The sequence below is a fragment of the Theobroma cacao genome, chromosome 6 (genome assembly GCF_053813885.1).
Source record: "Theobroma cacao isolate CCN51 chromosome 6, ASM5381388v1, whole genome shotgun sequence".
Classification (NCBI taxonomy): Eukaryota; Viridiplantae; Streptophyta; class Magnoliopsida; order Malvales; family Malvaceae; genus Theobroma; species Theobroma cacao.
Genome location: NC_142644.1, coordinates 24,161,815 through 24,285,834, shown reverse-complemented (window position 1 = coordinate 24,285,834; position 124,020 = coordinate 24,161,815). Strand labels below are relative to the sequence as shown.

Below are 124,020 nucleotides of genomic sequence, written 5' to 3'. Positions count from 1 at the left end.
AAATCCATTTCATCCTAGCCATTTCACCCCAACAGTAATGTTGATGTTGGATAATTTTTTAATACACCTTCATTTCCATATCAAATTCCTTTTTGATTTTAAATTTTATCTCTATCGTGAAGGTGTTTAACTCCAAGAGTTTATGTCCTAATGAAATACAAAGATAGAGGTCAAATTACATTTAAAAAGTGTTGTTATGACACGTTAGGCTCAAAAAAATGTTGTTACAGTTGAAAAATAATTGTTACACGCTTTAACTCTAAGAGTTTATGTTGTAGTGAAATATAAAGAAATTACATGTTTAAATAATGTTATTGTTACACGTCATGTTCAAAAAAATTAAGCAACATCAAAACTTTAGCACTAGATGTTACATGCCAAGACTTCAGCACCAGATATTACATGCCAAGGTCAAAGTTTCAGTATCAGATGTTACATGTTGCCAAGGTCAAAGCTTTAACACTAGATGTTACATGCCAAGGTCAAAGTTTCAGCACCATGTATTACACGCCAAAGCTTCTTTCTTTCTACTGATGTTACATGCCAAGGCATGAATCACTTTATTATATGCTAAGGCATGTTCTACCAGACTTGAATCACTAAAAAAACTTAACACCCATAAGCCCAAGAACTTGTTGTTACTCACCATGCCATATTTTTTTGTTTGTAAATTGACGATGAGATGGTGAGAAATAGACAGAAAAATAGTTTTGCAAATGTAAATCAATAAATCCTAGAATATGTTGTTACTTTTTATGTCATATTTTTTGGTATGTAGATCAACGATGAGATGACAAGAGATAGACAGAGAGAAAGTGATGGAGGTAAAATTAGAGAAAGTTGGATGATGAGAAAGAAAAATGAAGAGCACAACAGAATAGGGAGCAAAGCAAACAAACGACGAAAGAGAAAATTTGAGAGCATTGAATTTGTTTGGAATAGTTTTAAGAGTATTTGTATCATCTCATGGCTAAAATTAGCTAAGAACAATTAACTTTATATTGAAGGTTATTTCTGCAATCGATTTATGAGTAGGGTTTTTTCTTACAATTCTCTATATATTTTGTCCTGATTTTTTTCTTAAAATTGTTTCTTGGCATTAGTTTTAAATTAAAAATTTTAATTTATTATATATATCTTACTATATTACCTCATATTCCATATTAAATGAAAATAATATTGATGAGACCTCTATAAAGATTCAAGATAGTCCAAGTAATCGAAGTTTAAATATTTAGAGTCATAGACTTCCAAAAGTTAATGAGTTAATTGCTCTTAGAACTTTTTATCAAAGTATATACCAATTTGAGATGAAGGTCAAGTTGAGTTGGATTGATTTCAATTGTTGTGAACCTTGGTTGTGAGGAAATGAAGACAATTTGAATTTAAACTTTTGAAAGATCTATAATTTGGATCTAAAAGATTGTGAGTTAATGAGTTTTAAACTTTATGATTTTTTAATTTTAATTTATTAGAATTTTCAAGGGGTTTTAGATGACAAGATGAGGAGGATAGTTTGAGCTCGTCCTCTGAAGCTTCAGCCAATGGAGGAAATGCTAATGGACTGATGAAATGGATAGATTCAATGAAATAGAGGACGATGTGTGCTGGGAAGCCAAAATGTGGATAAAGAATATGGTAATCATGGGTTTGCAACCCGAGTATTAATAGCTAAAGATAAAGAGAGCCCAGCACAAGTAATTCGGTTTGTGGAAGTAATTGGGCAGCCTAGAAAGAAAGTAGTCAAGAGAACGAAGTCGTGGTCTGTGACTGGAAAGCCTTCTCCAAAGATCCAGATAATCCAAACAAGTAATTGGGTAGTGAGTCAAGCCTAATTGGCCGAAAAGCCTAAAATCAGTCAAACCTATCAACCCAAGTGACATGTAGGTCAGTCTTTTACTAGGCCAAGTTGCAATAAAAAACCCACAAGTCCAAGAACCCACCTCCCACAGAGTCAATGAAGTGTAGGATTTCACACTTACCTGACTAGCAGGCCCAATTGTGATGAGCCCATTTTTAGTAGCCCTATCAGTGAAACCTGGCGCCTCTATGGAGAATGAATCATCCTTTTGAGAGGAAGCCCACCAATCTAATGGGTTAAATGCTAAAATAACTAAAGTTTAAAGAATTCCAATAATCTCTGTACTCATGCAATTTTGTCAATTTAGTCTTCGTTTTCAAAATTTGATCAATTTAGTCCCTTGATTTAGAAAATCAGAACAATTTAGTCCTTCCTCTTTATGTTGTCCAATTTTTCATTAAAGGTGATGACATTAACACTGATGTGACAAATTTTGCTGATGTGGTAGTGCCACGCCACTCTAATGTGGCAAATCGAGAAAAAAAATTTCAAAAAAAAATTTGAACCAAGTCATAAGGATTAAACTGAAAAAAAATATATAGTACAAGGATTAAATTGAACAAAATTAAGGTGTTTAGAGTCTAAATTGAACCAAAAATTTTTTGAAAAATACAAATATTTGAGTAAATAATACATATATTTATTAATAAGCCAAATGTTTAAGTGTAAAAGATTTATAGTGTTAAGAAGTAAATATAATTATTTTCTTACTTGATTATTTCATTCTGTAATAGGTACATTACTTTATCTTCTTTGTAAAATTTAAGTTTGAATTCCCCTTTTATAAAAAAAAGTTCCAATCTTTTATAAATATCATGATTAAAACCATTATCACTTAATTTTCCTCCTTTTTTTATTAAACTTAATATTAATTTTAATGACATTGTTTCTCCATTTATAAAAAGAAACAAAAAGATTTAATTGCCTTTTTAAATATATGTATGAAAACCAAATTAAGCCAATTAAATGCTTAATGATAAAATAATTTGCCAAGAAATCATCTCATTTAACATTGTGATTTTGAGTATTTGACAAAATATTTATAGAACTCTTTACATGGTTGGAGTATTAAAGCAAAGTTGGGCAAAGATAAGATGATGAGAAGATTCTAAATGGGAAATCAATTTTTTGTTCCCCCACCTCCCCCAAGATTTTGTTGATTGTTGTATTGGTTTCTTCGATTGCAAGGAAATTTTTTTTTGAACCGCGTGTAATACCCTTCAAAAATATTCTAACTAATTAATTATGTTATAAAAAATAAATATTTATTAAGTTATAGTCTATATAAAAATAAATAAATAAAATATTAGTATAACTTTTTATAATTACAATTATGGCCTTGGGGTTTATTAATGAAGAAAAAATAAAATGAAGGACTTTTTGGCTAATAGGGTAGTTATATTTTTGTTAACGTCTGTTTAATATCAACATATAGAAATATAAGCCATTTAGGGGACATTAACTCTAAAGAAAAAGAAGAAAGGTGGAAAAATGGAAAATCTATTCAACAAAGCAGTGGTTAAGGTATGATTAGGCTTTAACTCATGAAAATTGTGTTTTTTTTTTTTTTTTGCTTAGTTTGAAATAAAGACCCTAAGTTTAGTTTGTATTTCTTTAATTTTTGTCCAAAATCAGGTACTATTTCGATGACTTTCCGACAGCATGATAGGTACCAATGGAAAGGTCTTGAAATGATATTTCTAATGATTTTTGTAATAACTCATTTGGTTGATCGGTTAGAGACATATGAATTTTTGAAGTTAATTCTAAACCCATTTTTGACAGTTTTGGTGACTCAATTTTGGGTCATTAGAACTCCACATTTCGAAAACATTTTGAGTTTATTCTTTGGGGGTTTTTTGAAGTATGAAATGTGTTCTTCATTTTGGTTTCAATGGTTTGGTTATAAGTTTTTTTTTTTTGTTAAGAAAATCAAATGCTTAAAGTTACCTAGATGAATCTAGAAACCCAAAAATCTGAGTATATCTGTGATAATTTTTAAACTTTTGGCTTTTGAAACTTGTGAATCTTGTAATCCTTTTCATGAAAACAAATTTTAATGTTATAGTATTACATGAACACTTCAAATTGGTCGTGAGTTTATCATTGGAAACAATTCGGGTTAAGAGTTGCCAAATGGCCATCCAGATCTTGGAAATCTTAATATATGTGTATGGGTATTGATTATGAAAATCTTACCCTTGATGATAGTATGCATGGGTATTGATTATGGAAATCTTATCATTGATGATAATACATATGGGTATTGATTATGGAAATCTTACCCTTAATGATAATGTGTATGGATATTAATTATAGAAATCTTACCTTTTGTGATAATATGTGTGGCAATTAATTATGGCAATCTTACCTTGAGTATAAAGTGAATAGGTATTGATTATGGAATCTAACCATAATGATAATGTTAATAGGTATAGAGTACGAAAATCTCTCGTAGCTATGATAATGAAAGTATGATTGATGATGAGCAAACTAGATGTTGATAATGTATGTTTACTGATATTGTAAGAATTACATGTCACATGATGTTGCTATGAGGCACTATGAAATAATTTCACACTTATTTAATGAGTATGAAATTAATGAAACTATTTAAGTTAACGAGCTTGTAGTCACTGACAGTAAACGCTAACCTTTGTGCACTATGTAACTACCTTACCTAGCAAAGGGCCAAGTGGAGTTAACCATGTGTACCCGGACTACACATGACCCTTATGTGCCTTAGATGTGGAGAGCGAAATATCCCATTTCTTGGGTTGAAATACCTTTATTTGCCTTAGATGGCAAGAGTGAAATGTCACCATCCATTAGGTTGGAACACCTTTGGACTAAATAAGCACTTTCTTGAGTAGCTTCCATAAATGGTATATTGATCATAGTGAAAGTTTGACTTGAAATGATTTATTTTGCTTGATCTTCAATTTTGAATCAAAGTGAGTCCTTTACTTTTTTTTATACTTGAATTATGACTCTAAATTGGACATTTGGCATAAAGTATGCATAATTCCTTTTAAAGGACCAAATTTAGGCATTTATAGCAAAAATCTAGCCAGTCAACTTCATTATGCCCCGTATGCAAGAAGCTTCACAAGGGGTTATGTCATCGAGCCATAAAACTTTGTTTTTATTGTGGCCAGCCATGGAAAATGAAAAAAAAATTGCCTAAAGCCCATCCATCTCATGGATCGTGACACAATGTTTCCCAACCTATGTTGCCATCACTTCCTGTAGCGACCCAACCTATCAAAGGAGTTGCAGGAGCTAAGGGTATAAGTGCAGGTAGCTTTTCACAAGGTCGAATGGCTGAATCTGTGCATCAAGGATCGATTGGCAGAGGATAGGCCAAGGTACAGGCTTTGACACCTCAAGATGCCCAGACGTATAAGGTAGTGGTTTTAGGTATACTTTTTATTTACGGTGCGGAAGCATGCGTAGTATTTGATCCCAGATCCATCCATTCTTTACCACATTTTGCATTGAGATTAAGTGTTGAGCTTACTTTAATAGACTTGAGTTTCGTAGAGACTACTTTGTTGAAAGAGATATTTGTAGTTTAGTACGAGAATAAGTCTTATGTGGTCTGAATCAAGGATAAAGATACTCAAGCCACTTTCGTACTATTAGATGTGCTAACTTTTGACATGATTTTGGGCATAGATTGTCTATCAAGAAATTAGGCTAATATGGACTACCACCACTTGTTAGTGAGATTCCATTTCCCAAGAGAGCCATCTTTCAGTATCCAGGGTGATCATAGCATTACCCTAACCAACGTAATGTTTGCCAAGACAATAAAGAAGTTGTTGAGATATGATTGCCAAAAATACTTGGCCTTGATTAGAAACACTCAATTGAAGGTTGGTGTTGGCTCCATTAGTTTTTTATGATAATAAAACATTCCCATTTATTTGTGTCTAATACCTTTACTTAACTGTGTAGGAAAATTAATATATGAAATTAATTAATTAACTCTTCAAAGAGTATATCAAAAGAAAAAGAGGGATAAAAATAACAAAATGCAACTATCTAAAAAGGAGGAAGCTTATTGGTGAAATAAGGAAGAATGTTGGTTGACCAAGTTTCAAATTGGAGGAATGACAGGCTGAAGAGTTTGAGAAACAGAACCAATTTAGTCGACCAAGTCAGTCGACTAACTGCTCTCTGCCAGAATCTGTAACCTGAAACAGAACCAACTTAGTCGACCAAGTCAGTCGACTAAGAGTTCTTTGTCTGCAATTTGAACCAGAACACTACAAGACAGATTAACGGCTATAACTCATCCTCAACTGTTTCCAATGGACATAAAACTGCCAAACTGTCATAAGAGTTACATCTCCAAGTATAAAAGGGTCTTTCAACAATTAAAAATAAGTTTTTTAGAAGCCTTGAATGAGATTTGAGCTATAGAGAGTTGAAAAATCAGAAAATCTTCACTACACTTGTCTGCACTTAAACGCTTACTCTTTGCATTTGTATTTTGCACTCAATCTTGTACCAATTAGATTAACCAGTGATCATAGGTACTTTCTTTTACTACTTTTCTTGTATTCTTAGAGTGAGGAAGTCACTCTAAGGGGTTGTTCAAGCTTGGGATAGCTTTATTGTTGTAGGTTGTGGTTGAGCCTTAGAAAACTACTTTGGGTTTTAGTTGAGCCCGTGAAAAATTAGTGTAAAAGGTTTTGGCTGAGCCTTGAAAAGCCATTGTAAAGCTTGGTGAAAGCTTGTGAATTTCACCGAATCTTAGTGGATTTGTTGAGAAAATTCTTGGTTGGATAATCAAGGTAGTGGATGTAGATCTTGGACCGAACCACTTTAAATTGTTGTGCATCTTGTACTCTGTTTTTATTTTCTTAAGTTCTGGAAATTAGTTCTTCATCTTGTTACGAGCCAAATTGTGCTATTCACCCCCCTTCTAGCACATATTATCGGGATCAATAGTTGGTAGTGAGGTAGGTGTGCCTATAGTTGCAGAGTATTTTGATATGTTTTTGGAGGAGTTACTAGTACCTCCCAAGAGAGAGATTGAGTTTTGTATTGATTTGGTATAGGATACTAGTTTAATATCCATATGACCATATCATATGGCATCAATAAAGCTCTAAGATCAATTGAAGGATTTCTTGTATATAGGTTATATACACCTTAATGTGTCAACATAGGGTGCACCGGTATTATTCATGAAAAAGAATAACAGATACTTAGATTGTGTATTTGTTACTGACAGTTGAATAAGGTAACGATAAAGAACAAATATTCTCTTTCACAAATTGATGATTTATTTGAACAGTTATAGGGAATTAAATGTTTCTCCAAGGTTGATCTTGACTTAAGCTACCACCAGTTTAGGATTAGGCAAGAGAACATGCCTAAGACTGAATTCCAAACTAAGTATGGTCACTGTGAAGTTTTTGTTATGTCTTATGGTCTTACAAATTCCTTGACAACCTTTATAAATATAATGAATTAGGTGTTCAAACCATACTTGGATAGATTTGTGGTGATGTTTGTTGATGATATTTTGGTGTAGTCGAGGAGTAAGGAGGAACACAAGCAACATCTGAGGATTGTGCTCCAAGTTTTGAGAGAGTATCAATTGCACACCAAATTCTCCAAGTGTGAGTTTTGGCTTGATAATATGAGCTTTTTGGGTCACGTGGTTTCCAATGATGGTGTTAAGGTTGACTTAAAAAACAATTGAAGCAATGGAGAAATGGCCAAAGCCTATGTCTGTGATAGAGATTCGTAGTTTTTTGGGATTGATTGGATATTTTTGATGGTTTGTAAAGGACTTTTCTAAACTTGCAACACCTATGACTAGACTAATTTAGAAAAATGTGAGTTTTAATGCTTCGAAGCATGTGAGGAGAGCTTTGGAAAGCTCAAGACTTGTCTTACTTTAGCTTTGATACTTAGCTTAATGCAAGATATGGGTGGATATATGATGTTTTGTATTGTGATGCCTCGAAAGTTGGATTAAGATTCATGTTGATGCAACAAGACAAAGTGATAACATATGCCTCGAGACAGTTGAAGAAGTATGAGCAGAATTATCCCATTCACAATTTAAAGATGGTAATCATTGTGTTTGCGTTGAAGATTTGGAGACATTATCTTTATGGCGATTCTTGTGAGATCTATATCGATTATAAGAGTTTTAAGTATATTTTTCAGTAAAGTGATCTTAGCCTTAGGCAATGTTGATGGAAAAAGTTGCTTAATTAAAGACTATGATTGCTCTATAGTAGCTTCTTTGAGTCGAAAATCTATGGGGAGTTTAGCCCATATATCAGTGAAAAGCAAATATTTGGTGCAAGGTATTCATGATTTTGGAGATATGGGATTGCATTTTAAGGTTAACGAGACTAATACTTTGATAGGGCATATTCGAGTTAGGCCAATGCTACTTGATCGCATCAAGGAAGCCCAAGATAAGGGTAAGTGGGTGACCAAGGCCCTAAAGAATGCCCAAGGGAGGAAAAGACAACACTTTGATAGAGATTCTGATGGTTTACCCTGTTATAGAGCTAAGGTGTATGTGTTAAACACGAATGGTTTCAGGAGAGAGACTTTAGAGGAGGCACATTTATCTGCTTATGTTGTACATCTGGTAACCACCAAGACGTATCATGACTTGAGACAGGTATATTGGTGGGAATGTCTAAAGAAAGATGTAGCAGAGTTTATAGTCAAGTGTTTTATGTATCAACAGGTTAAGGTAGAGCATCAGAGACGAGTAAGATTACTACAACCTTTACTTGTACCCAAGTGGAAATTGGTACACATCTTGATGGATTTTGTGACAAGACTACCTTGTACAAGTAATAGGTGCTATTTCATTTGGGTTATAGTTGAAATATTGATTAAATCCACTGATTTTCTATAGATGAAGACCAACTATGGAGTGGCATAGTATGCGATATTGTATATTGATGAGATTGTGTGATTGTAAGGAATTCTAGTTACTATAGTCTCTTGTAGGGGAGCTCAATTCAATAGTTGATTTTAGGGGAAATTTTAGAAAATTTTGGGAACTAAGTTAAATTTTAGCACTACTTTGCACCCTTAGATAGAGGGATAGACTTGGAGAACCATACAAACTTTAGAGGATATGTTACGAGCTTGAGTTGTTGATTTTGAAATTACATGGGATCGACACTTTCCCTTGGTGGAATTTGCTTATAATAATAGCTATATGTGAGTGTAGAGATGGCGCTCTATGAGACCTTATAGGGGCGAAAGTGTAGATAGCACATTTGTTGGTTTGAGGTTGGTGAACAAAAACTCCTTAGACCAAAAATGGTTCAGGAGACCACCGACAAGATACAGATGATTCGAGAAAAGATGTTGGTGGCACAAAGCCCACAAAAGTCATATGTAGACCATAGATGTAGAGACTTGGAGTTTTAGGTGGGTGATCATGTGTTTTTAAGAGTGTTGCTGATTAAGGCAATTATGAGATTTGGCAAGAAAGGCAAGTTGAGTCCAAGGTATATTGGACCATTTGAGGTTCTAGATAGAGTTGGCATAGTAACTTATAGATTGTCCACCCTTGGACCTCTCTAGCATTCATCTAATGTTTCACGTGTTCGTTCTTGACAAGTACAACCTCGACTTATCTGACGTGATTTAGTATAAGGAGATTCAATTGGGAGACGACTTATCGTATGAGGAGTTATCGGTGGAGATCTTAGATATGCAAGTTAAAAGACTTGTTTCCAAGAATGTAGCCTTAGTGAAGGTTTTACGACACAACCACTCTAGTGAGGAGGTGACTTGGGAAGCTGAGGATAAGATGCAGATGAAGTATCCACATTTGTTCCAGAATTAGAGGTTAGTTACCATTTGATTTAAATTTGAAGACAAATTTTCTTGAGGAGGAGAGAATTTGAAACTCTGACTTGGAATTAAGGTTAGAAACATAACTTAATTAGCTTGGTGAACTAACAATTAAATATTTCTCTTTTGAAATTCTGAACATTTACAGCCTAGAAATGCTTGTTTTAATAAATAAATAAGTCTAGAAAGATAAGACCTAAAGAGGGTCAAATGGCTTGGTTTCATACTTAAAATAAGCATTATGTGCTGTAAACATCGATCCCTTTAAATGAGGTATCAATACTTGAAACCCAAAAAGGCTTCCTAATGAACAAGTAACTTGTTCATGAAGTATTGATACCTTTGCCCAGAAAGGATAAGTATCAATACCTATACCCAAGGTAAATACCATCTTTATTAGACCTTTCATTAGAGGTGCCCCGTGCTTAAGTCCTTTATAAAATGTGTCAAGGAAAAAATTCATGATAAGTCTTGCTAGCTTTAGATATTAACATCAAGTTATTATTCATGTGAGTAATACGTAAGACATAAGATAGATGAAGTGATATAGTGTGTGATGGAATAAGGGTAGAGCCACTGTGTTTAATAGACAACCTGTGCCATCTCCCACAATGAGTTCATCTAGGCTAACATAATCAGTGTATGAAGATAAGTTGTGCAAGTTGGAGGTGACATGGTGAGAGACTATTGAGTCTAGTATCTAGATTTGATTAATTGCTAGTTTGATGGAAGTGAAGTTGGCGACTGGTTGTTTGGTCATTCCTCTAATGCTGCGGTAAGTTTTTTATTTGTGTCCTGTTCTATCACAATATTGGCACACTGGTTTGGCATTTGTAAATTCATGATGAATTAAATTTCCTCATTTAATACTGAAAATTACCTTTGTTGGAGTAACGGCCTCAGGTGTGACCTCCTCTCACAGTGGAAGGATAGTTGAATTTCTTAACATAGTCACCTGTGACAGTTGGGATGGAATTGCATCATCCTGCTTGATTATGTTTACGACGTCACTGAACTTGTCATGGAGCACTTAAAATGTGATGATGGATTCTCTAACTCTAATGGCTGTTGAAATCTCTTTGTATTCTACCCGGAGACCATTTAAGATGAAAATTACCAAATCATCTTCTACCATCTAAGTTAAAAAACTACATTACCAAGTTTAGTGTCTGCTAATTATTTATGTACATGGCTTAATTTCTTGAAAGTGTTTTTATGTGTGTACAAGTACAAAATTACAAACACGTAGCCCAGGAGAAAACTTTCGTAAAGATACTTGATAGTACGACTTTTGGTGTGGATGAAGCCAACAAGCAACAAAGCTCGAGAGACCACAAATATGTTGAATTGTCACATAGTTTCCCCCTAATCACCTTGCCAGAGGAGTTATTTCAGAACCAAGATTCATGGATATCATGCCAATTGATTCTTGTGATTCATCTTCGTTGACTCCTCTGGTCCTCTTTATCTCGGCTAGCAAACAGTCGCTTAATTCCGTTACCACATAATTCATAGTTGGCCTTTTCGTGGAGGCAGGAGATAAGCAAGCCATTGCCACTTCTATTGCTTTCCATACAGAATTTATTTCAAAATTTCCTTGCAACCTCGAATCGACAATGTTTTCAATGTCCCCGTTGGACAACATGGAACCAACCCAATGACTTATGTGAGTAGGCTCATCTATGGTTCTTGTAATCACAGGCCGGTTTGTTATGATTTCCAAAAGAACTACCCCAAAGCTATAAACGTCACTTTTCTCTGTCAACCTGTTTGATGTAGAATACCTGCATGCCAAGCATGTAAACTAACAAATTTGCAGCAACAAATGATGTGGAAAAGAGATCAGAAATTAACATTCATCTCAAAACAAGATGTACTTACTCAGGATCAAGGTACCCAGGGGTACCGGCAACGACAGTGGAGACATGAGAGCCACCTTCGATTGGAAAAGTTTTTGATAGCCCGAAATCAGATAGTTTAGCTTGCAAGTTTTCAGTTAATAGGATGTTGGTAGACTTTACATCTCTGTGGATTATGGGTGGTTTGCAACCATGGTGTAAATACTCCAGTCCTGTATTTTCATTTGTTTTTTGTATATTTGGTTATTAAAATAAAAAAAATAAATAAATAAACTGTAGAAATTATAGGTAAACTCATGCCAACCTTGTGCTGCCTCCAGCGCTATTCCAAGTCTTCCTTCCCAATTCAATAAACTGCTACTGCTATCTAAATTCATAAGAAGTGAGTTAATAAAATCTTCTTCTTCTTCTTTTGTTTAAATAAATAATGAAATGAAAAGTATAGTAATTGACTTAACGAGTTCAAACCTGAGAGATACTCTGCTAAGTTCCCTTTGGCCATGTACTCGTAGATTAGCCCCAAGTTAGTGCCATCATCGCAATATCCAATAAGCGAAGTCAAATTTCTATGATGTACCCTCAAAAGAAGCTCCACCTATATATAGTCATAAATTCAAACCCAAATGTTAATTAGTTTAATATGTAATTAATGAGGTCAAACTTTAGTACTAGTACTCAGGCTCTTATACCTCAGCTTCAAACTGCTTATACCCTTGAATAGATGATTTTGATAGCATCTTGACTGCTACTTGAGTGTCTCCTAAGCAACCGAGGAAAACTGTTCCAAATCCTCCTTTGCCAATAACTCTCTCAAAATTATTTGTGATCTTTTGGACATCTGAGAATGTAAATTGCCGATTCTTTAACTCCTTATGCTGGTATGGTTTTCTAGAGCCCAAATCCAATTTGCCTGCTGATGATAACGTTAAAATAAGTTCAATATGCATACAACTATTGAGAAAATCATTGGTAATAGCATGAAATGGTTCAATTTAATGTTTCTTAAATCCACCATTTTTTTGTAAGGTTGGTTCTACCTGATGGTTTTGTCCTTTTAAACCACCATAGGAGAGCCGAAGCAATTATGAGGAAAGAAAGCACTGACGCAACTGATGCTACTACTGGAACCACTGCACTGTTCTTCTTCTTCGAGCATGATTCCCATGTACAAGGAATTTGATTTCCTTCCACGCTTAATGATCAATTCAGTTGACAAGGAGAAAAAGCAAGACTTGGATTACAGGGGCTAATAATTGTCATCCGGAACCAATCCTAATTTCTAATAATTAAACCTCTCATGTAGTAAATTTGTTTTGATTTTAGCTAAAGAGGTAAGTAAAAGAAACTCAAGGAAATTAAACATTCATAATCATAAATTAAAAGCATACTTCAATTGTAGCAAACCCCTGTTTGACCTGTCAATGAGTCCTGTGGGAACTGAACCATTAAGTGCGTTTCCTTCCAAGTTTCTACAAAGATAGAGAAGAAATGTTCTTTGACTCCTTAATCAAAATTTATGTTTTTCAAGTATAAAATCTCAAATAACTTACAACAGACTCAGAGATTGCAGTTGAGTTAGAAACTCAGGCACTGGTCCAGTCAAATTATTGTTTGATAAGTCCCTGATATTGTAATAGAAATAGGTAAGCCTAATTTCTCCTCCATCATCATTATGGGACGATTGCTTCTTATTTCATATGAGATGAAGACACTTACAGATATAGTAATTGAGTGAGATTAACGATGTAGGGAGGTATCTCTCCACTCAAACTGCTAGAGGATAAATTCCTGATTTCATGAACAATAGTTTTATTAACAATAACAATGAAATTATTTGAAAGAAAATTAGAGGCTAAGTTGAACTTCAAGGCATAGACTTACAAAGATATGATCCTAGGTGGATTGGAGTCCTCATAACTGCAATTAAGACCTTCCCATGAGTATTTTTGTGGAGCACAAGGATCACCTTGCCAGTTTCTCTTCAATCCATACATTGATTTAATATTCACGATCGCATTAACTATCATATATTTGTGAAAACAGTAGTGATATTAATTATCCGGAATGATAGGTATGAAGAGAGAATATTATATCATTAGTTTTAGAGAACATACCATCTTTTTCAACTGTTTGTGACTGTATGAGTTCCTTTACACGATAAGCCTCAAGGGCATTAATGATGGGCGGAAGGGTTGAACCTCTGGTTCTTACCATTGAAAACTGACCTCCTTTTACTGCTGATAGGCTTTGTATAGTGTCTGCCCGCAAATATGTAGGACTATAAGCTTGGAACCAAAGCTTGTCATTAACATAGATGATGAACTCTCTGGACTGGTTAGCTTGGAGCTCTTCAATTTCTGCGACGTGCACGTACAAATAAAATTGGGCACTGGAATCAGAATCTTGGACGGAAAAATTCAAGGGTTGACTTGCGTTTGCTGGTATGCTAGCAGTCCTCATGGCAAGCAATGGTGGTTGGTAATCGCTGTTACTTGAAATGAGAGAAGAGGTGCTTATTTGTCCCAAATCATTTCTTTGGTAAGGCTGCCAGATACGATCGTAAACATCTTGCGGAAACCTGAGGCAAATATTGCTCATTAACTAGGAAAGAAGTATCCAAATTTATTTTTCTTTTATTCACCACAAGTTTCGGTAAATGACATACCTGAATGTAGCATTAGATGTTGAACCAAAATCATCCCTTAAGAAAAATTCCAGTGCTTCTGTTGCAGACTGAGTGTTGTAGGTTGTGTTTTTCAAAAGCCTTAACTCTAATGCTGATATGAAAGGTATTCCTTTCCCAGTGTTGACAAGACAGACATGCAAATAATTTGATTGAAGAACTTGAATGATTTCCTTGAATATAGCAGTAGATGCATTTTGAAATACCATTGTAGCCCACAAATTAGGTCCTAAGTATAGATCGAATTCCGGTGCTTCATTTTTTGCATTATAGTTTCCATACATGAAACCTGTTCTGATTAAATATTTTTCACCCTTTGTGAGGTTTATCATGTAACAGTTTCGGTCTCCTTCAGGGAAACTTCTGAGATACTCTAGTACCTGTCGCTGCATGCCTGAATTGAATTCAGGTAGCCTATTGCTTATGCCAGTTTGGATGTATGGTGCATCTGAAGTATAATTTATGCCTGTTGTGCTTTCATTGTAGCTTGAACCTTCTGGCAACCCGCAATCTAAGCTAATGAACCCTGGGAAGAAGCATGGGAAGGCCTGAGTAATTTGGTTAGTTAAAGAGAATTGGAATTGCTATCCAGAGAGTTAGATGGGCTAACCTGATTGATCCTGTGCATGAATGATCAGAAATGCCAGAGCAAAGCTGCTAAACAATAGGAAATGCTTTATCTTCCCCATCTGACTCTTCAACTTTTCACATTTGAGAGCAAAGAAGTAGTTAGTATCTTATAACTTAGATAACACATAAGAACTAAGTACCATAAGGAAACGATAATTTTTTTTGAAAGGTCGTAAGGAAACGATATACTGGTATAAAAAACTTGGTCAATTGTTTTTGTAGCTACTTTAAACATGAAAAGTATTTTTGTTTTTTTAAGTTGAAGTCTTACTGTATTATATGTTTTACAACATATTTTTGTCAGGCCTTCCTTATCTGTGGGTAGAGTTTCATGTTTGATTTCTCTGTTGAATATGGAAATTGGCACACAGACAAATATGACTCAGATCATTAAACAAGGAATTTAGGCAGTAATAAGTAAACGGTCTTAGCAACTTGTATTTTTCAATGGCGTGCTTGGGAGAAGACTTTGTTTAATAATGGTTTATTCATTATGCCTGATGTAAAACGCGAACTCCCATTTGTTCCTTGATTGTTACTATATTAATTTAAAAATTAAATGAAATATTATACCTAGACTTATGTGATGATTAATTAATGTTGTGCAACGATTAGTAAAAACTTTGCTGATGACACACAAGGAAATTTTTAAAAACAATTAGAATTCCCATGAGTTGAACAAGTACTTGATGTAATAGAAGGGGCATTATTCATTCTCATTAATCTAAAGAAAAGCTTGGGATGTGACACACTATTTTGACTAAGTTATTCTTCTTGTCATTATTAGTGTATTTTCAAAATAAAAGATAATCTCTTTAAATGAAAAGTTATCTTTCAAGGTAGTTATTGAAACAATACTTTTATCTAAATGTTATATCTTATAAAATGCAAAAGTGTTTTTCAGATAAAATGATACATTGATGAAAGAGTTGTGTCACAATTGTAAGTCTATATAAAGGACTTGCTACCAATCATTTTGACACATCAAAACAAATAAGACAAGAGCAAAACAATAAAGAGAGATAGAAGTGTTATATTTTGAAAATAAGCATAAACACTTGAGTTCTTATCATCTATCAAAAGAATCCAAATTCTTTGTAATCTACTTACTGCAAAAAAATAAGCTTTAAGACTAAACAACTTTACAAATCTTCGGATATATCTAATGATCTATTCTTGTAAAGTGCAAAGGCAAAGTTAAATATTAGCTTCATTATATCTTTAGGGCTATTCACATAATTCTTTTTTTGCATATCGAGTGGTGGGGGTGAAATAAGTCTTAAAAAAAATGTCTATTGAAAGGTTTACCTTGAAGTCAATTTTGTCAGTTCCTTAAATTCCATTTAAACCCCATTTGCACTAACAATTTTAAGACTTATTTTTTGTGGAATTGGAATTCAAAATCACTTCACTAAAGAGATGGATACCAACATTTGTCAAGCTAGAACACGTTGAAAAAAAATTTTATGGACAAGATTTATTTGTGGCAAAATGGTTTTACACCTAATTATAAGATAAGTTTTCTTTGCTTATTTGATATGAATATGAATGGTATCATGTTTGATATGCATAGTGAACGTATATTGGTTGAAAATAAGTATTTTGTCAGATCCATAAATGATCGTTTTGTTATGAATCAATTTCATGATCTTGAATTCATGCTTAATACACTACCAAAAAACAAGCTTTTTCTGACAAAATTTTTTATTGAAAAAAGTTTGAATTCCATTGAAAATGTCTTTTTCATATGGATTTCCAATGGAAAAATCCATTAGAAATTTCGTGCGTAAAGCATTGTTAGAAATACCTTTTCTTGAAAATTTTCAACGAAAAATTTCGTCATAAAATTTCATGAAAAAAAGTGTATAATTCAGCAGCTGTATCGTATCAATTCCGTTGGAAAAGCATTTCGAACAAAATTTCATAGGAAATTTCTGACAAAATTTCCATGGGAAATACATTTCCAACAGAATATTTCATAGAAAAAAGACTTCCCACAAAATTTCGTTGGAAATTTTCCATAGAATTTTCGTTGAAAATTCATTTCCAACAAAAAATTTCGTGAAAAATTTCCAACAGAAGTTTCCATCGATGATGCATTTCCAACAAAATTTCTATTGTTCCGTCAGTAATGCCTTTCCAACAGAAATTACCAACTAAAATTTTGGTACTATCAATTGGCATCCATAATTCACATTTAAAATTTATAAGAGGCACACATTAAAATCTAAAATTCAAAATCAATTTCATGCAATTAAAAATCGTAATTAACATTATATCTAAAAATGTCAAACAAATATAAATACAAAGCTAAATATGCTATCATATGTCATACTAAAAAAATATTCAAAGACCAACAACGGAAAAGATGTTACTACATTGCTGTGTGTTGCACTAAGTATAACTATAATAGGCACTCAAGTATCAAACTCATGTACGTGAAGGCGTGTAGTTTCCATCTCTCCAATATCTTCAATACACATGAGTGCTTGTTGTCAATTCCACGTTCGTTTAAGAGGTCAAGTGCTACCACAATTATGCCACCTGAAATTTTTAACAAGAAACGTAGCAAAAGGAGTTTAACAGAATCAACCTTAGTCTTAGGAAAAACAATCACTTAAAAACACAATGCATACAAATTTAAAAATTTGTGCTTGCACTACTACAAGGAAAATAGTTATATTATCTTCATTTGAAATGCAAAAATCAATGATTTACTTCACTTCAAATGAAAAACGAAGGGAAAGTGCCATAAAGCTTTATTGTTATATAGGATGAATATAACATAAGATTTCCAACAATTAGATGAAGATTAGTACCTATTGCCAACATTGGATCTACCACAAAAACTCGAGATCCTTCAGGAAATTTTTCAGGCAACCTACAGTAGACATTAACATAAGTTACACACACACCCTAACATAAAATAAAAACAATGCATAATGAGCCCCAACTAGAACTCAAGCTTGCACTGAAGCAAAGCAAAAGGATGAAATAGAGCTGGACTAAAATAGGATGGAACAACTCAAAAATGGTTTTCTACTACACAAAAACGAATCTTCAACTGAAAGGTAACACTCCAATTTATTATGCTTTCAAAATACTAGGGGGTAGGAACCATATAAACAAAGAGAAGTGAAGTAAATTCTTACTTATTTAGATAAACTGTCGGCAAAAGTGTCTCTTCATCTCTACTTACCCCTGCATTCACAAACCATGAATAATCATAAGCAACTAAACTGGTTGGCCATATAAAGAACATGAAGGAATAAGGCTACAGTCTTGAAGACTAAGTAGTAACAAAAGCCAAAATACAGAAACTTTCGAACAAATGAACTGTCCTACTTTTCATGAGTTAGTGGGTGGAGTGGGAAAACTTAACGATTGTAAAAACAATATAAAAAATATATCAATATGCACTATCTCTCCTCTCATGCTTTATATGTAATTGACAATATATATATATATGCACTATCCCAAATAATTGACAATATATATCACTTATACCGGTAATTGGCTTATACAGCTCAGTATGGACTATTGAACAGACCAAAAGAAGTGTTGATACTCTTGATATTACTAAAGAATATTAAAAATTATAAGTTATTACTGCGTCAAATTTTATAGCATCATCTACACAAAAAAGCACCCCCAAAGCCACAAACTTAGTAAGACATATGTGTAATAATATTATTATCTCCCAACCTGTACCAATTTATAAAATAATTTTATAGAACATCAAATTCATGAAGAACACAAGCATCCTTGATTAAAGCATGAAATTGGTCATATGAAAAACATCCAATTCAAGATAAAAAGTTCTCACCAGATTTTTCCTCTGTGGATTTTGGCTTGGTGCAGGGGGTTTCTGCATTATGCAAAGAAGCAAATTTGTTCCTGTATCTAAGTATCATGATGAAAAATGCCACCTTAAGACTTTACAAAAACACAAGTAGAATAAGCAGGACAACAATACCCAGATTCCCACTTTAATCTTTGACTACAAAACTTGGATTTTAGAAATTGTTTATAGGCTAGTGGAAACTAAGCTTGAGACCGTATATCATTGGTTCACTTATTCTTTTGGCTCACACATATTTCAACTTCAGTAAGCAGAAGTAGAATGTTAAGCTCATCTCTTTATCCGAACATAAGTCAATGGGAAAGCACTAAGCCAAGAAATTTCCCATAATATATGCAAAAGGATGAAGCAAAATTCAAACATCCAATCAACATACATGAAAAGTTATTGGATTTCAATAATAAAGAAACAAAAAAATCAAGCAAGATTGTGGGTACCATACCTTTGTGTCTTTTGAAACATGCTAGAGAACAACTGGGAAGTAATGGAAAAAGAAAAGAATAAAATAAAAAATACTCAGACAAAATGGGTAAGAAGAGAGAGAGCGGGCAGAACTTACTAAGGAAAAAGACAAGAGGAGCACTTGTACTTGGATTGAGCCTGGTTGCAAACTTGACACTGCCGTGAAGGGCCTCCCATTCTACCTCTTCCATAGATAACAAAGCAACAACCTACTTAATATAATAAGGTTTGGTTAAAGAGCTAAAAGTTAACCTAAGAAGATCAAAACAGCTATTGATCTTAGGAGGAAGATAGTTATGAGAATGAAAATTTGGCAAAGAGGATGTTAGCGAGGCGCACGGGTCAGCAAGGGGCGGCAAGAGGTGGCAAGAGGCAAGGCAGGGTAAGCGACAGGGTGACATGGCATGCGAGTCCAACCCTAGCCAACCATCGAACCAGCATGCAGACGAGGGGTTCCAGTGCGCACACAATAGGGCAAGCTGTGAAGGGGCTCCGCATTGCCTTGCCTCAACGGGCTTGGCTCGCTGATGTAGAGCGCAAGGCCCACGCATGTGTAGGCTGTGTGCAGGCTTCCTGTGCACCAGCTACTCGCATTCGCTACTAGGCTGCGCACATCACATTAGCGGGCTGCGCCCCCGCACATTGGACCGCACTAGCAGCACAACCAGCGTGGGTGCCACGCGGCAAGGGAAACTTAGCTCCTAAAAATTAGGCGCCCCACTAAGGCAACCGCACAACAGCGCACCCCTAAAGCAGGTTGCGCACAGCGCACCCACAGGGCCTGCACGCCTACGGTGCATAGTACACCCCTAGGGAGCACATACTTACTGTGCACCCCAGGGCGCACCACTACCGGACTAGCACTCCAAAGGTAGATCCAGTCGAGATGAGCCGCACGGGCTGTATAGGGGCCGCATTCTTTAGCCTGAAGTTAGGGTTGGAAACTTGCTCACCAAGTTAGGGAATGTTTTCCTAGTTATATGTTACGTGCACACCAAGGCAACCTAAGTTAGATATTTTTTTATTTTATTTTACTTGCACTCCAAGTAGGCTAAGGGTTATATATAGTTACCTTAAGTAAACTTTTCTTTCTATCAAGCAATTTACTTTGTGTTTAGATCTTAGATATTTTGTTTTTCTCTGATTTGAGTAATATTACTTATTTATTCTCCCTAATCTATTTTTTCATATTCATTTACTTTACATTTTCACGCCAATCATCAATAAATCTCGTTTAGGCTTGTATAGTCTTACGAACACGAGACTAAAACACCACACGAAACTTGATTAAAATTCCAAGCCCGTGACACAGGGGATGAGCCTAGGGTGGGTAAGATTGAAAATTTGGGGGAAAAGTTGGGCATGAAGGCCTTGTTACATAGTATTTGAAATGGGCTTTTTATTAGATAGTTATAATTTCAATAATTCTCAACAGGAAGTTGGCAGATCTTTGGAATTTTCTTTTTCAATGCTTGAGTTCAAGTCCTACCACAATTATATATATATATATATATATATTATATGAACCATTAGTATTAATATACTTACTATAATATAAAAAAAATTTATAAAGAAACATAGTATATTATATATTAATTAATATTATCAAATATATAATACTATTTTGTTGTTTATATAATATATATTGTTTATTAGTTATTAAATAAGTATGTTATTTGTTAAATACAAATTACTTAAATATCAATATATATAAGTTATATATCTATATTATATAGGATATCAAATTAATATATGTTATAATTTTATATGTTACAAAATTTGTATATATAATAATAACTACTAACTCTCTCTCTCTCTCTCTCTCTCTCTCTCTCTCTCTCTCTCTCTCTCTCTCTCTCTCTCTCTCTCTCTATATATATATATATATATATATATATATATATATTATAAACAAAGGTAATAACTGATAAATTCATTATGTATGTATAATCATATAAGTAAAACTTATTATAAGTTATAGAAATGCTTATATGTAAATTAAATATACGTATATTAGAATTATATATATAATATGTATATATATAGTTATTATACTTCATACAGATTTAATATATATATATATATAGTTCGTATAATTCATATATATATATAAATTAAATATATATAATATCTTTATACAAATATATATTCATAATATTTTATATTACGAAACATTATTAAGATGTAATAAATTAATATATTTTAAATATATTATTTATTTAAATTTACTATCAATTCTTCTAAATTTATATTAACTAATATTAGTATACATCAAGTATTATTATTTTTATATACCTTATATGGTTATATATTTATATAGTACTCATCAATTCAGTTCTTAAAATTATAATATGAAACTAATTGTAAAGAATGGTGTATTCAAAGTAATATTAGAATTATCTTATATGAATATAATCAATGTAAAATATAATTTTATATTACTTTATTGTATATATATTAATGACACAAATTATATGTTATAATGCTATATATATGTATTACAAAGTTTGTATTACTAAAAACTAATTGTGAATAATATGTTATAAAAACTAAGGTAATAATAACTAATAAAGTTATTAAATGTAATCATATAAATAAAATTTATTATAAGCTAACATATAAAACATATGTGAAATAATTATAACATGTTAATATATATGTAGGATATTTAATATCATATACATATATACTTATAAAGTTATATCATTTAAAATAGATAACAGTTAATTTTATAGTAATATAGGTTTATATATAATTAGATATATATATAATTTGTATACATATAATAAACTAATATATTTTAAATATATTATACTAATTATAAGTTTACAATATATATCGGTCTTTTTGTAATTTATATTCACTAATATTAGTATGTACCTAAACTATTATTGATTTTTGTTTAATATATTCTTAGATTTTATCAGCTATTTTTATAAAATTAAAAAGTTTATTATGTTATTTTTATAAACTTTTTAAGTTTATAACATTAACGAATTTGGAACAATTGATTTATAATTTATGATTCAATAAAGTTTTCAAAATATTTAAGAAAATAATAAGCAAAGGAAAACATATTTAAAATTTTAATATTATAAAACTCAGTATGTATATATTTAATTTTATTAATGTATTTCCTATAAAGGATCAATAAAATTTTAGAAAATTTTTTTAATATATTTTAAATAAAAAATTTAGAAAATAGTAATATTGATGAAATTTTCCAATGGAATATTTTGTTAAAAAATTTTCGTTGGTAATATATTTTTCCAACGAAAAATTCTGTTAAAAAATTTAACAGGCTTTAAATTTTTTTGGCCTCTTAAACTTTCTGATGGATTTCCAACAGATTATTTTCTGTTGGAAATTTCAACGAAAATCTATCAGAAAGTTTGGTGAGAGTAAATTTTTTTTTGCATCAAGAAAAATTTCAACGGATTTCTAACGAAAATTTTTCATTGAAAAAATTCCGTTGAAAATCCGTCAGAATAAGTTAAAATAAATTTTCGTCGAAATTTCATTGGAAATCCATTGAAAATTTTCAATGGAATATTTTTTGTCCGAAAAAAAACCAAGTTTCTTACAATAATAGCGTTAGGCAATATAATCTTAACATGGATAAAATTATTGTCGTGTATTCTATAATTGATAAACTTCCCCCCTCATGGAGAAATACTACAAAAAGTCTAAAACATAAGAAATAAGAGATGTCTCTTGAGAACCTTACTAATCATTTTTCAATAGAAGAATATTATTGTAAACAAAAAGAAGTCAAGTAAGATAAAACAGACAAAAATTTTAATGGAAAGAATCTGAAGACTTCAAAGGTCCATGTGATGGAACACAACCATCAAACAAGTCGATTTCATATAACAACAGAAAAACATTTCTTTGGTATGAATGAAAAAGTCACAAGATCAAAAGAAACAAAAGCGGTTCATGTTTCCATTGTAACAAATTTAGACACTTCAAGGTGGAGTGTAGACTTTTGACATACATGACACAAGGTGTGAACAACAAGAAGTTTGTTGCTATGATTTTCGAGGTCAATCTTCTCCAAGATGATGGAGCATGGTGGATTGATAGTGGTGCAACTAAGCATGTATGTAAAAACAATAGTTTCTTCAAGTCCTTGGAAGTGGATAATGATGGAACCGTGTTATACATGGGAAATTCCTCCACTATAGAAGTGAAAGGAAAAGGCACTGTAAAACTCATATTTATTTCTAGAAAAGTACTTGTACGAAACAATGTCTATTACATATCGAAAGTTAAAAAGAATCTTGTGTGAGATGGCTTGTTGAATAATTATGGCTTCAAATTAGCATTTGAGGTGGATAAGTTCATTCTTGCAAAAAGTGGAAAATATGTGGAAAGTGGATAGTTATGTGAAGACACGTTCAAGTTTAATATGAATAAGAAAGCTGCTAGTTTTACTTATATTGATGCTTTGTTTAATGTTCATGAATTAAAGTAGCATTGTCTAATCTATGGCATAATAGATTAGGCAATGCCCATTATAGAAGAATGAATTATATGGCTAAATTAGAGTTGATACCTAATATTGATGGAAATGATGATATGTGCAAGACATGCATAGTCATTAAAATCACAAGAAGCTCATTTCCTAAGGTAGAAAGAAACTGCAAATTGCTTGCATTAATACATGTCGATGTTCATGACATGCATAATACTCCATCTATTGGTGGAAAGAAATACTTCGTAATATTTATAAATGACTTCTCTAGATATTGTTATGTTTACTTATTGCATACTAAAGATGAAGTAATGAAAAAGTTTAGAATCTATAAATATGAAATTCAATTGCATTATGAATTGTTTGTCAAATGTTTATGAAGTGGATAGAGGAGATATGATCCCAAGTATTTTGAGTCCATTAGTATTATTCATGAGATTACAGCTCCATATGCACCAAAACAAAGTGTAACAGAACGTAAGAATCGAGTTCTAATAGAAATGGCCAATGCTTTTTAATTCGGGTCTAGGAAAAGGATTTGGGGCGAAGCTTTATTAACGGCTTGCCATATACTAAATAGAATCCTAAACAAAAGGAGTAAAACTACTCCTTATGAGCTATGGAAAGGAAGAAAGCTAAACTTTAATTATGTAAAAGTTTGAAAATGTCGAGCCATAATAAAAATTTTGAAACCAAAGAAAAGGAAATTAGGTGAAAGAGAAATTTAATGTATAATCATAGGATATGCTAAATAAAGTAAAGCATATTGTTTCACAGTGATAGAGCCTAATGATTCATATTTTATTAATATAGTCATAAAATCAAGGGATGTTATCTTTAATGAAATAAGGTTCAATTTAATTCCAAGACCTAAAGAACTAGTAATGGAAAGTGATAAACCTTTTAGAAAATGGTGAGAAAACTATTGAACTTTGAAAAAGCAAAAGAATTAGAAAGCAAACTATTAAGGCAATGAGGTTTCGAGATGCTTCCTTTTGGAGAGAAGCAATAGAAGATGAGATGAACTCAATAATGAGAAACAAAAATTAGAAATTGGTAGACCTTCCACCGGTTTTCAAGGTAATAGGTTGTGAATGGATTTTCGAAAAGAAAATGAAAGTTGACGGAACCGTAGATAAGTTTGAAGTAAGGCTAGTGGTTAAGGTTTTTAAACAAAAAGAATGTGTTGATTATTTTGATACATATGCGCTGGTAGCAAAAATAACTACAATTAAAGTGCTTATTGCACTTGCATCTATACATAAAATGGTAATTCACCAAATGGATATTAAAACAACATTTTTGAATGGTGAATTAGATAAAGAGGTGTATATGGAACAACCCCAAGGGTTTGTCTTTCCTGGTCAAGAAAGGAAAGTGCGTAAACTTGTCAAGATTTTGTATAGATTAAAAAGGTGCCTACACAATAGGATCAAAAGTTTTATGAGGTTGTGCTAGCTAATGGTTACAAGATAAATCAATCTAAAAAATGTGTTTATAGTAAGTTCCATAATGGAAAAAAATGTCATCATTTGCCTATATATGGATAACATGTTAATATTTGGTATCAATTTGAAACAAGTAGGTGACACAAAAAGGTTCTTGTCAAAAAATTTTGACATGAAAAATATAAGTGTGGCGGATATTATCCTTGGTATAAGAATAATGAAAGACAATAATGGCTTAACATTATCTCAATCTCATTGCATTGAAAAGATTGTAATGAAGTATGGTAAGTTAGATTGTATGCTAATGTCTACACTTTATGTTTCTAATCTAATGCTAGTACCCAACAAAGATAAGCCAATAGCACAAAATGAAAATGCAAGGGTGATTAGATACCTAACGTGTGCTATGGTGTGTACAAGGTCGAACATTGCTTTTGCGATTGGGATGTTAAGACTGATTTACAAGTAAAGAACATTGGTATGTTGTTCATAGAGTTCTAAGGTATATAAAGAGTACAATGAATTATGGCATTTGTTATTCAGGTTTTTCTTTGGTTTTAGAAGGGTATACGATGTTAGTTGGAACACAAATAAAACAAGTCATACCTCTATAGCTAGTTAGATTTTTACAAATGGTGGGGATGCTATTTCTTGTGGTTCTAAAAAACAATCTTGTCAAGTATACTCCACCATGGCGACTGAATTTATAGCCTTAACATATGCCACCCAAGAAGCGAAATGGTTGAAATACTTTCTCTATGAAATTTCATTATGGCCTAAACTAATGGCACCAATCTTGATACATTGTGACAATGAAGCAATGGTATCAAAGGCATATAATTAAGTATACAATGGAAAAAGTTGATATATTGGACTTCGACATAACATTGTAAGACAAAGAATTAGTGATGATATAGTCACTATAAGTTATGTGAGATTTTGTAAAAACTAGCAGATCCGTTTACCAAAAGTATGAAAAAGGACTTGGTAATAAAGATCTTAAGAGAGATGTATCTCAAGCCTATCAACTAAATCTCCAATGGTGAGAGCTCACCTCAATGCTTGTGATCAACCTACAAGTATTGGGTATTGATCATTCTACCACATGGATGACTGCAAGTATTAATTTATGTTTTCCATCTTGAGGTGTATAGTGCTTAGTTCTCATAATGTGTAAAGTAAGGTTGAACAAATGTTCGTAATAGACCCATAACATGTACATGTTGAAATACTATAATTACGGGTTCTTTCAATAAGGGCTACTTATGTGAGTGGAAGTGCGAATGTTTTTAGGAGCTAAAGGCTTGACTTTAATAGCAATCATGAATGGATGCAAAACACAAGACCATAAAAAACGTGTTGGCAAAACTAGATACAAAGTGAGCAAGGAAGCTTGTGTGTGTTTAGTGGTCCAACTAGTTAAAGAAGAATTAATGGTTGAATGCTTGGTCAACCACTCAATTTAAACTAGAACCAACCACATTCACTAAGTAAAGGTTCAAATCTATGAGATACCTTTATTTATATACAATATTTCCAAAGTTGTTGGTATTTGAAAATTTTGAAAATGGTGGTGGATTGTTGGTCTATTTTCAAAATAAAAGATTGTCTCTTTAAATGAAAAGTTATCTTTTCATATTGTAAGATTATGTCTTATGGAATGAATGGTTGTCCTTTCACATAGTAATTATTAAAACAATACCTTTATCCAAAGGCTGTATCTTTTAAATTGTAAAAGTGTGTTTAAAACAAAGAGGTGTCTTGATGAAAGGGTTGTGTCATTGAAAAAAGACACTTGCAGTTTATATAAAAGGCTTGCTATCAACCATTTTGACACACCAAAATGAATAAGACAAAAGTAGAAAAATCAAAAGAGATAGAATTGTTATGTTTTGAAAATAAACATAAACACTTGAGTTCCCATCATCTATCAAAAGAATCCAAATTCCTTATAGTCTAGTTGCTATAAAAAGTAAGCTTTAAGGCTGAACAACTTTGCAAACCCTCAGATGTATCTAGTGTTCTACTCTCATAAATTGCAAAGACGAAGTTAGACGTTAAGTTCATTGTATCCCTAAGGCTATTAACAAAATTCTCATTTTCCATACCAAATGATAGGGGAAAAATAAGTCTTAAAGATAGTGTCTATTAAAAAGCTCAATTTGAAGTCAATTTTGTCAGGTCCTTGAATTCCATCTAAACTCCATTTACACCAACAGTCATTAGCCGATCATAGAATGTGCTTAATGTCCTAACTTCCAACTATATTAAGGATTTTAAAAGTTTGCATGATTAGAGGCCTTTACCTTCTATGAGACCTTAGAGGGCTTTTTTATCTGGCAAACAACACTTTTAGAATCAGACTCAATCAAGAATGGATAAGAAGAGCATCACCAAGAAGCTGCATAAATCAATGCTGCCTCTTTAATCGTAAAAAGTTTAGCTCGGTTGGCATACATGACCGCAATAAGCTTAAAGAAGATGGTGAGATTGTCCTCGTTTTCATTTGTAAAATGCCCCAAATTCCAGATTCACCAAGACAGCCTCTTGAAGTAGTTTTAAATTTAAAGGCCATAAATTGTGGCCTAGTCCATGATTTAGTTTTATTAACACATCTGGAGTTACTAGAGGTGTAACCTACATTAGGAAATCTCGCAAGATCGCCTATAGAAGGGTTAAGGTAGGACCATTTTTGCATTAATCCCCTAACCAACTCTTATTTTGGTAAGCTCAAAAGTAAGGTGACCATTAAATTCCTTGTCCTTAAGACCACATCATTTCTAGCAATCCAAATTGCCCAAGTAATAGCATACCAACCCATTTTTCAAATCGCACCATTTTTTAAGTTGTTAGTAAAATTGAACCAGTTAAGGTAACAGTCAAGTGGGTTATCATGTGAGACCCAATCAACATTCCATAATGTACACCATAACTGCCAAATTAACCAAGTGCTTTCACAGTTAAAAAATAAATGGTGTACCATTTCGAGCTCTCTTCTGCACAAAAGGCAAGTGGTGGCATTGGAACTAATAATACCACTCTTTACAAGTTTTTGTCTAACAGCCAAGTGTCCTCTCACTAGCTGCCAACAGAATACCTTTATTTTGTAAGGCACTAGACCAGACCATATCATCTTCCAATGATCTGCATGATGGGTGTGAGTAAGTAAAACCTGACAACAAAAAGACTTAGAGGAATAGTCACCACGGGGGGTCCATTTCCAAATGTGCTTGTCTTGGAAATCCTTACCCATCACATGTTCATGAAAAAGGGAGTTAAAGTTGTCCCATTCTTCGCGTTCTCAAATAAAAACTTTCTCCATAGTTCAATTTTCGAAGCCCAACGGGTCTCAATTCATTCCTCAAAATTGCATATTTTCTTTTTTTTTAATTGCTAATGCAAAGATTTTAGGAAATACTGTTTTAACGATGTAACCTTTAATCGATTCTTTTCTAGATTTTTTTTATGTTTTTTCTTAAGTTTCTTTATTTTTTAATTTTAAAAATAAAAAATTTTCTCAAAATCAAAAATTAAAAATAACTTGATATCTTTTAAACGTGTGGTAATTGACATGACATTTATGAGGTGTCCTCATTAATCGTTTGGATTTTTTTTTCTTAATGAAATTAATAAAGTGTGCAATTTACTTAACAAACAAATTCAATGCTTAATTACGATTTTTTTCTTCAAATACTAAATTAACAATTTTACTACAATTCTTATACTAAATATGTAATTAACTTATTTATTAATTTTAAAAAATGATCCATGTGCCTAAAGGGATAGAAAATTAAAACCTTTAAAGTGAACCCCATATGATTATATTGTATAATTTTTACAACAGATATAGGGAAAGAGAAAATCTAAGGGGAGGGGGACAACCTTGGACATGAACTTAGTTCAAAGCTTGAGATAATCAAATATTTAGAACATCCAATTACTCTTGAGAAGTCACACATTTATTCTCGTGCTACAATACAATGCACAATACACTTCTTTACCTTGCTCTGGGAAAAAGCTCGATAACCAAATTTATGCTGACTCCTTGTCTTAGACCTTTACTTCGTGTGCTAGGGCCCTCCCTTTTCCGAGCCACCTCTTTTTCAAACACTCCTTCAATTCCATCACCACCTCACTCATGGTCGGTCTATCCATAGAATTGTGAAATGCACATCTCAATGCTAATTCCACAATTTTCCATGCAGAATTAATCTCAAAATCTCCCCCAAAATTTGGATCAACAATTCTTTTGATCTCCCATTTAGCAAGCAAAGAACTAACCCAGTGACTTATGTGAGTAATCTCATCATGGGACTTGGTGATCACCGGCCTGCTTGTAACTATCTCCAGAAGGACAACCCTAAAGCTATATATATATATATATATATCACTTTTCTCGTTTAACTAGTTGGTTATTTGATATTTGCATTCCAAGCATACAAGTTAATACATTGCCCACAACAGATATAAAGTTTACTAGATTGATGATGATGTTTGTTTTAATATAAATTTAGGGGACCAAAATTATTGTTTCTCTGGTTCTGACCAGCTGAGTTGATTGTATTCTTTTTTCATCTTTTAAATTTCAAAGAAGTTTTTTCTTTGCACTCCTTAAAGTTCTTTTTGAGATATATTACAATCCTTAGATAGTGTGGTAGCAAATTAAAAAGAAAAAATGATATGTACTTACTCAGGATCAAGGTACCTAGGGGTACTAGCAACAACTGTTGACATATAAGTGTCACCTTCAGCTGGAAAAATCCTGGACAAGCCAAAATTAGCTAATTTGGCTTGGAATTTTTTATTCAATAAGATGCTTGTGGATTTCACATCTCTGTGGACTATGGGTGGGTTACATCCATAATGTAGATACTCTAATCCTAGATTTCAAATTCCATAAAAATCAACTAAGCTATGTTCACCAAAAATAGAAAAATGATCGATGGATGAAAGATTTTTAGTTTCTTTTCTCTAGCTTTGAGCTGCATCTGTTGCCATGCAAAGCCTTTCTTCCTAACTCATAGTATGTGCATTTCTTTCTGCATCAGGAAAAACTTTGAGTTTGTTTTAGCTTAAAATCTCAAGATATGAACATTTGGGTAGTGAAATTTTTTATAAGGACTTGACAGAAGCTAAAATACCCCATACTTTGATATGGTGATAAATAAAGTTGATCGAATGCAAATTGAGGTCAATTAAAATGTTTAAAAGTGATAAAAGACGAAAGGAGTAGTTTAGAATAAAATATTCCGAAAGTGAGAAGATAACAATAAAATAATAATAATTTTATCGGAGGAGAATTTACGAGATAAAAGGCGATTCGGAAGTCAAGTGAGGCATAATAAGGTATTTTGGGTATCAAGGAGACAAAATAAAATTTTTAAAATAAAATAATATTTTATTAATAAAATAATATTAAAATATTAATATTTAGCCGGATGTCGAAATCAGTCATCAAGAAGGATCATATGGTTGATCCAAGTGGGGGAGAAGATGACAAGCCCGACTCTATAAAAATATTTTTCATGACATACATGCGATGGATAGCATGTTTGCATGCTAGGAGAGTCTCGAAGAATTTACAAAAGTCGGTATTGTACCTAAAGGTACAACAAAGTTGATTTAAGCCTCGAACTAAATCAAATAGAGAATTTACGATAAAATTAATAATTTTAAATTCTCAGAATGGTTTAATATGGTAATTCGGAGTTTGAAGATCAATTTGGAGACAAACCGGAATTTTCGCTATCTAGGGGCAAAATGGTCATTTGCCACTTGGGACAAAATGGAAATTTTAGAAAAGATTCTTTTGACCCCATTTGACTTATTGGAGTATAATTTGACTTATTGGAGTAAGATTTGAGATTTAGAAGTGAAAAATTTTAATTCCGGTATAATTTAGAGTATAGGGGTAAAATGGTAATTTTACCACCCTTGGGGCAAAACAGTAATTTTCCACCACAAGGATATTTTTTCAGCACATAGTCATCTCTTATCCTCATTTTGACCATTGACTGATTGTGTGGTGGAGATAAAAATGATTAAAATTTTAAAGTTTTAAAAACGGGCCAATGACATGATGCCACGTGTCATTCTTTTATTAATTTATTATTTTCCTTTTTAAAAGGAACAAAAATCAGCTCATCTTCCACCCCATGGCCGGCCAAACCAGCAAGAAGAGAGAGAAAACAAAAACAAAACCCTAGAGAGAGAAAATCAAAGAAAAAGTGTGAATTTTTAAGGAAATTAAGTGAAAAAGGTATGATTTTTCAAGCTTAGCTTAAGATTTATCATTTTCATGCATTTCTCATCATTTTCCATGGTTGAATCATGTGATTTGAGGATGAATTCAATTCTGAAACAAATGGATTAGGAGAGAGAAACTTGTTAGATTAATTTGATTCTAAGTTATGTTAGTGTTTTAAGTTAGTTTAGCATATTTAGGAACAAAACAACAAGAAAAGAATTTATTTTCCTCCATTACCATTATTGGCTGAATTTTCTAAGGGAATATTGGCTGATGATCTTGATGTTTATTTGAGGAATTATGATGAATAATGATGAATTATGAGTCTAAAAAAATAATGAGAATTTTCGGAGCAAAAATAAGAATTTGTACCCATTAGGGGTATTTTCGTAATTTGCTACCGGGACTGATAATTTGCACTACACTGAGGAACATTAAGTCAATTTGGGTGCAATTGAGGTATAGAAACTGAAAAAAATTAATTTGAGATTAAATTGGACGCGTTAGTAATTTAATCGGGTAATAGACCGAATTAGGTCAGCACCGCATTTAAGCGGTAGTCAGATAAGTTGCATGTCATATCATGCATATATACCGAGCCTGAATTGATTTTATAATGGTCAAGCATTGATGTGGTGAATTATGTATTGTACATTGTGGATAGGTGGTGAGCAAATTACACTGGTAAAAGTACAGAGATTGTACTTGAAGACTGGGATTAGGAGTACATCGACTCCTAGAACTGTGAGTGGACAATTTATCGTCTTAAATGTCTAGAGTAATTATACTTGTTTGATGTTTTTATTGAATGGTGAGCTTAAATTATAAAATATTATGTTTTCCAATTAAAATATTTTTTAATAAAAATGAAATTTATACTGGTTTTGAAATCAAATATTGTTTTGGAAAAATTGAGTATATGGATACTGTGTTGAAATTTATGATTTTATATGTTATTGAAATTGTGACTTATGACACTATGGTAGCATGATGGCTAAATTTTTGGGGTTGGCATGAAATATATGAATAGTTTTGGATTGGTCTCGGTAGATTGGATTACATTTTATTCGCCATATTATGCTACTGGAATTTTTATGGGTCTGGTGGTATATTAAACGGTCACTGCAGTAGTGGGGGTTTCCGTGGACTGCCTATGAGAGAAGTATGGTAACTCAATTATATACTTACCTCCGGGGGGAGATGTTGGGTGAAGTATCCCCTGAGGTATGATTTGAGTGCACCTCACGTTCGGGCCACCACGTAAGAGCGAGACTCAGCCAACGTCAAGGAACGGCTGTGTGTTAGATGTGAAAACATGTTTATGGGTATGGGTCATTGAACAGCCTTGGCGGTCTCAGTGGGATACCTTGACGAAGGTACCCGCGAGAATTATTCTGGCAGGAGCCAAGTTTAAGAAATTCATAAGCCGAAAAATTTTGATGAAAAGAAATTATTTGGTATAGATTGAAACAAATTTTATGTTATGAACATTATTGAGATATAACGTTTTTATTTTGTTTCCATCTACTCGGCTTTAGATGCTTTTGATGGTAATTGTTTACTCACTGGGATTATTTAATCTCACCCCTTTTCCTATCCATTTTTCAGGCTCAGGACAGTTTGTTGATAGTTGATTAAGACGTGAATTAATCTCAAAGTTGCATCATAGGAAGTAAGGGTTTGTAGCTCTACACCTTCTTGGTTAGTTGGGGGCCCACGTGTCACTGTAAACGAAATTTCATACTTTAATTATCTTTATTACTATATGAATAAATTTATTTTACTCTTACGCTACAAAAGTTATTTTAAGAAGACTTTGAAAATATTGTGTTTTAAGAAAATAGAATATTTTATTTAATGTTTTTATTATATTCAAATAGCTATAATTTTACTTGAAACGAATGTTTTAGACTTCAAAATTTAATTTAAATCATGAAATATGTGTTTCCACTTACATATTACATTTTTTTTGGATTTCGAAATTTCAAAAAAAAATGACGAAAATGCCCTTGTGAGCTAGAAAATAATATTTTATTGTTTTGAGTTGGAAACAACTTATGTTTTCTTGAAATGCGAGATTTAATAACTGTCGCTCACCAGGAAGATGCGGAAGTTGATGCTAAACCTTGCGGGGTTTCGATCGGCATTCGGGGTAATGAGTGCTTATCGAGACATCGCGGTGGTTGTAAAGCGCTCGATGAGAGCTCCGGGTCGTGACAGAAGCTACTTTAAGTTTCCAATAACCATGAACTCATGATAAGTCCCATATAGCTACTCTCATTGAAATACCCAACAAGGTTTGTCAAGTTTCCATGATGTACTCTCATAAGAAGTTTGACCTATAAATTTAAGCCATATTTAACATAGTAAATGCAAATGAGCTTAAAAGTATTCCAAGGGATTAAATTGTAAATGTGTAGACCTCTGCATGAAACTCCTTATAGCTTTGGCTTGATGATTAGGATAGCATCTTCATAGCTACTTGAGTATTATCCAAGCAAGCAAGGAAAATTGTAGCAAAACCTCTCTTCCAAGAATTGTCTCAAAATTGTTGGTAACTTGTAGGACCTCAGCATATGTAAAGTGTCAACTTTTTGACTCCAATGTTGTTCCCCCCTTATTTTTATCCTCAGTAGTCACCTTTGTAACTACTAATATTATCACCACAAAGCAAGTTTAATAAGCAAAGATGCATCGGGATATTTCTTCATTTTATTAGATGAATTTGATGCATCGTTTGTGATATACCTTATTTTTTTCCTTCTAATGCTCCAGAACGTAGTTAATGTAGCTAAGATGACAAAAATTATAGTAGCTGATGCTGCTAGTGGAACAACAAACTTGTTCTAATGCCTCTTCTTCCTTTGACATGAAGTTGACAGACAAATGTCTAGATGGCCCCCTAACACTTACATCAATCAAGGATTAAATCAATATTATAAATTAATAGAACAAAGATATTGTCTCTAGTAGTATAAATCTTAACAAGTGATTTGAATATACTTGGAACATCTTCTATTTTTCTCTTAAAAACTAGCATTGGTAATCAAATGAATAGTAAATGGTGGACTGTTCAACATCTTGAATTAGGAAACTAATATGGTTAGATGACTTAGACAAGAAGTAGACCTTAGTGCTAGTGATCCATTATTTGATCTTTCTAAGAGTTCAACTGGAAGCGAACTTGAGAGCTTGTTTCTTTTTAAGTTTCTACAGTAGAATTGACGCAAAAACAATTATTCGTTGATTCTGACATATTTTCAATTTTTTATATTTAACTTCTTAACAGGATGACTTACAAAACACTCAAGAGCGACATCTGAGATAGAAAATCAAGCATTTTTCCAATTAAGCTATTGTTTGATAAATCCCTGCAACAAATATTTCAATCTGTTCAATTTCTATTCTGATAGATGATGATGGTCATAGCCTTTTTGATCCCATCTTCCACTATTAAAAGGTTATGCTTGTTTAGACATAGATATACTTATAAGTGCTATAACAGTGCAAGATTGGATATAAAAGCAGCTATCTCTCCTCTCAATTCACTCAAAGACAAGTTCTTGATAGTATGTTTAAGTATTCAAATAAGAGAATGACACTAAAAGTGCCAAGGATATAGAAATTTAATAAGAAAAAATGAAAGCATTCACAAGCTTAAAACAACATGCTTATCTGAAGACACATGCTTACCAAAATATGATCTTGGGCAAATTAAAGCCCTCATAGCCATTAAAACCATCCCATGAGTAAGCTTTAGGTGCACAAGGATCTCTTTGCCAATTTCTCTTCATTCCATAAATTGACTTTGTATCCATTATTGCATCAACTATAATTTTTAGTTAAACGTAGATGATTAAAATCTTGTATGATGTGACAGATCACGTTTTCTTTCAAATAAAGTTAAAAAATAAAAAATTAAAAGTAAGTTTGGAAACTATACCATCTTTTGGATCCATTTTTTATAGTGAGAAATCTTTAACCATAAAAACTTCAAATGCATTGAGGATTGGTGATAATATTGATCTATTAGTCCTTTCCAATCAAATTCAATGTCGTCTCCACTAACTAGCACTATGGTGTACAAAGTACCTGTATATAAGTACTAACGAACAACATGACCATACATAAATTCACCATTTTAAGATATGTTGAATTCTCTGATCTTGTTTTCTTTGAGCTCTTCAACTTCTGCAAAAGTGCATATACACAAAATATTTTACATTAGGATTTGTTGGTTCTCAATAAAACCCTTAGGGTTTGCTACTATGTATAAATAATTGTTATGCTCATGACAACAGGTGCTGGTTGGTATTGTCATCACATGCATCAATAACTAGTAGGATGCTTAACGTTTTGCAATTCATAAAGTTTTAAGCCTTCCAAATACGATTATAAGCATCATCATTGTACCTAGGTAGGATATTTAAGAAATAATTAGTAAATTATGTTGAGATAAAAACTAACTTGAGTCTTATCTCTTGTTTTAACTAAATGTTGGACATGTGTCCATATTGCTTTGTTGTTCTAGTTTAGTAAGCCAAAATCTATGTTGCTGCTACATGTCTATGAATATGTAAGCATTGCATATTAACTTTAATCTTATGTTAAACACTTGGTGGTTTTGTCCAAGTGTTAATCATGCATATGGTGTATAAATACTTGTATCTTTCTTTAGTTAATATGATGATCGATGTTAAGAAAGTTATTCTCTTCTTAACTTTGTTCAAAGTCCTCTACATTACTATTTTTTTTCATATTTTTTCTTAATGTTTTGAATATTTGTCTATTGATTTCAAACCATATCATGGTATCAGAGCATTAACTGATCCTTAAGCCACCTAAAATACTAATACACAATCCTAAAATCTCATCTTTCACCTACCAAAACCTAACTCCTTTTCAAACAATGTCAACTTCAACTTCAACTATTACACAACAATCACCACTTACATTTAATAGTTCAAACTACCATGTTTAGGTTATAAAAATGAAAGCATTTCTCAAAGGTGTTAACCTTTGGAATGCTGTTGAGTTTGAAACTGAATTACCAATACTGAAAGAGAACGCTACAAAGGCACAAGTGAAGCAATATGAAGAAGACATTGCAAAAAGATATAGAGATCTATCTTTCATACACTCATCTGTGTCTGAGTTAGTTTTCAATAAAATTATGGGGCGAGACTACAAACCAAGCTTAGAGTAAGCTTAAATAAGAGTTTTTAGGGTTTGTAAGAAGCAAACAGATGCATTTGCAAAATCTTAGAAGAAAATATGAACTTTTGAGAATGAAGGAAAGTCAAACAGTGGGTGAATTTGTTGAAGATGTGATGAAGCTGGTGAATCAGATCAAACTTATGGGAGGTTTTCTTACAAATGTAAAAGTGGTGGAGAAGATTATGATGAGCTTACAAGAGAGGTTTAATGCCACAATTACTTTTCTAGAATAGGCAAAGGACATTTCAAAACTCACAATCTCATATTTAGTGAATGCCTCAGAAGCTGCTGAATAAAGAAAAATAGCCAGAAGAGATGAAAGAGTTGTTTATGCTTTATCTGCTCATGTGAAAGGTACAACCTATGTAGATTTTTCATTTAAAAAGAATCCAAATAATATCAAAGAAAAGAATAAAACTGGTATTCCTACTAGAAAACTTCAAAATAGAAAAAGAAAGTTTCCAGTTTGTTCTTACTATAAGAAGAGGAGCCATGCTGAACCTTATTGCTAGTTTAGACCTAGGGTCAAATGTAATGCGTGCAAGCAGTTGGGACATGTAGAAAGAGTTTGCAAGAATAAAGCTAATGTAGTAGACAAGAAACCACAAGTTACAAAACAAGCTAAGAAGGTTGAAGTTGCAAAGGAAGTCTTGTTTATGGCTACCACAAATTCTAGTTTAACAAATGAAAATCAGTGGCTTCTTGATAATGCATGTTCAAATCACATGTCTTCAAAGGTTGAGTTATTTTCTGAAATTGACATTAATCATTGTTCTTCATTAAAAATAAGAAATGGTTATATACTGCAAGCCATAGAGAAAGGCACAATTGTAATTCCAACTACTTTAGGCACCAGGTATGCTCTTAATGTGCTTTTAATTCTTGAAATAACTCAAAATCTATTGACTATAGGCCAGCTAGTTGATGATGATTATGTGCTAGTGTTTAAACATAATGCTTGCACAGTTTATGAACTTTTTGGTAAATACATGATGTTTGTTCCTAAGGTGAAAAATTACTTTCCTATAAAATGGGAAAATATGTGCTTGTCTACAATAAAATCTTCATCAAAACAAACATATTTGTGTCATAAAAGGCTAGGTCATTGCAACTATAAGTCATTACTGCAAGCAAGTGCCTCTAGTTTGTTACTAACCTTCCAAAATTGCATGAAAATGGATCTGTATGTAGCTCATGTTAGCTTGGCAAATTGACTAGAAAGCCTTTTCCTAAATCAAGCCTAAATAGAGTAGTTAACAGACTAGATTTAGTTCACTCTAATGTTGCTGGACCTATGAGTGAACATTCTTTAAATGGAATTAGATATTTCGTTATTTTTATTGGTGACATGTCTAGAATGACTTGGATCTATTTCATGTAGTACAAGTCAGAAGTATTTTTTATGTTTCAATAATTTAAAGCCAGAGTTGAGATTGAATCTAGTTGCAAGATCAAGACTTTAAAGACAGATAATGTAGAATAATATACTTCTTCAAAGTGCACAAGTTATATGAAAAATGAAGGTATTCTTCATCAATTAACTGCTCCATAATGTCTTGAACAAAATGGTGTGAGTGAAAGAAAAAACAGAACTATTGTTAAGATGTTCAGGTGCCTTCTATTTAAAAAAAATGCTTCCAAAGAGCTTTTGAGCTAAAGCAGCTAGCATTGTAGTTTACTTGCAGAATATCTCGATAACTCAAGTTGTCAACAACAAAACTCTTTATGAGGCCTGGCATAATATCAAGCTATAATATGGTATTGCCTAAGCCTACTACACATGAAGAAGCATTTAAGTTATCTGAATGGAAAGAAGCCATGAAAGAAATGTTAAATATGATTAATCTTAACAAGACATGGAGTTTAATGGATAGGCCTAAACATCATCATGTTCTTGGAGTGAAGTGGGTGTTGAGGAAGAAGTTCAATTTTGATGGTTCATTAAACAAGCATAAAGCAAGGCTTGTAGTCAAAGGTTTTGCTCAGTTGCCTGATGTGGACTACCATGAGACATCTGCACCAATTACTAGAATGGATACCATTCGATTACTGATAGCTAGGTCAGCAATGTTCAAGTGGCAAATATTTCATTTGAAGATTAAATCTGCTTTCTTGAATGGTGATTTGCAAGAAGAAATTTTTATTAAGCAACCTTATGGCTTTGAAACTAAGTTTGACAAAGACAAGGTGTATAGACTCCATAAAGCCCTTTATGGTTTGAAGCAGGCATCACGTGCTTGGTATTGCAAGATTGATAAATACTTGAAGAGTCAAGGATTTCAGAAAAGCTACAATGAACCAACCCTTTATGTACAAAATACAGGTGACCAAATTCCATTAATCATCTCATTATATGTAGATGATATGTTAGTTACAATAGGAGATGTAGAAAGAATTACAAAATTCAAGTCTGAAATGCAAAACAGACTTAGTATGACTAATATTGGACAAATAAGTTATTTTCTGGGATTACAAATTCTTCAAGATAATATAGGGATCCATGTACTTCAATCAAATTACATTATTGCAGTTCTGAACAAGTTTAATATGTGTGATTGTAAAACTGTAGGAACTCCTCTTGTTACTCATGAGAAGTTGTCCATTGATAAGGGATCCAAACTTGAAAATCTTTCATCATTCAGAAGTTTGATTGGATCATTGCTTTATATTTGTGCTTCAAGGCTTGATTTTATGTTTGTTGTGAACTATCTACCGAGATTTATGCAGGTTCTTACAACTGAACATTTTTCAATAGCTAAAAGAGTTCTTAGATATTTGAGTGGGACTTTTGATCTTGGTCTTCCCTTCAGTCATTTTGATGCAAAATCAATTGATTCAGTTGGCCTCTTAGACAGTGACTGGGCAGGATGTATTGATTATTGCATGAGCACTTCAGGATATGTGTTTTCTCTTGGAAGTTGTGCTTTCTGTTGAACCTCAAAGAAGCAAAAGACAATTGCCTAATCCTCTATAGAAGCAGAGTATATAGCAGCAGCTACAACTGCAAATCAAGCCATCTAGGTGAGGAAAATCTTAACAGAACTTGGTTTTCTTCATGTGCCTCCAACTAAACTGTATGTAGATAATAAGTTTGTTATTGCTATGGTGAAGAATCCTATTTTTCACAATAGGACAAAACATATCAAGGTTAAATATCATGGAAGCTGAGAAGAATCAAGAGATATCCATTCAACATTGCAGCTCCAGCCATCAACTTGCAGACATTTTGACTAAACCACTACTTTTGCCTAGGTTTGAAGAATTGAGAAACAAACTAAATGTTCACCAAGCTAGTGTTTAAGAGGAGTGTTAAGATAAAAACTAGCTTGAGTCTTGTCTCTTGTTTAAACTAAGTGTTGGACATGTGTCCATTTTGCTTCGTTGTACTAGTTTAGTAAGCCATAATCTATGTTGCTGCTACATGTCTATGAATGTGTAAGCATTGCATGTTAACTTTAATCTTATGCTAAACACTTGGTGGTTTTGTACAAATGTTAATCATGCATATTGTGTATAAATACTTGTATCTCTTCAGTTAATATGATGATCGATGCTAACAAAGGCATTCTCTTCTTAACTTTGTTCAAAGTCCTCTGTGGTACTGTTTTTTTTTTTTTCATATTTTCTCTTAATGCTTTGAATATTTGTCTTTTGATTTCAAACTATATCAAATTAAACACAGAACTAGCTATGACTTAATCTAGCCTTGAAAAAGCTTGAAATAAAGTGGTTCACCCGATAAATTCATTGGTTGTTGAGCCTATGTCCAATCTTCGATACAGCACAAGTGCTTCAAATAGAGTCGGATAAGCGGAATTCCTGAAATGCCTAAGCTCAAATGTAGACATGAAAGGGAGTCCCTAGCCCTTGGTTTATGAGACAGGCAGATATGCTGTCTGAAGGGGATACATGCATGATCTCCTTGGTAACGATAGAAGACTTGTTGTCTATTTTAACGGAATCCTAGAAATTTACTCCAAGATGCAAATCAAATTCTGACGGTTTACTTTGGTCATCATAATTCCCATACATGAAACTGGCTCAAATCAAATACTTATTGTTTCTGACTTGTGTAGGTTTTTGTTGAAAAGTGATCTGAAACTGGTTGAAGAAACTGGTTGAAAGAAGTCAAAGCAGATGGAAGCAGCTGGGAGCTGAGTAGGAAGCAACGGCTAGTTGGAGAGGCCAAAACGTTATCGTTTCACATTTATTAACCAAGAAGTGTGAAACGCATAAAGATGAGCCGTTTTGTGTTAATGTTTCTATTCTTTAGTTTCTGTACGACTTGTGTTCCTGTCGTTTTAGTTTCTTGGTTCTAAACGACTTGTAAGCTTGCCATTTTATTCATTTTCTTTAAATGTTTGTTTTGACCGTTGTGTTAGTCTGCTGAATCTGTTAAGGGTCGACTGAAAGTTTGTTTTTGTGTAATTCTCAAGGCTACATTTTAGCTCAGGGTAGTTTGATTTGAATTCAAAAAAATTTACTTGTATAAATATTAAGCTAAAAATGTAAAAGTAAAACAGTTCAATATTAAAAATCTTTTTTCTTCATTTTCTCTATTCTCTGTTTTTCTCTGGTATTTCTTGCTCTGTCAATCCTCCGTTTCTCTACATGGTATCAGAGCAAAATTCTTGAGGGACTTGTGATTTTGTTTTTCTTTTTACTGTTGTGATTGCTTTGTCAACATTGAATATGGCTACTGCAGGCTTCAGTGCTACAGCTCCACCGGTTTTCTTTGGAGTAAACTATCTTTTCTGGGAGGTTAAAATGAGATCGTATCTTAAAGCATTTGATCTCTAGGACGTGGTTTAGACTGGAGAAGTTTCAGCATAAAGACATGCCAATCCTACACTAGCTCAGATTAAACAGCATAGTGAGGAGGTGGTTAAGAGATATAAGGCTCTTATTTGCCTTCAATCAGCAGTTTCAGAGGCAATTTTTGTGAAGATCATGAATTATGAAGATCCAAAGCTAGTATGGGATAGTCTGAAGGAGGAGTATCAAGGCAGTGACAGAACCAGAGCAATGAGAGTATTGAATGTTTCCAGACAGTTTGAGTTAATGAGGATGAAAGAGGATGAGATTATTCAGGAGTATACTAATAAGTTGATTAATCTTGTGAATTAGCTTAGGCAGTTAGGAAAGGAGGTAAGTGATAAACGAATCGTGAATAAGATCCTAGTGAGTATTCCAGAGAGATTTGAAGCTAAAGTATCATCTCTAGAAGACTTCAAGGATTTAACAAAGATCACTGTAAATGAGCTGTTAAGTTCTTTGCTTGCTTTAGAGCAAAGAAGAGCACTCTGGAAGAATGAAAGCCTTGAAAATGCTTTGGTTGCAAAGGCTAAAGGCTTAAAGGTGAAAAAGGAGAGTGCAAAGAAGCTCAAAGGCAAATGAAGTAATTTTGCTGAAGGAAAGCAAGGGAAGAAGCAGGAGAAGTTCTCTCCATGTACTCATTGTAAGAAAACCAATCACACTCCTAAGTACTGCTGGTTTAGGCCTAATGTGAAATGCAGACTATGTGATCAGCTTGGTCATATTCAAAAGGTCTGTAAATTCAAGAAAGGTAGTAAAGAAAAAGCAGCAGTGGCTGAGTAGACTGAGGAAGCTGATGAAGTATTGTTCATGGCTAACTTAGAAGCTGAGTCAATTAAGAAGAATGTTTGGTTATTGGACAGTGGATGTTCACATCATCTCACTGGCAATGAGGAATTGTTTTTAGAAATTGATCAAAGTTTTGTAGCTCAAATCAAAATCGGGAATGGAGTCTTTATGAAAATACTTGGGAAAGAAACTGTTGCTGTTGAGACACTATCAAGTACAAAATATATTTCTGATGTGTATTTGGTTCCTGAGTCAGATCAAAATTTGCTTAGTGTTGGTCAGTTTGCAAAGAAACATTATGCATTGTTGTTCAAGAATGATGTATGCATTATTTTTTTATCCTTTTGGTGATGAATTGTTGACTGTCAAAATGAAAAATAATTGCTATCCTTTAAATTTGAAGAATGTTGAACATGCTGCTTTTGTGAGTGAAGATAATGTGGCTGAATTGTGGCATAAAAGGTTAGGCCATGTGAATTATAATTCACTTATGAGGTTGGCTAATGATAAGATAGTTGAAGGCCTACCTGGTTTTGGCAAAGTAGAAAAGCTGTGTCAAATTTGTCAACTTGGAAAGCAAAGCAGAAGACCTTATCCTAAGCACAGAAGCTGGTTTGCAAAACAAAAACTTGAGCTGGTGCATACTGACTTATGTGGTCCTATGAGAATGCCTTTTTTAAGTCACAGCAAATACTATATAGTATTCATAGATGATTTGACAAAGTTTAGTTGGGTTTATTTTTTGAAAGTGAAGTCAGAAGCATTGAGTAAGTTTTTGAAGTTTAAGGCTCAGGCAGAAAATTTTTCTGAGAAAAGGATTAAAATACTTAGAACTGATAATGGCTCTGAGTATACAACTTTTGAGTTTGAAGATTTACTGGCTAAGTTGGGAATGAAGCATCAACTGACTGTAGCTTATAATCCTCATCAAAATGGAGTTGCAGAAAGGAAGAATAGAACTCTAATGGAGATGGCTAGATGTTTGATGTTTCAGAAGGATATGCTTAAAGTTTTCTGGGCAGAAGCTGTGAATACAGCAAATTACATCTTGAATTTGACTTATTTAAGAGTACTGCCTAATGTAACAGCATATGAACTTTGGTATGAACAGAAGCCTAATGTTTCACATATGAAGGTTTTTGGTTCTGTATGTTATGCCAAAATACTAGATGAAAAGAGATCAAAACTTGATCCTAAGTCTACTCTGGCTATTTTCATTGGTTATAGTGAATTGTCAAAAGGTTATAGGCTGTATGGTGTGAAGTCAGAGAAGATTTTTATTAGCAAAGATGTGAGGTTTGATGAAGGGCAAAAAAGGAATTGGGAAAGCAAAACTGTGCAGGATTCTGATATGCAAGATTCTGGTGTTATAGTTGCTGATGAAAATGAGCAAGAGCAAGGAGGTGATGATGAGTCACTTGATCTGGAGGATGAAAGATTGGCTGTAAGAGGGACTAGGTCACTTACAGACATCTATGAAAGATGTAATTTAGCTTGTACAGATCCTGTTAGTTTTGCAGAAGCTAAATCTGATGAGAATTGGAGAAAGGCCATGGATTTGGAAATGGACATGATCTTGAAGAATGGAACTTGGGGGTTGGTTGACAAACCAAGTGGACAAAATGTAATTGGTGTAAGGTGCGTTTTCACGACTAAGTTAAATCCGGATGGATCAATTAACAAATATAAAGCAAGGTTAGTGGTGAAGGGGTATGCACAGACCTATGGTACAGATTTCTTTGAAACATTTGCACCAGTGGTTAGGCTTGATACAATTAGACTTCTAGTTTCTTTGTCAGCTAGGGAAGCCTGGAAAATATTTCATTTAGATGTTAAGTCAGCTTTTCTAAATGGAATATTGAAGGAAGATATCTACATTTCTCAGCTTGAGGGTTATGTTGTGCAAGGTTCTGAACATAAGGTCTGCAAGCTGGTTAAAGCTTTATATGGACTCAAACAAGCTCTTAGAGCCTGGTATGAGAGAATAGATGAGTATTTCAGGAATCATGGATTTAATAGAAGTCTTATTGAGCCTACTTTGTATGTTAAAGGCACTAGTGATTCACTGCAGCTGATAGTGGCCTTATATGTGGATGATTTGTTGATTACAGGACCTGATGTTGTGTGTTTACATGAATTCAAAGCACAAATGATGATGGTATTTGAGATGACAGATTTGGGGGAAATGATATACTTTCTGGGGATGGAAGTTCTACAGAAACCAGGACAGATTTGTTTGCATCAGTCAAAGTATGTTAGAGATTTGTTGAAGAAGTTCAATATAGAGGGTTGTAAAGCTGTTGACACTCCATTAAATGTTGGAATTCAGTTAAGCAAAGATGATGGTTCATCCAAGGCAGATGGTTCACTGTATAGGAGTATCATTGGATCCTTGTTATATTTGTTAGCCACAAGGCCAGACATTATGTTTGCCACTTGTTTGCTTTCCAGGTTTATGCAAACTTCTTTAGTGATTCATTTCAAAGCTGCAAAACGAATCTTAAGGTATGTAAAGGGTACTTCTAATTTTGGTTTGGTATACTTGAGGAATGAAAGTAGTAGACTTCAAGGATACACAGATAGTGATTGGGCAGGATTTGTGGATGACTCTAAGAGTACAGGAGGATTCTGTTTTTCACTGGGAAGTGCTGTATTTACCTGGGCTTCAAAAAAGCAAGAGATTGTAGCTCAGTCCTCTGCTGAGGCCGAGTATATAGCAGTTTCAGCAGCTGCTAATCAAGTGGTTAAAGAAGGTGTTGTTGGATATGGGATTTGTTCAAGAAAAAGTAACTGTTATACATGTGGATAATCAGTCAGCTATTGCGATAGCTAAAAACCCTGTTCATTATGAACGTACTAAGCACATTAGAGTGAAGTTTCATTCAATAAGAGAATCTGTTAAGGATCAAGAAATTGAGCTTGTTTACTGTTAAACCAATGATCAGTTAGCAGATATATTTACTAAGGGCCTCAACAAGAAAAGGTTTGAGTTACTTCAAGCCAAGTTGGGTGTTCATCAGATTTTAGATCAAGGAGGTGTGTTGAAAAGTGATCTGAAACTGGTTGAAAGAAGTCAAAGCAGATGGAAGCAGCTGGGAGCTGAGTAGGAAGCAACGGCTAGTTGGAGAGGCCAAAACGTTATCGTTTCACATTTATTAACCAAGAAGTGTGAAATGCATAAAGAGGAGCCGTTTTGTGTTAATGTTTCTATTCTTAGTTTCTGTACGACTTGTGTTCCTGTCGTTTTAGTTTCTTGGTTCTAAACGACTTGTAAGCTTGCCGTTTTATTCATCTTCTTTAAATGTTTGTTTTGACCGTTGTGTTGGTCGGCTGAATCTGTTAAGGGTCGACTGAAAGTTTGTTTTTGTGTAATTCCCAATGCTACATCTTAGCTGAGGATAGTTTGATTTGAATTCAAAAAAAAATTGCTTGTATAAATATTAAGCTAAAAATGTAAAAGTAGAACAGTTCAATATTAAAAATCTTTCTTCTTCATTTTCTCTATTCTCTGTTTTTCTCTAGTATTTCTTGCTCTGTCAATCCTCCGTTTCTCTACAGTTTTAAGGTATAACAGTTTCTTACACCTTCAGGGAAACTTCTGACGCTATAAAATTGCTGTTCAAGGGGGTGAGTCTGGAATTGAGTGATATACTTTTGCTTACCCCAGAATCAGTGAAGGTTGCATCCGAAATGTACTTTATGCCTGTTGTTGCATCATTTGTCTGTAGAGGCAGCTGATACCCCACAGTCTATGCTAATGAACCCTGTAATAGACCAAGACAGAACTATTAGGTCATTGGTTGATAATATTTTCAAAATTCAAAGGTCGGAAGTGAAAACCTGATTGATCTGGGGCATGAACCAGAACAGCAAGTATAGAACAACCAATCAATGCACAGAAGAAAATATTTAACATCTCCATGACCTTTTCTTGGATTTCTCCGTGCTAGGAGAATAGAGGAGTCATTTCAAGTTCTTATAAGCATAAAAACGAGTATCTGAAATAAAGTATTTGAGTAGCTCAGTCAACTATACTTTTTGTTTTAAAATGAAAGCAATTGTCATTGGAGGTGTAAAAGTCAACTGGCAAATCAATCTGATATTTATTCTTTCATCTTGGTAGCGGCTCCAACATTTTCCTAATTGCCAACATCTATAAAAACTTACAATCCCATGTAATTTTGAATGACTGATCAATTTTCATGGAACAAACAATCCATGAACTTAGCTTTCTCAAAGTATGATAGAACAGACTTTTACATCTCATACCTTGACTTCCCTAACTGCCATACTCATATATGATAATTGATATAATATAGGGGAAAAAATGCTCATTCCTCAGGAATTGGTACAAATCCAACTAGATATAAATTTGCAATCATGTAAGTAAGGAAGAAATGATAAATTATATTGATGGTACCCTAGCTACCGCCTGCTTGATTAGAGAACTATATATGATACTATCACATTAGCTTCAGTTAAGTTTTTAACATAAGTAAACTCTTGAACCGAAACTATATTCTAATCCCTTTGGCTGGTTCATGGAAAAAAAAATAATTGCTTTGGGATAATTGTCCAAGATCTTTTTTTTTTTATTTGCTTTACTTTTTTGATGAACAATGATCTATTTTAATAATTATGAAGTTTTGCGACTTTTCCAAGCAACCACTGCCCACTTGCTTTTGTATAACGTTAAATGCTACTTAATTTGGTAAGCGTGAACTGTGAAGGTTGAAGATCCAAAAAGAACTTGTCATCATTTTGCTATATATTGTGATTTATTTCTGTCATGAATAAATTAGAGGAGGACCAAAAAGAAAAGTAGGCAGATATGATGGCATGGCTATGTCACTTATCCCGTTATGAAAATTTCTTAGGGCAAGTGGGAATTTGGGTGCGAGGAAATCTAGATTATAGTATAGGTAATTGCAGCTAATGCTCTTCCATGAACATGCTCCAGAAAGGAGTAGACGTAACCTAAAAATAGAAAGAGGTTATTGACTTGTATAGCAAATATTATATTGAACTATAGGTCATCTCTATTCAGTTACAATATTAGAAGATCTTAAGCAAGTTCCACAGTTTCCTCTATGCCTAAGGACTTTGGCTAGATCAAAGTTGTGCTTTCCACATTGTAAGCTATCATTTTCATCATACCAAGATCAAAATCAGTTCTGTTTTTCTGGCCGATGAAAAACCTGAAACGCCAGTGGCTCATGCTTTCATGAAAATCAGTTAGCATAAGAACCCTGGCACTCAGTACATGAAATAAATTTGTAATTCTTCGACTTGTACATTGACGTTAGGAATTTTAGATAAATTCTTATACAAATAATCTTGTTAGCTTTTTAAGTTGTAAACACAGCTTTTTGTTCTTTATTTTGGATGCAAAATTTTTTAGCTTCTGCAACCACGGTCCACAGAAGCAGTGTAGATCAGATACATAGGGACTACTTTATATTCAAAAAGGGAAAAAAGTGAAATTGAAGGATGAATCCAGAAAAGACAGAATAAACAAGGAAACAGAACAAGTAACAAGAACATCCTCTTTAACCTGTGTGCCACAATAGCGTTTCTAGTAACAAAATTAACTATCTCGCACTGGGACCAGGTCCTGTTCCAATATTCAGAGGAATTATCTCAATAGATTCTGCTGATCTTGACTCCTGCTTCTTGGACCATGCCATCTGCATTTTCAGACACACTTTCAGATCCATCACTGTACTGCTCATATTAGGTCTAGCTTCGGGATTGCTTGATACACAAGTCATTGCTAAGTCCACAGCTTTCCATACAGAATTAATGTCATAAACCCCTAAATGCTGGTCAAGAATGTTTTGGATATCTCCTCGTTCAAGCATTGGTGTCACCCATTTAACAAGGATGATGCATTCATTGTTTCTACGAATGATTGCTGATTGGCCCGTGATCATCTCCAAGAGAACAACCCCAAAGCTATAAACATCATTCTGCTTAGTTAATCTTGTTGAGATATAGTACCTAGTCCAAAAACATAGTTTTATAGAATCTTATAAGTCTGTAAAACAAGGTGGTTGATGCATTGGAGAGTTGATGCATGTAATTTTGCGAGGAGGCATGATAACTTACTCTGGATCAAGGTACCCTGGAGTACCACAAACTTTGTCAGTTGTTACTCCACTGCTAGATTCAAACTTAAAAGCTTTTGACAACCCAAAATCTGCAAGTTTGGCATAAAACTTCCTATCCAATAAAATGTTGCTACTCTTCACATCTCTGTGGATTACAGGTGGCTTAATACCCTCATGTAAATACTCCAAACCTTCAGCAAGAGTGCCAGTCAAGTCACTTTAACTAAACAAAATTTTGAAACAGAAATATATGAGGCATAAAATGTATAAAACTTCCACGTGCTTGATTAGCGTGTTTATCATGTTCAAAAATAAAAAGAAGAAAGAAAATGGAGGATTATAAAGATGTGCATTTCTCACCTTGTGCTGCATCTATTGCTATTTTTAGTCTTTGTTCCCACCCCAGGGAATTTCTGTTTCTATCTGCAGCCATATGATGACAATCTGAGTCTATCTGATTATTAAGTAGATAAATGAACAAAAGCATTATAGGATATTTCACTATCAGGCAAAGTAAAAAATCTAAGAGGAAAAATATGACAAAGTTTTTGGAAAAAAAAATGGACAGAAAATTTGCAGTTTATATACTATGCCTCTTCTATCTTATAAACTCTTTTAACAAAATGTGGGGAAGATTGCAATAGATACCTTTTAAATGACATTCTAGATTTCCATTGGTCATGTATTCATAGATAAGCCCCATATTTGTGCCATCATTGCAATACCCTATTAGAGAAGTCAAGTTTTTGTGATGAACTGTCATTAGAAGTTTGGCCTGCGATTTGGAATGAAATAATTGATTATCTTTCAAGATATAAACTGCAAGTTTTTTGTGGGAAGAATATTTTTGGTTTAATTCTTAATGCTTTAGCAGCATATTATACAAAAATTTTGGACATAACTTACCTCAGCCTGGAACTGTTCAGACCCTTGATTTGATGATTCTGAAAGCATCTTAACAGCAACTTCAGTGTCATCATTCAAGCATCCGTAATAAACTGTTCCAAAACCTCCTTTTCCAATGACTTTTTCAAAGTTGTTTGTGATACTAACTACCTCAGAATATGTGAATTGATTATTTCTGGACTCCAGTGGTCTAGCTTCCTCAAGAGGCATATGTTCTTCATTGTATTGACAAGCAATGTAATCACAAATTTAAATGTCCAAAATAGAATAACCAACAAAATTTAAACATTACCTTTCCTTATTCTTTTGAGTTTCCATGAAATAATGAACACTACCAAGAGGACAAAAACAACTGCTGTGACGGATGCTACAATTGCAGCGACAGGCCGCTTCTTTTTGCATGATCCAGACAAACAAAGATCCGGGTTACCATCCAAACTGGAATTGGACAATCAATTAGAACCAATTGTCAAGTTAAGGATGCAATTAACTATAGCATAAAACTATCATTCAAAACCAAGTTACAAGTTTACTTTGGAGCTTTTTATAATGTTATTTATCAGGAAAAAAGGGGGGAGGGTATCGAAGCTTTATATCCCCTATCCAAATTTATGGGATGCAATTATTAATACCAGTGCAGAAACCTGTAGAAAATACTTTAGTCTTTAGTTTTATATTTAATATGCTATATATTTAAACATACAACAAATGAAATCCGTCACTGCCATTTTTCTCTATCAGCTCAGGTGGAACTGAACCTCTGAGATTGTTGAAGGATAAATTGCTGCAAAAATAAGATAAAAGTTGATGACTTTTTCTGATTTCACCAATAACTTCAATGGTCACTTGCACTGAAAATATTTCTGCAGACTTACAAAAGCTTCAGGTCCCGCAAATGCAATAATAAATCAGGCACGTCTCCTTCCAAGCTATTGTTGGATAAATCTCTGTAACAAATTAAGGAAAATGCAAAAGTGAAACTGAATCAATCATTATACCGAGAGTAATGCGCAACAGTCAAGTTTTTGCTTTGTTAACAAGCTGATACACTTTCCTACACTTACAGAGTTACAATTGACGTGAGATTACCAAAGTACTTTGGTATATTCCCCTTCAATCCCCAAGAGCGCAAATTCCTGATATCAAATTGACTTGTTAAATATGTTGTGCTATTGCTACCGCTGTACTGTAAATAGATTTTACGCATTTCTTGGGCTGCAAATAGTTCAGACACTCACACAGTGGTGATACTCTTAATATCTTCACACTCCACACCATCCCAATGAAGATCAGCAGGAAAACAAGGATCTCCTTGCCAGTTCTTCTTAACTCCTAGACTTTCCCTGATTCCCCTTATTGCTTCAACTGGTATATAGAAAAGAAAAAAAATAGCGAACAATATAATTAGAGAAGTCAGACTGTAATACTCTATTTTACCTATCAATTGTTCTCTATTTCAAGTTTGACATCATTATGTTTTCTGCATAACCTAGTCAACCAAATGTAGTGCTATGCAAAAATAAAGTACGAAGAATACCATCATTTCTTTCGGTTGGTACTTTTGAGAAGTTATATAACATAAAAATCTCCACAGCATTGAGAATAGGCGGATGGGTGGAATTAGCAGTCCTGTTTAATTTGATCTCTACATCCTTTCCGGTGAAGGTAAAGGGGCTCTGCCAAGTTTGTGGTTTGTCTGAGGGTTTAACTGTAACAGTACCTATTGGCAGCTCATCATTCACTGAGATGTCAAACTCTCTAAGCTCGTTGCTCTGAAGGTTCTCAACTTCAGCAAAGTGCAAGTAGGCATAACAGTTCTTGGTTTCAGGTTTCCATTTGAATGACAAGGAAGTAACATTATCTGCTGTTGTTGTGACTGCAGTTGCCATAACCGGGATTGGCACTTTGTAATCACCATCGTCTAAGGAACCTCTGTTAGACGCATCACTGATTGGCTTCACATTATTAGGAGAATCAGGGGGGCTCCAGATGCGGTCAGAAATATCATCATTGTACCTAAACCAGGTATTCAAATAGTTTTGAGACTGAGAATCAAAAAGTTTACACGTTGGCAAAATTTAGGGTACCTTCATGTAGGTATTGAAAGGAACCTAAACATCATACACTATATATCAAACACGACATTACTGTTGACAACTACTGTTGAAATAATTCTGTACAATTATGATCTTGTGGAGCATCTACATGCATACACTATCAAACAGGACACTAAAACTTTCATGTAAAAGCATGATTGTACGGTGATTAAGGAAAAATTAAGATAAAAAATTTAAAAATGTCTAACCTGAATATTGATCCATTTGTTGTAGAACCAATATCTGTGCGCTTTAGGAGCACTAAGTACTCGGATGTGGTTAGGTTGTAAGTAGAATCTGGCAAGGGCCTCAACTCCAACGCTGAAATAAAAGGAATTGTGGAACCTTTTTTCACAAGACAAATGTCGATATCCTCTGTGGTGGGAATATGTATGATCTCTTTCCTTACAATGGTCTCCGGACCAGTAAAGTTAACTGTGGTCCATTCCTGAACCCCAAGGAAGAGGTCAAATGTTGGTGTAAGATTCAGGCCATCATAGTTTCCATACATGAAGGATGCTCTGACCAAAATGGTTTTTCCAATTTCAACTTTTAGATTGTAACAGTTTCTGCTTCCGTTAGGAAAGCTTCTAAGGGTTCTGAGCTGTTGATTGGAAGCGGATGTCATGTACTCATCAGATATATTGGCATTCATTCCAATTTCTGCCATCGCTTCTAGCAGGGTATCTGGATAATAATATAAGCTGGTACTCTCATCAGTGTAGCCGTTAACAATGCCGCAATCAATGCTCGTGAAACCTAACAACAATCACTAGGCGTCAGTAAATTGATAAAAATCCTAGACACACCAAAAATGATTTTACGTACCATGAGGATGTGGGAAGTTAAAACCCTTTCCGCTTTTTACTTCTTAGATAAGATGTGTTTTCAGTTACTTCAGTCCACCAATTTCAGGTAAAAGTTTTTTTTTTTTTTTTAATTGGGGAGGAAGGATTCAAATCTTGATATTTAGGCAGGAGATAATGAACCAACCAATGAGTCAAATACTCGGGTGTGAATGATAATATTAACGGATAAAATCTAAATGAGATTAAGGCAAAAGGTTTAAAAGCAAAGATTTACTGCTTTTAATCAACCTTTGAGGACTAGGAACACGTACGATTGCCATATTTAATTTTGTGCATTTCAGCGCTATGACCTTTCTCAACCTTCTATGATCTTTCCCGGAGCCCTTTCTAACTAAAACCTGAATTCCTGTCTAGGCATAAGTTTTGTCTAACTACAATGGTGGATGATAAGTTCTCTACCTGATAAACGAATATTAATTTCAACATTCCATCACTTAATTTTTGCTTCTAGTCCTAGCTATCCGTTAAAGCATGCATGCAATTACTGAACGCTATTATTGAAACCTCCGTCAAGTGTGTGTATAAATATATATATATGTATATACACAATAGAGCAAGATTTGACAAATTGAAATTTGCAAACCTGTTTCAGCATAAACCTGAACCATATGAGTACTAAAACTGAGCACGACAGAAAGGAAGAATAATAGAATCTTCATCATTCAAGAAGAGGGCAGCGAAGGCTTTTGCTATCACACCTCCACAACCACAATGACACAAGGACAGGGTAGCTCATCTTTTGCTTTATATATTAATATGTAATTACCTGCTCTTAAGGAATTCAACATCGGATACAATAAACTAAAACTCTAAAAGGACAAATACTAATTTTATTTACCAAGGGAAGGAATTGCCTTGATCTCTATTGGAGAACCTTAACGCTCAAGACATGTTGACTGCCCAACAACTCCTAAATATTCAGTGATTTTGGCACCTAATATTGACAAGGATCCATCAAGAGTTAAAATATGAAGGTCTTGCATACTTCTACAACAATGTTAATAACTTTCAACTGGAAACTCAGATATTTTGCAGATTTGGGTTGAAAACAATCGGCCGCCTTCAAAGAAAATTGTTTAATGGGTAAAGGATGACAAGAAAAATGTAGTAAATGCACAAAAACAAAGATGGCATGCAACTGAATCACTGACAATTATTTTCTAATTAAAATGCTAATTCCCATTTGACAACCTTTTAAAAATCAAGATGTCGTAATTCAAGTGCCACGTGTCTTATCAGTCTTCAGTGCAACATATTGCTTACGTCCAATACATTATGTATTATTGTTCTTCTTGCCGTCCCGCTGAGTACATTTATTCGGGAAAAAAAATTATCCGATGCTTGTAAAGAGTTGTTACATGTCCCATTAAGTTATAATTTAAAAAATTAATAAATTAATATCTATATCTATAACCAACAATATATATAAATGTACGGATATTAAAAATTTTTTGATTGATAAAATTAGTCATATTTATTCACTATATGCCGTGCCTCAAACCCAAAGATTTAGAACATAACAAACTCCACATACTTATGAGACAAACACCATATGCATGTTAGGCAAAAATATCATACTTAATCAAGTGTAATATCTTCAAAATCTTTTCAAATTTTAAATTTTATGAAACCTCAAGTCTCCCAATGTAACGATAATATAATTCTTCGAAAGATATAAATTTCTCATCTAACTAACATCTCTTTTCAAACTAAAAACAAATACTCACATTAAAGTTTATAAATATCCAAGAACAGATGTTAATCTTGCTAATCAAAACTCTTGCTAAACAAGTCTAATTCTCAAACATGCAAAAATTGTCGAAATCTGTAAAATGATGAAAATTTTTTTGTTTTGAAAAGTGAATTTTATTCCTCCATACGCGGCAATGCCATGGGAAGTCTCAAGCTTGGTTGGAAAAAGACTTTAATGGCATATGAAGCCTGGTAAAGGCAAGGTAGCAGTACACTTAGAAAAAATTTGCTACACAAAAAGTCATTGGCAGCAAAAGACCCTAACAACAGAAGACCAAAGCAAACAACCTTCAAAAATAGAAAAAGAAGAGCCTATGAACAACAAGTCCATCAAAGTGATCGTCTCCTACTTAGAGTCAAAAAAGTTCACCTAAAGGAGAAGACATAGGGAAGAGAAACCAAAGGATCAACCACTTAACAAGTAACTGACATCCCTTTAGCCAGATTAAGTACACTCAAAACATTTAGGTCAAAATTATCATTAATCATAAATATCGAAACATAGTTTTTGGGTAATCTTATTCATAAACATGTTTCCTCCAAAATCATATTTTCATATATCAAAAGTCAATATCATTTCACTTTGAATAATAGAGCTAACGAAATTTTGAAACTTTTAGATAACAGAACAGAATATAATTTCACAATAACTTTTAGATTTTATAGGTATCTTATAATATGTTATAACCACACTTAACCTTTGTAGCATAGGTTAGAAATCATGGTTAAGGGTTTTGCACCTAAAATCATCCTATCACAAAATCATCCAAATCTTGCTTGGCAGAGAGATTTGTTATAGATGTTAAGGGTTTTGCACCTAAAATGCCATCCTTAACTTGTGAATGAGTAGATTAAGGAAAACCTCTATCTTGAGATGGAAACTAATTTGTAGTTGTTGAGATTTGTTGTTGAAGGTTTTTCTACTAGATTGATGTGGAGAACATTGGCTAACAAAAGCCATTTTTTTATTTAAAGAACCAAAGCTATCAGAAGAGTTGACAAACTTCATTGTCTCATGTCTTTGAAGTAAGGGAACAGTTTCGCGAAATGATGGTATTGGAGGTTTCATTATACTTGTTACAAATGACTCATATCCCTGACCAAGACCCTTGAGCAATTAAAACACTTTGGTTTAATTACTTACTGGCTATCTTTCAAAAAAAAAAATTACTTACTAGCTTTGCAATAGCTTCCAAGTCATCACAAATGGCTTTGAACTTTCTGATGTAGTTAAGAATGGAAAGATTATCCTTTCTATGAGTTTGTTTGTAAAAGATAAAACTTTCTTTCTTGTGAATCTTAGGCAAAGGCATCCACTAAGGCATTCTACACATCTAGCGATGTTTCTAATCCAATAACCAGCCCAAGCACTTCTTCAGATAATGTATCTATTATCCAACCTTGCAAGAAAGAATCTGATTTTTTCCAAAACATATATTCTGGACTAGTTTGGTCAAGCATGGGATATTTACCACCAAGAAAACTAAGCATATCTTAGCTTTCAACTAATCTCATGACTTGCACTCAAGTATTTTTCTCATTGATTGGTGCATGATTCCCTACCTAAAGAGTAGGGTTCGAATTTTCTTTCCCCTAATTATAAAAAAAAAAAAAACTAATCCCATGATTTGAGTTTCCCATAAAAGAAAGTTTGTCTAGTTGAGATGGAAAAAAATAGAATTCCCTACATTCAGTGTTGAAGGGTAAGGGTATTTAATAGATGAGGCCATTGAGGGAACAGAAAGAGAGCAAGTAAATTTTCAAAATAGTAGAAAAGAAATAAAAATGTGATGATTGTAAAAAGAATAGAATACACTTGATAGGAAAAAAAATCAGAAGTGGTGATGATATTAGAAGTCAAAAAAAAATAATAGAAGAGATGTACTAGTAGTGTAATAGTAAGAACAATAAGTAAAAGAAAAAAAATAGAAGTGCAATGATTGTAAAATTTCAAAAGAGAAAGAGGTTGAGATTGAGTAGAAGTTAAATTTAGAAGAAATTTATTAGAAGTAGTAGAATGATAGAATTATAAAACAAGAAAAGAACAATTAGAATAAGATTAGAATGATAGAGTGATAAGGAAAAGAAAGATAGGAAAAAAGGGTATAAGAAAGAGAAATTACAGCTCATGTACAGTAGAGAGTGAACAAGATAGAAAAAAAAAATTAGAAGTGAACAAGGCAGAAGAAAAAAAAATCAGAATTCAGCTAGAAAGCTGCTTTGAAACCATGAAGAAGTTTAGGAAAAAGGAAGGAAGAGGGAGAGAGAAGTTGAGAGAGATGGTAGGTAAAGGGAAGAGAAAACAAGTGTAAAAATTTTTTGTATTTTTCTGTTTGAGAACTTAGTTGGTTCTCTTTTCTATAAATAGGTTACAAACTATGTTATAAAAGGAAACTTTGTCCAACAATAAGGAGAGATTAGAGGGTTTATACAAAAAATTACTGTAACATCTCTTTATAGATTTTGCAACACATGCTATTATTCTTGCTGTTGATATGTTGCCATATCTACTGCTGATTTGTTGCTAGTTTGTGAGTGATTTGTTGTTGTTTGTGAGAGATTCGTTGTTGATCTGTGGGAGATGATGGTGTTCTATACTTATCTCATAGGATTCGTAAGTAGTAGTTAAAAAAAAAGAGAGAGAGAAATGAGAAATGAGAAAAAAAAACTATTAAATTAAAAAAAAAAAAAGAAAAAAATGAAGAGAGAAAGAAAAAGGAAAAAGGAAATAAATTGTTAGTGTGTTTTCAAAATAAAAAATTATGTCACATAATGAAAAGCTATTTTAACTCAAAGGTTATGTCATATAAAGTGATATACTGTAACTATTGGATTGTAAGTAAGTTTTTTATGTAAATGGTTATGTTTATTGGTAAAATGATATGTTCGAAAAACACCTTTAAAATCAAAGGTTAGGAAACAACTAGAAAAAACACCATAACTCAAAAACTTTGAATATGAGAAGCTATTATTTCAAATTATAACTCAAGGATTATGTTTTATAGAATTAATGGTTGTCTTTTCATAAGTTGGCTATTTAAAAAATGCTTTTATCCAAAAGGCTGTGTCTTGCAAAATATAAAGATGTATTTTAGACAAAATTGTGCCTTAATGAAAAGGTTATGTCCTTGAAAAGGAGACACTTGCAAGCCTATATAAAAGGCTTATTTCCAACTATTTTGATACATCAAAACAAAAAACAAAACAAAAATAGAAAAATCAAGAGTAAGAGAAGTGTTGTGTTCTAAAAATTAATATAAACACTTAAGTTCCCATCCACTACAAAAACATATAAATTCTTTATAATCTACTTGCTGCAAAAAGTAAGCTCTAAGATTGAACAACTTTGTAAATTCTCATGTGTATCTAGTGATCTACTCTCGTAAAATGCAAGATGAAGTTAGACATTGGTTTTATTGTATCTCTAAAGCTATTTGCATTATTCCTTTTTACATATTGAGTGGTGTGGGCAAAATAAATCTTAAAAATAACATCTATTGAAAGGTTTGCTTTAAAGTCAATTTTTCTGATTCCTTAAATTTCATCTAAACCTCATTTGCATCAACAATTTTAAGATTTATTTTCGTAGTATTAGAATTCAAAATGGTTTCACTTAAAGAGATGACTACCAACATTGTCAAGTTAGATTGCTCTGAAAAAGGAAAATTTATTTGGTGGCAATAAAAAGTGCGCTTCCTCCAAACAATTCACAATGTCGTTTTTGTTATAGATACACCAAGACCAGATGAAGAAAGTGATGAAGAATCCATGAATCAAACTCGTTTGAGGTAAATATGGTATAATGATGACTACGTATGCATGGGACACATTCTTAATGGAATGTCGAATGCATTGTTCGATGCGTACCGAAATGAAACTAGTGCAAAACAACTTTGAGAGAAATTCGAAGCAAGATACATGGCTAAAGATGCAAGTAGCAAGAAATTTCTAGTTAGTCGTTTTAATAACTACAAAATGGTTGATAATCATTTTTTTATGGAGCAATTACATGAGCTTGAACGCATTCTAAATAGCTTTAAGCAATATGGTCATAAAATGGATGAAGCTATTATTGTATCTTCTATAATTGATAAGTTTCCCCTTTGTCGTGACGAGCGGGTCAGGGAACCCGTCCGCCAGACGCGGGCGAAAATTAAAATCGTGTGGGTGTGGGAGTCGCCACCAATCATGTTTATCTAAGGTGTGATTGGTCACCTATTAACCCGATTCTTAATCGACGGAGTCCTAAATTAATTTTAGGTCCGTCGAAAGAACGAGAACTGGTCCACATTTTTTAGAGGTGGGTTCGGGAGTGCGGTTACCCACGGAGAAGGGTTAGCACCTCTGTGACGCCCGTTCTACGAACGGTACCATTTAATATTAAGTTATCTTAACATAGCCTTTTCTTAGTTTAATCCCTATTTTATTAATTGAATTTTATTGAATTGTCAGACTGAGTTTTTCACTTGGTTTTACGTATGCATATGATGCAAGCGTAGAATGATGTCGTGACTTGTTTATTTTAAATGATGGAGTCGGTAATCTTTTATTGGAAAATTATTCGAAGACCATCCCAACGCTTTGGTGGAGTCTCGAAATTCTCCTCACCTAGAGATATCTCCGGAAGAACTCGTCTCTACAAGCTCATCGGGGAAATCCCATCATCGGGATTACCGCGCCATTTGCAAAATAAGAGTGGCATGCAATGACAGTATAAAATGATGGTATCTACATGCACGCGTTTATTGATTATTTAAAAATTTTGATTATTTGTTATTTATTATTATTTTTATTTATATATATACTTTATTTTTTGGTTATTTAAATCCATGTTTGTTGTTGGTCAATTTTTTTACTTGATTACAAAGCTTATCTAAATAATTAATTAATTTTTAAACGATTAGATTAACTTTATTTAGTAATATTTATTTCAATTAACAAAATTTTTCTACACATATTGTTTTCTAACAATGACTATTTTACTTAATGGGTTTTGAAATCTAGAGTTCAGATTTATCCCGACGTTTCGGTGAAAATCTGTCTCTAATTTCGCACCCGAAAATATCCACCGGAAAGAGGCAACTCTTTACCTCCATTTTGGTGGTAATACTCAAATATTTGTTCCAATTATATTATATATTATTATTATTTATTTATTTTTCATTTTATTATTATCATTATTTTTTATTTTATATATTTTTTTTTACATTTTTATATTTTATATTTTTTATTTTTTTTATCTAAAAAATATAATATAATATATATATATATATATTTACATCATGAATTACTATTATTATTATTATTTATTTTATTTTTTTGCAAGCCTTCAAATATATTTATAATATTAATATTTTTTATTATTTACATATCTTTATTAAAGCTAAGCAAACAATTAAAATAAACTAGATAGGCCCAAATCCACAAGAAATGGGTAAGGCCTCACCTTGCTTGGGCCGGAAGGATGGCCCAAGTTGTTTGGGCTGTGCGGAGGTCTGCTTGGCCCACTTCCTTGGTCCGCTTGGCCCTCTCCTGAACGCACCGTTTTGGGGCTCTGGGGACTCCCTCAAACGACGTCGTTTTGGCGTCGACCTTTTGAATTCTTCCCTCTGTCGAAACGACGCCGTTTTAAGCCCTAAACTCGGGTATATAAATCCCGTTTTTGTCTTTTCCTCTCATTTTCAGCCCTTTCAGTTTCTCTCTCTAGTCGCACCCTCTCCCTTCTCTCTAAAAAAATCTCCCTTCTTTGCCGACGCCGGCGTCCTCCCCTCTCTTCCCGTCGGCTTCTCTTTCTCTTCTCTCTCTCCCGGTGGATCTCTTCGCCTTCTGTCGGACGACCCTTCTCTTTCGTCGGCCTCTCTCTCTCTCCTCTCAGATCTCCCCCTTCCGTCGGCCTCTCTCTCTCTCCTCTCAGATCTCACCCTTTTTCTCCTTGTTTTTCTTTGTTTTGTTTCTTTCTTTTGTTTTTCTTTTTCTGTGGCTAACCGCTGGTTTTTCTTCTTCTTTTTTTGCAAGGCTTTTAAAGAGCCGGGTTGTCCAAAAAATTGGACAACCCTGCGAGGGGGTTCTAGCACCCCCTGGAGTTGGTGGCCAGAACCCCCATCACGCGTAGTGGGTGGGGGATGGGACGGTACGCCCAGCCATCCCCTTTTTTTTTTTAATTATTATTTATTTTATTTATTTATTTATTTTATTTAATTTAATTTTAATTTTTTTTATTTAGGTGTCTACAATTGCCCCTCTTTGTACATTCTTGAGAATCAATGATAGTGCAAAGACGTAGACACCACATTTGGCTTATCTCGAAGCCAGTTGGTTTAATCAAATCGATCTAGAATCGACTTATCTCAAAATAAGCTCGATTTTAAACAAAAATAAAATTTCTAGACTTGATCTAGGCTTGACCCATGTTAGAACCAATTCAATTAAAATTCTTAGACTTAATCTTGGCTCGACCTATCTCACAACAGGTTCGATTTGAACAAAATTAAAATTCCTAGACTTAATCTAGGCTCGACCCATCTCACAGCAGGTTCGATTTAAACAAAATTAAAATTCTTAGACTTAATCTAGGCTCGACCTATCTCACAACAGGTTCGATTTAAACAAAATTAAAATTTCTAGACTTAATCTAGGCTCGACCTATCTCACAACAGGTTCGATTTGAACGAAATTAAAATTCCTAGACTTAAACTAGGCTCGACCCATCTCACAGCGGGTTCGATTTAAACAAAATTAAAAATTCTTAGATTTAATCTAGGCTCGACCTATCTCACAACAGGTTCAATTTAAACAAAATTAAAATTCCTAGACTTAATCTAGGCTCGACCTATCTCATAACAGGTTCGATCTAAAAATTGAAATTCCTTTAATGCTAACTCAATTGGAATAACATGAAATGAAAAGACTCAAATCCTTCCATTGAAGTTTTACAATCTCAACCCTTTAGGTCGAGTGACTTTCTACCTTCGACGCTTGGGATATGAATTAATTTTGATTCTTGTCGAGTGCATGGCTAGGCATGTATGCATGATTGACATGATAGAATGTTTTTCATGTTTATGATTAAGGTTCCAAGACCTTTTCGCTTCATTCGATTTTTCACTGCAACTTTCGATCTTCTTTGCCTGTTTTCTTTCCTTCTGTAGAATTCAGGTAACTCCAGACTTTCCCTTAAGTACCCTCTCTCTTGACATCTGGCTTTGCCTTTGGTTCAGGGCTCTGTCATTCCTTTTTTCATCATTAAGTCTTTTACTGAACAATGAGTGTAACTTCTTGCTTAATTAGTTTATTTCTTTTACCAATCATCATTCATTTCCATGACAATCATTATGTGAATCATGGGATGGTAAATAACGAAAGAGTTGAAATAAAGAGGCGAAGAAAAACTTCATATATGAGGAATCAAATAGTTCAAGGTAAAGGGCAGACATTAGATCTTTTAAATAATGAACACCCAGACCACTAAGAGAAAACAATCTGATATTCGACTTCAAGAATTATCCTTGATTGATGCTTTGAGCAAATCTGTAGGTTGCAGATTCCTTAACTTCCCCTACTTTGTGAAATTGTGGAGCTCCATCCATGGTGTATTTCTACCTCAATCTTTAGGCTGACATCCCCAAATTCCATTCTATCTTCCTGTTTTTCGGCCTCAAGCAGCCCTTTTTCGGGTTTTCGGCATGAGCCTCCTCCCTTAGGTACGAGCTACCCTTTTCGAGTTTTCAGCACGAACCCCCCCTTTAGGTACGAGCCGCCCTTTTCGGGTTTTCAGCACGAACCCCTTCCGTTTTTTTTTTTTTTTTATTTAGGCATAGTACTTCTTCACCGCATCCGCATTTATTGGATTAGGCAGATCTCTCCCATCCATGTCAGCCAAAATCAAAGCTCCTCCTGAAAAAGCCTTCTTTACCACGTATGGCCCTTCCCAATTCGGCAACCATTTTCCCCGAAAATCAGTTTGATTAGGGAGTATTCTCTTGAGAACCAACTCTCCTTCTCGGAACTGCCTGGGATGAACTTTTTTCTCGTATGCTCGCATCATTCTTCGTTGGTACATCTGACCATGACAAAGAGCCGCCAGCCTTTTCTCCTCAATCAGATTCAACTGTTCGTAACGGGAGCGGACCCACTCAGCATCTTCCAATTCTGTTTCCATCAACACCCTCAATGATGGGATTTCTACTTCAACAGGTAGAACTGCTTCTGCACCGTATACTAATGAGTACGGAGTTGCCCCGGTGGAGGTACGCACTGAAGTTCGATATGCATGTAAGGCAAAAGGAAGTTTCTCATGCCAGTCTTTATAAACTTCAGTCATCTTTTCGACAATCTTTTTGATGTTTTTGTTGGCCGCCTCTACTGCTCCGTTCATCTTCGGACGGTAAGTTGTCGAGTTATGATGCTTGATCTTGAATTTAGCGCAAACATCCTTCACCATCGCACCATTCAAATTGCTTGCGTTATCCGTAATGATCCTTTCTGGAAGCCCATACCGACATATGATCTCCTTTTGGATGAACCTGCACACCACCTTTTGTGTCACATTGGCATAGGAAGCTGCTTCTACCCATTTCGTGAAATAATCAATGGCCACTAATATGAATCGATGTCCATTAGAGGCTTTTGGCGTAATAAGTCCAATCACGTCCATTCCCCACATTGAAAATGGCCAAGGTGCCGTGAAAACGTGCAATGGGGCTGGTGGAGCATGGATTCTATCGGCGTATACTTGACACTTGTGGCATTTTCGAGCAAAGTTTATGCAGTCTGATTCCAATGTCAACCAATAATAACCAGCTCTCATAATTTGTCTAGCCAACATATGTCCATTAGCATGAGCTCCACAAGTTCCTTCATGGACTTCTTTCATTATTTTGTTGGCTTCCGCAACATCCACACATCTCAAGAGTACTTGATCTCGACTCCTTTTGTAGAGCACTTCTCCGCTAAGGAAGAAACCCATTGCTAATCTTCGAAGAGTTCGCTTGTCATTATCCGTGACATTCTCAGGATATGCCTGATGCTTGATGTATTGCATGATATCATGATACCACGGCTTACCATCAACCTCTTCTTCAACATTCAAGCAGTGTGCGAAGACTTCACGAACTTCTAAATCAAAAGGGCGTACATCGGCCGCCTCTTTTATTTTGAACATCGCTGCGAGGGTGGCCAAAGCATCAGCAATCTGATTCTCTTCTCGAGGCAAATGGTTGAAGCTGATTTCTTTGAACTGTTTGCTTAATTCTGTAACCAGCTTTTTATATGGAACTAGTTTAGGATCTCTAGTTTCCCATTCACCTTTCATTTGACATATCACTAAAGCCGAATCTCCGTAAACATCTATCGCGTCAACCTTCATATCAATTGCTGCTTGTAATCCCATTACCAATGCCTCATACTCCGCCATATTGTTAGTACAATTGAAATTCAATCTCGCCGTGGCTGGATAGTACTTTCCATTTGGAGAAATCAACACTGCCCCAATTCCGTGCCCCAAAGCATTGGATGCCCCATCAAAATACACCTTCCATGGATTAAGTTCATTGGGACCAACCTCTTCTATATGCAAGACGGCCATCAAATCTTCATCTGGAAAATCGAAACTTACAGATTCATAATCTTCATTAGCTCGATCTGCAAGGAAATCGGCGATGGCGCTCCCTTTGATTGATTTTTGGGACACATACACAATGTCATACTCAGACAATAGCACTTGTCATCGAGCTATTCTTCCAGACAGGCAGGGTTTTTCAAAAATATACTTGATGGGATCTAATTTCGCCACCAACCATGTTGTGTGATACAACATATACTGCCGGAGCCTCTGAGCGGTCCATGCTAGTGCACAACACATCTTTTCGAGCGCAGAATATTTGGACTCATACTCCATGAATTTCTTGCTCAAGTAATATACGGCTCGTTCTTTCTTCCCAGTTTCATCATGTTGTCCCAATACACATCCCATGGAATTCTTGTTCACAGTTAAATACAGAATAAGAGGTTTTTCGACCGTCGGTGGCATCAACACCGGTGGATTTGTGAGATATTCTTTGATTTTATCAAAGGCTATTTGACATTCTTCATTCCACTCTCCTGGGTCTCGTTTCCGAAGCAGCTTGAAGATTGGATCACATTTGCAGGTGAGTTGAGATATAAATCGAGCAATGTAATTCAGCCTCCCTAAAAATCCTCTCACTTCTTTTTGCGTTTTGGGAGGTGGTAGCTCTTGAATAGCTCGTATTTTATCCGGGTCCACTTCGATTCCTTTTTCACTGACTATGAACCCCAACAATTTCCCAGAGGTTACACCGAAAGTGCATTTTGCAGGATTCAACTTGAGCTGGAACTTTCGCAATCTCTCGAACAGTTTCTTGAGATTGACAGTATGATCCCTTTCTGTATGAGATTTTGCAATCATGTCATCCACGTATACCTCTATCTCTTTATGCATCATATCGTGGAACAAAGCTACCATTGCCCTTTGGTAAGTGGCGCCTGCATTCTTCAATCCAAATGGCATTACTTTGTAACAAAACGTTCCCCACATGGTCACGAACGTTGTTTTTTCCATATCTTCGGGTGCCATCTTAATCTGATTGTAACCAGAAAAGCCATCCATGAATGAGAACAAAGCATGTTTTGCCGTGTTGTCCACAAGAGTATCAATATGTGGCAAAGGGAAGCTATCCTTCGGACTCGCTTTGTTCAAATCCCTATAATCGACGCACATTCGAACTTTTCCATCCTTCTTAGGAACTGGAACTATATTAGCTACCCATTCAGGGTACTTAGCCACCTCTAAAAATCCAGCATCGAATTGCCCTTTTACTTCCTCTTTAATCTTTAGCAACATCTCTGGTTTCATCCTTCTCAACTTCTGTTTAATAGGCTTGCAATCTGGTTCCAAAGGTAACTTGTGAACAACCATGTCAGTATTAAGACCTGGCATGTCCTGATATGACCAAGCAAACACGTCCACATATTCATGGAGCAATTCTTCCAGCTTCTGTCGTTCATCGGATGACAGCGAGGTGCCAATCTTAACCTCTTTCTTCTCTTCCCCATTTCCGAGGTTAATCATTTCTGTGAGTTCCTGATGAGGTAAAATCTCCTTTTCTTCCTGTTCCAACATTCTCGACAAATCAAGGGGTAAACTGTAGTCATCCACCTTCTCTTTGTTTTTCAATTCATCAATATTCAGAATTATCTCAAAATCGATATTCAAATCGTTGTCTAGATTGTCTTCGTGTTCATTATTTAAAGACCTGCAAACAGGTAAAGTTGGACGGGTGTATGGGCAAGTATTTATTGGCTAAAAGAATAGATGAAAAGAAATATGCAAAAAGACTGATGAATTATGAAACACATTATGCATTGTCATTTATTCAAATGATGAAGGTAACAGAAAGCCCTACTTAAACAGGAAATTAATCTTAACACCCTTGGGCATAGGCATTTAGATAAAATTGTTCATTACATTTTGGAAGACTTAAAGATGATGGGCAGTTCCGTGGCTGTCCAATTGCTTCGCTCCTCTCCTGGCAGTACTGGATACACCACAGGGATCTTCCCATCAGGTTCTTCATCTCTGATCATATGGATTGATAGCTCATCAAATATCTGTAGAACCTAATTGACCTTTGGTGGCGCTTCGAGATGAATGAAACCTGCAGAGTGAAAAGTCTCATATAGGTGTGGGATTGTCCGTTCCCCGAATTCTTCTTCCTTTCCCTCAAGTTGAGCCATCCTTTTAATCTTTTTTTGAGCTGTCAGTTTCCTTCTATCTTCTTTGGTAGGCTTATACCCCAAACCAAACCTTTCTTCGTTCTTCATTGGAGTTAGAGGACGGTTAATTCCTTGTAAATTCTTTCCTAACCCCAAACCAGCACGACATCCTTTACCCACAGTCTGCTTAACTCCCATTTTAGTGGCTACTGACAAACGAGGGGTCGGTGTCACTTTTCTTTCCCCCACATAAGTAGCATTAACAAATTCAAAAGATCTAAAAGAGCATTATGGGACTTCTTCTGTTGCCTCTACATAGGGAGCAGATGATGGTTGAATAGCCAGTATGTCTTCCCCCGCACATACACTTATCAGTTAGCCTTCAGCTATGAATTTAACTTTTTGATGAAGGGAAGATGGTATGGCTCCAGCCATATGAATCCATGGACGCCCTAACAAGCAATTGTAGGACGGGGCAATGTCCATGACTTGAAATTGGACCTCAAAAATGCAAGGGCCAATTTTTATCGATAGTTTAATGTCCCCTACCACCTCCCTTGTGTTCCCGTCGAAAGCCCTTACAACCATGCGGCTGGTTCTCATATACGACACATCTACTGGCAACTTGGTTAAAGTAGAGCGAGGCATGACATTTAAAGCGGAACCATTATCGACCAAGACCCTAGGTACGGCATGGTCCTTACATTTGATGGTAATGTGCAGCGCTTTGTTACTTCCTCGACCACCCGATGGTATTTCTTCATCATTAAAGGCAATGAAGTTTCCCACTGTAATGTTCCCCACGATGTGGTCTAACTTTTCCACTGATATATCTTGTGCCACATAAGCTTGGTTCAAGACTTTAAGTAGTGCGTTCCTGTGTGCTTCCGAATTCAACAGTAAAGACAACAACGAGATGCGAGCGGGCATCTTGGTTAATTGTTCTACCACACTGTATTCACTGTGTTTGATAAACTTGAGGAATTCACTCGCTTCTTTCTCGGTGACAGGATTTTTGACCTCATTGTTCGGGGCAACTACGGATTCGTCAACTTGGTCCTTGGAAAAGGTATCTGCTTTCTTTAGGCCTCCCTCTCCCTGTGCTGGTTTCCCTTTTCCGACTCTTTCTGCTACCTCAGGGGAATAACATCGCCCGCTTCGCGTTATACCCCCCACACCAGTTATGTCTTCAAAAGATACTTGGGGGGCGGATGAAGCTGTGCCCAAAATATTACACTCATAATTCCATGGGACAGCCTTATCGCTCTTGTAAGGGAATGGGCTGGGGACTTCGATGGTGATACCATTTCTGATCATAGTTGGGGATGTATCATTCATCGGGCTTCTGTTTTCTTCATAGAAGATGGTGAGAGGTTTAGGTTTGTTTGCCCCGAATGAACTTGATGCCACTTCAGCTGGGGTGTCTCCATTTATGGTTCCGACCAAATTCTCTTCAGCTCCTTCATAAAACTCAATTATCGATGAATCCATCAATTCTTGCAACTTACGACGAAAGCCACCACAATTTTGAATGGAATGCCCAATTGCCCCCATATGAAATTTGCAAGAATAAACGAGATCATGCCCCAATTCCTTTGTGTCGATGGGTTCTGGAGTGATGGCATTTATCTTGGACAACGCCTCAAACACTTCATCCATCGGCGTTTGAATCTCATCAATACCCTTTTTCACCCTTCGAATCATCCCTTCATGTATGGCATTCACAGTCGGTCTTCCATGATTAGGTAACGGGTTCCCATCAACACTCGAATTGTCTTTTTTTGCAAAATTTAAAAGCCCTGCCTTAATGAGCGCTTGGACCTTGTGTTTTAAAGCAGTGCAATTCTCGGTGGAGTGCCCTTGAATTCCAAAATGGTAATCACAATGCGCATTCGGATCATACCATTTCGGGAAAGGTGGTCGGAGTGGTTCTAAAGGGGTTCGAGCAAGGAGTCGATTTTCTATGAGTTGTGGCAGCAATGTAGTGTAAGGGACTGGAATAGGATCAAATTTTGGTCTTTCTGGGGTAGTTTTAGGTCCTCTTTGACCATGGCCAGGATTATTGGTTGAAGCTATCGACCTTTGTGGTGGAGTTTGTGGAAGAACATTGGTTTGAAATGTTGGTTGCGGGACGAGTTGGTACACATATGGGTTTTGTGTGATGTTGCCTATGTGCGGATAGAAGGGTTGGTATGGAGGGTACGGGTAATATGGGTTAAAGTTGTGGGCTTGTTGGCTGTCGTGAGCGACTGCTTGCACATCCCCTTCTTTCTTCTTGGGCGTACTCCCTTTCTTTGAGCTGGCAACTTCATGCCCTTCAATTTTTCCGCTTTTGATAGCTCCTTCTATTATTTCTCCCGATAAGACCAAATCTGTAAAGTTTTTCGTGGCATTGTCGATCAAGCGCTCATAGAATGGAGCTCGGAGGGTATTTATGAACAAAACAGTCATCTCCTTATCAGTGAGAGGTGGCTGAACTTGCGCTGCTGTATCTCTCCACCTTTGGGCATATTCCTTGAAGTTCTCGCTTTGCTTCTTCTCCATAGTTTGTAATGATAACCGATCAGGGGCTAATTCAGCCACATGCTTGTATTGGGCTATGAAGGCTCTTGCTAAGTCTTTCCAAGTCTTAATACGGTTTCGATCTAGCTGTACGTACCACCGAGCAGCTGACCCGGTCAAGCTGTCTTGGAAAAAATGGATCAGTAACTTATCATCGTGAGACTGTGCCGTCATCTTCCGACAATACATAGTAATATGTGCCATGGGACATTTTGTTCCGTCATATTTTTCAAATTTCGGAACCTTGAACTTGGCAGGGATCAATACATCCGGCACTAAGCATAGCTCGGTTGCGTCCATGGTACCAAACCTATCAACTCCCTCGATAGCACGAAGACGTTCTTCCAACAGATCATACTTTTTCTGGTCTTTTTCATTTTTTCCTGTTTGTGACGAGTCCTTTCTTAGTTTTTCTTGCTCTTTTGGATCGTCTAAATCTGGGACATTTATTGGTTCAACAGGATTTATCCCAGAATATGGCCCAAATTGCCAATGAGTCGGTTGATGGCCTAGCGGGGGTGGTGCATTGTAATAGACGGGTGGGATCACTTGAGGGTGGACCCTTTGAGAGGTTTGGGCATGTGGTGGAGTGAACCCTGGGGGATAGGGTGGATCTTCCCTTTGGTTTCCACTGTCTTGTGCTGGTGGGTTTTCTGACGGAGCTGGCTCTTCGATCGCTCTTTTTCCTTTACTAAGACTCATCATCAATTCCATCATCTTTGCTAACTGTTCTCTCATTTCTTCCTGAGCTCTTTCCATTCTGTCCATTCGTTTTCTTTGTTCTTCTTCCATGATCCTTGCTCGCTGACGCGTATTATGAACACGTTGGTCACTTGGCTTAGGTGGTCGAGCTATTTTGGAACCTTATTATTGATCATAAACATGAATTAGATGCGTATTTGATGCATGAGTGAACCCATTATCTTTATTTTTACATGAAAATACTTATTGCCATGAAATGATGATTTATGCATGTATGAATGATTATGTGCTAAAAGTATTCATCACATGACACCCAACAACAAAAGTCATCCATTGCATAAGATATTTGTCTTAGATTACAACTCAAAGGCCATCTAGAAATATTCGCCAATCTTATTATAATGGCTATACACCTCATCTAAATACTTGATCAACTGTTGCTCTTGTTTTCCAACTGGAAAGATCTGGCTCCTTAACATGTCCGTTTTCCAAGCCATGCTTCTTGCCTTGTAAGCCACCTCCCTCATTTGCCAAACCAAGTAATCCATCTGGTCGTATTTCTCTGTATAAGCTTGTCTGTAAGATTCACCCCATTCTTGGATTCTGGTGCTCTGTTGCTTGAGGCGCTCATATTCCTGTTGATAAGTCGTCATGACCCCTTCGAGCTCTTCATACTCCTGTCTTAGTAATTAAATGGACTCTTGTTGGAATAGCACTTGTCTTCTTAACCCATCATTGTGCGTTTGAAGTTCATTGCCCTGATTTTCTCTCACCTGTATTTCCCTTTGAAGTTCACTGGTTGTGGCAGAAAACTTATCATTCAGGTTCTCATACTGCCCTTCCATTTTTCGGACTTTCTTTCTTTGCTCACTTACTTCTCTTTTCATTTTCTCACACTCTTTTTGGAGGTCTTCATATCGTTGCTTCCAACTGGCATTTTCAGCTTCGGACTTCTTTCGAGCCAACTCACTTTCGAGCAAAGCGTCTCGTGGTTCTGGATCAACTGGGCCACGTAGTGCATTTTTTTTCGGATATACCACATCCTTAACTCGTTGGTCATGCCACATCTGATATCCGGTAGTCACTTCGTCGGTGTACCTCCCTTGATCCACTCGGCTGGTTTTCTTCCAAGCTTGCGCAATCTCTTCAATCTTTTTTAGAAAACCCGGCTCTCCATAAGCAAACTCCAAAGTATTAAGTCGGTGTGTCATTGGCACAAACTGCTCTGACCCAAATTGTCTTCTCACCATAATTGGGGCGTAACTGATGGCTCCCCATGGCCCCATTAACGGTACCCAAGGTTCATTTCCGCATTTGTATAAGACAGGGTGATGCGGCATCCACGGGGCTCTCCATGTTACTTCCACACTCATGAGTTCCCGAAGTCTAGAGATCCATTGTTCCTTAGTCCTATTTTCTGGCCATTCACTCTCACAAAATTCTCTGATAGGGGCGGTTTGCGGATGAAATGGCTTTCTGAACTTATCGACCTTGCATTCAAAGTGGCTCACTATCCAGATGGAAAGAAGCTGTGCACATCCCACAAATCGTCCTTCACCTTTTCTTCGACAGTAATTCAGTGATCTGAGAGTTTCCGCCAGAATAGAAGGCGAAGGATTGGCCTTGTTGACGACTTGCTCGAAGAAGTCTATAATTTCGACTTCTATATGTCCCAAAACTTTGGGGAAGATCACTAGCCCATAAATTCCCAGGGCCATCACAAGCTGTCCTTGCTCGGTGTCCCGTTGCTTCATGATATAACTACGTAGAAAACTCCACGGGATACATTCATTGTCCCCTTTTTTCCTTAGGTTCTGATCAACTTCTGCTGAAGTAATACCCATCATCTTGGCTAACTTTCGCCTGTGTCCGGTCTTCTGTCCTCTCCAATATATCTTGTCCGGATTATCGAGATCGATTTGCAGGAGAGCCGAGTATTCTTTGATCGTGGGGACCATATCCACCTTATTGAACACGAAGCATCTATACGACGGATCCCAAAATTGCACAATGGCCTTCAACAAATGTTCATCTATCTGAACCTTGAGGAGTCGAGCTATGTGGCCATACTTCCTATCAAAATTTGTCCGAGTGGTAGCCCCCCACTTATCCCATATGTTGAGCAAATCGGTGAAGTCGTTCTGTTTGAGATCAAGGTGGACCCTATCAGGTAGTGATGAGAGGTGATCCTTTGACAAGCAATCTCCTTCACTTTGTTGGGTACTCGCCATATGCTGAGTCACTTGATAAATTCCATCATAACTTGAGGATGGCCATGATGACTCCATGTATGCAACTGGATCTACTCTGTTAATGGTTGTCAGGTGACAAATACTTTTCCTATTATGATGCAAATATGCATATGACAAAAAATTCAAGTTAGCACTATAAACAAAAATTCCAAAAGATGAATGAAAGTAATTAGTAACCTGATACCTTTATTATTCGCGGAGAAGAATTTAGAACGAGGGGATTATGATGATTCCTTCATGTGTACCTAGTCAAAAGGTATATTCTCCCGGGTGAAGCTCTACCTAAGCAAAGGCGACTCTCGGTATTCTACATGCTGAGTTTGGGTTGAAAATAGAGCTAAAGGTTCCCAAATCTCTCCTCACTGTTGTCCACACGGACTAGTAAGGCACCCCGGTCCTCACCCATTACAGGCTTCAAACGGACTAGGTTCGATTTGAGTGGGAGTCTTCACTAGCCCATGCGGAGGTTATCACCTCACGAGAGCGTAGCTACTTAACTCCCTCCTAATTAAGGATAAAGCCCGGGTGGAAGGCTTATGCATGAATGCAAGATGTGTAGTGTGTGAGAAGGAATATACCGACCTTGGATCAATAATTTCACATTCCCCTTATCCTAAATTCCCCACAATTATTAAAAATAGTGAAGTAATAATAACAAAATAAATGAATACATTAAACAAAAATATGCAAAATTGACGCTAGGGAAAATAAAGAATTATTTAAGGCTTAAGATAACTTATGATTAATTAATGGCTTGACTCTCTATGTATGTCCCCAGTGGAGTCGCCATCTGTCGTGACGAGCGGGTCCGGGAACCCGTCCGCCAGACGCGGGCGAAAATTAAAATCGTGTGGGTGTGGGAGTCGCCACCAATCATGTTTATCTAAGGTGTGATTGGTCACCTATTAACCCGATTCTTAATCGACGGAGTCCTAAATTAATTTTAGGTCCGTCGAAAGAACGAGAACTGGTCCACATTTTTTAGAGGTGGGTTCGGGAGTGCGGTTACGCACGGAGAAGGGTTAGCACCTCCGTGACGCCCGTTCTACAAACGGTACCATTTAATCTTAAGTTATCTTAACATAGCCTTTTCTTAGTTTAATCCCTATTTTATTAATTGAATTTTATTGAATTGTCAGACTGAGTTTTTTACTTGGTTTTACGTATGCATATGATGCAAGCGTAGAATGATGTCGTGACTTGTTTATTTTAAATGATGGAGTCGGTAATCTTTTATTGGAAAATTATTCGAAGACCATCCCAACGCTTTGGTGAAGTCTCGAAATTCTCCTCACCTAGAGATATCCCCGGAAGAACTCGTCTCTACAAGCTCATCGGGGAAATCCCATCATCGGGATTACCGCGCCATTTGTAAAATAAGAGTGGCATGCAATGACAGTATAAAATGATGGTATCTACATGCACGCGTTTATTGATTATTTAAAAATTTTGATTATTTGTTATTTATTATTTTTTTATTTATATATATACTTTATTTTCTGGTTATTTAAATCCATGTTTGTTGTTGGTCAATTTTTTTACTTGATTACAAAGCTTATCTAAATAATTAATTAATTTTTAAACAATTATATTAACTTTATTTAGTAATATTTATTTGAATTAACAAAATTTTTCTACATATATTGTTTTCTAACAATGACTATTTTACTTAATGGGTTTTGAAATCTAGAGTTCAGATTTATCCCGACGCTTCGGTGAAAATCTGTCTCTAATTTCGCACCCGAAAATATCCACCGGAAAGAGGCAACTCTTTACCTCCATTTTGGTGGTAATACTCAAATATTTGTTCCAATTATATTATATATTATTATTATTTATTTATTTTTCATTTTATTATTATCATTATTTTTTATTTTATATATTTTTTTACATTTTTATATTTTTTATTTTTTATTTTTTTTATCTAAAAAATATAATATAATATATATATATATTTACATCATGAATTACTATTATTATTATTATTTATTTTATTTTTTTGCAAGTTTCAAATATATTTATAATATTAATATTTTTTATTATTTACATATCTTTATTAAAGCTAAGCAAACAATTAAAATAAACTAGATAGGCCCAAATCCACAAGAAATGGGTAAGGCCTCACCTTGCTTGGGCCGGAAGGATGGCCCAAGTTGTCTGGGCTGCGCGGAGGTCTGCTTGGCCCGCTTCCTTGGTCCGCTTGGCCCTCTCCTGAATGCACCGTTTTGGGGCTCTGGGGACTCCCTCAAACGACGTCGTTTTGGCGTCGACCTTTTGAATTCTTCCCTCTGCCAAAACGACGCCGTTTTAAGCCCTAAACTCGGGTATATAAATCCCGTTTTTGTCTTTTTCTCTCATTTTCAGCCCTTTCAGTTTCTCTCTCTAGCCGCACCCTCTCCCTTCTCTCCAAAAAAATCTCCCTTCTTTGCCGGCGCCGGCGTCCTCCCCTCTCTTCCCGTCGGCTTCTCTTTCTCTTCTCTCTCTCCGGACGGATCTCTTCGCCTTCTGTAGGACGACCCTTCTCTTTCGTCGGCCTCTCTCTCTCTCCTCTCAGATCTCCCCCTTCCGTCGGCCTCTCTCTCTCTCCTCTCAGATCTCACCCTTTTCTCCTTGTTTTTCTTTGTTTTGTTTCTTTCTTTTGTTTTTCTTTTTCTGTGGCTAACCGCTGGTTTTTCTTCTTCTTTTTTTGCAGGGTTTTTAAAGAGCCGGGTTGTCCAAAAAATTGGACAACCCGGCGAGGGGGTTCTGGCACCCCCTGGAGTTGGTGGCCAGAACCCCCATCACGCGTAGTGGGTGGGGGATGGGACGGCGAAGGGATGGCTGGGCGTACGCCCAGCCATCCCCATTTTTTTTAATTATTATTTATTTTATTTTATTTAATTTAAATTTTTTTTTTATTTAGGTGTCTACACCCTTTTATGGAGAGACATTAAGAAAATTCTAAAACATAAAAAAGAGAAAATGTCTCTCGAGGACCTTAGTAATCATCTTCAAATAGAAAAAAATTATCGTAAATAAGAAGAAGTCAAGCAAAATGAAAACGAAAAGGATTTTAATGAAAAAAATCTTGAAATTTCAAAGGTCCATATGATGGAATACAAACTATCAAACAAGTGGGTATCTTCTATAATTGATAAGTTTCCCCTTTTATGGAGAGACATTAAGAAAACTCTAAAACATAAAAAAGAGAAAATGTCTCTCGAGGACCTTAGTAATCATTTTCGAATAGATAAAAATTATCGTAAATAAGAAGAAGTCAAGCAAAATGAAAACGAAAAGGATTTTAATGAAAAAAATCTTGAAATTTCAAAGGTCCATATGATGGAATACAAACTATCAAACAAGTGGGTATCTTCTATAATTGATAAGTTTCCCCTTTTATGGAGAGACATTAAGAAAACTCTAAAACATAAAAAATAGAAAATGTCTCTCGAGGACCTTAGTAATCAGCTTCGAATAGAAAAAAATTATCGTAAATAAGAAGAAGTCAAGCAAAATGAAAACGAAAAGGATTTTAATGAAAAAAATCTTGAAATTTCAAAGGTCCATATGATGGAATACAAACTATCAAACAAGTGGGTCTTGCGCAACAAAAAAAAAAAACATTCCATGGTTATGAATGACAAAAGTCATAAGATCAAAAGAAACAAAAAGGACCATATTTTCATTGTAACAAACTTAGACACTTCAAGATGAAATGTAAACTTTTGAAAAATAAGACACAAGGTGTGAACAACAACAAATTTATAGCTATGGTTTTCAAGGTTAATATTCTCCAAAAGGATGGAGTATGGTGGATTGACACTATTGCAACTAATCATATATGTAATGACAAAAGTTTCTTCAAGATTTTGGAAACAGTTAATGATGGAACTGTTTTATACATGAAAAATTCCCTCACTACACGAGTGAAAAGAAAAGACATCGTAGAACTCATATTTATTTCTGAAAAAATACTTGTACTAAACAATATCTATTATATATCAAAAGTTAAAAAAAAAATTACATCGAGTGTTTGTTGAATAAATATAATTTTAAATTAATATTTGAAATAGATAAATTCATTCTTACAAAAAGTAAACAATACTTGAAAAGTGAATACTTATATGAAGATATATTCAAGTTTAATATTAATAAAAATATTATTAAGTTGAAAAAGATATTATTTTTAAAACTTATTTCACTAATTTCTAGATCTCTGATTTTTACTATGACTAAAGTCGTCACTTCTTTCGGAGGAAGACCATTTCGGTTCTTGTTACTTCTATTTTTTGTCCTTCTTTTCGCCATTGATCGAGACTTATTTGACTAAAGTCGTCAAACATTTTTTTTTTTTTTAGGATTATCACTTTCTGTGTGAAGGCTAATATTTACTTTTTGAGCAGCTTGCTTCCTTTTGGAATTGTACACATCAGCTTCTCCTCAAAGCTAGCTTATATGTCAAAAGGAGTTTGATTCTTCATGGCATTCTAACTTTGCTTATAAATAAAATACTAACTTTCAAAAAAACAAACTAAGAAGGCATATGTATAATTATAAAAAGTTAGACCAATATTATATTTATTTATTCATTTTATATAGATTATAACTTAGTAATTACTAATTTTTTATATCATAATTAATTAAATAGAATAGTTTTGAGGGGTATTACATTATATTTTTAGATTATCATTTTAAATATTATTATTATTTATTAAATTTATCGAATTTGTAAATATTTAAAAATTTTAATTATATAACACAATTTTCATTAAAAATATTTTTATAATATAAATATTAATAAAATTTATCTAATTTATTAAAAAATTGAATTACATTAATTAACTTTCAGTAAAAAGTACAAGGAAGTCTTTGCAAAAACCCCACGATCATAAGGTATTGATTAAAAGGTTTCAATCAGACCTATTCCTCTATCATGAAAGACATGCTTTGCGGATTAACCAGTTAATATGTCCTTGCAAGATGTGGAACCATTTGTGACACTAACTTGACGATAAGAGCTTAAATCTGGCCTTGAATAAAAGTTTAGTCACGACATTTACTAGTTGATGAGAGCTTGGGACATGTTTGACAAGAAGTTGTCCATGACTAACCCTTTCTCTTACAAAGAATTAGTAATCTTATGCCAACTGTTTCATCCTAGTGTAAAAACACTAAATTGACGCAATAAACCATTAATGTTGATCCGAAGTTGAGCTTTAATTCTATCAGTAGAGATGGTATACATGTAAGTTCAAAGGCAACTGCTGCAATAGCTCAATATTCAGCTTGCGCTAGGCAAGGGTTAATTTTCGCATCAGTTTTTGCCATTGGCAGAGTGTATAGGAAAGAGCAAAACCAAAAAGAAATGCCTCTTCGCTTTAATAATAAAAAACAAAAATAAATTTATTTTTTATTTCTTTCATTTATATATTTATTTAATATTATCTCAATTCACTTTTTCTTTTGCTTTGATCATTTTTCACCATTTTCAAATTCCGCGTGAATTCTGAGACAGGTACAAAGTACTTCGCGGACGTTAACATGTCATATAATTTGACATGTAATCCGTTAACTTTAGGATAAAGTGAAACTGTAAAAATTAAGGACTATCTAATAGGTGAAATTTACCTGTAGTTTGGCATTTTGAGAATTAAGAAGCAACGACCCTGTATCTCGACGGATAAAAGCCCCCGAATAGGAGAACCCCAATTATGGCCACGCCACCGGTTGCGCCACCGCAGGCGGCGGCAGCAGGGAATTTCGAAGCGCCACCACCTCTGCCGATGCAGCCTCCTGGAACAGACATGACAGGTATATGTTTCAGAGACCAATTGTGGCTAAACACGTATCCTCTTGATCGAAACTTGATTTTCGATTACTTTGCTCTGTCTCCGTTCTATGACTGGACTTGCAACAACGAGCAGCTGAGGATGCACTCCATTCACCCTCTGGACATCTCTCAACTTTCGTAAGAAAATTAAAGTTTTGTTTTGTTTTTTTTTACTTCAATTAACTCTCTTTGCATGTTGCAAGATTTGATTTTCGTGTTCTTTGGGAATTGAAAATGTCAAAATTATTGAAACCCATTGGGAGTATGAAAAAAATATTGATTTGGGTAAGTCATAATTTTCATATTATACGAAGATGAGGCATTTTCATGTAATTCTGGAAGAATAACAAGCATAGCTATTTATTTGTGATCGGCATTACATCTACTTGAAAATTGATTTAGTAGCCACCAAATAAGTAATTTGGTTTTTCCAGTTTAACTAAAATTATTTTATTTGATTGGAAAAATTTGCTGACTAAATCATCAATCACGGTGTATAGTCCTAATTTATGGATTTAGGTACCCATAAGATCAAAAATGAGCTTTTTCTTCTTTCACATAGGAAAATGACCGGCGTGGAGTACATGCTTAGTGAAGTTATGGAGCCAAACCTCTTTGTTATCCGTAAGCAAAAGAGGGACGGTCCAGAGAAAGTCACGCCAATGCTGGCATATTATATTTTGGATGGTTCCATTTACCAAGCACCACAGCTTTGCAATGTCTTTGCAGCTCGAGTTGTAAGTTTTGATATATTGTTTTTTTATCATGTTTTAACTCTTTATAGCACAACAATGCTATCGCCTAAAGTCTCATTTGATTTCAGTTTGGTAACAACAATTCTTCAGAAATACTGCAAAAACTGGTTTTCCATTCAGACATTGTGTTCATTTGTATTACTCAACATGAAATGAATATCTTGTTAAGAAAGAAATCAAGAAAGGAAAACAAAGAGGAGAAAAGAGTTTTAAGGGGTGGACAGAGTAAAGGATAGATTATCTATTGTTTCCTTTCATATAATTCTCATTCTCTGTCTTTCTTCACATAGATCCTGTGTCTGCACATATTACCTTTTGGATATTGATAATTTACCCATATAACAGGGACGTGCTCTCTACTATATATCAAAAGCTTTTACTACTGCTGCATCAAAATTGGAGAAGATCGGTTATGGTAACTATCTCCTTTTCTTTATCCTTTTTCATTGATAAGAACATAATTATTTAAAAAAGTTAAAATGTGTTTAGTATATGGAAGGACATTTCTGATTTCTTATAGGAGATAATTTTTGCTTATTTTTTAAACTAATATTCATTAAATTACTACATTCTACTTATCAAAGAAAAGAGGGGGGGGGGGGGGGGGGCGGGAGAAAAAAGTGAAAAAGGACAGAGCAGGAAACTATTTCAGTTATTTAGTTTTAGTTAAAATAATTCAAGCCTTTTCTAGACTCAACAAAGCATTCATTTTGGTTTACGTTGTACCTCGGAATCCTACCTCTTCATTCAAAAGACACAGGCAGAACCCTTTTTGCAGTCCCAAGAGTTAGAGACAGCCAATTTTCGTATTATTACCCTTTCACAATCCTAGTGTACAAAAATACAGTTGCCCATTAAATTTTCTGTAGGAACGCATTAAAGATCACTTTACTAGTTAAATACTGGTAAGCTTATATTCAAATTTGTGAGTCAGGGACTAATCTAAAAACACAGAAAGAGTCTGCTTGTCTTATAATGTTTGAAGATATTTCTTTAAACATTGATGGTTCTCAGCCATGATTGATAATTCGCATGACTTAACCTTTTTATCTTCTGATTTTTCTCTTATTAATTTATCTTCTCTTCTAGTTAAAACAGTTTTATTTTTGAACTGTAAACTCTTCTGATTTATTCATTGATCTTGTTTGTGCTATAACGAAAGTTGGCAAACTCTTCTTTGTACATGTTTTTGGATCATTCTCTTTCTGGCTACTTGTCCTTGTAACCTAGTCATGTCTTCAGGACCGGCCAACAATCCTCTGATCACCTATACTTTTGTCTTCAATGTAGTTAGATCATCCATGCTTGTAGCAGTTGAGTGGTTTTATTGTACCTGCTTTTTTGAGTTGCTTGTTAATTCTCAGAAGGATTATCTGGTCTGCCTCAAATAATCGTGCAAATGCAATATAGGGCCAATATTAACTGTTGGATCTTGTAGCTTTTCTTGCTACACCATTCTAGGAGTAAGTTTAAGTATTTAACTGATCAGTCAAATCTTTGTAGATGCAACTCCCCCCACATTTTGTCTGCCCCCTTTCTTTTAATCTTACTATCCCATGTTCAAACTCTCTATGTAAGCATGCATTCCTGCTCTTGTGTACTTAGCCATAAGTATCTTATTTGTGCCAAATCATGTCATTATTAGCATTTTACATATTTCAGATTAAATTTCTGATGCAGTTGATACTGAAAATGAGAGTGAAACTTTTGAATCAAAGGGTGGTAAAGAGACTATTGACTTTAAGGAAGTTAAGCGCGTGGATCATATTCTCGCCTCCTTACAGCGAAAGGTAACTTATTATAATATAAAATTTTGCTTATGTTCATGTATTGATGTTAATTTGTACAACTGTAGGATTCATAATCCAAGGGATTAAGAATCTTGGTTTGTGATTTTATTGATTTTATTGCTTCATTGTCTACTTGTCTCTCCTTTCCACTGATTTGACGTAGTTGCATCGAATTTATTCTGGTTTTCAAGTACCTAGGAAAATAGTCAACTCATATGGAAACTGGCTGATAATTCATATATCATGATGTTCATGTTTAATGAAGAAAGTTAGCACTACCTCTTGATGTTTGAAGAGTTGTCAAAGTGATTTCTTCATGATTTTGAGGAGAAACTTTATGTTCAAATTGCAGTTACCACCAGCTCCTCCACCACCCCCATTTCCTGAAGGCTTTATTCCCCTTGCAACAGCAGAAGCAGAGAAAGACCCAGAAAATCAGCAAGCCGTAGAAACTCAACCTCCTGCCATTGATCCCATTATTGATCAAGGTCCCGCTAAGAGAATGAAATTTTGAAGTAGAGAAGCCAACGCCTTGTTTTTCCCGTTTTAGTACAGCATTAGAACTTTTTTAGACTTGTATTAGCAGCTAGCTGAGGAAAGGGAATTTCTAAGGTCATGAGAAGGCTGTTGAATTGTTAGCTAATCTCATCCTTGGTAACTAATTTAACCGCATCTGGTCTCAAGCAATGTCAAACTCAATCATCCAGGCCTTAAGCTGCATTCCAGTGTGATTATGTAACACAATGAGATTCATTTTCCCAAGACGTGGTTTATTCTCCATGTTCCTTATCCTTTTTAAACGTCGAGATATGGGTTTAGACGAGTTCCAAGTTCCCTTTAGTTTATAAACTGCAGTCGGTTAACTTCTATTTGCCATTTGCCCTTGTTAGGTCAGAATCACAATTGCCAAGGCTCATTTGGTGGTGAATTTGTTTTTTCCCACTCTTCTTTAATTCTTTTAGTATGGATATCATCTAAGAAATATGGGAATCGTTGTTTTTTATTAAGCCTAAAGTTTTGCGAAGTTTATGTAGCGGGGCGGTTGCTAAAACTTTGCCACATTGGTATAGAAAGCATTAGAGGATCTAACTGCCCTTTCTGCTCATGGGACGAAGAAGACTTGGGGCAAACTTGACGTTAATCATATTCATGATAGTGAATGGAGACATTTCCACATATGGCCAACGATGACATAATGAAGACAATTCCTTCCAAGCCTGCTTAGATTTTTTTTCATGCATTAGGGGGCTTTCTTAAAGGTTATCGCATAAATTGGTTCTGTCTGAAACAAAGATTGCCAGTTTGTATTCAGCTGGACAATCGAGCTTTTCTACCCACATCATTGCTTAACAACTGAAGTACTTAGCTGAGGTTTTGTATTCGATGGTTAAGCAGTTTGCTTCATTACAGTCTCAGGATGATTAAGGAAGATATTGTAAGTCGATCCCAAAGAGAAGACTGATGCAAAAACAAGAAAAACACATTTTGTGGCTTAAAATATCCACGCAAATAGGAAAAGGATTAGAAGGAGCAGCGGCAAGCTTTTTCATTTTGTGGCTTAAGATATCCGATAGACCATCAACTGGAATGCCGCATGATTGATGAACCAATCAGATTATCTCTTTTAAAAACGATTTGTGGCCAACTCAGATTTTTTCCTTTAAAAACGATTTGTGACCAACTCCCTCTATCACAACTCAACAGCTGTGCTTCCAAAAGCGGACACTGCAGCCGCTCAACTTGGCTGGGGCTGGCAGCCGGCCTGGTACCAGATATTTTGCGACAGTACCTTGTCCCACTCTTTAAATAAAACCGACAAAGTTTGAAAAAAGTGCCATTGTTAAATCATGTCATACCAACCACGTTGTCTCTTGTGGACAAGGTAACGTTAATTTATTGACGAGCAAGATATGTAATATTATCTTAAGTTTGCTGGCATAAGATTAACAAAATTTTTGTGGGTGATGTGGCTCGTTTTGTGTCGTCGGTGATGTTATAATTGGAAAATGTGCAATGGACAATACTTCGTTACCGGGGAAAATTTGAACTGTTATCTATAATAAAATACATTATTTTGCATAATTTTATCAACATTTTAAAATGTGTTGTGTTACGCGAAAGAAATTGACATGTTTGTTAGTATAAGCTTTTCTATCATGACAGTTATTATGATGCTCTTATACGTTGTATTATTCATGCTGCCAACCTGCTTAATGTTTGCTTATGAGTAAAGCTTAGTTCTATAAAGTTGAAATATATAATTAGTCCATGTGCTATTAAAGTGACGGATTAACTGTCTACATAATAATTTATAAAAATTAAATTTTTATATTTTTAAAAATTGATAATATCAGTTTAATGCTTTTAAATTTTTTATTATTTATATTGATATGAAATTTGATTGTGTTGACATAACATTTTCTTACCAATGCAACATTGATATGATGATATGATAATGATAATATAATACTTTACGAATAATGTAATAGTAGTGTAATATGATGTGATCAAATAATATGAAATTATTCTATGTAAGCTCATAGTTTTAAATAAAATTGAAAAAGAAACAAATCAAAAATACGATTTAAAAAAATAGTATTGTGAAATAAAGAAGAATTGAATTTTTGTATTTTATAATTTAAAATAGTCAAAAAAAATTTTAAAAAAATAAAGTAGTGAAAAGAATGTTGTAAAATAAATTTAAAATACCACATCATCATATTTAATGACACATTAGTAAGAAAATACTATATCATCATAAACAATAAAAAAAAATTTAATATTGTTAATAATTGAATTGACATTGTTAATTTTAGAAAGTATAAGGATTCAACTTTTACAAATCATTGTATAAGGACTAAATCTACTACTTTACATCATACTAGAACTAATTGTATAATTTAACTTTCTATAAATTGTAATTCAAGGGTAATAATTTTTTGTGAATTTTGATAAATTTCTATAACAAATTTATTTCTAAATTGACTTAAATTCAGAATTAATTATTCAAAAAAGGAAAGAAAATCTTTTTTTTTCTATTATTCTCTTTCAATTAAACTATTTTTTTGTTTAAAATTAAAAAAGAGAAAATTCTGAATTTACTGTATAAATAAAATAATGAAAAATTCACATTATAGTCACTCCTTATCCCTTTTTGTTGGATAAAAACTTATCAATAAATAATCACAAATCCTAGAATGTTAATAAGTTATCAATAGCCAAATTAACATAAAACAAACAAGGCTTTTTTATTCTAAACTCTTTTTTAAGTAGTAAGACCATGTGCTTTGAAAACTCAAAATATCCCACGAGCATTGTATGTAACTTTCTAGTAGATTCGTACGGGACTGTTCTTCAGCCAATACAAAATCTAACGTCTTATAAACAAGTGTGCTACTAATAGCACACGTGTCAAACTCCCAGTACTCTCAGGCCCAGGTGTAAGGCAGGCGGATTGCCACTTCCCACCGTCAGAGTTTTGTGATGAAGCTTTTGTAGCATTTTGCAAACAGTAGCCGCCTAATAACAACAAAGGAGCTTTGGAGAGTCACAGTCCATGACTGGGTGCCACGTCAAGTGGATCCCACGATGTAGGTCAGGTGATGTGCAGAGAATATTGTGGTGTCGAAGGCAAAGCTGACTCAGTCATGACGAAGAGGATTGTGATCGTTACATAATCATTCGGATAGAAACGAAAACTGAAAAAGGGCAAAAGAATAGCCAGCTAATCCCCATCACCCTTTTAAGTCTCTATCTCTCTCCTTTGCCTGTAGCCAACTTGCACCAGCTTCTTTTTTTCACTGGTTGTAAAACAATTATTTTATTCAAAGAAAATTAATGTTTTATACCATATAAGGAATAAAAGTTTAGATTTTCAGGGAAGGACAAAGGATCTGGGAATTCTCAGGGAAGGACTTCTTCCGGCTAATTATAAATACCAACTTTTAGCTTGACCTAATGCGCAACGACCCACTCAATTTCTTTATCACTAGATTTCTTGGTTAAAATCTGTTGTTTTCCTTGGGCATTGAGCTTCTGTTTTGATTCAGGATGACTATCCTCATTGATCAACCTGAGTTTGGTAATTGTTTATGATCTCTACTCTTTTATCCCGGAAAAAATTCATTGTTCTATGTGGTTTTGCTATTTTATATGTTTTTGCATCAAAGGGTAAATCTTTTTTTTATTCACTAAGAGAGGATTATGTTACACTACTTTTTCTGGTTCATAAATTTTGAAAAAAAAAAAACTCTCTTTTGCTGGGATTTTGCTGATATCGGTTGATCTCAACTTATATCATTATTTTTTATCATTTATTTATTGAATCTGTAGATTTTTAAACTTCTTCTTAGGGTTGTCTGTGTAATCAGAAATAACTAATGATTGAGCTTCAAGAATTAATGATGACCCATAATTTAATTGCATGGAATATTTTCGTAATTTTGGTTTTTTATATCAGGAGTTGAAGCAGGGTTTGACAAAGTCGATAATGTTGAGAAAGGAATGGTGTTGGATGGGGGATTTATGGTGCCACAGACCAACTCTTTTGGCCACACTTTTAGGTAGCTTTTTTAGTATTATTATTTTTGCGTGACTGCACATTACGTTATTTTGGGAAAGAAAGGAGGAAATTAAAGGGCAATAGATATGCAACAAATTTACTCTGTTTGACCCCGGATGGATAATAGTACCAATGTATGGATAAAAAAATAAATAATAAACAAACATACAGAAACTGTACATGCCACATATTTATCAAATCTGCCAAGGCTGCTTTATTTCGTCCCCAAGGAAAAATGACAGAGGACCATCTCCTTTTGATGATATGCATACTTTTTATAGTTTGATGATGAGAACAATTTTCTAGTTAAAAATAACTTGCAATTGAATATGAAGTACGGTTTATGAACCTTTAGTTTTGAGTTAATTTACGACTAATGGATGCTTCTGAACAGAGATTGTAGTTATATTTGTCTATTTGAAGTATCTCTAATTAATATACCAGTTCCCTAAATCCAGTAATTTTTGGTCAGAGCTGTAAAACATGGATCTACTTTTGTTGATAGTTAAGTTGGGAGAGATATAATACAAATGTGTTGTATTCATGCTGATATATCTTGAAGAGTTTTATCCTCGGTGAGGCATAGTAGTTTTGTCAGAGGTTGAGACCTGTATAACTGTTTTGATCTTAGGCCTTATTAAGATCTGAGCCGATTGGACCCCTGGTCCATTAATAAGCTCAAAACCTGCCCATCATGTGCTAGCCCGAAAATGCACCAAGAAGACCTCTCCTTTACTTTTCTTTTTCTCGCATGTTTTAATCTAATTATTATTGATACGCACACAGAGATTATCACGTTGAAAGTGAGAGGCAACAGGGTGTAGAGAACTTCTACCGGACCAATCATATTAACCAGACCTATGACTTTGTAAGCAACTCGTGCTTCTATGTGCGCAATCACTTTATTTTCCTGATACGAGCCGTGCTACATATTTGTACATTGTAAGTTAATGGACTCGTATGTTCACTCAATTTCAGGTCAAGAGAATGAGAGAAGAGTATGGAAAACTTAACAAGGTGGGAATGAGCATATGGGAATGCTGTGAACTTCTTAATGATGTAGTTGATGAGAGTGACCCTGACTTGGATGAGCCTCAAATCGAACACTTGCTGCAAACAGCTGAGGCCATCAGAAAGGACTATCCTGATGAGGACTGGCTGCACCTGGCAGGCCTTGTCCACGGTATAATTGGAACTTTTTATTTCTTTAGATTCTATAATTAAGACTCGTGCTTTCACAATTTGCAAAATTGTATTTAACTATATGCTCTGTTTCTTTTATGGGGTTTAGACCTTGGAAAGGTGCTTCTTCATCCTAGCTTTGGAGGCCTTCCCCAATGGGCTGTTGTAGGTCAGTCCCATTTACTATCTGCGATACTTTTACATACCATACTGATAAAAATAAGATTAATGTCAACCACCAATTAACCATTCCTAGTTCTAAATTCTAATCTTTATCCATGGTGTTATAGGTGACACATATCCTGTTGGTTGTGCTTTTGACAAAACAATTGTTCATCACAAGGTATTTCCTTCCAGATTTTAAACAGCTATATCAAAAAAGAATTAAGTTCACAATCAATTCATTGCTTCGAAATTTTGAATAAGATCTTTTGTATCTTATAATTTCTGATTCAATTATGTTGTTGGCACAGTATTTTGAGGAAAATCCTGACTTTTATAACTCTGCTTACAACACTAAATATGGAGTGTACTCAGACGGATGTGGACTCAACAATGTGATGATGTCATGGGGGCACGATGACTACATGTATCTGGTATCTCTCCCAATCTGTGTCTGAATTCACAATGCCTTCATGATACTAAAAATTACAATGATACAAACTAATTTTGGAATCTCTGTTCAGGTGGCCAAAGAGAACAACACAACACTGCCGCCAGCAGCTCTTTTCATTATTAGATACCATTCATTCTATGGTAAGAGGAATAAAAAAGAGGCTCCACTTTTACTTTTCCTCTTCTGTGAAGACTGATTCGCATTTCAATACTGATATTTACTGAATTATTCTTTTTTGCAGCATTGCATAGGTCAGAAGCATACAAGCACCTAATGAGCGAGGAGGATGTTGAGAATCTGAAGTGGCTTCAAATATTCAAGTATGACTTCGCTAGCTTTTAATCTGGAGTCTGGCCCAAGTGCTAGACACATTAAAATTTTGCTCACACTGATCCTTATCCAGTACTAAACTCTCTTTCTCCACCTACAATTGTGCAGCAAATACGATCTTTACAGCAAGAGCAAAGTCCGGATTGATGTCGAAAAGGTCAAGCCGTACTACCTCTCCCTGATTGAAAAGGTCAGCACAACTTGAGCTTTGATCAGGTCCTAAGCCTTATCATGTCCTGCACAATTTGTTGTTAACATCATTCAATTTTCTGCAGTACTTCCCAGCAAAGTTAAGATGGTGAATCCTGGCTCTCTCTGACTCGCCAGTTTTATAACTCAGCATCAGGCTTGAGGGATGAAGATGGTCAGTGGCCAGCTAGTTCCCATATCAATAGTTCATCTGATGACTTTTCTGAGACGTTGTCACTGTTGTATTTACATTTCTCAGATTTTAGGAGCCTGTATAAAAAATAATGTTGCAGTTTTGGTTTCAGAATTTATCTATTGCCTTGTAATAAAAGCTATGCTAGTTTTTCAGAACAACTCTCTCCTAAATCAGTCTTGTTGTTCCCCATCTAAATAATTAAATTAATGAGCTTATCAGACCAGAGTAAAAGATTTGTAATTAAGCCATTATTTTAATACTTTTTGTCCAATCAAACTCCAAAATATATTAAAAATGTTAATATGAATCAAGTGTTAATATGTTGAGATTTATAAAGGAGTTACTTTAATGAGATTGAAATTGCTTTATTATTCACGTTCTTCGTGAAACCAACATATGTATCGATTCGATAGTAATGAATTATGATGCACTTTCTTTAAGTTTATATATTTTTTGTGTTTTTTTTTTCTATTATTATTTCTAGTTTATTTACACACAAAATAAATATATCATGACTTACGATGATGTAATTGTTTTGACTTTTATTTTTTATTAATATTTGTTTCTTCTATTATTAAAAAAATACATATAAATAGCATTCCAATTGTTTATCAACTTTAAATAAAAACTTAAAACCAACTAAATTAGTAATGATAATGTAATATCAAAGAAAATAAAACCAAAACTTGAATGATCCTTGGGTTTCTTATCACCTTTGCTAAAACCAATTTCCTGAATTTGAAAGCACAAAAATTATAACTAAAATTCAATGTGAATTCGAAACTATTTAATCTTGACCAGGTTACCCAATTGTGGGTTGGTAGGAAATTTTTGTGAATGGAGTTTTTATTACTTGTTATTGCCACTTGCCACGTATGGTCTCCCAATGCAAATCTATATCAGTTTAAAAAAGAAAAAAGAAAAAAAAAATCCTAAGCCGATGGTCACTTGTCCACTTGGCCAACCTGCTGAGGAAGTTAATGGCAGCTGGTCAATTACGACACCGACTCAAGACCCTTTGTACTCTTATCAAGTCAACCTCTGTTATTAATCTATCACAAATAATAAAGAAACTGTGCAACAATTTTTTAGAGGTGGAATTTGAAAAAGAGGAGGGATAAATCTAATTTATTTCGTTTTACATTTATTGCTAAAGTCGAAGAATAGTTAGTTATCTCTACTGTATCACCATTCACAGTGATTCACCACTCGTTTCAGCTTTGCTTTCTCCAATATTTTTTCTCCCTCTCCCTGTCAAATTTTCCCACTGATCATCATCCATTATTATTTTATCATTCCCTTTCTCTCCCTTTGGCCTGAAGCAGTTAAAAAAATAGAAAATATATTGAGTATTGACGAATAGCATCTGACCCAAAATTTTGTAAATTAAGCTAATATTTAGTCTTCAATGAATGTGTAAGAAAAAAAATGGGAATTTCTGACTTGTGGAAATTTAGGGGAGAAAATCAAAGAAAGAAAGACTCGAGTTTGAGTATTGGGCGAAACCAAAATATTGAGTGGAAAATTGCAATAAATTAACAGAATATATGAAATAAGGGTGCAAGTTGCAGATGTTCATATCCATCTTAGGCTTTAAGAACTCTATAAATATGCTTCACTTACTACCTCTAATTTAGATCATCAAATCTGATGCATTATGAACTTATTGGCAATGGCAGGGGAGTTCCCGAGGTCTTTTCTGATAACCTTTGTTATTTTTGCTCTAGTTTTATCGCCCATGTTACCCTGTGATGCAGTTCGATTAATTGGTGATTCAGGTAAACCTGTAAACCACTAGGTTTTATCTTAATTCCTGACCCATTGCGAGCAATTTGTTTTAGAATTTTGATTTTAATCTTGATGTGCATAAATGTTGCAGCTCCAATTCGGAAGCAACCTATATGTCCTGCTTGTGTATGTTGCACGGATCCACCACCAGGCCACTGTTGCAGCTGTTGCGCTTCTTCTATTGGATCTCAACACTCCCAAATGGATCTCCCTGACCCTGAGATAACTGAATTTTAGTTTCTTCAAAGACTCAATTAGTAGCTAATTACCGAAAAGGATGCCGTCTTTGTCAATCTATTTCGTTGTCACTTTCAATTTGCTTGCTTGTTGTGCAATGACCTTCTCAGGTCTGGAATGAAATGGTCTTGCTTCAATTAATGCATGCTCTAATCTTCAAACTCAAGCGGGCCTAAATTTGACTTCGCGGTAGGTAGCTGGGCTCTCGGAAGCCCCTTAGTACCTTCCTCCTAACTTTGGTAAACTACAATTGACATTGACAGCAGAGAGAGACGGTGAGCAAATTAAGGGGAAAAGGGAAAAATGATGCAGTTCTTTTTTAAAAAAAATAAAAATTGATTAATTAAAAAGAACAAAGCCACAACAACTCGTAGCAGGAAAACTATGAGATCAGCAGGCAAATTCTCAAACTCTTTGTTTTGTTTCGAAGCCAAATCAAACGAAGCGTCAACGAGTTTTGATAATTTTTATAGTCTCTGTCACATGACAGAGACGACAATTCTTTCTAATAAATACCTTACCGTAGAGATGGGGTTCCTTCTCTGGTTGTCCTGAATTACTCACTTATGAGTTAAACAAAAGTCTCAACGTTCGATGTGTTCCATATATATTGTCAATACAAGTCATCTCTGTATCAAGTCGTTGTATATATGCATATTAATTTTTAGTGCTTTATCTTCTTACGACCATAAAACGACTTGATACAGAGATGTTGTCAACAATATCGTGTCGTGTTGATTCGATGTTACTGTGTCGAATCTATAGCCTTTACACTATTGAATAACAATCACTGATTTAAGAAATGTTGGATAAATTTGTAAGTTAAAACCAAAGAGGATAGGCGATTTACAAATCGAATTCACAGCTAATTGCAAGTTTTGTTGGATATTTTCAACAATAATAAATGTAGGATATAATTTTATATTGAAAATATAATAAAAGAATGTTCTTTAAATAAAAAAGAGTATAAGGTTTTAGTAGTTACGTTATAGTTCTTAGTAGGACCATGACTCAATTTATTTATCTATTACACCAAATTAATAGATATGCATTTATTGTTAATTTTACTTGTGTACCCATTAATTATCATTTTTATAAATTACAACCAAAAGACAAATGAAAGAAAACGTTAAGGTTAAAAATTAGTAAAGATGTTGAAGTCAATATAATTAATTTGTAATTTAGTATGCTTCTAAGTATTTAACATGCATTGTCTCAAATCAAAAAGAAATAGAGACAAGTAAAATAGAATATAGTAAAACTTCTATAAATTAATATCCTTTAGATCATAAAAATTTATTAATTAATGGAGATATTATTTAATTGATAAATTAATAATTTACTAATTTATATATTAATTAATAAAAAATTAATTCATCAAGATATTTTTTATGTTTTTTCAAAACACTGAATTAATACATGTATTATAATTATACGAATATTACCTAATTACCGAATTACGAATTATCATTTGTTTAACAAAAAAAAGTTCATGAATGTAAGTCATGAATCTATCTATTTTTACAACAAACTAAAGTTACATTTGATGTATACTTAATTAATAGACTTCATGAACATTGAGTCAAACAAAAACATCTATATAAAAAACATATAATATTACAAACAGTAAAACTAAACACAATAACTTCTCATTTCAAAAATGTAAAGAAATCAACAATAACGGATGAAATACGTAAAGTATTATGTGAACCCAATATAAAAAATCTAAATTACACCTAAAAGCAATTGGAACAGTAGGTGTGAGAAACTATCTTATAAGTGAGCCAAGCAACAATATTAAATACAATCAAGAGGTCAAGTATTTATTAGCCAATATCAAATTTTGTCTTGCAATATGAGAACACTATATCAGAATTTCTTAATAAACTAAGTTAGAAATGAGGTTTATGAATATATCAATTTCAAGAAAAAACAATTAATATTGGAGTTAGATTTTACAAAATCTTTCTAATTGATTTATGTATATATATAATTTTGACATATAAAGAGATCATTAATTTATATATCAAGTGAGATCTATATGTTTTTTTAAAAATATATTATCCTATAAATTTAACTAATTATTGATTTACCATGTTAGTCTCAAGTTGGAACCGATTAAAAATATTATTTAATCGAAGTTTTTAATTTATTGAATATTAATTTATAGATGTTTTACTATATAGTGAATATATAATATTTATTTATATATGTATATATATATATATATGTATGTATACAGAAATAAATGTTACAATATTATTAGCTTATATTTATAATTATTATTTCTTAGTATCTAATCAAGTTGAATTTCAAGACCAAGAAAGAAGTCGGGCCAAGTTCAGGGCGAGTCTTTCAGTCAAAACCCAAATTTAGGTTCAAGTTTCTCATTGGCTGAGAGTACTCGGGTCGATTTTACTTTTCTAGCTTGCAGCATTTATCTGGAAAGAATGGAAGTGCGAACTGGGTACGTAGCTTTCTTTAAGCTTAGTTCAAACACGTGGACCTTGATGAACAATGGAAGGAAAGGCATAAGAAATTGAAGGCATATAATTATGCAAAGAGAAGTAGTCCAAAATGAAGCGTGACAACGCCGTTATCTATGAATTAGCCAGATTACCAAAACCCCAAAGAAAAGTGTGTGGCGTTCTCCTTACTCCCAATACCGTAAAAGTCGTCGTGTTAAGTGCAAAATAATCTTGACTAGTAACTGTATATAATTTGGCAATTGAGCATCTGGATCTAAACAACTCTAACCATAATCCTTTAGGAAATTAGAGGAGCATGGTGGGTAGACACAAAATGTTTATTGTGCTCAATAATCTACTACCACTCTTCATTTTGGTTTTCGGGATTACGTCTTCTTGGGATACTCCAACACTAACTGAGGCCACCAAACAAGACTTTGGAAGACGACAGTTGGCTACTAAAAGTAATCATCCGGGTAAGTGCATGTGTAAATCTTCTTCAACTTAATTCACTTGCTGTCAACCAAGGTATTCTTGTTTTCGTAGGGATTAATCTTCATGTTTATAAAGTTTAATAGATCAAGCTTGCTTTTAATATAATCTAAGTCTAATGCGACACTGAGCAATGTTCGAGCAGCACAACTACATTAATTCAAGGAACCGGACTTTACTTCCTTTAACAAAATATTTTGGAGTAGAGCTAGCCACCAAGTTCTTCCTTTATTTCCCTTCTTGTTATTCTTGAATATTATTAGGAATGTGGATTTCAATTTGTAACTTTCTTTTCAGAAGGATTAATTGATTTGAAGCTAAGCTATGTACGATCAGTTTGATTGATAATTAATATTGTTGATTTAGTATTCACATTAACTTTATAATTTGTCAAATCATAAATTTGAACACCTAATTTGTTTGATTTCAACTGACACATAAGAAAGAGGATTTTTTTTCCATCCATGGATATTAATGGATAATTGGTAATTAATTTTATATTTCCTTGCAAAAGGTATGAACTTAAAATCGATTAATTAAATATTAAAATAAATTCTCATTGCAACAATTTTTATTTTTAATGTCTTATATTATTCATATAATTTACAATTATTTTCACTAAAATATTATAAATATTCAAGTACTCCAACCATCCAAAGTACCAAACTCTGTCTTCCCACAATATCTTAAATATATATTGCATAACATTTAACAGTGCCGGTGACTATTCTACAGCAACCTCTTACAAGAGCCACATGTCACTGATCTGGTATCAATGAAAAATGAGATTGGTTTCAATTTATAAGTAGAGTTATCCTAAATTTAATAAGCATGTTTTTTTGAGTTAGAAGTATGGACCCACCACAAATGTTATTAGTACCTATTACCCACCCAACTCTTTATGTTAAAAAATCAGTATAAGAAAAAAAGGAGAAAAGCTTGAGGAGTGCTATACTACATTATTTTTAAAGAGTTGTTATCTATTATGGAGATTTACAGACAATGATTTTTCGGGATACAACAAGCTTAAACAGTAACATTATGAATAATTATCTTTTAATTTGAGACTTTTAAATATTACAAACTATTCAACAATCCCCACTAGTTTGTAATATTAATAATACTATGCATAATAGAAAGTATCTCGAAAATTTAAATTTTCTGCTGGTGTAGAAATTTTAAAATTAAGACAAAGTTATTGGTATCACAGGGATTGAACCACAACTCAGAGGCAGAGGAGAGGGGGGGCTAGTAGGGGCTCCTGCACTCCCAACAATTTTTAAATTTTTATACTTTATTTTTATTTTGTAAAAATTTTATAATTTTGTCATTCCAATAATTTTTAAATTTTTTTAACTTGCCTTTGAGTTTTAGACATTTTATAATTTCGCCTCTACAAAAATTTTAAAATTTTTCTAATATATTTTTTTTGAAATTTATAATTTTACCCTTATAATAATTTGTTGTTTAGTGAAATATCTCACAACAATTAGTCAACAACTAATTTTAATAAGATTAAAATAAAACCAATTGCATTTTCCAAAAAAAAAAACAATTGCAATAGAATTATTTTCAAACCCCACCTCTCCAAAACCTCACAGCCATCACTTGCTCTCTTTTCTTTTTTACCAACTACTTTAGAAACAAAAAAAAAATCATTTTTTTTACACTCTTTTGCTTGCCAGCATTCTTTATGTAGAAAACTTTTAGTCTGTAACTCAATTTTCATGTCATGATAATTGGTAAGATTGGTTTATTTACTTATTTTATTTTTAACATTTTCAACTTTAAATTTTTCTTTATTTAATAATTTATACTTGATGATTTTGATTTAGAATTTACTGTCGTAACTATTTTTTGTTGAAAGCAATTTGATTAAATACCTAAGGTTAGTTATTACTTATTTATTTAGGGATTACTTGATTGTTTTCCTACAAATTAGTAGTGTTTTTTTCTTTGCTTAGATTTTTATGAACAATTTAAGTTTTTTATTCGGAGATTGCTTTCTAGTTGAATTGTTTATTTTGTATTTAATTTTTGTGATTAATTTTAGAGAATTGCTTTTCCATTGAATTGTTTGTTGATAGCTCTTAATATTTTTTAGGCGATTGCTTACCATTGAGATTTTTGCTATTATATATGTTAATTTTTATTTGTTGTTAAGTTTATCTATAAATTGAGATTATTGTCATCATTAAATTATTTATAATTATAGTAGTAAATTCTTTTAAGTAAATTATTAAGATTGATTCTTTTGAATAATTTTTATAATTTATTTGTATAATTTTCAAATGAATTTTTTTTGTCTAGGTTGCTTTATATTATTATCAAACATTGAATTTCTAATACGACTGTTTAATTTATAATACCGTAAAAAGAAAAATGTAGAAGATAGTATACTATTATTTATGATTGAAATATATGTACAACAAAGTCTTATGATATTTGTGGATGTTATCTATATACGAATATTATTTTGGTAACTCCAAACACTAATTGCTTATGTGCACTAAATGATGATAAGGTTTCATAAGCATCGATTGCGGAGTGGAGGAAGACTACGTTAACGATGAAACTGGTATATTCTACAAGTCCGATAAAGATTTCATTAAAACTGGTGAAGCCCATGACATATTACCCAGTGTCAGTGTCCGCGTTACAAAATATTGGAAGGAGTATAGGAACCTGAGAAGTTTTCCGGATGGAAAAAAGAACTGTTACCCTCTGAAACCTGAGCAAGGCAGAAATAACAGCTACCTTATTAGAGCTTCCTTTTTATATGGGAATTATGATGGAAAAAATGCTACACCAGAATTCGACCTATATGTGGGGGTTAATTACTGGAATACCGTGAGATTGCAAACCAAAAGGTCCCTGAGCTTCTACGAAATTATTCACTTCTTCACAGCTGATACTGAATATGTATGTCTTGCAAACACCGGTTTAGGAATTCCTTTCATTTCGGCATTGGAATTACGGCTTTCAAATAACTCAGCTTATAATACCACCAACTCTAGAGCACTGCAATCTATTTGGGATATTGACCTGGGCATCTCTAGTAATGACTCTTTCAGGTAACACTATTGTTATGTTATCACTTGTTATAAATTGTAATGTTGTTGTTGTCGTTTTTTTTTTTTGAAAAGTAGTTTTTATTCCTCCATCCTCAGTTAATGCCTGTTGCCTGATCAAGTCTTTTGTTTGATTAACAAAAGATTTTAGTGGCATGTAAATCATAGTATGGGTAAGATCAGTGTACAATTATAAAAAATCACTACACAAAAACCTAAAGCCTGCATGGATCAATCACAAGGTCAAAAGCATGACCTTTGATCCTTCACAAAAACATCAGTCATCCTATCCTAATAGTTCGGTACAATCATAAACTTGCTAGGAGCTACCAAGAACAAAAAACTACTAAAAGGAAACATGAACAAAAAGAACTTAAACCATAAAAAACTAGTTACAACCCAAAAAAAGGATTCCAGTCGAGCAAAAAATCCCAGAGCCTACAGAAGAACCAAAAGACATTGCCAAAATGCGAAACTTCGAGCACCCTTCTGCACCAGTAACACACCAAGCCAAAACTAAACAAGCAACAAGGCCAAGGTCATCAGAGCAGAACATCAAACAAAGAAAGCACACTTCCCCCTAATCATTCGACAAGCTCCCTAGCAATATATCATCAAAGCTAATCACCTCCAGCAGAGCCAAACCACCCTGCTCCACCTAACTTCAGAAGACAGAATTGAAACCCCCACTACCTCCTTAAAACACCCCCTTTCTGCTCCATCCAAGAGCATCCCACCCAAGGAAAAAAACAATAAGAAAACCAGAAACCAAACCACACAAAAAAGGCAGACCACACAGCCACCATACCATCATAAAGAATATAGCCATCACCCTCCTCCAATGATCTCCAAGACCAAATCCTCCCACTAAACTTCCCTTTCCCCCTCAACAAATCAAAACCCACCTGAAATAGAGCCAGGAGCAGACCCCCCATTCGACAACCAGCCTTCAAAAAAATCATGCTACACCCCATTCTTCTCCCCCTGTCCCCTCAATAACCTTAAAACAGAATCCAGAATGGAGAAGGCAGACCAGTCGAAGAACACAGTCCACCAACACATCTCAAATCTAAAACAACCTCTCATGCAACAATACCACATGAAAGAAAAACAAACCCTCCCAAGATACCAAACAAAAACATAGGAGTCCAAAAAACCTCACTAATGATAAAATTGAATTTTATCGTTATTGTTTTGTTTTTGGCTTTTTTTTTTTTACATTCCTTTTCTTATTCCTTTTTTCTTTTTTTTAAATGTAAAAGTAGGTGAAGATAAATATATATATATACACACACACAAAGGACACATGACTCATAATCGCAAAGAAAATCTTTAAAGAACATATTTATAACATATTCTTAATGTCCCGCCCTAGACCCGAGGCCTGACAGACGCCACATACTAATAAGGTGTAATCTTACAGACATGTAAGGCTTTAATACATATACCTTATAACACTATCTAAAAGAGACTAAAATACTTGAGGAATATAGTGATTCATAAAACTAAATCTGTCGGTAGAAATTCAAAAGATCATAATTCGACAATATTCATAATTAAGTCTACAAAACCATAAAACTACTATGTCAAGATAAAAGTCTGAATACTAATTAAGATAGTTCAATGTTCATAATATTGAAATAAATCCTAGACAATTTAAATGCTACTAGATTAAACATCACTCCCCGAAATTTCGGTGTGGTTGACCAAATCACAACCTGAAAAAAATTTGAAGAAAAGAGTGAGTCCAACTATTCAGCAAATAATTAACATCCCTTCAACCGAATTAAGTATGCTTAAAACATTTAGGTCAAAATGTTATTAATATAAATATCAAAATAAAATATTGGGTAATCTTATTTAGAATCATATACTTTAAAATTCCCACTTTCAAATAATAGAACAAACATATTTTACAAATATTTTAAATTTTAGTGATCTTTTGTAACATGCTACGATCACACTTAACCCCTTTGGTATAGGTCAAAAATAAATCCATAATTAACTCCATTGGCATAGATAAGAAATAAATCCACAATTAACTCCAATGGCATGGGTCAGAAATATATCAAAAGCAACCATTGGCTGCACTGAACAGATATCACAAACACAACTATTCTGTAACCGGTGGTGAGGTTGGGAGATCAATCTCTAATCACAGAATTCATGTCAACATGGTCAACATTTAACCCCCATTAGCAAGGTTAGAGCATAACCATACTAGGAGACAAAACAAAAACGTATATTTTAAGATTACCCAAATTCACAAAACGGTAATATTCAGTTTCACAAAATACATATCGTGCACATCAAAAGTATATTTATTTCAAATTAAGTATTTGCATATGTAATCACTAAGATAATCATATATGCATATGTTAGACAAAAATCATATTTATATTTTAAAATCAGAAATCATATTTCACAAAAATTTCACATTCCAAATTTCATCATACAAAAATCATATATATATTTTGGATGTTCAACTCAATTTTTACAAACCATAAGACAAAACATATTGTACATAATATATGAAATTTAAATCCACATTGGGACTAATTTTTAGGGTGTGAAAACACCGAAAAAATATCAGTCACTTACCTGACTTGTTAATTTCACTTTCAAGTAGCAAATCAGAAAATTCCTCACAGTTGCCAATATTTCAAGAAATATATATACAAATATTAGAATTGAATTTGCAAACGAATCCTACAAGGCGACTTCCGTTCACCATCCTAAGCACTTAGGGTGTACAGTAACTTGTATTGCAATTTAAAAAATATATATTTTCAATTAAATAGGCAATATTATTATTATTATTATTATTATTATTATTATTATTATTTTGTGAGTTAATAAAAATCAAATAAAATTGAGAATTAAACTTAAATCATAACATTAGTAAAGATTTTAATTTTTGATAGAAATATAATTTAATTTCATATAAGAATCATGTTTAAAATTTTTCGTTAATTTTTGATATTTTATAAAATTTACTAACTTAAGAAATAAGTTTATAAAATATAATTATATATATTTTTAGACATAAAAGTATATTAGAAATAAAAATTTTCAATATTTATGAAGTTTACAGCAGAATTTATCACATATTAATTAAAATCAAATTTTAAAAAAATTAAAATGAATTATCTATTTTCTGAAAATTTTCAAATCCAAATGGCCATTTGGTTACTTTGAGCTCTTATAACTCTTAACCTGAATTATTTTCAGTGATAAAATTCACGTCAATTTGAAGTATTCATTTCATACCACAACACCAGATTTTGTTTCGATTAAAAAGAACAAAAAATTCTCAAATTTCAAAAGTCAAAATTCTAAAAATCATCACAAAAATATCCAGATTTTTGAATTTTCAGTATCAATGAGTTTATTTTAAGACTTTAATTCTCTCAACACAGGAAGCCCCTAATCTAACCATTGATGCCAAATTAAACATCTCATTTTATACTACAAAAGCCTTCAAAGAAACGACCAAAAATGTTACCGGAATATGGAGTTTCGGTGACCCAAATTTGGGTTGTTAAAACTGTTGAAAACTAAATTCCCAATTAAATTTAAAAATTCGTATCTTCCAAACGACAAAACCAAACGAGATACTACAAAAACCATTGGAAAGATCTTTTCAAGACCTTTCCATTGGTACTCATCATGCCACCGGAAAGTCATTGAAAAAGTACCAGATTTGAATAAAATTTTAAAAATATAAATAATTTAGGGCTTTTGTACCCAAATTATAAAAATACAACCCTAAACATACATTAATCAGAAATCCCTTGAATATTTTTCCCTTTCCTCTGTCTTTTTTCTTTTTTGATGTTAAGCTCTTCTGACTGCCTATCATTTGATTCTGATAAAATAAACTGACGTGAGTTTTTTACCTTTTCTTTTAAATGTGTTAAGATAGAATTGATTATTTTTATTTTAAAACTTGATAAGATTAATTGATTATTATTTATTTATTTTATTTTTTTAAAATACGATAAAGTAAGATTGATTGATTTTTTTTAAACGTGATAACGTAATTTGACACAAATTAAAATATATCTATTCTATTTTTAAAGAGTCTTTTATTTATTTATTTATTTATTTTTTTGTGAGGGGTATTACACTTAATCGAAGAGAAATCCTCACAACTTACCACCAAAATCCTAAAAGAGCCAAAAACAACCTCTATCAAAAGAAACAACTCCATCACTACGAAACAAAAAAAAAAAAATCCAAAAAGTAGAGAACAAGCTCTCCCATAACCCCCACCCTCCCTCTCCCCACCATCATTCCTCAACACCACAGCAAGTCGAAGGAGAACCACAACAAAACCTTCCACATAAACTCCAAACCTCAAGAGTAAAGGAAGGGAAAATCCAAGACTTACAAAAAATTAACCCTCCCAAGTACCCAAACATACCCGAGCACCTGAAAAACTTGAGAGACCCCAATCATTGAAAAGGATAAGAACAAAAACACTATAATCACAAGGCCATTTCAGATGACCTTGAAAACCCAAATATGAATACCACCTTATTACATATCATTTTCAGTGTCTCTCATTTTTTTTTCTCTTTCTTCTAATTAATTTTTTTTCCATTTTTCTTCTTCCTCTTTTCTTTCTTTTTTTTTTCTTTTCAAGCTTCTTTAATTTTCCAAGACCAGACAAAGAACCCTTACCAAAATTGAGGATCACACGTACACAGTCATCACCTTCATGCAAAAACTCTAAACAGGAAAAAGTTGCATTAAAAGAACAGTAGCAAAAACAAAATAGGAAAAATGAGAAACCCCTATTCCCCACAAAAACCAAAGCAATGCTACTTACTCTAATCAGCCACCCATAGGAATCCTTCACTCCTTTCCACTCCCCCCTTAGCAAGTTCATCTGTTGTTTCATTAGTTGCTCTAAGCACATTTTTGACCTCCTAAATCTCTATTTGCGTTTTTAATCCTTCAATACCAAAGATGATCTTCCGCATTCTTCAAGGAGACTTTTCAGGATTTCCACTCCAAATCACTGCATTACTTGAATCACTTTCAATTTCAAACTTGTACAAGCCTCTTCATTTAGAACTCACAAAGATTTTCAGTGCCTCCTTTATTGCCACTAGCTCTGCACTAATCGCATCTGTGACCCCCACTGGCTTAGAAAACATAGCCTTAGTTACACCATCTGAGTCTTTCAAAACTCCACCAACCCTTGCAGGATGCAGTGAACCTCTTACAACACCGTCTACATTGAATAATGTTCCTGCCGAAAGTGCTGTGCATGTAGCAATTCCTCTCATTTTCTAGCTTCTTTGTTGCTAGGTGAACAGTGAAGGGTTACTAACAATGTCCTCGAAACTCCCACATTTCTCGAGCCATTTGACCTTCACCCACCATGCAACTTTAGTCCTAGCTAATTCTAGACATTGAATCCCATCCCACATTCTCCCCTGACACACCTTCTCATTTTTCATTTCACCTCAGGCCAATTGTAACATTGTTGGTGAATTATATGTTGTGCTTAATTTATGTATTCCTCTGAGTCCGCCATTAACTAATTTGTGGATTTTTTATTTTACATTCTGAAAAATAATAATAGTTACCATTATATAATTGTTCATGAGAGGTTGCATATAGCCCATGCTGGTTTAATGTTTTCTCTTATTGTAGGGTCAAAATTATCAATTTGCGTTATATTATTTCTACTCATCCAAATGTCTCTCCCAATAGGTACAGGGATGATGGTTATGACCGCATCTGGGAATCTGGCCCATTTCCGAGTTCTGTTCCAATTAAAACCTCATCGAATATCGACAGCCACGGTAATGATTTATACAAAGTACCGGTTGAGGTCTTGAGAACTGCTGTCCAGCCAGTCAATGGCTCCAGATCCCTACATTATTCTTACGATTCATCTGGTTTCCCCTCTAGTTTCCATCTTTTCTGCTTTCACTTTGCTGAGATTGTCGAGACTGCGGGGCAAGATCGACTTAGAGAATTCATCATCACTTTAAATGATTTCAAGATTGGACCGATTACTCTTGAGTATTTAACGCCATTATCAATAAGCTCCCAGATTTTTCCAGTTCAAGGAGTTATCAACTTTACGATTGATGCAACAGAGGAATCCGACCTTCCCCCCATACTCAATGCCATGGAGTTTTACCGAGTTCTTACACTTCAATATTCACCAACTGACCCATCAGACGGTACTGCTTCATTAGTTTTTGTTTATTTAATTTATTGGGCTTAGGAAAGAAACAGGAATTAAGAAGCAATATCAACGGTCGATAGCAATTAGCTGTTATAGTAGGAGGTGAAGATAATGTATTTTTACTAAGGTATAAGTTCATAGCAGCAATAGAGAGCTATCATTGAACGGATTGACTAGGGACCCACGTTAACCATTTGGAGTTAGGGTCACATGTTCTTTAATGAGCTTCTGATGTCTGAATCGGATTGAGTCACTGCTTCTTATATAGTTATGTCATGTGTGGCATGACCAAGATTTGCGGGTGTTTAGTTATTTCCGTTTTAGCCCATTGCTCCCACTGTATCCCCTCGAGAATGCCATGTGGTGTTTAGAGGGCAGTAGTGTAGTGTTGCCAGAATAAAAATGCAGAGAAAAGGTGTTATGACATGGAAATCAGTTATTAACACATCCGTATTGAATTGCTATGGCCTACAAACCACAACATGATAACAGCTAGTCAGTCGAGAATGTTCCTGCAAATGGTCCTAGATAAAGTAAACTAATTTTACATCCGAAAAAGAACTGCAAATTTGGAAATGTTGGTTCTTTGTTATTTTCATGTGGTTGCTACTGTTTTTTGATAAGTTCATATGGTTGCTACCTGTTAGCTAAATTCAATTCTCAATCATTTTCTTTCAAATAAACCATCTAGGTGATGCTATCATGGCCATCAAGCAAACATACAACATAAACAAAGATGATTGGCAAGGAGATCCATGCCTCCCCAAAGAATATACCTGGAGTGGTTTAACCTGCAGGTTCAACGATACTCCAAGGATCATCTCACTGTGAGTGTGCAGTTTCAAGTCATCCAAAGATGTGTTGGACATCCATTCCAACAACATTTTTCAAATAAAAATTCTTAGTGGGAGTCATGCATTAGAATGCAATACATTATATATTTATGATCACTGCAATATAATTCTCCTTATTGATAAATTCCTTGCAGGAACCTGAGTTCAAGTAAATTAACAGGGGCGATTTCTTTATCATTCTCTGATCTGCAGGCAATAGAGTCCGTGTGAGTATTAACGTTCTAGCTTTTAAAGTTGTTATAGAGAAGAAGTGACTCCTAGAAAATATTTGTCCAAATATCCCCTTTTCAGCAGTATCAGCATGATCCTTCAATTGAGCAGCTCTTTTTTGCAACTACTACACAATAGTTACAAAGCTGCAGATTCTGCTTTTCGAGCATATGCAATCCTATCTATGACAAGACAGATTATTACTTTCTTTTATGACTTTATGGAATTTTCACTCAAAATGTTTACTCAATTAATTTTTCGTTTTCAGTGACTTATCAAACAATGAATTAGAAGGGCCAGTGCCAGAAGTTTTAGCGCAACTGCCAAATTTGAAAGTCCTGTAAGTTGCGCATACTAATTACAGGATTCTAATTTTTCAGCTACGATATAAAAGTTTACCTAATTTTTTATAATGCACGTTCATAAGGTCGCAGTACTCAGCTATGAAAACCAAAGATTTATATATCACTTTCTGTGTAGAAATTTATCTGGAAACAAGCTCACAGGTTCAGTTCCCCAATCTCTCAAGGACAAGTCTGATAATGGATCACTGGTTTTGAGGTTTGTAATCTTCTATAGACTTTACACGCTATAACGATTCACACTCATCTCACTGTAACTTAAAATTTATTTCCCTTTTCGTTTGACTCCCATGTTGCTTTGAGACTGCTTTTCCTTTGACAATATGATAAAATCTTTTTCGGATGAATTTGTCAAGTATATTATAGCAGAAATCATTATGTCAGGTTAGCAATCAATTGTTATATACTGATTGCAATCATGTTACAAGTTTCCAAACAAATTTTGATTCTACATGCAATAATCTGTCATATTTCAATTGATGCACTTTGAGATTTGTCTATTCTGTTCAATGCCAGTTTGCCCGAAAATCCAGATCTAAGCCAAATGGATCCATGTCATGATAAAGAAAAGAAGAAGTTTGTTGTTCCAGTTGTTGCATCCATTGTGACTGTTTTGGTCCTCATCTTCTTGAGCATTCTAATTGTATTTTGCATAATTAGAAGGAGAAGACAACGAGGTACTTTCTTTCTTTCATATATAGTTTTTGTTTTTGCATCAAAATTAGTCAAGTTTATTAATTCCTCTGGTTTTCAGCTGGCCCTGTTTATCAGTGTCGAGATTATCACTACATGATAACGTCGCCGCTTGAGATGCTGTTTATTTCTTAAGTTTAGAGCATATACTGGACCTGATAACTGTAGACATACTGCATGTGTGTTGTATGTGGTTTGAATTCAAGCCATTTATTTTTAAACCAGCAGGTGTCGACACCCATGCTTAAATGGTGTGGACACGCTGTTAGCAATTTGTTGTTTTAGGCTTTCTGGCATTGGAGTGGTAGGAACACACACCCATAAAAGTTACTAACACCTCTCATTAAGACTAGAAATCCATCTTTCTTATCCACCACTATATGCAGGGCTTTTGGGTAGGTATTTTGTAAGAGAATTTCAATTACAGACTATGAGTGCCGATCTCTTGTAAATACAAATTTTCTCCAATAAACCAGGACTACTAACTCCTCCTATTCACATAGGAATTGTATAATCATTTATTACTAAAGGTCATCTCTGGGCCATCCAATTTCCCTACAATTGTCTAAAAACAAGTTATTCTAATACAACAAGAATAACACAAATGATAACTTCACTGTTGTTGTAGAGCCTCTGATCAAGTCATCCAAGGAAGGGTCATTTAAATCAAAGAATCAACCCTTTACTTACTCTCAGATCGTTAAAATTACTGGTAACTTCACTACTATTGTTGGAGAGGGAGGATTTGGTAAAGTTTATCTTGGTACTCTGAATGATGAAACTCCAGTTGCGGTCAAATTACTTTCGCAATCATCAAAGCAAGGTTTTAAAGAATTTTCAGCAGAGGTCAGATTTTAATGCAGCCAAAAGTTTTATCCTATGTTGAAACTAACATCACTATATGATATATGATTATGACACTATATTCATTCGGATATGACAAAGCACCATTTTAAAATATTGCAGGTACAACTTTTAATGATTGTTCATCATAGAAATCTTGTATCTCTCGTTGGTTACTGTGATGAGAATGGCAAGATGGCGCTGATTTATGAGTACATGGCAAATGGAAACTTGAGACAGCACTTATCAGGTATGAACAATATTATCTTTAAAATTTGTTTGTTTTAAAAGAACAATTGTGTTTAATCTATGTACTTGTTTTGCAAAGTTGCAAGCCTATTGTCCATTCCATTTGATAATTTTAATGTGTTTTTTGCATGCAGACACAAACAGAAATGTTTTAAAATGGAAAAAAAGACTTCAAATTGCGATAGACGCTGCATATGGTTCAAACCCTCGACAATAACTTTTTTTAATTTCTTTGATTTGTAAATTCCTTTTCTCCTCTTAAAACAGATCTTAACTAATGACTTTCTAGAGTTGCAGGTTTGGAGTATCTACATAATGGTTGCAAGCCGCCCATAGTTCATAGAGATTTGAAATCTGCCAACATCTTATTGACTGAAAGCATGCAAGCCAAGATAGCTGATTTTGGGTTGTCTAAAATTTTCTTAACAGAAAATGAGTCTCACATATCAACTTGCCCTGCTGGCACACCCGGATATCTTGATCCTGAGTAATTCTCTAAAACTTGATGAAATTTATCTGAATTTGTTTAATTTCTTAAATCTTTAATTATAACTGATCTGCTGCCTAAATCATGATGAGAATTCTCACATAATTGCTGTCTAAACCTAGTAACATTTCCTGTTGGCTAAATGTTATCTTAGCCTCATAGATTGTATCATGTTAACTTTCAAATCCCAAGTGTTATGCTTTGGATGCGTCATCTGATCTTCCATCTCTAAAGGCTCTGGGACTAGGCTCATCCAAATAATCCCTAACAATTTAACTTCTCAGCATCATTGGATAAGCAAAAACGATATTGAAAGAATTGATAAAAGTAACATTAAAAGACTTTTATGCTTGTTTCATTCATCTAATTTTTACAAAATTCCCACTGACAGAAACCATTTGTGTTTTCCATATAGATTTCATTGTTCAGGGAACCTAAACAAGAAAAGCGATGTTTACAGCTTTGGGATTATTCTATTTGAGCTAATCACAGGGCAGCCTGCAATAATAAGGATCCCCGACTGCGGTGTTCACATACTTCAATGGCTGAGTCCAATAGTGGAAAAGGGCGACATTCGAAACATTATTGATCCTAGGTTGCAAGGTGAATTCGATGTCAATGCTGCCTGGAAAGTGGTGGACATAGCCATGTCATGTGCACAACCAGCTTCAATCCAAAGGCCTGACATGAGTCTTGTATTAACAGAACTGAAGGAATGCATGGCTATAGAGATGGCTCACGGAAGAACTCAAAGAGTGCTAAGCAACATGACAACATCAAGCAACTCACCTGAAATCTCCCTTTTGAATGTGGATTCAGAATTAAATTTATTAAATCCCATCCCCAGGTAGCTACCAGACATATCTCCATCTTTTGCTATCAAATTTGCGGTGAGATATCATTTTTCCGGTAAACTCGCAGTATGTCTTTCTAAAGTCTTTCCTGAAGAAATACGAATAAGTTACAGACAGTTTAGCATTTGGCGTTATCCCTTTTCTTTTCACTAGTTTTCAGAATCCAGTGTGTTTTGTATACTTAATCATTTGTTATTGTTGAGTTCCATGGGATGGAAAATGAACACAAAAATTTCCTTTCGTCTCTCTATTTGTCCCTAGTGACTATTTCTGCAAAATTAATTGAGTTATAACTCTGCAAGGAGCACCTAAACAAAGAGAACTATAATTTGATAAGATATACGAGTATTTAGATACAGGGAGATCTCCGTTGAAACCATGGTGCTGAATCAAATATAGAAAGGAAGGAAATGCAGGTTGATAAATGATAAACATATAAAAGAGAAGCAGGAGCGGTTTCTTCTTCTACAGATCTGTTCCTTCCACAAAAGGAAAGATAAAAGATGCGAATCACCACCAGCATAATAATATGTGTACTTGGGCCAATTGCAGAGAGCAGAGCAGAGGCCCTTCACTTTCTTGCACACTGGCGTCTTTCATTTGCTTAAAGAATTAGTGATTTTTGGAATATGATAGTCTTAGTGGATCTTTTCTTTTATCTAAACAAGGTAATTAATTTTCCTTCATTTTCTTTTCTCTTGACTTTTCCTTTTATCTTTTATAAATGTAAATGTAAATGTAAATTTGCATAGAAATTAAATTATGAAAATATATATGTGAATGATTGATCAAGGCGGGTTTACCATAAAGTCACCAAACCCTTACTTTAGGTCCCAATTCTTCATGGACTCATAATTTTATAATAATGTAATTAATTATATTAAAAGTATAAAAAATTAAAATAATCAATAAAATATCTGCATATTCTTTCACTTCCTAAATTAAGTGACTAGCAAATATCTATTTTCTCTCACCTCTCGCATTCTTATTAATTATCAACTATTTATCTCATTTCTCATTAAAGATATGTAAAAGTTAAAATAATTAATAATATAACATATTCTTTCACTTCTCAGATTATGTGTCTAATTAATTTCAATTTTTTATCACTTCTTATTCCCACAATGTTATTAATTTTCAACTATTTTTTCTATTTTCTCTCAATTAAGGATAATATGTATTTAATATCTCTAACAACTATTTTTTTCCTATATATAAAATCAAGTATTTTTTAATTTGTAATTTAAAAGTTTAAATAAAATTTCAATATATATTTTTTTAATTTTAATAAAATAAACCTCATTGGAATATTTAACGTTAAACCTTTTGAGGTTATTGAACTACTCATGTAATTGATTACCATGCATGTTTAAGTTATTGAAGAAACAAGATAGAAAGGAAAATGTTGAACAGTCTTTCTGCTGGTTTACGTAAACAAATTGCTGGTCCTGAAGAAAGAAATGGAACATGATTGCTGTGCTATATATTCCATTTTGGCAATTTAAATAAACCTTGTCAACATAATATTGACTTCGTATTAGACTGATCGGCTAGACTAATTCAAGAAGTTGTGTTGCTAGCTTGCACTGGCATTTAGTACCCATTGAAGGTTGTTTCTTGGAACTTTGAAAGAGTTTAATTTTTGAGAAAAATAAACGGAAAATGTCTTGCTACTTCTGTCAAATTAAGTGTTTATAGACTATGTTTGAAGAGAAATTTGCAGGACACCTTGCTTAGTAAAGCTTGCCATATCTGATATTTCTATTCTATTATCCCAACCATTTGGCCGCTAATCCACCTACCATACTTCAGTTCTGAAAGTACTGGCATTGCCATCTTCCATATGTTTGTGAAATGTTTCACCTCCATTCTATCTCTCTCGTTAGCCTGTTTCCAACTTGCACGAGCTTCTTTTTTCACTTGCTATAAAAAAATTATTTTATATAAAATATTATATATTTATTTTTCAAAGAAAATTAATGTTTTATGTCATAGAAGATATATAAGGAATAAAAGTTTAGATTTTCAGGGAAGGACATAGGATCTGGGAATTCTCAGGGAAGGACTTCTTCCGGCTAATTATAAAAACCAACTTTTTGCTTGACCTAATGCGCAACCACCCACTCAACTTCTATGTCACTAGATTTCTTGGTTAAGATCTGTTGTTTTTCTTGGTTACTGTTGAGCATTAAGCTTCTGTTTTGATTCAGGATGGCTATTCTCATTGATCAACCTGAGTTCGGTAATTATTTATGATCTCTATTCTTTTATCTAAAAAAAATTCATTGTTCAATGTGGTTTTGCTATTGTATATGTTTTTGCATCAAAAAAATTTCTGAGTAAATCTTTTTTTATTCACTAAGAGAGGATTATGTTACAGTACTTTTTCTAGTTCATAAATTTTGAAAAAAAATCCTCTCTTTTACTGGGATTTTGCTGATATTGGTTGATCTCAACTTATATCATTATTTTTTTTATCATTTATTTATTTAATTTGTAGATTTTTAAACTTCTTCTTAGGGTTTTTTGTATAATCAGAAATAACTAATGATTGAGTTTCAAGAATTAATGATGATTCTTAATTGAATTGCATGGAATATTTTCGTAATTTTCGTTTTGAATATCCGGAGTTGAAGCAGGGTTTAACAAAGTCGATAATGTTGAGAAAGAAATGGTGTTCGATGGGGGATTTATGGTGCCACAGACCAACTCTTTTGGCTACACTTTTAGGTAGCATTTTTATTATTATTATTTTTGCATGACCGCACATTATGTTATTTTGGGAAGGAAAGGAGGAAATTAAAGGGCAATAGATATGCAACAAATTTATTGTCTGATCCCGGATGGATACTAGTATCAATATATGGACAATAAAACAAATAATAAACAAGCGTACAGAAACTGTGCATGCTACAGATTTATCATATCTGCCGAGGTCGCTTTATTTCTTTACCAAGGAAAAATGACAAAGGACCATCTCCTTCTGATGATATGCATACCTTTTATAGTTTGATGATGAGAACAATTTTCTAGTTAAAAACAACTTGAAATTGAATATGAAGTACGGTTTATGAACCTTTAGTTGAGTTAATTCGCGACTAATGGATGCTTCTGAATAGAGATTGCAGTTATATTTGTGTATTTGAAATATCTCTAATGAATGTACCAGTTCCCTATATCCAGTAATTTTTGGTCAGAGCTGTAAAGCATGGATCTACTTTTGTTGATAGTTAAGTTGGGAGAGATATAATACAAATGTGTCGTATTCATGCTGATATATCTTGAAGAGCTTATCCTTGGTGAGGCATTGTAGTTTTATCAGAGGTTGAGGCCTGTATAATTGTTTTGATCTTAGGCCTTATTAAGGTCTGAGCCGATTGGACCCCAGGTCCATTTATAAGCTCAAAACCTGCCCATCATTTGCTAGCCCAAAAATGCACCAAGAAGACCTCTCCTTTCCTTTTCTTTTTATCGCATGCTTTAATCTAGTTATTATTGATATGCACATAGAGATTATCATGTTGAAAGTGAGAGGCAACAAGGTGTAGAGAACTTCTACCGGACCAATCATATTAACCAGACTTATGACTTTATAAGCAACTTGTGCTTCTCTGTGCACAATCACTTTATTTTCCTGAGACGAGCAGTGTTACATATTTGTACATTGTAAGTTAATGGACTCGTATGTTTACTCAATTTCAGGTCAAGAGAATGAGAAAAGAGTATGGAAAACTTAACAAGGTGGGAATGAGCATATGGGAATGCTGTGAACTTCTTAATGATGTAGTTGATGAGAGTGACCCTGACTTGGATGAGCCTCAAATCGAACACTTGCTGCAAACAGCTGAGGCCATCAGAAAGGACTATCCTGATGAGGACTGGCTGCACCTGGCAGGCTTTGTCCACGGTATAATTGGGACTTTTTATTTCTTTAGATTCTATAATTAAGACTCCTGGTTTCACAAATTGCAAAATTGTATTTAACTATATACTTTGTTTCTTTTATGGGGTTTAGACCTTGGAAAGGTACGTCTCCACCCTAGCTTTGAAGGCCTTCCCCAGTGGGCTGTTGTAGGTCAGTCTCATTTTCTATCTGCGAAACTTTTATATACCATACTGATAAAAAAGAGGATAATGTCATCCCCCAATTAACCATTCCTAGTTCTAAATTCTAATCTTTATCCATGGTGTCATAGGTGACACATATCCTGTAGGTTGTGCTTTTGACAAATCAATCGTTCATCACAAGGTATTTCCTTCCTGATTTTAAACAGCTATATCAAAAAAGAATTAAGCTCACAAACAATTCATTGCTTCGAAATTTTTAATAAGATCTTTTGTATATTATAATTTCTGATTCAATTATGTTGTCGGCACAGTATTTTGAGGAAAATCCTGACTTTTATAACTCTGCTTACAACACTAAATATGGAGTGTACGCAGAGGGATGTGGACTCAACAATGTGATGATGTCATGAGGCATGATGACTACATGTATCTGGTATCTCTCCCTATCTGTGTCTGAATTCACAATGCATTCATGATACCTTTTTAGCATCTAAAAATTACAATGATACAAACTAATTTTGGAATCTCTATCAGGTCGCCAAAGTGAACAATACAACATGGCCGCCAGCAGCTCTTTTCATTATTAGATACCATTCATTCTATGGTAAGAGGAATTAAAAGAGGCTCCACTTTTACTTTTCCTCTTCTGTGAAGACTGATTCGTATTCCAATACTGATATTTACTGAGGTACTCTTTTTTGCAGCATTGCATAGGTCAGAAGCATACAAGCACCTAATGAGTGAGGAGGATGTTGAGAATCTGAAGTGGCTTCAAATATTCAAGTATGACTTCGCTTGCTTTTAATCTTGAGTCTGGCCCAAGTGCTAGACACATTAAAATTTTGCTTACACTGATCCTTATCCAGTACTAAACTCACTTTCTCCACCTACAATTGTGCAGCAAATACGATCTTACAGCAAGAGCAAAGTCCGGATTGATGTCGAAAAGGTCAACCCGTACTACCTCTCCCTGATTGAAAAGGTCAGCACAACTTGAGCTTTGCTCAGGTCCTAATCCTTATCATGTCCTGCACAATTTGTTGTTAACATCATTCAATTTTCTGCAGTACTTCCCAGCAAAGTTAAGATGGTGAATCCTGGCTCTCTCTGACTCGCCAGTTTTATAACTTAGCATCAGGCTTGAGGGATGAAGATGGTCACTAGCTAGCTAGTTCTTATATAAATAGTTCATCTGATGACTTTTCTGAGACATTGTCACTGTTGTATTTACATTTCTCAGATTTTAGGAGCCTGTATAAAAAATAATGTTGCAGTTTTGGTTTTAGAATTTATCTATTGCCTTGTAACAAAAGCTATGCTAGTGTTTCAGACAACTCTCTCCTAGATCAGTTTTTTCTTATATAAAGAGTTCATCTGATGACTTTTCTGAAATATTGTTTCTTTTTTTTTTTTTGAAAAGTAGTATTTATTATTCACAAGTGATCTCGCAAAAAGAGATTACAAAAGGCACTTTGTGTATGCCATGCAAAAGAATAGCAGACTAAAAAGGAAAAAGGTCTGCTACTTCCAGCATTAAGGTCTAGAAAACAAAGCATGACAACCAAAGACGAAATGAGATATCATTCGCAGATGAGAAAACACATAAGGATAGTTCAGACGTTGTCACTGTTGTTCTTACATTTCTCAGATTTTAGGAGCCTCTATAAAAAATAATGTTGCAGTTTTGGTTTCAGAATTTATCTATTGCCTTGTAATAATAGCAATGCTGGTGTTTTAGAACAACTGTCTCCTTTATTTCCCATCTAATTAATTAAATTAATGAGCTTATAATACCAGAGTAAAGGATTTCCCATTAAGCCATCATATTAATACTTTTTGTCCATGAAAAATGTTAATATGAATTCCATATTTGTAATGTCAAATCCAAATAGATAACATTCCAATTGTGTATCAAATTTAAGTAAAAACTTTAAATCAACTAAAATAGTAATGATAAAAAGTAACATTAAAGAAGCTTTACCCAAAAAAAAAAGTAAGATTAAAGAAAATAAAACCCAAACTTGAAAGATTTGCTAAAACCAATTTCTTGAATTTGAAAGAACAAAAATAATAACAAACATCAATGTGAATTCAGAACTATTTAATCTTGACCAGGTTACCCAATTGTTAGGTTAGTAGGAAATTTTTTTGAAATGAAGTCTTCATTACTTGTTAGTGGCAACTTGCCACTTGCCACGTATGGTCTTTCAATGCAAATCTATATAAATTTAAAAAAGAAAAAAGAAAAAAAAATCCCAACCCGATGGCCACTTGGTCAACCTGCTGAGGAAGTTAATAGCAGCTGGTCAAATACGACACCGACTCAAAACTCTATTCTTTTTTCAAGTCAACCTCTATTATTTATCTATCACAAATTATAAAGAAAATGTGCAACAATGTTTTAAGGTGGAATTTCTTTATCAAATTCGACCTTAAAAATTTGTAAATTAAGCTAACATTTAATCTTCAATGAATGTGGGAGGAAAAAAATGAGAATTTTTTACTTATGGAAATTTAGGGAAAGAAAATCATATAAAGAAAGAGCCAAGTTTGAATATTGGGTCAAACCACAATATTGAGTGGAAAATTGCAATAAATTAACAGAATATATGAAAATAAAGGTGCAAGTTGCAGATGTTCATATCCATCTTAGACTTAAAGAACTCTATAAATATGCTTCACTTACTACCTCTAATTTACATCATCAAATCTGGTATTGGCAATGGCAGGGGAGTACCCAAGGTCTTTTCTGATAACCTTTGTTATTTTCGCTTTAGTTTTATCTCCCATGTTACCCTGTGATGCAGTTCGATTAATTGGTCATCCAGGTAAACCTGTGAACCACTAGATTTTATATTAATTCCTGACCCATTGCGAGTAATTTGTTTTAGAAGTTTGATCTTAATCTTGAGGTGCATAAATTTTGGAGCTCCAATTGAGAAGCAACCTATATGTCCTGTTTGTGTATGTTGCACGGATCCACCACCAGGCCACTGTTGTCGCTGTTGCGCTTCTTCTATTGGATCTCAACGCTCCCAAATGGGATCTCCTTGAGATAACCGAAGTTTAGTTGCTTCAGAGACTCAATTAGTAGCTAATTAGTGAAAAGGATGCCCTCTTTTTCATTCTATTTCGTTGTCATTTTCAATGTGCTTGCTTCTTGTTCATTGACCTTCTCATGTCTGGAATAAAATGGTCTTGCTTCAATTCAATATGCTCCAATCTACACATTCAAGTGGGTCTAAATTTGACTACGGGGCAGGTAGCTGGGCTCCTGGAAACCACTTACAAGATTAGCAGGCAAATTCTCGCACTCTTTGTTCTGTTTCGAAATTGGTATCAAACTGTGTATTGGTGAGAGCATGACCTATTTTTTTACCATTTAGACCAAAAAATCAGGGCTCATCCAATACAAAATCATCTTCAACATTGTGGCTTCAAACCCAAATACAAAACTAACAAATATCCATAAAAATTCTCCACTTTTCAGCATCACAACCGATCACGACTAAAGAATAGTAGAATACTTAATCCAAAGCAGCAGCAACAATGAAAAGATATTATATTACTTTGCATGGTGTTGCATGAGAGGACAGAGTTTAATTCTTTTGCTCAGAAAGAAGACACGCTTTTAAAGAAAGCAAGGGGAAGGAGAAATAATGCTGGGAATATGCTCTTATATCCGAATTCCAGATCATGACAACCTTGTATACACTAAGATTTGCATATTTTGTTACCAATTAGGAAAACACTAGTAGTGGTACGGAATGCAAACTCTTTAATGTACTGGATTTCATTTATAACATTATATTTTCAATTATAGAATCAAATTATTCATAATAATGTGAATATTCCAAATTCTTCTTTGAATGCTGTACGTCTAAAATAATCTAGTATTACATTGTTATTGATCAATATTGCTCAGTATATATATTGACAACCTTAATTTGTATACCTTAATTTGACTCATTTATATATGGTCTATTTAAATTTGAATAATTTAACGAAAGAAGCAAATACTTAGCTTGAGTAACTTATCATGAAGAGTTTCTGTTTTAAAATATATTTTACATTTTATTGTTCATCCACTCTTTTTTGAAAGTTTCAATTTATTTTTATACTATCTTTTAGCCTTTTGCTTCATTTCTTCGTTCATACCTCCATGGTTTTTCAATCAACCAAGGAATTAGTACTCATTTAGTTTCAAATTGAACGTTCATTTTTTATTTAATATAAAATTAAAAAATTATAGAGAAAATTATAAGAAATAACCCTCCTCATAAGGTGATTTCAAAAATAACTACTCATATAAAGTTATCTGTTTTTACCCAAGAACAAGAATGAGTAGACCGAATGTCCTTAAAAACATCATGGCAACTTAATCTCCTGATATCTCCCTCACGTTGTAGAGAAAATAAATGCTCAGCTATTTTAGCTCACTCAACGCTCTCAGCTCTCTGAACTGTATCAGCTTTATCAACTCTTTGTTAAACACCATCGTCATAAGCTCTTTCAGCTCTCTGAACTGAATCAGCTCTGTCAACTCTCCGTTGAGCACCATCGTTATCGTGTCGTAGTTTGTCTCTTGGCATCTAGCCATATCATCGTTGATAAGCAGACCCTAGAGTAGAGATGACATCAAGGTATGTTATTAGGTTTATTGCTGTAACACATTAATTTCTAAAACTTTTTGTGTAAATTAGAACATGGATTAGAAATATTGCCCAAATGGGTTACACGCCATACATCTCTAATGCACATGGCATCTAAAAAATATATTGAAATAACATGTGTTAGCAAATGGCATGTAACACTTTTATTGAACATGGCATGTAACATTTTTTGAACATGACATGTAACATTTTTTTGAGCATGACGTGTAACAACATGATTGACAAAATTTAGAACACGGCATGTGATGTGTAAAATGACTGACAAATTTTTTATTTTCAAAATTTCAGTGGGGTTCCAATTGTGCCACTTGTGATAAGACACGGTGGTCAGTGGGTGGATGACATTTGCAAGGGTGATGAGTCACGAATGTGGGGTGTTAGGAGTGATTTGTCGTTTGTAGGCTTGATGAAGCTGGTTGAAGATGTTGTTGGGGTAAACTCATAAATTCACAAGATTAAGTTATATGCATTGATCAGTACACCAGAAGAGCTATCACGCCCAATTATCAAGGACGATGAAGATGTTGCATTAATTCTGCTAGAACAGAGGAATTTTTCGGCAATGTATGTCACCATTAAAAAACGCCATACAAATGTTATGTCACATGAAGAAGCTGTACAACATGGTAATTAGCTCAATCAAAATGAGACTTACAATGCTTCACATATACCCCAACATTCAGTCCATAACCCACAACAATGGCAATTTATGTAAGCATAAGAATTTGTGTAGCTTGATAGACACACGACATTCACAAAAAAGTTGGCTACACAATTCCAATCAACATGTGCATCGAACCAATTACTTGCTTCTATCCAACAAATGCAATGATCTGGTGAAACTGTAGAGAGTGTAATGCCATTTTCAAAATAGACTGCGACACTTAAAGACAGTACTAAGACGTTGGAGGATGACATTGTGACACTCGAGGATAATACTGTATCTGATAAGGGAAATGAGGATTTGTTCCTTGCCGGTGAAGATAGCTTTGATGACAATTCAGATGAATAGCCTGATGATTGGCATGACGACAATTTAAACAATGACTGGTTTTATAACAGTGACATTCCAATTTGCAATAATGTTGAAGGCAAAATGGAACCTGTTGGAGGTGTTGATGTAGGAGATGTTCAATGTGATGACCCCATATACAATAACCCCATCGCTGGTGAGAACGAGATTTGTTTGCCTAAGACATTGCTTAATGACAGCTATCAAAAAAGGGGGAAATGTAGGGATATTTCGTACATGGCTAATTCTAGGTGTAGAAAGGTTATGCTTCCAAACAATTACCACTGAGGAATCGACATGTGCCGATGATCGCTTATATAAAGGAAGAATGTTTTCCTCGAAGGTCGAGTTGAAACGAGCTTTGAACATGCTGGCTCTAAAAGAGTAGTTTGAGATAAGAGTGAAAAGGTCATGTAAAGGTTGTTTTGAGGTTGATTGCAAGGACAAGGTATGTAAGTTCGATGTGCATGCAATGAAGTTACTTGAAGGAGAATATTGGCAAGTTTGGACATTCCACAAAGTACACATATGTACTGTTGATGGTTTACAAGGGTGTTTTCAAACCGTGAGAATGAACATAATTGGTGAACTTATGTCACATAAGCTTCAAGCTAATGGAGTAACATTGAGACCTAAAGACATAATTGGTGATAAAAGGGTTTAATGGGGATTGGGATGCTTGTATAGTAAGGCCTGGCAAATGAAAGAGTATGTGGAGAGCCTTGTTTTCGGTTCCCCTGATGAGTCATTTCAACTACTACCCTTGTTTTTTTATATGTTGGAACCAAAAAATCTCGACACAATCATTATAGTGGCTATTGATAAGGCACAAAGATTCAAATATTGTTTCTGGTTCTACGGGGCTTGTATCCAAGGGTTTAGGGATGTAATGCATCCTACGGTTGCCATTGATGCAACACATCTGAAAGGCAAGTTCAAAGATGTTATGTTTGTCATTGTATGCAAAGCTACGAACGAGTGCGTATATCTAGTTGCATTTGACATAGGCCATGTTGAGGACGAAGACTCATGGACGTGGTTTCTTAGCAAGCTGTGTGATGCGGTTGATTGTCTTGAAAACACTATGTTCATTTTTTTATCAGCATCTCAGCATTAAGAAAGCAATCCAACATGCATACCCAAAAGCGCACCACGGTTTATGCAGTTACCACTTGAAGAAAAACTTTAAAAATAAGATCAAGCATGACGATGTTTCTATGATTTTCACCTTTGCTCGAGAATGCTATAAGGTTTTTAATTTCAATAGACATATGAACCAACTCAAGCAGATTCATGCGGGACCCCACTCTGACCTTGTGAGAATAAGCCTTGAGAGATGGGCACGTGCACGATCACTAGCAAGGCGATACCAACTCATGACATCCAACACTGCTGAACGTGTTAACTCATGCTTGAAACATGCAATACAAATGCCAATCACTGTTCTGATCAAGTTCATTAGAGACATGTTCTAGCGTTGGTTCCATGATCGGTACTAGGAAGTCGTTAAGGTGACCATGCCCCTCAGCCCTTAGGTTACTAGGTAGTTAAGCAAACAGTTCAATAATGCACATCGTTTTGTAGTTAAACCTATCAATCGAGTGAAGTTCGAAGTTAGAGACAGGAAGATAGAGGGACTTGTCAACCTGTCCAGGAAGACGTGTTCATGTTGTGAGTTCTAAATAGATCTACTGCCATGCAACCATGCCATTGTGGCAATAAGGTCAAGATATCTTTATTTCTTATTTAAACCTGAATTAACATAGCATTTACATAGCACTTGAACATTGAGTTCATTGTATTTTTCAATAAATGCAAACGTAAAGCCGTTGAATTCTATGCTAACTACTACAAGACAACCATTTTGGTGAAGGGTTATGCAGGGTCTATTCGCTCGGTATGGCATCCCAGTGAATGGGACATCCCCCCTCATGTGAAAAAAATAGTTGTTTTGCCACCACCTTGGTGAGGTCAAGCGGAAAGACCTAAGAGGAAAAAGATTCCATCAGGTGGTGAAAGCAATTGATCACGGAGATGTTCACAATGCAAGAGGTACGGGCATAATAGACAAAATTACCCATCCCTGTTTACAGTTCCATCCACAAATCTGGCATCATCTCCAAGTCAATCGACACCTCCACGAGTGCGACGACCAGCATGTTCAACTTGCAAACAAACTGGTCACACACGCAACACTTGTCCAATGCAAAGGACAATGTTTGAGAACGTAAGGTATCTTGTAGATAAAGACAGTTTGTCGACCTAACTAAATGTGTGAGCCATATCCAATGCCTTTCTCACAATTTTCTCTTGCAATTTCTTACATTCATTCATATTTTGTGTTTGTTAGTTAATAATGGACTGAGAAAATGTCATCATTGTATCCATTGGCGGACCCACGTTGGAAAGAGTAGTGTAGATATATTATGACTCTTTATTTTTTTATTTATTTTGTAGATATATTATTTGATTATTTGAATTTTATATTTAGCTTTGATCAATGAATAGAAAATTGTCATATTGTTTGTTACTGAATTTGATAATTTGCTATGTAATAACTCATATTATTTATTTCAAATATTTTAATTTAATGTATGTCAATGAGTAGAATTTTTAACAAGTTTTATAATTAATTTTAGATAAATAAGCCATGGAAAGATACCATACAAAAAAATGATCTCACAAGACTCAAATTTCGGGCAATAATAACAATCTATTAAGTCATATTATATTGTTACACGCTCCAATTGTTAGATGTTGTTTACATCTTATGGTGACACACCATGTCGTTGCAGTATTTTAGGGTGACATGCCACGCTTGTTAGATGTCGTTGACATCTTGTGGTGACACGCTGAATGGTTGCAATATTATGGGGTGACACGTTACGTTCCAATTGTTAGATGTCATTAACATCTTGTGATGACACGTTGAGTCATTGCAGTATTATGGGATGACAAGCCATGCTCCAATTGTTAGATGTTGTTGACATCTTGTGGTGGCAAGCTGAGTCGTTGCAGTATTATGGTGACACGACACGCTTGTTAGATGTCGTTAAGAGCTTGTTGTGACGCACCATCAGTAAAAAACCCACAGGTTGAAGGTAAAACAACCAATTAATTTAATTTACATAAGCTTCTGATCATTATAAGCACTGTGTCGAAATTGAAAAATTAATGTATAAAATGTATGAATATAAAAATTAATTGTATCTACAAAAAATCTACATAAAACTCCCGATATGTTCATATTGCAGGGTTTAGGGTTCGCTCTCACAACTGTTGCTAAAAATTTATAGAGCGTATTAGCGATGCATATTAGCAATTATCTTCTGCTTAACTCTGATCAGTTTCGATTGCAAGATATCTTCAATGTACCCTATGGTAAACATATGTCAATTGACGCAATCATTCTAGCGATGCACTAATGATTTTGGCAAATGAATTTCCAATGGAATTGATGTGGAATCTCGTGTCTTGTGACGCGTTTTGTTGAAATAACCGGATTGGTGGCAAACGATAGGCATCATCATCATAAGAGGTGTCATTTGAGTCGCACGCACTCTGTTATCCTTAGCAGCCGAAGTTTTTGCAGAGTCCACCACCTTGATCGTCCACTTGACCAAGTCGATCTTCACAACCACCGAGTGCCTACCATATTGCAAAGCGTGAGGATGAAATCGACATCTTCTCATTTTTTCTCGTATGTCGGCCTATCATCTTCCACGTACCCCCGCAACTCATCTATAATTTTCATAGTCGATCGTTTAGCTTCAGTTGGATATGCGGTGTAAAGCATATGAATGGTGTCCTATGAAATATTTATCATCAACTTACACGTCATGCAATCCAAAACTTCCAAAGAATATTGTTTCAACCACGCATGCACGAGTGTTGCACAACTTGGACTTCAACCTCGACCATGTAATTCACTTACATAGTACGCTGAGGTGTGCATCAATTTGTTCACTTGCCATTTCCTCTTTGGGATCCTTTAATCTTGTGAAAAAGTCAAGCCCTTGATCCCCTAAAATCTCGATATTACATCTGCACATGTAACAGAATGAATTTCAAAAGGCTCGATGGATTAATATTTCATTCAAAAACAGCATTTGCAATGTTGTTTATGAGTTTATCTCGCACATTCATCTTTCTTGAAAACTTTGTACGCTTCCACCATTGAGTTCTTTAGATCCCGGTGGCTCACCAATGGGTCAACGTACAAGCTTGTTATGCATTTGCTAGCCATTTTGACCCATGCCCGTTCAATTAGGTTTGAAATGAGTGCTTTATGATGATGGACATTAGACAACTCTAATGACGACAACCGTGACGCACTGCTTTCAAGAGTGCTCTAAGGAACATGGTCCCCTTTAGCCTAAACTGATGCAAAGTGCCCATCCCCTCCTACAGCTGCCTTAACTAACGCATCTGCCTAAGGAACATGGTCTCCTTCAGCTTGAGCTGATGCAAGGTTCTCATCCCCTGCCGCAACTGCCTCGACTACCACATTGGCCTAAGGAACATGGTTTCCTTCAGCCTCAACTGAGTGAAGGTCCCCCTCCTCTCCCGCAGATGCATCGACAATCACATCAGCTTGAGGAACATGGTCTCCTTCAGCATCAACTAATTGAAAGGTCACATCCCCTGCCACAGAATCATCAAGAACGTCATCAACATGAGTTACATTCTCTCCGTCAACATCAATAACGTTATGGTCAATGTGAACACCAGGTTCATCATGTTGTCCATCATCAGCATCATTATGGTGTTCACCATCATGGTGAGATAAAGCATGCCCTACAGAAAGAGACAAATGAAAAAATTTGTTAACTCATAAAATACCGTAAACCATAAACCAAAAATATAAAATAAGACTACACCCACTAAACGTAAACCACCAATATATGAGTGAAGCTAGAATAATGTACTTGTTATTTCAGGCTGTCTAGAATCTGACCAACAATACGGTCTTCAAACGTCTGCATTGCATCATTCAATGACTAAATTGAAGCCTTCAAATCTAACATGTCTTTTCTATGCTTGAGTATAATCCATCGCAGTTGACATTTGGTGACTACATCATTGACTCTTATCGAATTGATCAATTGCAATAACATATATTACTTTGTTATTCGACAATCATATATGGAATTGTTGAACATAAACCATTAGAACTTTAATATCCTTACTAGCGGTTAATTAGCATTGTACTTCTAAGCAAGTTCTGTCGGTGATTGAGGAGTTGTCGTCGCATCAGTCAACTATAATAATAGAAATTACTATGTTATTCGAATCATATATGGAATTATTGGAAACAAACAGTTAGAACCGTCCTTACCAGTGGCTTGTTAGCACTATGCATCAAAGTATGACCTATCGATGGTTGAGGAGCTGTCGCCACATCAGTCAATTGCAATAACATAAATTATTGTGTTATTCAATAATCACATATGGAACTGTTGAACATAATCCGTAAGAACCGTCTTTACCGATGATTCACTAATATTGCCACGGTTGTCCCCTTCCTTTATTAACTCAGGGCCTGACAGCTCATCGTCTCCAAAAACTTTGGTGTGCCTCCATTTAACGAGACTAGTGGCTTTTTTCTCCTTCAGGTTTCTCCTCTTTTCCCTCGCACCTAAACCCTACTTTGCTTGATCCTCCATGTGCCCTATTGGCACGTACCGATGCCCCTCAAATAGAAGGACATCGATGTCCACACAATATTCTCGTGTGGCATCATCCGGGGTGGGTTTCAAGGTTTTGTGTGCCCACAACTACAAAATAGGCATTTTGATAAATTTTATGATAATTATTATACATATTGACAACATAAATTAGTAGTTGTTCACTCACCTGCTTAGATGACTCCAACTTCTCAATCGCCTTGTAGAAGTCTTTCAACTTTTGATTGCATTACCGTCTGCACATACATGGGTAGACATTGTCCTTAGGAGTAGAAAAGGCAACTAATTTTTGAAAGGCAGGAATCACCTCCATTGCCCATAACTGCTAGTCAAATGTACCCATTATCATACCATAAATGATAAACGAGTGTAACTATAAATTATTATATCAAAATGAAATTGGAAAATATTATGTGACAGTACTTGTATCACCCACATAAATCCGTAAATGTTGTCGCGTAAACGATTATTCTTCTGCAAGTTTGGGGTAGGCACTTTGAACCCCTTCAATAAGTAGTCATCGGTCAGCCTTCAAATATAGTGACCATAAGGTAAGACATTCCAAGCATCGATGTCCTCCATTAATGACAAAAGCTAAGGCTTCACCCGTCTACGGTAGTCTTGACCAAACAAAATATTATTCACGATCAAGACAAATGCCATCTTGGTTATGTCTCTTAGTCGCTGAAAGTTGTCTCCTCAAAATAGATCAAGCAATGCCTACAGCTTAACACTTTGTTGCCCATTCCAGTATCTCGCATGAATTTCGTCGGGAACAACATTGTAAGGTCTTGTGAATACATTGAGCAGTGGGCCAAACTTGAGTCCAGTGATAAGGCAGAACTCCTACTTTGATATACGCACTTTGGTCTTGCCAATGGCAAACCATAACTCATGGTCTATTGACTTTGTCTCAGTGATTTGATAAATCATGGTGTTCTGCAGGAGACCAGCGCAACAGTAGCCTTGTGGATATACGTCCAGCAATATTCCAAAACACATACGCTTGATTGCATCGTATTCCCCTTTTTCTTGGAGAATCTTGTTGATGTAATGCAGTTGCGACCACTTATAGTGGGTGTTAATGAAGACCTTGAACGCCTAATTCTCCATCGACACAACAAGCAAAGTGTCAAGGTTATCATACTCTTTGAACTACATTTGCCAAACATAGCACGCATGCACATGTGAAATAGACTAACAAATAGTTAACCCATAATGTGCAACATGGTAGATTGAAGAAAGAAATAAATGTTGTTACAAGCTATGTATACCAAGTTAAACGTTGTTACATGTTATGCATACCAAGTAAAATCTTATTACATGCTATGCATACCAAGTAAAATGTTGTTACACGCTAAGTGTCATGAGTCAATCTTGTATCGAACTATGATAAGGTAGAGTTGTCTAAGAGATTGAGTCTTTGGTACTTGTAAGGGAAATGTCCCTCTTTCAAACATTGTAATGGCTCGTTGTGACATCTCTAAAAATATTTGTTAGGTTCTTAGGGGGAAAGACCTTTTAGGAAAGGAATGTCTTCATCTCAAGCATTGTAATCGTTATTGGTAAAATACGTGTAAAATGTCGTAAACTCTTTAGAGGGGGTGAGCAATCGACAAATTATTAGGCTGCCTCACTAGTAAAGGTATGTTTGTAACCAATCATCTAAAGCGACCCCTATGGCCCGACGATGGCGTGCTTTGGTTCTTTTGTACTTATTTTCATATTAATAAAATATTGTTTCTTTTTATGGCTCAATGGTTGCGTATGTGGCATTCGGTATGCCCTATGATTTTGATGTGCATTATCTTAGTCTAATTTGTTGCTATTATAGATGTTAGATCAGATATAACTGAGTATGGGTTGGCTTTCATGAAAGCGTCCACTCAAGTGCCACACGGACTATCGCATACTTAGGCGAAAGAGCATAGTTCTTGATAGTTGGTATCAGAGCACGGGTGAGATGTGCTGATCTAAAGAGTAAAAATGGTGATCACGCGGAGTTAACTATAGGACCATAAGAGGATTGATGAGCTAGAGGTCGTAGTGGCCGCAATAAAAGCTCAGATGGTTTCGCGATAGCGAATAGATGAAATTGAGATAATCTAGTGGGAATTATCCGAGATGATTAATACTCTGAGTGATGAGATCAGGAATGCATTGAGCATTTTCCAAGGCAAGATTAGAGAATTGAAAGCTCAGATAAATCTTTTGATTATTGCTGCAGGTAATGCTAGTGCAAATTCAAGAGATCGAGGTAAAAGGGCCAAAGTGCTGGAACCCAAGCGATACAAAGGGTTAAAGATGCTAAGAAATTGGAGAACTTCCTTTTTTATATGAAACAATATTATCGAGTTGTGCGCACAGAGTTAGAGAAAGACAAAGTGATGATGGCTTCAATGTATCTTGTCAGGGATGCAAAGTTATGGTGACGTTCCAAATTCATCGATGATGAGTGTCGTATCAATACTTGGGTGAACGTAAAGCAGGAATTGAAGAACCAATTTTTTCCTGAAAATGTTGAGTATATGGCATGATGGAAGTTATGTGAGTTGTCACAAACGAGATCAGTACAGAAGTTTGTCAGGAACTTCTCTACTTTAATGATAGATATCAGGGATATGATTGAAAAAGATAGATTATACTATTTTCTCAAGGGTCTGAAACCATGGGTGAGGATGGAGTTACAACGACAGAAAGTACAAGATGTAACTTCGACGATGGCGATTACCAAGCGCCTTACTGATTATAGTGAAAACTCCAATAAAAGAAAGGACCTTCCATCAAAGACCAGTAACTCTAGTTCAAGCAGTGGGGTAAAATTTTTTAGAGTGAGTAAACTCTTGAGTGGGGGAGGTGATAGGAGATCACTTGCTAGAAACTCACCCCAACCAAGAACAAACAAGCTATGGAATTTCAAGTCACGACCTCCAATATCTTGTTTTCTATGCAAATAACCTCATCGAGTAGCTGATTGTTCTCACTAAATAGCTCTCAATGCGATATGCACTGCCAATGTTAAGACACCCCTATCCCATACCATAATTGAAGAAGCCGAGAAAGAGCAAGCACAAATGGGTTTTATTTGTTTCCTTAGCGCTTTAATGGTGTAATTAGAAAAGATTGAGAATGAGCCTAAAAAAA

The 124,020-nt window shown here is 34.4% G+C and overlaps 5 protein-coding genes and 2 pseudogenes across 10 annotated transcripts; 4 read left to right on the top strand and 3 right to left on the bottom strand.

Moving 5' to 3' along the window:
- Nucleotides 1-10,664: 10,664 nt before the first annotated feature.
- LOC18596059 (LRR receptor-like serine/threonine-protein kinase IOS1) lies at nt 10,665-14,979 on the bottom strand. Of its 2 annotated transcripts, none has more exons than XM_088807495.1 (13): nt 14,871-14,979; nt 14,243-14,786; nt 13,692-14,155; nt 13,459-13,597; nt 13,294-13,365; nt 13,128-13,199; nt 12,966-13,046; nt 12,615-12,769; nt 12,267-12,490; nt 12,046-12,172; nt 11,882-11,944; nt 11,600-11,789; nt 10,665-11,502 (listed from the first exon to the last, which is right to left on the bottom strand). In XM_088807495.1, exons 1-13 carry the CDS (start codon nt 14,947-14,949, stop codon nt 11,088-11,090), a joined length of 2,625 nt encoding a protein of 874 aa, XP_088663621.1. In that variant the 5' UTR covers nt 14,950-14,979; the 3' UTR covers nt 10,665-11,087. The 2 variants fall into 2 exon arrangements, with proteins under 2 accessions (XP_088663621.1, XP_007024371.2); XM_007024309.3 differs by having other exon boundaries at nt 12,267-12,487.
- A 14,157-nt stretch (nt 14,980-29,136) lies between these two features.
- Nucleotides 29,137-33,963, bottom strand: LOC18596057 (putative LRR receptor-like serine/threonine-protein kinase At1g51880; annotated as a pseudogene).
- A 13,647-nt stretch (nt 33,964-47,610) lies between these two features.
- LOC18596056 (putative LRR receptor-like serine/threonine-protein kinase At1g05700) lies at nt 47,611-52,892 on the bottom strand. The gene is made up of 13 exons (XM_018122823.2): nt 52,772-52,892; nt 51,529-52,078; nt 50,761-51,239; nt 50,462-50,588; nt 50,288-50,359; nt 50,099-50,170; nt 49,927-50,007; nt 49,516-49,661; nt 49,224-49,438; nt 48,966-49,092; nt 48,678-48,740; nt 48,316-48,508; nt 47,611-48,207 (listed from the first exon to the last, which is right to left on the bottom strand). The coding sequence occupies exons 1-13, from the start codon at nt 52,848-52,850 to the stop codon at nt 47,799-47,801; spliced, it is 2,613 nt and encodes an 870-aa protein (XP_017978312.2). The 5' UTR covers nt 52,851-52,892; the 3' UTR covers nt 47,611-47,798.
- Nucleotides 52,893-76,798: 23,906 nt separating this feature from the next.
- Nucleotides 76,799-80,305, top strand: MED6 (RNA polymerase transcriptional regulation mediator-like protein). 2 transcript variants are annotated; one of them, XM_088807786.1, is made up of 6 exons: nt 76,827-76,979; nt 77,093-77,136; nt 77,561-77,735; nt 78,099-78,168; nt 79,434-79,543; nt 79,896-80,305. In XM_088807786.1, exons 2-6 carry the CDS (start codon nt 77,099-77,101, stop codon nt 80,055-80,057), a joined length of 555 nt encoding a protein of 184 aa, XP_088663912.1. In that variant the 5' UTR covers nt 76,827-76,979; nt 77,093-77,098; the 3' UTR covers nt 80,058-80,305. The 2 variants fall into 2 exon arrangements, with proteins under 2 accessions (XP_007024366.1, XP_088663912.1); XM_007024304.3 differs by having other exon boundaries at nt 76,799-77,136.
- Nucleotides 80,306-83,410: 3,105 nt separating this feature from the next.
- Nucleotides 83,411-86,775, top strand: LOC18596054 (inositol oxygenase 1-like). Of its 2 annotated transcripts, none has more exons than XM_088807774.1 (11): nt 83,411-83,624; nt 84,003-84,105; nt 84,891-84,993; nt 85,083-85,287; nt 85,396-85,455; nt 85,577-85,629; nt 85,760-85,882; nt 85,973-86,042; nt 86,144-86,222; nt 86,341-86,422; nt 86,508-86,775. In XM_088807774.1, exons 1-11 carry the CDS (start codon nt 83,594-83,596, stop codon nt 86,532-86,534), a joined length of 936 nt encoding a protein of 311 aa, XP_088663900.1. In that variant the 5' UTR covers nt 83,411-83,593; the 3' UTR covers nt 86,535-86,775. The 2 variants fall into 2 exon arrangements, with proteins under 2 accessions (XP_088663900.1, XP_007024361.2); XM_007024299.3 differs by having other exon boundaries at nt 83,414-83,624; nt 84,891-84,972.
- Nucleotides 86,776-91,299: 4,524 nt separating this feature from the next.
- Nucleotides 91,300-105,560, top strand: LOC18596053 (putative LRR receptor-like serine/threonine-protein kinase At1g05700). Of its 2 annotated transcripts, XM_018123839.2 has the most exons (13): nt 91,346-91,586; nt 94,127-94,676; nt 100,401-100,879; nt 101,576-101,711; nt 101,873-101,944; nt 102,217-102,288; nt 102,429-102,509; nt 102,827-102,987; nt 103,632-103,849; nt 103,970-104,096; nt 104,230-104,292; nt 104,393-104,582; nt 104,998-105,560. In XM_018123839.2, exons 1-13 carry the CDS (start codon nt 91,427-91,429, stop codon nt 105,431-105,433), a joined length of 2,745 nt encoding a protein of 914 aa, XP_017979328.1. In that variant the 5' UTR covers nt 91,346-91,426; the 3' UTR covers nt 105,434-105,560. The 2 variants fall into 2 exon arrangements, with proteins under 2 accessions (XP_088663832.1, XP_017979328.1); XM_088807706.1 differs by lacking the exon at nt 104,998-105,560 and having other exon boundaries at nt 91,300-91,586; nt 104,385-104,576.
- Nucleotides 105,561-107,647: 2,087 nt separating this feature from the next.
- Nucleotides 107,648-110,679, top strand: LOC18596052 (inositol oxygenase 1-like; annotated as a pseudogene). Its single transcript, XR_016027089.1, has 11 exons — nt 107,648-107,678; nt 108,067-108,166; nt 108,947-109,049; nt 109,139-109,343; nt 109,452-109,511; nt 109,633-109,685; nt 109,816-109,937; nt 110,039-110,108; nt 110,209-110,287; nt 110,406-110,486; nt 110,572-110,679. The product of XR_016027089.1 is annotated as an inositol oxygenase 1-like (transcript).
- The last annotated feature ends 13,341 nt before the right edge of the window (nt 110,680-124,020 follow it).

What these genes read in the sequence shown, in the direction of transcription:
- LOC18596059 (XM_088807495.1), bottom strand. Translation starts at nt 14,949, where the DNA reads ATGGGGAAGATAAAGCATTTCCTATTGTTTAGCAGCTTTGCTCTGGCA. An exon ending in CTCACTCAATTACTATATCT is followed by an intron (nt 13,200 to 13,293) that starts GTAAGTGTCTTC and finishes TTACAATATCAG; the next exon opens with GGACTTATCAAACAATAATT. An exon ending in CCTGGGTACCTTGATCCTGA is followed by an intron (nt 11,503 to 11,599) that starts GTAAGTACATCT and finishes CTTGGCATGCAG; the next exon opens with GTATTCTACATCAAACAGGT.
- LOC18596056 (XM_018122823.2), bottom strand. Translation starts at nt 52,850, where the DNA reads ATGATGAAGATTCTATTATTCTTCCTTTCTGTCGTGCTCAGTTTTAGT. An exon ending in ATTAAGAGTATCACCACTGT is followed by an intron (nt 50,360 to 50,461) that starts GTGAGTGTCTGA and finishes ATTTGATATCAG; the next exon opens with GAATTTGCGCTCTTGGGGAT. An exon ending in CCAGGGTACCTTGATCCAGA is followed by an intron (nt 48,208 to 48,315) that starts GTAAGTTATCAT and finishes TTTTTGGACTAG; the next exon opens with GTACTATATCTCAACAAGAT.
- MED6 (XM_007024304.3), top strand. Translation starts at nt 76,880, where the DNA reads ATGGCCACGCCACCGGTTGCGCCACCGCAGGCGGCGGCAGCAGGGAAT. An exon ending in ATGTCTTTGCAGCTCGAGTT is followed by an intron (nt 77,736 to 78,098) that starts GTAAGTTTTGAT and finishes CCCATATAACAG; the next exon opens with GGACGTGCTCTCTACTATAT. An exon ending in TCGCCTCCTTACAGCGAAAG is followed by an intron (nt 79,544 to 79,895) that starts GTAACTTATTAT and finishes TTCAAATTGCAG; the next exon opens with TTACCACCAGCTCCTCCACC.
- LOC18596054 (XM_088807774.1), top strand. Translation starts at nt 83,594, where the DNA reads ATGACTATCCTCATTGATCAACCTGAGTTTG. An exon ending in AAACAATTGTTCATCACAAG is followed by an intron (nt 85,630 to 85,759) that starts GTATTTCCTTCC and finishes TTGTTGGCACAG; the next exon opens with TATTTTGAGGAAAATCCTGA. An exon ending in ACCTCTCCCTGATTGAAAAG is followed by an intron (nt 86,423 to 86,507) that starts GTCAGCACAACT and finishes AATTTTCTGCAG; the next exon opens with TACTTCCCAGCAAAGTTAAG.
- LOC18596053 (XM_018123839.2), top strand. Translation starts at nt 91,427, where the DNA reads ATGGTGGGTAGACACAAAATGTTTATTGTGCTCAATAATCTACTACCA. An exon ending in CTGCAGGCAATAGAGTCCGT is followed by an intron (nt 101,945 to 102,216) that starts GTGAGTATTAAC and finishes TTTCGTTTTCAG; the next exon opens with TGACTTATCAAACAATGAAT. An exon ending in CTGCCAAATTTGAAAGTCCT is followed by an intron (nt 102,289 to 102,428) that starts GTAAGTTGCGCA and finishes CTTTCTGTGTAG; the next exon opens with AAATTTATCTGGAAACAAGC.